Raw genomic sequence first — 141,077 nt, forward strand, 5'->3', positions numbered from 1 at the left:
AAGCTGGAGCAAAGTTTTCAGCTATGCATTTACCTTCCAATTGAGTATTTTGGAAGGCTTTTGCTTTTCCACGACTTTTTTTTTTTTTTTAGGTGTATCCTTGCTATGGTAAAAAATGTGGTCGTTTTTCTTTCCTTTTCTTCATGTGTGTATCACTGCACGAAATGTGAATATCTGGCCAATGTTAACAGTGAAATCTCACATATCTTTCAAAATTGCATCCTTGAATCAACTTAATTGCTTAGAGTCCACAAGTTCCCTTAACATTCCTTACAGCTGAATTTCTAGTAATCAACTATCATAAAATGTGGCATTAAGAAAACCCCAAACTCCAGAGAAATAATGAGCTGAGACAGATATAAAACATGTTAGAAGACTCACATCCTAGTATGATCAAATCCAGTGTTATTGAACAGTGTATAGCAGATAGATAGCCAACCAGGGTCCTGACCTTGGATATTCAAGCCATATAAGATCATAGATAGTCTTTACCAGTTACTGTCATTTGCTGACCTAGAAATGAATGGTGGCTAACCAAACAGTTGATATCTATCTGATTCACTGTCAGTTTCACATTATCTTTCCGGAGTAAAATTGCATTCTATTGTGACTATTCTTCATCTGTAATGGCAATAAAATCTTACAGACTTTTTATCCCAGTGATCACAATCAAACCCTTATTAACCTTGAGGTGTTATTTTTGTGGTTTGCTTGATCAAAGCACACATGCAAAACCACATTCTCTAGAATGGCATTGCAGTTTGTATTCCTTTCATAGAATCATAGAATAGTTAGGGTTGGAAAGGACCTTAAGATCATCTAGTTCCAACCCCTGTGCCATGGGCAGGGACACCATTAGCTGTTCAAGAACATCCTACATTGTATACTGAAGACATGTAGGTATCTGCAGTTGAAAGCAATACATAGATGGGAGACTACTGAACAAGGCATTTTCTAACTTGCATTAATTTTCTGAAATTTAACTCTTGTATACTTTGCTGTGTTATTTCTCTGTGGCTTGTTTTTCTTGGGCAAATTACTGGTTTACTTCTCTGTGTAGTGTTTTAGATTAAAGTGAATAATTTGATTTCAAAATTGAGGATTCCAATTAAAAATATGCTGCAATAGGAAAATCTGAAAAGCAATGGAAAACAAACCAGTGTATAGTTTGAGAATATGACAGGCAAATCACAGTATGTAGTTACACTTTCTAACAAAATGGTTTGTTTCTTATTTTGCTTTTTTATACACATAAGCTTTTCCTAAATCCTTAGTACATGTGTAAACAAAATTTATCTTATAACACTGAATCAAGAATTTGCTTGTTTTCTGTTTTGAAATTAAAATGTAGACAGGTTCTGACTTGAAAGGAATGTCAAGGCTTTGCAGAGAGCGTAAAGGACAGTGATTCATTCAGTAGAGCTATGAAAAATGAAGCACAATTTAGCAATTACATTAGTCATGACCATAAGAGAGCTGCACTTTCCAGGTTAGAATTCACGTCCCTAGAAAAGTACATTTAGGGATGTTTTCCTGTCATCACTTTGAAGAAGTCAGATTTTAATTTCCAAGTCCTAGAAAGGCACAGACATTAACAGAATTTTATGATATTAAAAGCTGATTTTGAAATTGTCTTATAAACCACTGCTTGCCTAGAAGCCCAGTAATTTTCCGGCTGAAAGCACTTTCTGGTACAGTATTTGTATAGATAATAAACAGAACATTTCTAAACAATTTCACAAGTAATTAAATATAGCTGGATGAACGTAGTTATGTTGTTCATTTTGAAATCAGTGTAGGACTTTTTTTTTTTGTGAATAATGGATCAGTGTATCCTTTAGCAACCAAGAAAGATGGTCATTATGTTGGACATAAAGCCTGAGAATTATTTTTAGTGTGGGGTTTGGTTTTCTTTTTTTGCCATAAGAGCACAAGAGGTGCTTTATGTACTTTGCCTGAAGAAAGGATGCTGGATCCAATGCTCTGGTTAGGAGGGTATTTAGAACTGAGTGTTAATTAATTAAAGAACATTATTTCTCAAATAAAGAAGCAAATGTATCTCTTCTGCAAGAAACATCACACATTCTGGCAAATTCTGCTGTAATCCATTTGGGCCAAAAGATATTTTTGTTTATGTTTTCTTTCACCTGGAGATATGGAAATGTTAAATAAGATGTATTCTCCAAAATTCTTGATGCACGAGTGTATTCCATGTTATTTTAATCATGAATATTCTCTGAATATCATCATGGTCAGTTTGAGCATTAAGTTCTGAACTTTCAATCTAGTCTGCATATGTATATAAAGTGTGAATAAACAGGCAAATTACAGTCATCTACATATATCATGAGTAATAAAAGTTTAACATAGTATCTTGGAGGTGAATTACAGTCTATGTTTGCTAAATTTTCTCAGTTTAAGCAAAACAAAAGTAACTCTTTTGATGACAGATTCTGGAGTACACCTTCTGAGGGATGCTTTATTTCAGACCTGAAACACCAACAGATTGGAAGCTGTGAAAATATTGTCACTTTGTAGTGAATAGGCTGATAATTATGTTTGTTTTATATCGTGTTTTCAAGTCAGGCAAGAAAATGTGAACAGCAGCTGGGGTAAGTATGTCTTATCAGGGCATATGAGTTAAAGACCTTTGTGAGATAGAAGTTAAAGCCCTCCAGATGTAAGAACGAAGACAAAAACTCATCAAAGTCCTGAGTGTAGAATGGAAAAACCCAGGCAATTCTGTGGTGAGGATAGTGATCTGTTCCATCATGGAGTCCTCTGGATTAGAGCAAGTCTGCAGTTTGCTACTTTCTGCATAATACTGTCACAGCCCATCAGTCTGTTTTTATTAAATGTGGAAGGAGTAAGGGAAACTTATGGGTAGCATGAGTTAAGACCAAAGAAACACCAGCAACTAAAGAATGGCCTCTAATCTATTTCTACAAATCCTGAACCCTGAATACGGAGGTGGCATGCACTTTGCAGGCTGATGAAAATGGCAGCTGGATACAAGGCATTGACTACAAATGATTTTTTATTTGTTCTGCTACAATTCCTGTCACAACTTTTTCCAGAATAAAAGGCAACATACACACAGCCCAGCTGTACCATGCGCTAGATCATGGGTTTAATGTGATATTGTTAACTTTTTTAGAAATATTTTTCCTGATGTAGGCCAGGGACTTGTTTCTGTTTAATTCTACTCACCCCGAAGTATTCAAAGACAGAGCTATTCCAGGACAGTGGATTTCAGTTCCTTACCTGACCTTGATTCAAGTCTAGTCTCTCATTTGGACAAGTCCTAGATCAAACTCACATGTGTAAATAAGAATGGTCATGTTACATTTAATCCTATTTATGATCATTCTTAAAGAATATAGGGGTAAATTTTAGAGAAGCACTCAATTCTTTCCTCTTTTAAACATTCATATGGCTTTCAAGTGTGTTTAAGTTTTTCTAATGTTCTACTTCTCATTACCAAGACCTACTTTGAAATACTTTGATTTGGCAAATCTTCAGCACAACATTTATTTTTAACAATTCCAAATGCTAGAAGTCAGTTTCACGCATAACAGAGGGATGGATTCTAACATCTCCTGATTTTTTCTTTTTTCTTAATTTTAATTGCAGTATTGCAAATTTCAATAAAAACCCTATTTATATTTTTACATTGTCCTACACATTATATGTACTATAGCCTTTCTTCAGAACCACTGAGATGGTAATGATTTTACAGCAAAATTGTACTGTAATCACTACAGCTGTTGTGCTAAAGCATTTATGTCTTGCGCTTGTCTTTTGAATGAAAAATTCCTTTAGTGAAAATAGATTTATTGAAGCTGTTATTCAATAAAAAAGACACCTGAATTAAGGTGGTGGTATTTTTTCTATGCTTTAGACAGATTAAGGTAACTTTTAAATAATTTTAACATTCAATAGTCTGAAATAGTTCATATTGCAAATATTTGTATTTTCTACATTTCAGAATTTTATCCCAACAAATAGAGATCTGTACTTTGTTCCTCAGAACCCATGATACGCTTAAAAAAACCAAAATTTGAGATAAATTGGCTCTGTCATCCCATCTGGAAGGTGTGATTATATGTTAAAAGTATAACTTATATTCTGGTGCTTCGTGTGTTTAATTATAAGCAGGAAAGGAGAACTTCTAAACCAAATGACAAGTTAGAACTTGGACTGAAGTTGGATTATTATATCTTGATTCTTATATTGACCTGTTAGGCCAGCTAAACCAACTACCCTGATTCTTCTGGCAGCATAACTGCACATACACATGACCCCAAATCTTATTCTATGGAAACAGTTCCCTTCTAGTGGAAGGTGCAGTGCCCATGGCAGGAGAGTTGGAGCTAGATCATCTTTAAGGTCCCTTCCAACCCAAACCGTTCTATGATTGTACAAAAAATCTGGGTAGTGAATCAGTTTTGGCAGTACCAGGTTGGAGACATGTTGTTACACAAGCACTTGTGCTGTCAGTCATGGAGGTGGGCATAATTTCTACAGAAAGGGGGTGAAATGGGGCACAGAGAGATAGCTGTGGCACCAAGTCTGAACATTAGTATCTGTTGACCTGTGGTGTGCAGCAAGGAAATTCTGTCCTGATTCTAATTTCTATCTTGAGGAAATCAAAATAGTAATTATATACAGAACATATAGTATTTAATGTAGTTTGATTCCACAGAGAAATTACAGAACAACATGTCATTATTTTACTATTAATTAAGGACATTTCCTGTGCTGTTTGCTCATATGTGACTTTATCAAGTAGAGAAAAAGATACTTGTAGTGTCATAGATGAAGGTCATTTAATCATTGGGCAATAACGTTATTTTTAGTGCAGAACACTTACCAGTCTTCTGTCCTTAACAGCTGCAGAAATTGCACCAAAAAGGCTTTCAAAAGCCTTCACAATGACAGCAACATAAATTCTTAGTAGTAGTCTATAAAAAATTTTCTGTACAAAGTTGCCAGTTCTGGTTAATGCAGTCTTAAATGAAAGAACATCAGTTTACTTTTTATATGATAGCTTCTTAGTGTTTTTATAAGGACTTTCTAATCATTTGCATGCAGTTTTCAAAGGATGAGTATCAACGTTCTTCAAACCGGAGTTTTTGGTCCCAAGGAATGAAGGACATATTCAGCACATTGATTCAGGATAGATATACCAATGACTTCAGGATGAATAAGAGGAGAAACAGAATAAAAGACAGAGTAACAAAAGATCCATTTCCAAACCTGTATCATTTTGTGATAATTGATAAGTTGATAAGATGCCACTGCATGATTGTGGCAACAGAAGGAACATGAGAGGTAGAAGAAAAACATTTTAAGATCATTTAATTTATCTAGTTGCTGACAAGAAAGTCCATTTGCTTGGTTTTGTCATGAGATCAAATACTTAGTACATCATAATCATATTAAAAACATCTGGGTTGTGTGAAGGGGAGAGGGATTGTGGCATAATACTTTTTTTTAATAATGGATGGACTACTTTGGAAAATTTAGACGCTTAACCTCTGTCTTTTGGCAGTTTCTTCAATCACTGTTCTCAAAGCTGCTGTCTTCAGGAAAAATAAAGCTTTTTAAATGGCCATGCGAGATAAGGGGTATGTGCTTTTCCTGTGTTTTACTTGCTTCAGCAAGTAAGATGTCCTGAGAGTCTTTCATCATCTTCAAGCACGATTTTTGGCAGGTGATGAGTTTACATTTGATTTCCCAGATTGTTGTTGATAGTGAATTTAGCTACATTATGATGAAGACTTTGAGGCATACAGACTTTTCAAGTGTTTAGCAACCCTTAAGATGAATAGCTTTAGCTAGCACTCTATGTAATGTATATACAATTCAGGAGAGCCTTAAAGATTTAATTTCAATCTTCAGACAAAAATAAATATTCAACAAAAGCCATTGGAAGGATAATTTGCAATTTACAGATGAGTCCTACAGATTGTACATTATTTTGTTTTTATAGACTGACTGTGCAATGGAAATATGAGGTAATGGAAATAGACATTGAGGCAATAGAAACTGTCATAGAGTTTAGGGTAAGGAAAGACTAGTTGGTTTCTTGCCGGATCTAGCAGAAGACAGATAAAATACCTGAATGTATATATACATAGTAAGTAATTTGAAGTTTGAAGATTTTTTTATTTAAGCTTCAACCTGGAAAACAATTGAACAGAAGAATCTAATTAGCATTAATGATGGTTCATTAGCAGGAATAAGAGAAAAGTTTGAAAGACACTTTAAGCTTGGCTGAAATGGATTTTATTCTTGGGTGTGCACAAAGGAAGGTGAGACTTTTGTGAGTTAATGGTTTCAAGTGGAAAGCACATAAGACTCCAAGGCTTACTGTGATTTCAACTAGATGCTACAGAAAACCTAGGAATTTTGACTACATTTTGCTTAAGTCTTTAAACACACTTGAACCTGTTACTAAATGAGACCTAAATATTTATACAGTATTAGGGTGCTAAATGATAAATTTATAGTGAGTTAAGGTAAAATGAAGTCTAACAGAGAATTCCTGCCTGAAGGAAACCCCCTTCATCTTGCATAAACATGATCAATATTTGAAAAGCCAAGCAATTCTATCACCATGAAAATGCAGAGTTTTATCAGTGAGAAAGTATAAATATCAGTGTGTATCATATAGCTGCAGAACTTCTTTCTTAATTCTTCAATATGGGATTGAAGTTTTGGTATATCAGAATTTGGCTGAATTACCAGCATATTCAATATTTATTTTCTAATGACTGAATCATAATTACAGATCAGTGTGTACCACTCATATGCTTAAAATAATCATGAAATGCATGTGGTTCATGAAACCCTTAGCAACCACAAGTCTTCCTGTGCATATGCTCAGACACAGCAGCGACTGAGAAGTGATTTCATAAAACACATCTGCAGCACTGAAAATTTAATGTATCTTTCTTGCATTTCTCAGTATCCAAAATGGGAGAGAGCACCTTCAATTAGAAGAAGTTTTATGTAACTGCATTTGAAACTGCATTCTTTATGGTTTCAGGGAAGTGAAATATACATCAAGGTCTAAGTCAAGAGTTGTCAGTTCTGTTCCTTGCTTTCCACTGATATGCTGGCCTTGCCTTGACTGGCAAAATGCCACTGTATTAGCATGTTTTTACCTACCATAATAAAAACCCCCTTGAAATAAAAGTTAACCATTTGGAAGCCATGGTAATCAGCCACTTTGTAAATGCAGGTTGGAGTAGGGGAACAAGAATGGCTACCCAAAGGAATTACAATAATTTGGATATTTCTCCAGTATCTTTCATCTATTTATATGATCAGATATAGTCTTTCATAGCCATGTATTACAAATATTATACCTGTATCTGGAATTTTCCTTTTTCATAGTATTTTAATTCCATCTTAGACTATTTTCACTATTACTTTTTTTTTTGATTTCTGATATACATTATTGTAAAGTATTTATTGGAGGGAATGGTGTGTTTAGGTAAAGACTTATTTTATATGTGCATCTTAATGGAAAAGTGTAAAATTCAACTTAGACCAATTGCCATAAAAATAATAAGAATTTTGGCAAGTTATGTAGGGAATTTTAGAATTCAAGTGAAATAGAGGTGTGTTTTATTTGTTGTGACTTTTCCAAGATAGAAGTTTTGTTATTCCCATTTTGGATTTCTCCTTAATTCAGATACCTTCCTGAATTTTGAATATGTAGATATGTAAAACTACTTGGATTCTGGGATTGGGTTGTTTTAAATAGATGAGCTGAACTTCCCATTGTTAATGGTTTGGACTTGGTGGGTATTTTCCCATTTTTAGTGTTCATGTGTGAGTGAGAATGTAACTTCTGCCTTTGATAGATGTGGAACTACTGGGTGAACATTACTCTCCCCAGTATTCAACTGATCATTATAAGACTCACTACAGGTAGCAAAACTGGCTTCCAGTATTAATTCTAAATAGTTTTAGAGGAAAATTTCCCACTTCACCAAAGTTTGTAAAAACTGTTGGTATTTAAACTGTAACTAACCATATTGCCTCCTTTTTACTTTTAATTTCACATTACACATCAGCCCATTCTTAGTTTGTAATGTTCATTTAGAAGGTCAATTCACTTGCATAATAAGGATTAAAATTATTAATTTAATTTTATTATGAAGTACTAAATAGCTCAAATAAAATATGAAACAGCTGTTTATAGTGAATAATATTTTTCTGTCCTTAAACTTTTTAACACATTGTCAGTGTTTGCTCATAATGTTTTCAAGGAATTAATACATTTGGCACAGTTAGGCTTTTTCTCAACTAGTTCATGGGAACATAATGATATACAACTTGTAATTGGAGTTGTCTTAACCAACACAGATAATTTTTAAGCTGGCATTATGATTGTTGAATATTAATAATGATTTTTCTGTACTTAGTATTAGCATGTGTTTATTACTTTCAAAGAATTACTGTGTTCATTGTCCATCTTCAACAGTGGCTTCCATTAATTGAAAAACAGGAAGCAGGGCTAGTTTACAGTTTATTTTTTATTGCTTATTTCATTTCTCCTTTAATACGATACGTGCCAAAAGCCCTTTTTTTTGGCACACATTTTCCAAACCAGCTTAAAGTGAAGTCCAGATGTCTAAATTAAAAAGCTGTTTGTTTGCAGTGCTCTATGGTGGGGAGACTCAGATGGCAGATAAAGGCAGCCTTTGGAAAAGCAGACACTGCGTCTTTTTCTCAGGTTCAAAGTTAACTTCAGGCTGAATTTTCCTCTTCTGGTTCTTGTGCCTTTAACTCATTTATTCTCAGCAAGCACTGGTAATTTGTTTCCCCGTGGACAAAGAAGAGGCTTTAAAAATCTTTACAATCTGAAATTTAAATTGTTTAAATTGTCTGGCTCTACCTTACAGTCTCCCTTTTTAAGTAATCCCACCCCTGGCACCTTTCTTTGTTATCTTGTTAGTCTCAGTTTAGGACAATTATTCAGTATTTGCAAAGATATTCTCTTGTTTTCTTCTTTCCATGAAGGAAAACACTTTCTCATGATGACATTGCAAAAAGTCTTTTTTAATCACTGATTCCTTATCTTCATTTTTTTCCGTGTAGTTACTGAAACTGTCATAGGAAGTATTCTCAAATAACCTAAAATCTACCCTGAGCTAATTTGGTACTCTCAAGGTTACAGCAGATTTATCAAAACTTTAATTCAAACATGAGAGAATTTTAATAAGGAAGGTGGAAACAACTGACTCGTGTTTTTAATATAGTTAAACAAGAACATGTTTTGATATTGTTAACCAAGAACACAGCTACCTTGGCTACTCCAGGAGAAAATCCTCATTTTAATCCTGGTTTTCCTGTGTTGCTGGGTGGGCATTAAAGCTTAGTGCCCACAGTTGTGCATAGGCATCAGCTGCATGGGAAGGTGAAGACTGGGGAAACACTAGTCCTGGTAACTTCACAGTTGGCACTGTTAAAGATAGGTAGGTGCAAAGTGCATTTGAATTGTCCATAAAAGCATTTAATTCCACAGCAATGTTAATGGTGTTTACCCAATATGAGAGAAGATGGTTCTCCACCCACTCCCTTTATTAATTGCAGATGTGTCTTTCTCCTTTACAAACCAGGGCTGCTACTTTTAAAATGCATTTAAAATGCAGTTTTCAGTTATCTTGAGAGAAATAATCTGTTTCTTTTTCTCTGTAAATCTCTTTCTTTCATGTTGTATCATACTAACTCTGCATACAATTTTCTTTGCACCTTGAAACAGTTCCAGCAATCCATTCTTCCATTTCAGAAAGTGGCCCCTCCAGGTATTTTTCTTGTTGCTGTCTATTATTTCTTAGTAGCGCAGTTTACAGGAAGGATAATACAATTAGTTCAAATTTCAAGTAGCTTTTCAGGCTTTCTAATGGTATTTTTCATGTTTGTTTTCAATATATCACACTTAATTAAAAGAAAACAAATAAATGAAAGTCCTGTCCAACACAGCTGGAGTACTAAATAATTCCTTTTTGTTACTTTTCCTTGTCCTTTTTTACAGTTTTCTTTGTCTTGTGGTATGCTGGCCTGTGAGTACTTTAGCATTTGTTGGTTTGTCATCTAAATTGACATATTTATCCTTTACTAAAATGTTAGTTTAATTACTGAAATGTCAGCTTTTGAACTTTGTGGCTATTTCACTTCAATGCATAATATGTTGAATATATTCAGATTATTCATATACTGTTATAAACCACTTAATTTTGCTGCATTGAAAGTCCATTTTTCTAATTTCTGTGGTAGATCTTATGATTATCACCTGACAAGTGTCTGATCAGCAGCACTATGGAAAGATTTTATCTGTGTCAATCTTCCCAATGGGAAGTTGTACTGTAGATAGAGACATTCTTTTCTTGGAAGTGCACAGCAAAGGTTGGGGGCCACTGGGCACAGGTTGCCATAAAAGGACATTCCAGTCCCAGAAAAAATAATCCACCATGAGGCTGGTTCAACATTGAAACTGGTTGCCCAGAGGGTTTGTGAAATCTCCATTCATTCAGAGCTCAAGTGGAAGGCCTCTGAGAAATTTGATCTATCTTTGAATTTATACCTAAGTTTGAGGTGGGCCCTGCTTTGAACAAGAGCTTGAATCAGGTGAAGGTCTCTTCCAACCAAAATTATCCTGTGGTTCTATGGTAGATCTGCACTGGGTGAGCTACAGACACCCTTGAGGGCATGTCTCCAAAGTGTGGATACTTGAGATGACAAGGTCACTGGGCATCATTGAATGATACAGGTTTTATTTCCTTTTGTGATTCTTTATATCTCTTCATAATCACTTTAACTTTGCCTGAGCAGCTTTTCCTAATTGCTCAGTCTGTTATTGTTTTCTACAGTCCTCCTAGAATATGAGCTACACAAGGCAAGTTACATAGGTTGTCTGCCACCTACGCAGTGAGATATTGCAAGGTTATAGTGGCTTAAAGTCTACCCCAGGGGCTCCTTTCCTACCACAGGCATAAAAATGATTCCACTTATCTGTCATCTGGTCTATGCCTTGAGAAAAAGTAGAACCACTGGAAATTGTATAACTTGAAACTATTTTGAGCTAATATTGCTCCCCACTGGGAAGTGTTGTATTTTCAATTCATTTATGCTTTCACTTTGGAAACTGCGATTCGGAGGCATGCTCAGTTAAACATGGAGGTAACAGTGCAAGTGGTAGAAGGCTATTTGCAAGTAGTGGTGATGATGCTGGCAGACTCACCTCATTTTAGTGTTGCTGCTCAAGAGGGGTTGTATGCATTAGTGAGGAGCAGACATCTCAGCAGAGTTACACTGTGTGTTTTGGGTACTGCAAGGTGAGTGCTTCTTCAGTCTATAGATACCTCTGAACTGGAAGGAGTTAGGTACTGGACCTGGCTCCTCATGCATAAGGTTATTTCTGTGTAGGAGATGTGTTTCCACAGTATTTCATCCACCCACTTCACTCCTCTGATAAAATTTTTTAACACTAAATTTTCTATTCATTTATATGTGATGCACTGTATAAAATACCAAGTAAATATGGTTGCTAAGAGCTTTATCTGTGTTATGTTCTATGCTAATTAGAGTTGAATCAAGACTTTAGAGAACTGAGAAGGCTGGTCTGAAAGCTCCATTTGCTAAAATTATCCTTGCAAGCTTGGACATAATTATCTGTCATGGTTTGAGCATGTTTTGAGGGTGCTCAAACCATGACATTATCCCTAGGCCAAATAAATATAAAGAGAAGTCATGAAAGTGATTTCATGATAGAACTATACTTCCCAAATTTATAAGAGATCTGTTTTGAATATCACTGCATTTTTTTAAATTCATTCATTTTAATTAGGTTAAGTCAAATATTGTATATGACCAATAAAAGTAATATATAGTGTATATAACATGTTATATAGCATATTGTATCTCATACATGCTCTTTCAGTTTCATGCTAAGTTTCAGTCTACTGTTTCCCATGATTTTTTTCACATTCCATATACGTAAAAAAGATTATTTCATGAAAATTATGTTGAAATAATGATATATCTTTTACTACAGAAATCTTTATCTTACATGATACAAACCCATAGATTATTTCAACTCAGAGATATAGCACAGAAAGAAGAAAATACCCATGCTTCAAGCATCTATTAAGTCACAGCTCTACACAGTTACTGTGATTAGATTTTCGTTTAACTGCAGTGACATGACTACTCTGTATGGTTAAGTTGAGCAATGTCAGAAGTGTTCATCAGAGACTTTAGGAAAAATCTGGTATTCAAGGTGTTTATCTGTATAAATGTATTGCTACAGAGGCATGAGTTGATGCATTATAAAATCCTCTTTGGTTATCCATGTTTGTAATTTAAAAGTAAGAGTACACTTGGGAAAATATGGATTATATGGATTTTTCCAATGCCATAGGCACCACTTTCATCTGGTATAATGATGAATTTTCTGTAAACAGCAAAACAATGGTGCACCACATTAGCTCACACTAATAAGAAATACAAATTCTGCAGCAAGAACATACTGGAAGCCTAAATGAATATGAGACACTTAAATGAAGCAAAACCAGTTTACAATGGATATTAAAAAATTATAATCAACCTAAGCACAGAAAAATTGTAGCGGGATTACTTGCAAAGTTTTATTTATTACTTAAACAAAATAGAAACTCAGGCATAATAGTAATGTCACAAATTAATACGAAGTCACTCTGACGGCAGTTACTGAGTCCTCTCTGTCTTACCGGAACGTATATGCCTTATCTTAACAGATCTTACAAATTTATCAAGCTGTAAAAATGTACAACTGGTTGTTATGTGTGTTCTAAACCCATTTCAAATGAAAGAGATGCGGTGATTGTCTTTTGCTTCTACATTGGCTATTGTGTTGGTTCCAATATTACAAATGGAAAGTGCAGTCACTAAAAATTGATATAAGCAACACACTAATATTTTTATTTTCTTTTTTTTTCACAGATTAAGATGCTTGGTAAAGCAGCTGGAGAAGGGTGACATTAATGTGGTGGATTTAAAAAAGAATATTGAATATGCAGCATCTGTGCTGGAGGCAGTTTATATTGATGAGACCAGGTAAGTCTGAGGGGGAAATAAAAAAAAGAAAAGTAGGTTGAGAATCACATTTTAGAAGTCTGGTCTTTGCATGCAGTTGTAGCTGCTGTGAGCTGAAAATCTGCACATCGGAAGAATTGTATGTAAACAAATTGTCTTTTAGTGACAAGGTTAAAGCAAAGAAGATTCTAAAGATCAGATGTAACCATCATCTGAAGAGTTTGCCTCACTTATTATTAATGTTCACAGTATAAAATAATGAAAATTTTCTGAAAGATGGTTTTTCTTTCCCCCACAGGCCACATACCAATAATCATGCTGAGTAATGTATCACTGAAAAAAAGTGGGCTGTTTTGGAATGAAATGCTCATAGAGATGAGTCAGAATATTCTAATCTGGCCTATAAATACATAAATTCATGAAAAGCTGTGATGTATTTTATAATGTTTGATGCTTTGTTTATGATTATTGTTACTAGCAGTATTGCTGGCAATCATCTTTAATGTGGGTTGACTCCAATTAAATTAGAAGTTCAGAGTATTTGGCTTCTTGAAAGAATTGTAAGGCATGTACTATATTAAAGTTAACTAGCTAGCTTACTGGCCTCCTTAAGATTTTCTAAGCAGAATGGTCTTGTAAAGATATCTGCCAAAGCTTCTTCAATACTGCTGGAGCATGCAGTGTATGTCTTGGTTCCATGCTATATTTGAGAAGTCTGCCATCATACTGATTATTTCATGTACCTAACTCTCAATCTGCATATTTAATACATTGTTTAACGTGCTGCTCTAGCTTTTTCCTATTAATTTTCTTTGATGGCTTCCTTTACATTGAATCAAGGGGTCAGTTTGGGGATTCACATTAGTTTACAGTTATATTTCTGGTTAAACTGAAACAGGTTCTTATGTTGACAGATAGAATAAATGATGAACAAAATTATCTTTGGGCTCATACTACTACAACAGAGGCCATAAAATTTCATTTTTCAGCGATTGTTTTAGATTTAAATCTTCTTAGCACATCTCAGGTGCCCGGGAAGCATTGGAAGATCACAGTTCTCTCTCTGCTGTAACAGGATACTGTGTGGTCAGAGTTTAAGCATTCATTTTGCATTAATAACCATAGAAGCTGTATCAAAGCTGCATAGGAGACAAGGATATAAACCATCGATTATTCCTTCCATACACTTCCCAAACACTGTGATTAAATGGGTATAGTATTCACAGCTCTTTCTGAGCGGTAGCATCAGGACAATGAGTGAGATTTCTAAACTGAGGCAGCCTCTGGAAATGAATAGTATTCTTACAATGAGGAATCCAGTTTTCTGCCTCTGTGTGGGAGCATCAAGACAAGTAACAGACGTTTCATACACAGAGAAAACTGGTACACCTGAAAAATACATAGGCTTTGGCAGTAACAGGTGCATTATTTTTGCTGTAAGCAAATCTTTAAGTAAGCTAACTACCCTAATAGGACTTGTTAAAGGATTGTTAAACTGCCCCAGTGAAAATAAACATACATTGTTTTATAGTGGTTTTGAAGATTTTCATAGTCTTTAGGCTACTTTTTTAGCCCTATGGGCAAAATGGAGATTATTGATTTTCCAAAATTCTACTTCAGTATATGGATGAAGCTTTTGCTTTATTCAACACTGCTTAATCTTATTTATTGCATCCAGTATTTTGCAGAATAAGCTGATTTTTCACTGTACTAAGTCAGAAAGGAAATACCTGAGACAGGTATCTTGTTTTCTCTGATTTACTGAATACTTCTGTTCTCCACGGCAGCCTCAGAGTTTGTAAACCTACCAGATTTTGCTAGCATTCCTTATATAATTGTGCATTAAGTATACATTTTATGTATATCTCTCCATACCTATAGCTGTATTTCTGAAGTATATGTATGTAGACATATAAAACAATTTTTTTTGCCCATATTACTTATGCTACAAGTAATAGTTAAACATTGAGTTACTTTAATGAAATACTTCTCAGCTTCTTCTGGTTTTAGTGGCTTCCATTTTATTCCCCATATTCTTCATTTTGGTTTATAGTGTTTGATTTTGTTTTTAATTTCTCTTCCTTGGACTAATGTAGTCTCCATGAAATTCAGACTTCAGGGGATGCAGGTTTTGAACCTGGTTGTCTTTGTGAAATTTAGGCTAAAATTATAGGCTGAGCTTCTACTTCTTAGTTGGACAATATTATGTGTAGTGTTGTTTCAAATTTTGACACTTCCCTGCTTAAAAAAAAGTAGTTAAAATATTTATTGTGTGGCAGACAGACATTGTAGTCACCACCATTACTTTCATAGTAAACTCTTTTGCATGGCAAACTGCAAAGATAATCATGTTTTAAATAGAATGACCAGTATTCTATTGTCTAAATCTTCACTAGAACACTTAAAAATAAACACACAAAGAAGGTCTCTTCAGCTCTTCATGTTCTGGGAAGCTAATCCGTAAGGAGCAAAAGCAGTGTATCATTGAATCTAATGGCAGTGGAGGCTGGAATTAGCTTGTGTGGTTATATTTATTCTCATTTCCACCAGATAATATGGGTTCTTTGTCCTGCACAGAGCTACCACTGTCAGGAGTCTGGAACTGAGTTAACTGAGCTCGTTAGTAGATTAGAATAATAGTTTAGATCAGAAGCAGAATGGCCCATTCCTGCTGAGCCTGAACATGCACTTATATATACACATATAATAAAGTTCAAATTACTTCAGTAACTTTCTTACATATGAAGTGCCATATAGTTTAAAGTAATTGCTATAGCACAGGACAATAACAATTAATACACTCAGCAGAGCCGTGAGAAATACATCTGAGTACAGATTACTTTTATTAACTAAGTCCCAGAAGTTGCATGCTTTACAGGATATAATAACTCCTGAGGTTTGGCTTATAACATTGAAAATTTAATGATGCCTGGTTCTACAAGGTACAAAGTATTGCAGGCTTAGGACCAAAGCTTCAGTATGGAGTTTCTGCAACTCAAATGAAAATACCAATATTTTCTATTTTAAGCCCATGAGGCTTCAGCCCTGAATTTTGTCCTGATGAATTTACTGACCCATTGATTACATATCCAAGCAGAGGAAGACGTCAGCTTCAATCAGCCACCTAATACTGAATCCTGTCTGTGGTGTTCTCTTTCCCACCTTTCTGGTAGACTGACTTCTGGTAGACTGATCATCTGAGAGAAAGCCCCCTTAAAAATCTCTACAGTCAGATTAGGAATAGTGACTAACGGAGTTGGTTGGGAGCATCCTCCTAACTCATTTTCCTGTTATGATGTACATACTATTAAACAGCTAAATAACATGATTCCACCAATTGTTCCACACGTACTGCAGAAGGACCTTCTGCAACTCTGAAGAGGCACAGAGATGAAAAAAGCAAAATGAAAAATCAATACTAAGGTCAATAAAGAGATCCGAGTATGAAGTATCTTACAGAACATATTCAATAATGTAGACAAGGATCAAGGAAGAGCCTGGCCTGTTCCACATCTCTGGGGATCCACTTATGCTACTTAAAGATTAAATCTCAGGCATTAGTCTAGCAAAACTGCTGTTCTCTTTATAAGCCTGAGCTTTCCTCAGTGACCAGTTCCAATTTGAGTTCCTCAAGCAGGTCCAGAGAATGGCCATGAAGCTGGTGAAGGGTCTGGAGCACAAGTCTGGTAAGGAGTGACTGAGGGGACTCTGGTTATTTTGCCTGGAGAAAAGGAGGATCAAGGTAGACCTTACTGCTCTCTACAACTGCCTGAAAGGAGGATGAGGGAGGAGGTGGCTGGTCTCTTCTCTCAAAGAACAAGTGACAGAACAAGAGGAAATGCCCTCAAGCTGCGCCAGGGGAGGTTTAAACTGGATATGACGCAAACCTTTTTCACAGAGAGGGTGGTCAGGCATTGGAACCAGCTGCCCAGGGAAGTGGTGGAGTCACCATCCCTGAAGTGTTCACAAACCATGAGACAAGGCCCTTAGTGACATGGTTTAGTGGTGGACTTGGCAGTTCTGGGGTAGTGGTTGGACTTGATGATCTTAAAGGTCTTTTTCAACCTAGCTGATTATATGATTGAATTTCTTACATTAGGGGATACCAATCGTTTTCCCCTGTATGTTATTATGGGTTGATTGGAAAGCCTGTGTCATTATATAAAGTTGTGTGTGCATACAGATGTACATGCAAATGGTAAGCTGATGGCACCTTGAATCTCTATTTGTAGTGCAACAATCAGCTGTAAATGGCTGGAGAATTCAAGCCCTTTAGCAGAGTATAAAGTATTTTTCTCAAGTCCTCTTTCCTTTTGCCTGCTGCTCTGTCCCTCTGCCTTTTATCTGAGCATAGGATAGCATTTTTAAAACTATGTAACCATGCTTATTTACATATATGCATTTTTCAAAACTATATGCAGCTGGGAAAAGCCAGAGAAACAACATTTCTTTTACTATTGATGCCCTGAGGGTAGACTAAGGAACAGCAATAGGCAGTAGGGATAACCTTCCAAAATTATGAAAAACTGGTTTGAGGCAATGACTCTCTATATCCCATATAAAAGGTTCTGAGGTAATTGGTAATTGGAAAGCACAGAGAAGTTAGACATATGTAAGTGATGCTTTCCTGTGAGCTTAATTATCTGTGGCCCCATGTCAATTAATATGCTGGTTTAACCATCCCTTTTTAAGTCTGCTGCATCTCTCAGTGCTGAATAAGGTGCAATAAGCACTTTCTTGAAAGAGACTTATCATTTTGGTACCTGAACCAGAGGTTCACTGTCCCCTGACGATAAGCAGTGAAGCTCCCAGAGTTCCAGCCCCTCAGTGGGTCTCCTCTGTGGAAGAAGTTAAAATGTACTCAATAGGTGTTATAAATAATTTTGGCAAATCTTGCAGGATTTTCTCCATTAGTACCTGCCACTTGGCTCAAGGTAGTGGAAGGAAGATATTTAGAGTCAAACAGGAAATAAATACAGCCTGATAATTCAGTCATGACAGCTGTTCCCTTCTTTGTAAACACAGCTCTTAATTCATTCTAACTGAGATGAAAATAAGTCAAATAAAACCTAGATGGAAATTACCAGATTAAAAAAAAAATAAATATATGTATTCCAAAGCCAGAAAAAAACCCAAACCAAGGCCCAGAAGTTGTTCTGGATAAAATCAGAATATTTTATCTAATTATGGTCTTATTTTTTAAATTCTTAAGTATTTTAGAAAAATGTACTTGATTTCAGGAAGATATTTATCTGGGCAGTTTCAATCCCATATATGTTTTTCATTTGGGTTAGTCTATATAATGCCCCTTTAAAAGGCCCTAACCCTAACCTCTTGAAGACTTTTGAGTTTGAAGAGACAGTGTTTCAGTAATGGACAAAGTGGATCCATTGTATATAGCTGGGAACTGTTTTGAGCATCTTTCTTTGATTCAACAAGACAAAAACCACAGGTTGTGGGTACACTCATGAAGAGAAAGGAGGTCTCATTAAAGGTAAGAGGCATTACAACATATGTTTGCACAAGAGCTCTGGAAATAGTGAATGTATTTCTATAATATAATGGTAAACACAGTCCTTCTTGAGAAAAAGCTTTTACTGAAAAAAACTACAGTCTGATATATATAATGTTAGCTAAAAAGGAGTCATTACATCCAAATTTTGTGATTGCTGTCCCTAACCAGCCCATGGTTAAATGTGCTTTGAAGTCTCTTTGTCAGCAACAAATCATAGAATTAGAATCATAGAATAGTTAGGGCTGGAAAAGACCTTAAGATCATCTAGTTCCAACCCCCCCACCATTTGAAGTAAATCAATCAGCTCATCCATTAGGGGAATCTACAAATGATACTTCTGTAAAAGCTGCTACTGAGAAAAAGCTTGTTGTGTTGAGATTAATTCAGTATATCCCACCCTTATAAAAGCTTAAAATAAGCCTTTAAAATCTTTTGTACTAAGCCAGAAGGTTGTTTTTTTTTCCTGAGAGGAAAGCTTCCAAAAAGCATCAAAGTTATATAAAATAACACACTTAACACACACTGAAAATCTGTTAAATTCTCACTAAAACTCTTCAGTTCACTTAGGATATTTAGTAAATGGCCTGCATCCCTTTTCCAAAGTTACTGGATTTTTCTTTCTCAAAGTTACTGCTATTAATTTATATATGATTCATGCCCTGAGAGTCCCTGCCCTAGAGAGCTTCCAGAATGCCAAGGAAAATTCATTAGCTCAAGCTGTACTCCTGAAAAATGGTATTTCTTCATCATGAAAATCCTGACATGAGTCTTAATTGTTGATGGCCTTTACTATGTATGTCTGTACTGAATAGGCAATACATATTAACAAGTAAATGTTCTCAGTAACAATGGTCTTTACTCCATTACTTATCTGCTGTTGTAATAACTGTATTTCATCCAGAGTTTTTGCCATTTAGTGTAATTAATTAGTAGTTCTTAATATGAGGACAATTCTTCTGAGAACGCACTAAATTTTAAGAGTACAACATGTTGGTAAATTTGTAATTTCCTTTAGAAAGACCTTTATGTAATGAAAATGTACCTAGTCATTTTTGCAATTTGTCCTCAGTGGGAATCGAGAGGATCTTCTAGTGGATGTTAGTGGAAATTGTAGTGGACTGTAGAGGATGTAAATATTGATTGAATATATTGATTCATGCTCATTCAGGAAGATACTGAGACACCAGAATGCAAATAATTTATAAAAATGGGAATTGGTGGTTTGGACTAAAAACTCTTTGCATTCCTGGCCTAGAGGAGGAGTTTGATCAATTCAGTCTTAAGGGGTTTATCATTAGCTTGATTAATTCACTAAACAGTAAAGATCTAATACCTCCTTCTCAATTCACCATCTCTGTCAGGCAGCACTGATCAGCACTGTTGGATTTTCTTTTTTCCCCATAGCCATTACCTTTTTTATTTTTCATTTTCTTTCTTCTCCGTAGTATATCTGAGATATTCCTAAGGGAAAATAAGCACGCATCTCTCTAGTCCATTGATATATTTAAAATTCTGATTAAATGAAAACAGAGCTAGAAATTATTTAGTGGTTGAATTCTGAAAAATTATTCTTGCTAGTAAACCAGAGTACTGTGACAAGGAGATCAGGTTGTTAGTTACTATGACTGCAATAGTAATCGATTGCCAAGCTAGAATGCCATGGGCCATATCTTACTTATTCCCACAACTGTCAATGGGAGCTCCACTCATGGAATGAATAGAATTAAATAACCCAAGCCTCCCCCTCTCCTTCACATGAATATCTCTTCCTTATAGTGCATCTACTTTATAAGCTAATTATTTACGAGTGAAATAAGTGTATATAACCCGGAAATTCTGACTTTGTGTTGAAAACAAATACTTTCTGTGGCACATTGTGTTAGAGCTTTTTTATTTTGTTTATTAGCATTTTTAGGTGTTGCTTAGCTTTAGGGAAGAAAAAATTTAAGTATGTGCATTGGTGTATTAAAATCTATTTAGTTCAGCTTGGAGTTCAGGACTCGCAGGTCAGTGGGGTTGATCTCAGTAGGTTTTTACTTTGGAGTAAAAATACTTTTGAAGGCTGAGTTTGTGGAATGCCTTATGGAAAAATATGTTGTTTGTGGAACAGCAAATTAAATGCCCACCATCTCTTACCTTCAGTGTGGTTGATTGGAGAATTAGGCTATGGATTTGCAGTCACTCCAAGTATTTTCTAAGCCGGAGGTTCTAGCCCCGTATTTGACAGCTATGGCCACTTGTTATTTTGCTCATTAATTCATCCAATGGCATTTTTCAACCTATGTCAAAGCTTACATATTGCAAAAATATTACAATTTACACATTACATTTCACAATTTACAATTAGAAATTATATTGCAAAATCTTGCAAAAATCCCTGTAATTGGTAGGAAGTTCAGTGTTGGTGGTTTAACTGTGTTTGTTTTGACCCTGTCTTCTGATACGATTTCACATTTCCTCCTCTTATTTATTTATTTATTTTTTTTAAAAGCACAGGATTATAGTATCATAGAATGGTTTGGGTTGATCATTCAATTTCAGCACCCTTGCACTAGACTAGGGTGCTCAAAGCCCCATCCAACCTGGCCTTGAACACTCCCAGGGATGGGGCATCCACAGCTTCTCTGGGCAACCTGTTCTAGTGCCTCACCACCCTCGTACTGAAGTATTTCTTTATAATATCTAATAAAAATCTATCCTCTTTCAGTTTAAAGCCATTTCCCCTTGTCCTGTCACTACATGCCCTAATAAAAGGCCCTTCTCCAGATTTCTTGTAGGTCTCCTTTAGGTACTACAAGGCTGTTATGAGGCCTCACCTGAGCTTTTTCTTCTTCTGAATTAGCCCAACTCTCTCAGCCTGTCTTCATACCAGAGGTGCACCAGCCCTCTGAGCAACTTCATGGCCCTCCTCTGGACTCACTCCAACAGGTCCCTGTCCTGAATAGTCACATATAATAATAATAATTTATCTACTCACTTATGATTCATAAAATGGCAAGTTAGAGCAAGAAGACTGTGTAATAGTAGAGTTACAGAATGTAGAATTTATATATTTTCCATTTATCTGGGCAATAAAACTTTCCTTAGGCAAAACACAAACATCAATAACTTCCTGTTGGTTCACTGATTTTACTGAGGCTTTTGAAAGTTGTCAGTTCTGTGTAAATATAAAATATCAGTAATATAAACACTCAGAAATAGAAATGTTTTTGAATGTATGCTTCAGACTGTTTTATTTTTCTCAGAACTTATAAACAGTGGTGTATTATTATTCAAATAAATGATGATGTTATGCACAGTGATTGCATCAGAGTGACGCTATAATACGTGTGCTCAAAGAGTCAACCTGTGTTGTGGTTACGCTCTTAGCAGCAGAAGTAGTAACAGCAAGGAGGGCAGGCATGTAAGGACTCTGTGGTTTACTTGATGCATTAGCTGCAGTGGACAGCAGTAGGTGAGGGGCCAGCAAACAAGCTGTAAAATGACTCAATATAAAAGGAACAAGGGCTGTGTGGAAATGCACTTTAGTGGCCAATTGAAAATTGGTTCTTGGGTGAAAAAGAAAATTTCAGCTAATACTTCAATGTAAGTGCTGAAGTACTGTTAGTACTTCTGGTTAATGTGTACAAGTTCTAATACTGCTATTGAAGGTTCTTTTTGTTACATTTAGTAGAATTTGTATGTATATGTGCACCTTCTAAATAGTAAGTAAAAGTATTGATAAAAACAATTTGATGATTTTATGACTCAACATATAAATATGCTTTATTTGGGTTGTTTAAAGAAGTGTTTTCACAATCAGCAAGTAAAAGGTGAGAAAACAGATGATATTGCACAGAATCCACAGTACTGTATAAGTATACATATGTATGCACACCCATGGAAATGTAGTGGAAATACTATACTTTGTAATCAAGGAATAAATAGATGAAGAAAAGTGGACAAAAGTTAAAACCTATGAAATTAGTTGAGTATTGGATTCTAAGAATTTGTGATATTTAGATGTATTTTATTTCCCTTCCTAAATAAAACTACCATCAAATTATGTATCCATCTAACCATCCATTCATTCAGATGTTTAGACCCATAACCAAGCCCTGTTCTTGTAATCACAGAAGAATGTCAGTCAACAGTGAATTTATTTGAAGGCCTTTTCTAATAATGCATACACCACAAGTAATTTTACCTAATATAAATCTTATTCTTCAAAAGGTCAGGAAAGTGTAGAAAATAGACAGTTATGAGATGAATGACTAGCCCTTGCTTCCTCTCCTGTTTCAATTAGGCTTCTGAAAGAAACTAATTCTTTTTGAGAAATTATTAAGGTTATGTGTTGAGGGATCTGTAAGAGCTTGTATCTACAAAGGATTGAGTTTACAACATAATTCTATGCTGCAGTTGCTTCCCTAGTTACTTAAGTAGGAACCAGAGACACTGAAACACTCCCATAGCACATTGTTCGGTCACTTCTCGTCAGAGAGCAATAGTCTCTGATAAAAAATGACTGGTTAAATAAACGAGTTTTTCTAAAACTGTTTTCTCTGTTCTGTCTTCACAAAGTAACTCCTGTTACTAAAATTTACAGACTGAATATTTTAGAGGAATGGTTAAAAGGATTAGAGAAACTACAGTGTGTTTTGCTAGTCTTAATTCTAACTCTAGTGGCTCGTATCTGCAGAGCTGAGGACTTGGTCCCAAATTCAGATCTGCTTCAAACTACAGCAAGCTGATGTAGAACTGTGCTTCATGCTGCACAGGTGATGTGGAATATCCCTGCTGTATGCTGGCAGCCTAATTGATTTAATTTAAGGAATAAAATTAATTTATAACCTTTGACCTATGGCCAATCTCAGCTTTGATTCAGTTTTGCAAGATAATTTGCCCAAATCCTTTCCTCTACACAAGCCCTGCTTCTCCATATTAAATTGCTGAGTTTTGGCCTGGGTCCCACTATCAGAAAACCTCTTAATTCTTGTTCATTCTGCTCCTGTTGCACCCTGTGTTAAAAAGCCTTCCTAGTGTGATAATTTTATGTTCCTAAAATAATTGGAAAATCTCTGCAGTTCTTTCAATAAGCAGGGGTGATGTTGGAGGCCTTTTATGTTGCGTTTTTTAAACCCTCGTTTGAAAGTGTCATAATATGTGCTGCTGGCCAGATGACCTGCTGAAACAAGTACTTCTGGCACCATGCTTCCTACTAGGTGTTTTCCTATAATCCCTCAGGTTAGTAGGCAAGGTTCTGAAAATGCTGAAGAAATGAAGAAAGTGAAAGGTGTGAGTCACTGAATGGATATGAGGGGAGAGTGCACTAACAAGGGTGTCAACAGAGTTATCCTAAGAGTAAAAAGGAAAGATAGTGCCAGAGGTGACAACATGAAAATGGAAGGCAGTGTTAGTTTTCCTCGTCCAAATGCCCATCTGCAAATGCTGGTAGCCAAATTCCCACCATATCTATTTCCCAGGAATTCTGGTCAATCAGGAGAAGAAACCCAAGTTTTAACTTGGCAACTGGATTGCCTGATAAGAAAATTACACTAAAAATAATTTTTCCATTATTGCTTTGTGTCCAATTCATGCAGACTCGAGGAATTTCAGAAAGACAGCACAAGAGAAACAGATCCATATAATCAAATAATGTCTGCAATTCAGTTGGTACTCTATTAATAAATATTTGTAAAGGGTGGCATGCTTTACATATATTTGGGTCTTCCTAACTCTGGGATTTCTTGCACAACTGCGTGAAGGAAAACTTGTTTTGTTCTAAATAAGGGATTTGATCTTGGAAAACCCCAGCAGACTGAGTGATATGGGCAAATACCAACAAGAAAAAAGTTGTGTTCTGACATCTGGTAGATTTATAGAAGTGTAGAACTGAAGTCTTGAGTCTGTTTTAGGAGCATATCTAGTTATAGGCTTCTTCTAGATAAATTGATGTCCTCCAATTCAGTTCTTTTTTAATACTTCTTCTATTTCACAAAAGAAATACATTTTTCTAACTTTTTGAAAAACTAAAACCAGTAAAAGGTGAATTGCAATCCAGTCTTGTATAATTTTTTTGCTACTATGATTTTGTTAGCCTAACTTCGATATACAGACCTCCACAAAGAGAAATTAATTCTTTTTAATACTTTTATTTCACTGGAATAACATGAGGAGTATGTATACAGAGTATTCATTGAAATGCATTTACTATAGCATTGATATGTAATATCATTTACTTTGTATGTAAGTATCAAAACATTTTTTGTACCAGTTTGGAGGACAGATCAGAGGTACCACTGGTGTTCTCAGTTATAGCAGCAACCCATTTTTCTACAGATGTTCACATCATCTAGTTTTAAGACATCTCCTCAGGATTTTATAACTCATTGATTATGCTTCCATCCACCATAGCTGTGGCATCTTTGTAGAAAAATTTCTTGCCTTCACTTGAACATCTTGCATTTGCATATCTTTTGTGTTCTGGAACATGAACAGCATGAGAGAGAGAAGATAGATACCTTCTGTGCTCAGCTTCTCAGTGGCCTCGGTATGTCTACAAGAGAAGTCATTTAGTGATGGCTGAGTCAGTTCTACAGACTAGCAGACAACTCCTGCTCCTGTTAAGTTTTGTTAGCTGTTCACCTGTCCATTCTTGTTCTGCTTCAGTCTGCCATCTTCTTGGTTACCTTGTATTAATTTTGTTGTAGGAAGCTTTTGGACACTGAGGATGAGCTCTCTGACATCCATTCGGATTCGGTCCCGCTGGAAGTACGAGACTGGTTAGCTTCTACATTCACAAGGGAAATGGGAATAGTAAGAAGGAGACATGAAGAAAAGCCCAAATTCCGAAGCATTGTGCATGCTGTACAGGCTGGGATATTTGTAGAAAGGTGAGAGCTTTGTTTTCCTGTTACAGCACGTACTGCATTTAATGACAGTGTCTGTCACTGAAGATCCCTTAAGTGGTGGGATGAACCTGAAGCAAATCTTTGAGCCAAAATTTACATTTTAATTTCTGCAGCTGCTCGATTTTTCTATACAGAAATCCAAATGAAACTTCTAAATTTGTAATGAAATCTTCTGAACTTTGGAAAATTCTGGGAATGAACTTGATGGCTTTGAAACTTCTACACAAAAATGCACCAAAGACTGCACTAACATGTAGGAGTAATACACCATCAGAGGGGCTTTTCTCCTAAGTCGATTAAAAAATTTATGTCACCTCTGGGATCAGACCCTCAAATACCTTAGTGTTATTTCACAAACTCTGAAAGATGAATTAAAAAAAGAATAAATTGTTCCAGTACTTTTGAAAGGAATGCCCTTCCTTAATATTTTATTTGTTATTTTAGGATGTACCGAAGAACTTCTAGCATGGTGGGTTTGGCTTACCCAGCAGATGTGATAGTAACATTTAAGGTAAAATAATTTTAATCATTGTGGAATTTTATTGTGTCTATACATATATTTAGTGATTTTTAGAGTTAATGAGTGTATTTTTCTACGGAACATACCCTAGACATAGATAGTACGACAGAGCTGAGCACACAGAGCAGAAAAATTAATAGTTAAAAATTAAAAAACTAGCATATGAATGTGTTTATTGTTTCACTGATTAGTTGTGATTTCATTACAGATGCTGTTAGAGCAATAGGATGAAATTTGTATAAAAATTTGTATAGAAAAGTGGGACAGTTTTACCTGCTCTCAGTGATATGGTAATCAGCATCTCAGCAGCATTTGTTTCCTTTTTAGGAAAGAAAAAGGAGTAGTAGTATTGGGATAGAGCTAACAAAAGAAGCTGCAGCTTATGGAACAAGTATAGTATTTGCTGTGAATTAAAAGCATTACTGTAGTTCACCCAAAAGGCAATATTTTACAGCAATTAAGTTTCTATGGCTATGTATGCAGTTAGAAAATGCTATTTGTTGAGAATGTAGTATTTCACCTTTTCTCCTAAAAGTCACTGTTATATTGTTCTCAAATTGCTATATGGCTATAGTGTTAATGGCATTGCATAATAGCCTGTTAAAAGATTGGGTGTTCACATTAGCTCTATGAGGTTCTATAGACAATTTGTATGGAGAAAGTTAATTTTGAAAGATTAAGGCCTACAGACTTGTATAGGTCATGTTACAAGTATTTTATTCATAACTGGCATAATGATTTTCATTGTTAATACTGAAATAGTCATTATCTACAGTAAGTCTCAAAGAGTTGGACAATAGAAAAACACCCAAACTCTCCATCTTCCCTCCAAAAAACCCCAAAATGTCTTTCCCAGTGATTAACTGGAAACCTGCTTAAACAGATGGAAATTATATGTTTGGCTTTGTTTTTTTTTTCTTTTCCCTTCACCTACAGGATGTTGATAAATGGTCTTTTGACGTATTTGCCCTAAATGAAGCAAGTGGAGAGCACAGTCTGAAGTTTATGATGTATGAGCTGTTTACCCGATATGATCTTTTAAACCGTTTCAAGGTCAGAAACTAGCCACAAATAAAACTATGTATGCAAGTATAAGTATGTCAAATTTAAAATACAAGAAACATAGGATATGTTTCAAATGTTTTTTTTTAAATTGTACTATGCAGTGGAGAATTTCAAAGAATAAGGCACATCAAACATTGTAATATGCCAACAGTTCTACCAAATGGAACTTCACACAGAGCATGCAAATTTTTGTGCAACCCAAAAAATGGAAATCTGTGTAGTCCCATGTCAAGTCAGTTTGGTACGAGATGTTGCTAGTGAGCAGTTAGGCACTGCTAAGCATCAAATAAGCACAGTGTGTATACAGCCTATTTACTCAGTCATACTGGAGCCCTATCCCACCTTCATGGAACAAAGATTCCTAATAGAGCAGAAGACTTTAGTTAATCCCAAGTACTTTTTCGTGGCCTATATCATAGTATGTTACCCGCCACTGTGCAGGAGTTTCAGCTGAACCTTCCTTTTCAAAGCAACAACTTTTCTTACAAACAACTTCAAAAAGCTGAGATAAAAAATGGATCAAAGTGCCAAATTTATCATAATAGTACCGAATGAATGTTTCATGATAGTTTCAAAATCTCTCCACTGCAAAACATGCTTCTTTCAAAAAGGCTGACTCACCCTGAAGTTGATTTTGATATTTTAATTTTAAGAAAGAATCCATCAAATATTTTAACAAATATCCCATTAAGATTTTCCCTTCAAGCTCTGGGTGCTTGAAGTCAGAACCATACCAGGGCTATCATTAACAGCACAGTCAGAAAGTACATGATATTACTGTTTAGGTGTGCTTAAGCCCATTCTCAGTCCTACTTTTTAGTTTACCTTTTAGTTACCTTTACTAGTTTTAGTTTACCTTGTGGGAGTTTTAAATGAAGAAAAAAATCTTAAGGAAAGTGTAATTCCATTATATGTGTGTTGTGGCTTAACCCCAGCTAGCAACTAAGCCCCACGGAGCTGCTTGCTCACTCCCCAGCAGGATGGAGTAGAGAACTGGAAGGGTACAAGTGAGAAAATTCATGGGTTGAGATAAGAACAGTTTAAGAACTTAATAATAATAATAATAATAATAACAGAAATAAAACTTAGGAAAGACAAGTGATGCAAATGAAAACAATTGCTCACCACCAAGTGACTGATGTCTTTGAGCAGCAGCCCCCTGGCCAACCTTCTGCCTAGTTTTATTGCTGAGCATAGTCATACACTATAGAATATCCCTTTAGTCAGCTGGGGTCAACTGTCCCACCCGTGTCCCCTCCCAGCTTCTCATACACCCTCGGCCAACTTGCTAGTGGGATTGTATGAGAGGCAGAAAAGGCCTTGACTCCGTTTGAGCACTGCTCAGCAATAGCTAAAATATTGCTGTGTTGCCAACAGTGATAGCACAAATCCAAACTGCAGCCTCATATTAGCTGCTATGAAGAAAAATTATAGCTCAGCCAAAACCAGCACAATGGGAAAATAAATAGGACTAGGTAATACATATTGAATAATACTTTGCCAGGAGGAAAAGAAGGAAGAGAATTTGTACTATCAGATTTTTAAGGAAATCTTGTCTCAGGCAAGGTAAAACTGGTGAAGAAAAGAGGATAATCCTATTATTAGATTCTTATCTGTCATGCCTTTATTATATGAGCCATCTATGCATTCCTGGTCCAGACAAACATGTCTTGAAAACCATTTGTTTGAAAGCTCTGCTGTCTCTTTACACTAACCGCATGCTATGCATGGTGTATGTAGAGGTATATTAGATCTATAATGTTTGGGTGAAGACTCCCTGATGCATATTAAATATTAGGTCTTTACATTTTAAATTTTTCTTTTGTTGTTTCTTAACTGACTTCTATGGTACATTTATTTGTAATTTATTTCTTGCATGATTAACTTTGCAGCTGTTGCAGGAAAAAACAATAATTTGAATTTTTACTTCTCCCCAGATCCCTGTTCCCAATCTTATTTCATTTGCTGAAGCTCTTGAAGTTGGTTATAGCAAATACAAAAACCCGTATCACAATCTGATCCATGCAGCTGACGTTACTCAAACTGTGCATTACATAATGATTCACACTGGTATCATGGTAAGAAATACTGCAAAAGTTCAATTTACTTCTTTTCTCAAACCTTGCTGTTTAGAATAAATGCATATGTGTGCCTTTTCTGAAGGAAAAGCTCTCTTGAAAACTGTGCAGGGATAGATTCTGAGCTACCATCCAGGCTGTAAAATTTATGCCATTTTAACAGTTCTTCCAGGCTGGAACTCTCCTGCTGCAGAGGAAAATAGGAGGAAAAAAAAATCCTCCTTAAATTCTTTTTGCTTTGAGTTGCCTGAGCTTGTGTATTACATATCATACTAAAAGAGATACATTTGCAGGAGTGGCAGATGAGAAGTTTTTGCTTCCACATCAGAGCCTGGGAGGTGTGAAGAGGCAAGCAAGCTTTAGTATCTGCTGAGGTCTTGGCCATTGAAAGATATACTGAATCAGTGCAGGCTTAGTCAAGTACTCTGCATCTGCTTTTTCTTTTAGTTTATAACCATATTTAGGATTGTTCTTGCATACTTTATGTCCCTATAGTAGGTAGAAAACTGCATTTGCCTTGCACTGTTGAAATATCCCAATATTTCTTAGTATTTGCTTTGGGAGCTGAAGTGAGTCTGTGCAAGCATTTTTACTCTAAACACTTTGATTTAATACCAGCAGTGGGAGTATCCTCACTGTCAGCTTGCTAGACATCTCAGTCAGTGGCCTTTTGACGTTTTGTCTTCACTCTGAATGCACTTGTTTCAAAAAGAAAAAGAAAAAAAAGGTGGGAAGTGATAGTGCCTCATCTGTTGGCAGAGCCATTAAAAAATTCCACAAGACTTGGGTAGAAAAATTATAAGGACTGATTCTAGATGTTTGTGCTCTAATATAGCCACAACAAATGATAGTAATTCACTTACGTTAAGCCTTTTCTTAGTGAAAGCTTTGCCTTTCGCTTCAGTGGAGGCAAGAATGAGTCCCTAGTCACTGCAGGCTTTGATTCTACTGTTTGAAGGAAGTGTTTTGCTTCTAAGCATCAAGTTTTTAAAGCTACATTTTAACAAGAGTACAGAGTGCAGAATGAACCCTGGAGTCTTTGGCCAGCCAAGATTCCTTTCCACTTTGAGATGATTTCTTGAGAAAGGACTTCCTAAGCACAGCTCTTGCCAACATGAGTCCAAATCAAAGCTGTTGTGTATTGTATTCACTCATCAAAATAATATTTTAATAAAAGAAGAAGCTGGAACAGATTAAATCACATTTCCTATCCTATCCTTGTCTTCTATTGTAAGATCAACTGCAAGTGATAAGTGATGTGAGACACCTTTCTTGCATGTATACACATGGATCAGCAACTTAACAGGGAAGAAAATCCCTGTTGTATTATATGTTATAAACATCCTTTCAGCCTATTGTAACTGTGTTCATGTGCTCTTCAAAAAAGACAGTAGCATCCAGATTTTCTTTATGATTCCAGAACAAGGTTCCAGCTTCCAGAGCTATACTAGCCAATTGGGATGTTTAGCCATTGATTAAACAGCTTTACAAAACACTGTGTATCACCGAACGCTGAATGAAGGAACCTGCTTCATATTTGAATATCTGCTATTCCATCAGGTGCACACAAGAATAAGAAAGGTCTCTCCAACTCAAGTATAACACTATTAGCATCTTAACCCTGTAACAGCACTTTCAAGTGATTTGGATAACTATTTTTGGAAAAGGTTAGACTTTATTGCTGTTACTTTGCTGTAAAACCTTATTAATGTTCCCATGCTGCTACAAAATATTCCTCTAAAATTAGGCCAGGTTTTAAACATTCACATTTGAATTGTTGAATTATGGCATAGGAAAGTTCTTGGAAATATCTAGGACAACACTTAGTGAAGAGTGCCTTCAAACAGATGCAGCTTGCCAGGGAGAAGGAACATTTATAGAAATCAGCGTTTGAAAGAGGGCCTAGTGATTCTGCAGCTTACAAAGTATTTCTGTCCCAAATGCCATTTCCCATTTGAGAATGCATTAATATCATGAATATGGTCTACTTAACTTGGCTGGGTTTTTTTCCTGTTGCCTGGTTAACCCTACAGAACCCTACTCAATAACAATTTGAAGTTTGCTCCTCAGGCTAATAGTTTTCAGAGTACATCCATTGTAAAGCCTCTTTTAACTCTGCTGTAACTTCTAACAAACACCTGGATTGAAGTCAGTTTGATGCAATTCTATATCAAATTCCTGTGGTGTTTTTGCAGATTGACATGTAACTCTTGTGCTTTCATTGTGTCTTAAGGAACTGATATTAACTCCCAAATCTTCCCAAGAATTGCTGTTTTATTTGTTCACTTCTAAAAAATATACTGAAGTAAATGTTTCAAAAAGGTGGACTTTAGAAAATCCTTCTCATGATTCCTGTTGTTCAAATCTTACATCTTGTATCTTTTATAGGCAGTCATGTTTCAGCATTTAGTCAGAGTTTATGCTCCTCCACAAGCCTTTATAGAGATTCCAGTGAAGAATAACATATATTCAGAGTCAAGGCTAAGGAAATAAAATAATCATTGTATTTTCAGAATGTTACTGTCTGTCTTAAGAATTAAGATCCAACCACCAAAGATAAATGTGTGAGAAAGTTACACAGATGGCACACAATCCATTAACCTTCCCAAGAGATTAAATCCCAGATGATAAGACAGAAATATATAACTCAGGCTTGCATTTATGAAGTCTCCATCTTTATACAGATTTAAAAACCTAAGTTCCAGGGAATACATCTTGTAAAGAACTTTTGAGTCATCGATCATCTTCCCACCATCCCTTTTCTCCTCCCACATACCTGTATTGCTCAAACTAAAGGAAAAATGTCTTTACTGTCAATAAGTGCATTGTGAGACTCCCTTTCTTAATCATTTTTTAATCCATCATTGTCTAAAAACATAGTTTGAACCAGAGCTCACGAAAAGTTTAATTTTATCTATTTTCTTATAAGCAATGTATAATACTGGAAAATATCAATGGAAGAGATCTTTTCTTATAGGTGTTACACCTGCATGGCATAGGATCTTCCAGGAGGGAAGCAGATTCCAGCTTTTTGCAGTCTTGCAGACCTTCAGATACCTGCTTTTCCTTCTGCCTTTGGGAAAAACACTTCTTAACTGTCTCTGACTTCCTTAGAAATGCTTTACATACAGTAGTTGTCTAGTTCTCTGATTTGAATACTGATCTGAATTACAACTGTACAGCTACAGTCTCTAGAATACTTGCTCTTATATACTACCAGATGAAGTTTCTGTGTAGCCTATAGATGTTGTTTGTGAGGAATGCTTTTCTTCTCACAAATGCATTGTTTAGCAACTAGTTTGGTTACTTTAAAAGCCGATCATTGAAAGGCATCTTAAAGAAAAAGTTCATGTTTAGCTTTAGTTGCTAATAATTTCTGTGTTTCTATTCTATTTGGTATGTTGAAAACATTGTGAAAGCGAGGACCGGTCATGGCCTGGTTTCTTGTGACACACAATGTGATGAAGGTCATCGTTTCCATTTTTAGATCTGCTTACAGTACATTCTCATTCCTCTGTTGTGACCTTTTTAAATCTATACTTCACCAACAGCCAGTACTTGTTGTTCCTTAGCAGTCTTTTTTTTCATTGACTGAATGACCTATTTCATTATTCTCACATTGCTTATGAATCTTGACTGTTTCCTTTCTTCTTTGAAAGAAATACTAGTATTGGCAGCTTTTACTACTTCTGGCAGCTTATACATATTATGTCCATTCATACACACGTATGTGCATATATGGGTGAATAAGGATGAGATCATTCTTCAATCCTTTAGTACAGAAGCTTGCTTTACCGAAAAAAAATGTGAAATATGTGTGGAAGTGCTTGACTGGCATTTGACTTAATCAGTCCTATGACTGCGGGGGTTAATTATCATATGATTTTTCTGCCCCCATTTTTAGATGGAGTAAATTTTCTCTTCAAGGATGATTTATCATTCAAGAAATAGAACTTGAAAGATAAAATAACAGAGGTTATTTTAGAAACTGAACAATACAGAAGAGCCTTAGTTAGCAAGAGGTATAAAAGTGCACAAAACTTCAGGGTCTGCATTATTTTGTATACATGACCTGTATTACCTTTTGTTCTGTGTAGCTGTATACTAGCCTTGTACACCCTTTTTTTGCATTAGTACAAACTATGATAAAATTTAGATCAGGAAAATCTTCCATAGGCCTAATTTTAGTGCTATGTACTCTGGTAAAATATAACGAATGCTGATGTTGTACCTAGAATTTATTATGAGCCATATATATTGCTTACTAAAAGACAAATTATAACCTTAACTTCATATCAAGTTTTTAGCTGAAAATACCAGAATTTGGTGAGTGCATGTAGGGGCTATTATATTAGATATTTCCTACTCAAAACAGCTACAAAATATACCATACAATTATCTTAGTAACTCATATTTTCATTGCTAATATTTGCTTTCCTAGTGACCACAAGGATGTTAATTTGGTCTTAGAAAAATCATAACAAATACAAGGTATTTTACTGTACAAGGAGGTATTTTACTGTAGGTGTTATGGATATATAGTTACATGGAATAAGACGAGAATAAAGTTTACTTGAAGGTGATACAAAACATTTTCAATACTGTAGTGTTTAATCTGAGTTAGGCTAGTATAGAAAATATGATTAGAATTTGGTTTTTGTTTACCAGCACTGGCTCACAGAACTGGAAATTTTAGCAATGATCTTTGCAGCTGCCGTCCACGATTATGAGCATACTGGGACCACAAACAATTTTCATATTCAGACAAGGTAAGTGAAGTGAAGATACTCTTAAGTGTGGTATCTGGAGTTTGCTGTTCATTGGTCTGAACTGTTTCGTGCCTCTTAACTGAAACAGACAGGAAGTAACCAGGTCATTCCTGATTTTACAAGTTGTTTCCTTGGCCAGTTTAAGGGACTGCTCACATGAACAAACATAGTATGGAAAAGTAAGGACTTAGTGTTTGAAATCATTATAGTTTGGAGCTGATGGGTCGGGGTTAAATCCATAACATACTTGTCCTCTGAGATGTGCCCTTCAATAATTAACAAACCTAGATCTGCAGCTGAAATAAAGACATAATTCTTTTCTCCCTCAGCATAATCTGGCTAAAAATAAACATAATTTTGTACTTCCAAATTTATATTACTTTTCTAGTTTTGTCATTAATACTTTGCTCTGGAGTATTGCAAAAGTGGAAAATTACTGTTAGCCTTTGAATTTTTCTTGGGCATACTTGCAAACAGGTATTTGTTTTGTGATGAGGCTCATTCTTCCCTCCTAATGGAACTTGGTCCTGATGTGGCATGCCAGGGCCATGATTCCAGGCTTCTTTTATGTGAGAAAAGCTGATTAAATGGCTGTCATAGTAGATCTTAGGACTGTTTAAAACTAGCCATAAAAACCTGTGAAGATCAATGTGTGCTTCATAAACATATGTGATTGGCAAACCACAGATTTTCTCATTATTTTAATGGGATTATGGATGTAAATGTATTTAGGTAGGTTATGGTTTGTTCCCTCTAAATAAAGGTTCAATCCTGTTTTCCTTTTTTACATTCCTTGGTACCGTATCATACATGTGGGTGGTTACTCTGAGTATATACAATTGCTCAACAGAACAAGATGTTGAATTTGCCTTATTAATATCATAGTAAGCTGTGCTGCTAAATCATCACACCTTTCTTCTAGTACAGACTTTTCAGCTGACCAAACTGAAATGCTCATGAATAGTTTTATCAGAACGTAAGGGTCGCAGAGAGGGGAGACCCAAGATTGCTTAGCAAGTAAGATCAGGTCTTGAGGAAACAAATTTGCCAAGAATTAATGATGTTTGAAGTTAACTATGATAAATCCATGCTGCTTCAGAATTTGTGAAAATCGATATGTATTTTTGATATTGTAGATTAGACTTTAAGAGGGAAAGGATACTGGTTTTGTCAAATATAAATGAAACACTGTTATATAAATGTTATATAAATAAACCACTGTGAGTTTAAAACCATGACGTACCCACAAACAGTACATACAATGGTATAATAATAACTTTTTATGCACTTAGAATAGAAAATTTATCAGTATTTGATACCATAAGAACAAATAAATATAGTTTGATACATATATTCAATAGTTCTCATAGAGAATACACAGTCCTGCCTTCCCCAAGGCTGTCATCAGGATGCTACTGCAAATTCTGTCTTTATTTTAACACCAGGTCAGATGTTGCAATATTGTACAATGATCGTTCTGTTCTTGAAAATCATCATGTAAGTGCTGCTTATAGACTCATGCAAGAAGAAGAGATGAACATCCTGACAAATTTAACCAAAGATGACTGGAGGTAAGACCTACTGTGACATTCAAACTTAATTCTAGTATTTAAACATAATAAAAAGAAACAGGCCTTCCCTGTGGAGTCTGTTTTAGAAGCTCAGATTACAAGAAGGAACTTTGGCACTGGAAAGTGTAATGGATGTTTAGAGCATAGGAAAGACACTGTGGTGTAAAAAAGTACTGTTTTGGAGGTACCATATTAAGTCCATGTGAGGCTCTGCATTTATGAGGCACAATTTGGACTGTGTGGACAGTGTCAGGTGAGATACCCCTTCAGGAAAATCACTGTGCTCCCCTTCTTGAGCTAGATTAGTGCTAACAGTGGTTTAAAACCTTGGTGCAGAGTCACTCTGCTGTCAGCTTGAGCACTAGTGCCTCTGGGATTTCTGCTACGTAGCAGCACAGCAGAATCACATCTTACTTACGCATTAAAAACTGTGTTAACTGGAGAGTCAAAATATAATGAAGTAAAGGCCCAGGAGCACTATAGAAATGTGTTTTTTTCTTCTCCTTCTTAGTTGTAATGTAACTCCTGAATAAAATTTGACCACCTGAAAGTGTCGGGATCATAATTGATATGTTAGAAATACCAAGACCTATAAGATCAAAATGAACAAGTGTTAGAGATAAGACTTTCTCCATTATTAAAAAGTACATCTTATCTTTGTATATCTTTAATGACTCCATGTAACACTTTAAATATATCTTCTCTGTGTTATTGTAAACACAGTTATAATTCAGAGATCCTAAAAATAACTTAAATAAGTGGCCTGTAAATTCAGAGAGGGATGTTTGACTTCCAGTAAAGTCTCCTACTGTGAATTATGGCACCATGAATAATAAAGCTATATATATATAAGTATAGATTTAAATATATATTTTATATATGAATCATAGAATCATAGAATAGTCTGGGTTAGGACCTTAAGATTATCTAGTTCCAACCCCCCTGCCATGGGCAGGGACACCTCCCACTAAACCATGTCATCCAAGGCTCTGTCCAACCTGGCCTTGAACACTCTGATTTATTTATAGTTTCACAAAACTATACTATTATGAAGGAATATGTCAATGTGAGATCAAATTTGGGTGTTGTGCATATTTGCAGTTGGACTGTTATATATGCTAGATTTACATGATTTTACTTATGTACATGATCAGAACACCCCTAAATAAAGTCTTTATTGGTGTAAGTGTGACAACACTTTTTTTCTGTAGCTACTCCAAAACACTTAAAGTATTTTATTTTATTTTATTTTTTTTTATTGAATACAAAGTGAGAGGGTCCAGTTATGGACCCTTTGCTCTAATTTTTCTCCATGGTTTTTGAACCAGTGATAAACTACCACATGCTTTCAGAAGCTGCTGCGCAATCACATACACTGTGTTTGTGCTTGCTTTTCAGTCTCCTCTCACTGTAACCCAGTTAGGATTTCCTGCAGCATCTTATTTTAGCTTGCAATTTTTTTTTTGTAGAGTGGAAGCATAGATGCAATTCACTATTATATGCAGCCAGTTTGAGGTTGGTGGGATTTGGCAATCAGTGAAAGTAATTTATTGTCTCTTCTTGGGGCTATTCAGTAAAATTTAGAAGAGATGTATGAACTGACAAATAAGCTCAAGCAACTAAATTAGGACACTCAGTTCCATATTTTGTCTCTTAGCTAGGCAATTGCAGTCTGTACTTTCAAACAAACCAGTAAATTCCAAAGTGCCTGTCTGAGAATCTTCATAACCTGTTGAAGTTTGAGACTTTAATTTAGAGAGTTGGTTGTGGAAATTATGGTTTTCTGGTATTCATTTTTAATATCCAAAAATTCCTGTTACCCTGTAATCAGACACAGTCGTTAATTGGTGCAATGACAGATCTGTTAGCCACTTAAAAGAAGCTCTTCAATTTTCTAATTATTACTAGAGCTAACTTTTGGGTCTATACTGAAAAATCATGCTGTTAAACTAACAGTTTTGAAGTTTGCACTGAATCAAATTGGCAGTAAATGGAAATGATAATGCATTCAACTTTTTAATGTACTTCCTGGCACTGATTAATTTCTTGACTACTGTCAGATCTGTTTTCTTGAGTTGCAGCAATTTCATTTGCTACAAATTTAACACCACTGCCTATTTAAACTGTGGTTTTGCTAATTATTTCAGCAAGATGAAGCAAAATGACTGAAAACAACTTTATAGTATTACATTTTCTTTTTTACATGTTAACGTTAAGAAGATAAATGCACTAATAAACTGTCAGCTTCAATTAAGCTTAAAACATAGGATTTGGGTCTGAGGAGGAAAATACTGCCAACATTCTGATGACGAGGTCCTTTGTGGATAATGCATGTGACATTCATAGTCATTTCTCACTCTTTTTCTCAACTCTGAAAATATATTCCAGTCTTTCATACTGTTTTGTCTTTCTCACATAATGCCCCTAAATAACTAAAGAGGAATCCCTTTTTGTTCCCCTTTCTCCTTTGATTTACCAGGCTTCTAGTGTTCTAGCAGCCTATGTGTTACATCAACAGTTGTAGGTGGTCAGATGGTATTAATGCCGCAAATCATTCCAGTCGTATGGCAGACTGATTATTGATATATGATATATTGCCTGATTATATTAAAACAGACTCATAAAAAACACGTTTTATATACAGTGCATAATGAACAGATTTTCTTTCACAAATTCCCTTGGGATTCTTCTGTTTGAGGAAAGCAGGATCTCAACAACTTGCAAGATGAATCGTACGTCTTCAGTTCTCAACTTGCTTTTGCTCATCTGATCTTGTTCCTGCATTTTTTTTTCCCATTAATTTCCATCAGGCTAAATGTCTTTGTCGTTGACAAATAAAGGTAAAGCTAGTTTCTGTTTATTCCTTACCTCCTTTTTCAGGAAATTAAAGAGCCACTCCTTCTCTCTTGTTTATTACAGCATTATTCATGTAATTTTTTCACATCATCTTGTATCTATTTTTTTTGTATTATCTATTTTTTTATATCCATATCCTATCCATAGGACAGATGGAAATAGGAGGGTTAAGAAAGGGTAACAGTACAGGATATGGCAGTTTACTTATGAAAAAAGGAGACTGAATACTCAAAACCAGTCATCTTCCTACTGTGGGCCCCAAAAAAACACTATACGCTGTATATGAATATGGTTGCCACTTCCCATCATAGAACTAAAGATGACAAGACCTATATATCTCTTTACTACAGTAGCATAAGCAATGCTAACTGTATTATCTCAATGCATACAACTGTGGACTGCTTAATGAAGTGGGCAGAGATTTCTGTCCAGGAGTTAACTATGAGATCAGCTGAGATCTCCTTCAATACCAAATCTGAGATGGTTTAGCAGTGCAGAAATCTCAGTGTTCATGCAGTCTTAGCTGTTTGTTCTCTTTTTTTTTTTTTTTTGCTTTTTTTTCTTTATTATATGGGTTTGGCTGTGTTTGAAGGATATGGTTTCAAAGCAGTGTGGAGGAGGAACAGTTGGGATGCAAATTAATTGGTATCTTATTATGAGGTCAGCTAAGGTAAGGCATTTTCTAAACACAGGTTGCTATGGCTGCATATTATTGAGTAGAAGTGAGAGGACTGAGTCTTTACCCAGTTATATCAAAGCAAATCAGGGCTAAATACACAGAAATCAATGAGGAGTACCAGCTTGACAGCAGTCTCTATAGTTTTTATAATAAACTATTCTAACAGCCCCAAAGAAAACTGCAATTTAACTCTCTAAAACAAAGTCCTTTAAAAAAACATATTTGTTAAGTAAATTCAAGACATGAACACAATCTGAAAGATCAGTGAGAATGACCAAAGCAGGATTCTAATGTTAGAAGTGATACTTGGACATTTTTAAGGTTGTGATTGTGCTCATGAAGGTATATGCTGCATAATAAAAGACTTAATGTGATGAATTGTCCCCAGGATACATATAAGCAACATTTGCACATAAATCCTCCTAGGCCATGTATAAAAACATGTCAGTAAAGACCCAACAGACTCCTACTTGGTCTATATACAGCCCTCTTACATTAAAGGAAGAATTTCCAAATCAGTAATTACTGTTGACAAAAGTCAATATACATTCATATGCAATCAGAATTAATGCACTTTCTTATATGATTCATGTTTTACTGTTTCATATTCATTTAATAGAAAGCTGATTGGCAAGCCAGCATCTCTGATAACAGTTCCAGGATATAGATAAATTATAAATCCCAAACTTGTTTTGATTTATGAAATAAGCATTAAGGTATTTTTGACATGAAGGGTAGTTTGTCATAATGTTCACGTATTGGTGTAATGTTGGTGAGGGTTTCAGGTGTCATACCTCTTGTTCTTCTGAGTTTTCCATAGCCTTCTTCATAGGTTTAGCATTATGCCTGCTCTGCACTAATGAGGGCAGTAATAAAAGACACAAATATACCCTCTTGTATGGTGGTAAGACCAACTGGGTTTTTTTAATACTGCTGGAAAAACAAGGAAAGACTTATAATGGATGACAGACCTGCATGTGATTTTAGTTTGCACACTAGAAAAGAGGAATTACAAAACAGCGTGACTCTGAAATAATTATTACAGAGTGCATTTTCTGAAGTACATTGGTTTTGCAGAATTGCTTTAGGATACAATGTTTAAGTTGTTAATGATTTATTTAAATGCTTCTTAAAATGTAATAAACCCTGTGATGTTGTTTTAAAAGTTATAAATTAACAAGTAGTGCTTAAACAAACAACCATACACAGAATAAATTAACTGTAATCAGTCATTTTGCTTTTAATTATTCATAGGGAATTGCGTAGCTTGGTCATTGAGATGGTCTTGTCTACAGATATGTCAGGTCATTTTCAACAAATTAAGACGATGCGACATACTCTCCAGCAGACAGAGGGGTAGGTTATTTTCCATTCTGTTCCTTATCTATACTTTTTCAATGAGTTAATGTACAAGAAAAGAACTTAAATAGTTGCTTTTGTTTTGAGATAATTGGAGCATGTCCTTGAATTGACAGGGTAGACAAAGCCAAAGCCATGTCTTTGATTCTACATGCAGCAGACATAAGCCATCCAGCAAAATCGTGGGAGTTGCACTACCGGTGGACCATGGCCCTGATGGAAGAATTTTTTCGACAGGTGCCTTTTTTAAAATCCTTTAATAAGTCTAGTTCAAGAATCAATGGTTACACAAGTAAATCTTTTAGGAAGTCTACCAGCAAGAATGCTGTTGGTTGTGATTGACAAGCATAGTTGGTAGTATATATTCTATACTCTTCACACATGCCACTGACATTAATTCAATTTATATGTGCATGAATAAGATTAGATTGTTATGGTTCTATATCTATTTCAGCTGATACCAGGATTCTGAGTTGTAGCAGGTTTTTTTTCCTTCAGTTACAATGTAACTTGTCAAGCTGTTTTCATTCTGTAGACAGAGATTTATATAGGCTTTGAGTTAAAAAAGAAGCACTAGCAGGGTATGATGAGGGGCTTGAAATAGGAAGAAATCATTTTCAGCAAAGAAAACAAAAAGTTGTCTCCATTTCATATTTCAGAAAGCCCTCCTATTTCTTTTTCTTGCCAGTTCTTGCCCATGAATATGCCACATAGATCTGAAGATTTTGCTTTCATAACAGCCTAATCGAAAGCCAGAGAGTGGATGGTATCATCCTGTTAATATTGTGTCCATATATCCTAAAACAAAAAAGAAGACACACCATTGTGAAAGTCTTAATTTCTGTGAGATACTGAATTCAAAGAGAAAGCCCAGTAGGTGTTGGTGTCACTGTTGCCATTTTTTTACTCACCTCAGCAGGTGAAAGAACCCACATCTCTCCAAAGCAATACTTTCCCAGTAATGAATATTTGTGCCCATGCACATTTTGAACATAACAGTTGCTGAATATAATTGATAATACAAATCCAGTTGAAGTGTTACCTAGTTTCTACAGTTAAAATGGTTAATACAGATAATGGAACAGTGTATGTCTTGCTCAGGTTGATTGTAGTTTGCTTTATGCCACCATTTTCAAATCAGATGGGAAAAAGGTGTCAGAAAATAAAAAAGTCAGTATGTCAGTATGAGGTTATTAGGCCCATCTGCCTGAGAAGGTTCTTGCTTGGATCTTGGAGGTCCTTTATAAGAATTCTCAGCAGGGAGCATCAGGACAGCTTTGACTTGCGCTTTGCACAGAATGCCTTAGTGTAAATAATGAATGGACTGCATTTTCTGGAAATACTGTGTTTGCTTCTGTAGATGGAAATTATGAGGATTTTGTACTTGAGAAGAAAAAGGAGGAGCAGATTACCACAGATATATATTACTTGAAAAGGTCAGGAATGACCAACTGTAAAAACATTTTAGACACAGGGAGACAGACTAGACAGAGCCCATGGGACAGTGAGGCAATGCATCCAGTCTAGTGGATATAGCACTAGCAGTAAACAGTATCACATTGGTCATTGAGTGCATAAGATCAGCTAATGTTTTAGTTATTTCTTTATCCTTTCATTAGAAGTAACTGTATCCCAAATAAGCTGCTCAAACACTCGAGAAGGCATTTAACAGTAGAATCAAATCACCATGTATGTATGTCTGCAGCTTAGCAATATGAAAGTCTTTCAGGCTGTAGAGGAGTGTGCAAGGAACTGAATCCCTCTTTATACATACTCCTAAGAACAGTGTGTGTGGAGTAGTTCCAACAAATGTAAAGTGTGACCAAGTAACAGTAAATATATATAAAGGCACTGAGCAGTGCAGACACGGTAGTTCTCCTGCTTCCTATATGTACTGGCTTGATTGTGCACCCTCTGGTCTGCCGATATAAGCATGTAGTGAAAATCTCTGGGATTTCCAAATCTGTTTCAACCAAGATGAAGTACTCCAAATGTATACAAAATCATAGAATCATAGAATAGTTAGGGATGGAAAGGGCCTTAAGATTGTAGTTCCAACCCCCCTCCAGGGGCAGGGACACCTCACACTAATTCCTCTTCTTTTCTTAAAAGATAGTAATTCAACTACTTCTACTGCTTTACAGGGAAAAGCATTGGAGCCTGAAACTGATGGTGCAAAACCATTGTTTTAACAGGCAGCTTTCAAAGTAGTGTGCACCAGCAAAAATGGACATTCACCTAGACAAAAAAACTTAGTTAACTGCAGCTAACAGTTAAAATGTGACAGTTGAAAAAAGCCAAACAATGCATTAAGCTTAAAAGTCACAACTACAGAAAGTATGTTATAATGCCAAATACACCCACCCATCTTGAAACCTTAACATAAAGAAATACATAGTTCAAGACACTCAAAGAAGTATCTCAGCTCCTTTAACATTCTGTTCTCAGTGTGAATAGACCCAAAAGCACAAAAAGAGAATTTTTCAAGAGTTCACTGGGAGAAAGAGAGCACCTGGGATAGTGTTCTGTTTTGCATAACGATTTTTATTTTAAACTCATTAAATTCTGATGATCAATTTAAATATCGGTGCTCTGTCCATTATTACAATTACCGTAGACTTAGAATTATATGATCTTTTAGTATTAATCATGTATTATATTAATTGCAGAGTAAATAAAGATTGTGGTAAAGAGCTGCTTGAAAACAAACAAAAAAAAACCCACATTGATTCTTATGCCCGATTTTCTCTTGTTAAATACCTAGCTAAGGGAAGATTAGACAATTAATATTGCTTTAGAAATCCTGTATTTAACAATGGCTGAAATCATTAGAACTACCCCAGTTTATATTATATCACATTCTGGCTCCTACCTTTACATGGAGATGCCACTAGCACTGCACCTAGTAGTAAGTATTCATGTGTTCATCTATACTCTGAAATCAAATTATCAACACTTACGTGTAAAATTTAAAGGCCATAATGATGAAACTCTCCATTTCCACATGAAACACGATCTGTGAGCTACATCTGTTCTTGTGGCTGAAGTACATTTATTGGTATTACAGTTTTAAACTTTCCCCAAGTCTAGTTCAATGACACATGATAAAAAGGCTAAGGAATGTTGATACTGCCCCCTTCATGAAACAGGTTCTCATGAGATCTTTGGGAAAATGGTATATTCTTGTACTGCTCCCCACTGAATAGTCATGAAATAGCAGTCTCCATGTCTGATGTAATACATTGATTCATTTTACTTGAAAGGCTAAGTTTTCCTGTCTCTGTAATGTCAGTGCTTCTGGGGACTAGGCTTCTCTAGCAACATAAATTATAGCTTCCTTTGAACGATGTCTCTTAAGGTTTTTTATAGAATCATAGAATAGTTGGGGTTGGAAAGCAACTTCAAAGGTCAATTAGTCCAGCCCACCTCCAATCAGCAGCAATTGAGCCGCTAGACTTTCTTTTTGAGCTTTAGCCAGTCAGTGGCTGACTTGCATGTCTAACATACTGAAAATGGAGATAACACCCCCTGGTCTGTTAAGATTGTTATGACAAAACCTTCTTTTAATGTGGTAGGTGTGAAATATTCTCAGAAGTGGGCTTTACAAATCATTGGTGTAATGAAATTGAACTTGTGGTTTTCTATGGCTTCAGCAGAAGAGACATATGCCTGCTAGTGAGAATGAGTTCTAGTCAGGTCATGCCCTTGTCCCATGTAAATCCATTGAAGTATGTGGTAAACCAGTGTTAACAGAAGGAAACATTTAGCATTTGGCCTACAGTTGCAAACATGTTTAAATCTCTCCAATCCTATTACATCTGGGGTCAGCAGGACTAACCTGTGAATACTGAAGGACCTCATATATGTTAAATGTCATCATGGTGCCTTGTTCTGGAGGAGAACTTGCTTGCAATAAGTTCCTTTAGATAAAAATTGCTGAATATAAGTTAGAGTTTAACTTTTCCTGAAAATTTAAAGATAAAACATGAGGATGAGTTTGTTCGTTTTTTTTTTTTTTTTTTGCCTGTGGCATGTTTTTATGTAGGAGTATAGGTGAACAAAGTAATCTGTTGAATAAATACTGGAATGTTCAGATTCCTTTGTCTCTTTGTCCCTCTGTCAAATATGTGGTTGTAATATTAAATACTGTCGTTTGCAGGGAGATAAGGAGGCTGCTTTAGGTCTTCAGTTTTCCCCACTCTGTGACCGCAAGTCTACTTTGGTTGCTCAGTCCCAAATAGGTAATGACAAGTTGTGTTTTTTTCTTGTATGTGTAGGAGCATGTGGGCACTGCCTGTGCATCTGTGAATTGCAGATGTTCCAAATACTGTTACATAGAAGGTATTTCTTTGCAACTGTTTACCAAACTCATATGCTTTTACAGCAGAAATGTGCTGGTTTCAAAAGAACATGAAGTAATTTCAGCATGTGTGATGCCAAAGAAGGGTAGAGGTGGATTAACCAAAGTATCGGACGTGAGCCCAACTTTTGCTGTACACAATTTAGGGTTTGGTAGATTGTGTCCTCAGACAGTTTGACTCTTGCTCAAGAGCTCACAGGTCTGTCTCTTCTGTAATCTGAAAGCTGGGTACTATTTTGTAGATGAATCTCAACTTGAAGCTAATAAATACGTTAGATATCTGGACTGCAGTTAAGATTGTCAGTGTGGCAGGGTCAAGCCTTCTCGGATTGACAAGAACCACTGCATGCTGTTTCTGTCAGTCCTAATTGCATTTTGGTCAAGAGTGGACAAACTTCAGCTTCCCATTTTCAGAAACGTGGTTCTTGGTTCTCTCTATCTCCATTTCCATCAGCAATAATAAGGAAATGAAACTGGTAAAGATCACAAGGGCTAGTTACAAGGACATATCCTAGAAGCACACTGAGTAAAGCAGTAGGTCCTACCAACAGCTGTACTTTTTACATGAGTGAACAGAGTATTTAGGAAGATATTCTATAGGTGACAATCTTACCCTTGAATTGAAACATGTTATCGTGTCTGATCTTGTCACTCAAAATATCCTTTATTCCATTTCACTGGGAATCGTAGAATCATAGAATAATTAGGGTCGGAAAGGACCTTAAGATCATCTAGTTCCAACCCCCCTGCCATGGGCAAGGACACCTCACACTAAACCATATCCCCCAAGGCTTCATCCAACCTGGCCTTGAACGCTGCCAGGGATGGAGCATTCACAACCTCCCTGGGCAACCCATTCCAGTACCTCACCACCCTAACAGTAAAGAATTTCTTCCTTAGATCCAACCTAAACCTCTGCTGTTTAAGTTTCAACCCATTTCCCCTTGTCCTATTACTACAGTCCCTAATGAATAGTCCCTCCCCAGCATCCCTGTAGGCCCCCTTCAGATACTGGAAGGCTGCTATGAGGTCTCCATAGAGCCTTCTCCAGGCTGAACAGCCCCAACTTTCTCAGCCTGTCTTCATATGGGAGGTGCTCCAGTCCTCTAATCATCTTTGTGGCCCTCCTTGAGCATCATATCATACCTATATAGCAGGAGGAAAGCTGGATCCTAGGCTGAAGCACTATTGCTCACCTTTGTGTTATGTTGTATGAAGACATCTGGAAATCCATTGCTAGCTCGTGTTTTAGCTTTTTTTTTTTTTCCTGTTAAGTGCTCAGCAGAGAATAATGCTTCATTCTCTCACTGTGTCATTCCGTACCTTGATGAGCACTTTAAAATGTAAAAGACATTGTTCGGAGCTGACATCTCAGAACTGTGGGATGAACGCTGTCTTCTAAGGATATTACTTGTTCTCTTCACTGATTTGACAGAACACTCCTACACACTGTGAAATAACACTTTACCTCCACAGAATAACAAACAGCAATTTGAAATATTAACTCCTTGGCAAGAAGCTCCATATAGCAAAAGAGACAGTATGACTTCTATCCCCCTGACTCAATGGTAGATTCCCTTCTATTCATTCCAAATGGTACATGTGTTCTGCAGTGCATAAAATTTACAAGAAAAAGGAATCAAAAGCTGTAATTATTAATATCTAGTTACATTTATACAGCTTCAAGTGCTTTGTTTTTACTTGTGCTTTTTTCTTCAAGATTATACTGCTGGTATCTAGTATATTGAATCAGGACTATAGTCAGAAAATCAGCTTGATATCAAGGGTTTTTTTAGAACTATGAGCTGTGGAAATGTAAAATCTCTTTTTCTCTCTTTCTTCTTTAGGTTTCATTGATTTCATAGTAGAACCAACATTTTCTCTTCTTACGGACTCAATGGAGAAAATTGTTATGCCTCTTATAGAGGAAGCATCAAAATCTGAAAGTCCTGCATTTGGGGCACCCAGGTATGAATGCACTGCTTAGTTATTGAATTAACATAAATTAACATAATAATGTCATTCTCAGAAGTGCTACGATTATTTTGGCAGTTGGAAAAGTAACTTAAATAGTTATACGGTATTGCCACCATGTGGTTTCATGTTGTATTTGCAGTATGCTATTACTCCACTGACTGTGGACAGTTGTGCATATAAAAAAGCAAAACCACAATAATGAGCAAAATACACGTGTAAAATATAAAGTTTATTTTCTACAGCATATCTAATAATTTTTTTCCTTTGACTATAAGCTTTGCAGTAAATTATTGGCGTTCCTGGTTCTCTTATTTTGATCCATTTTTAGTATAATTTTAATTGACAGTACCAAAAGTCATTCTTTCTCAGAGACAATTAGAAGTGGAGGTGATGAAGGTAGTTTCAGGGTTTTTTTTTCCTGTTTCTTACTATGCTCTAGGTCACTTTTCTTCTTCACCTTTCCATATTATATATATATATATTCCATACTATATATATATATATTCCATATATTATCAGATAATTCTGATATATACCCTTGAGACAAAATGGATTCCACTTACAGTCCACTTGAGAGACCTAAATACAGTATAAGTGAGATGTGGCGGGGGGTGGGGTTGCCCATCAAGCTCTTGATTTTTGCATCATTATAGAATTTATCTGTAAAACAAACTTGCTGTGACAGACACTGTTATCTGAGTGACTCCATGTTGAAAGCATTGTTCAGTAATCAGATGCTGCTCTTACAAATAATGCCTCTTACCGCATTTTTTTAATTTTAAAACTGTATTTCGAGCTTTCACTGGGGCTGCTAATATGATAACTCCTCAGGGCAATTTTTCACTTGCTGTGCATTAGTTAGAATTTAACTGTAAAATGGTGAACCTAACTTTTCTGATTGTGAGTTTAAGTGTATTTTGGTTACTAGAAGTAAGTAGAAGTAGGTATTTATGACAGGGTTCTTAGTGGTTTGGAGGACAATGCTAAACTAAGGCATTGCTAACAAATTTGTTTACCTACTCTCTTCTTCACAAATGAGTGATTAGCAGCTGCAAATGATTAATAGCTCCAGGCTTCATTTTCAGTTGATGTTTCTGACTGAGAGGTAGATGAACAAAGTCTTATGATCCAGCAAAGCCTCCTCAAGTGAGGTGCAGGATAAAGGGATTGCTTTCAGATGTCTTTAATGTGAGCCCCAAAGATACCATTCACTGTTCAAAAACACAGCTAAGAAGCTAAATAGTTATATAAGCATTCTTTCAAGAAACAACATACAAGCAATGTATTTTCAGCTATTGCATTTGTTTCAGGAATTCCCTGGAAAAAAGTTGGTAAGAATCGGTACCAGGTTACAGCTTCATGAGTTGAAGAAATGTCTTGTATCTCAGCCACTCTTTGGTGAAAATTATTATTTCAAGTTAGTGATTGCATGTAGGTCCTAAGGAGTTTTTTTTCAAATTAGCTGTTTGTATTCTGTTAAAGTTACCTGACAGTGTTAATAATTTAGGGGTTTTTCCCTTCTGCAGCCAAAATAGTTTGGGAGCAGTAAGCAATGCTGAAGCACACAGACGACCCGGTTTTAAAAGTACAAGCGATGGAGGGACTCACACAGAAAATTCTCTAGCAACTGTAGACCTAACAAGCTTTAAGGCCAACTTGATGAAGATCATACAAGCAAACAAAGAAAGATGGAAAGAATTAGCAGTAGAAGGTATGATATACTAAGGTGGAAAGGTTTTATAGGTTACTCCCTAACCTTCCATTAATCTTATTTTTTCATTTCCTTCAACCTACAAAAATACATAGTTGTCATGTATTCATATCTTTTATGTCTTTATTGTTTAGATGGTCCTGTTTTATCCTCCCAGGAGGTATAAAGAGATGTAGATGGTCAGGTGATGAGAGGAAATCTTATACCCTGTACAATAAGCCCCTGTGTTGCTCTGCTTATCTTTAGTGGTCTGGTTTAGAAATGTGCATTCTTGCACATGTAATCATAACTGATACTGACATCTGCTTTAAATGCCAAATCAACAATTCAAAGTAGTATGTGCCACCGCATTTCTTAAGAAATGTGAAAGTTGTACTTTGCTATTAGAAATGCTATCTCTTCCCCACTGTATGGAACAAAATCCAGTAGTGCAGGCTTCTTGAGACTATGCTGCAGGCAGTTATTTAAATGACCCAGTGGATCTAAAAATTTGGGCATTCACAGCATGTATTAGACCCAAACAAGGCAAAAAGTGATTCTTCATTTGCTGGTTGATAGTTTAAGCAAACTTGCATCAAGCATTTTACTTCATAAGCCATACCTGAAAATTTTCTGGAGTTAGTTTTCTGAGTGTAATGGTTCATGATACTTGTTGAAAGCAGTTCATAACCTTGATCCATGTTAAGTGAATGCCATTTGAGAATATTTTGTCCACAGTCTGTGTTGCTTCCAGGTAAGCACCTAGAATATTTCAGTAATGTTTCACTGTTGGGGCTGGTCTTGCTGTACATGATCTGATAATGACTGCAGGAAATGGTATCCTGGAACCCATTGCCAGCCCTGTCTTTCCTGTCATCCAGAGCAGCATTGTTTTCCTCAAAGAGGTGTCAGACAAGACAGAAAAACACTTCTGAGCTGTGCTAAATTCTAATTTAGTGCTAAATTGCAAATGCATATGCTGGTTAGGAGAACAGTAAGTAAAAACAAGCTTCAATACATCTATTGTGAGAATGATTTGACTGTTGAGTAGAAGGGAAAGCTGAGGAGATTTAACTAATATTGTCTCTTTACATGATTGTTTGCCTCTTTTGGTATTGTTCAACTAATACTGACTGGTCAAAAAGACAAAGCTGCTAATTTGAGATGATTGGTATTAATAGCAGACATTGGGTGTCAAAGACCACTTAGCTACAGACTGCAGAAATCAAGCAGCCTTAGGCTATTTACATGTAAGATAATTCAATATGGAAAAATTGAGAACTTGTTATCTGGAAGTCTGCCATTTCCAGTTACATACAACTAACTTGTTTGATTTTGGTACATCAACTTTTTGGTATATTGTTTTGGAGTACAGTGCTATCAAAGAGATAATTTCTTAGTTGCAGCGCTCTGTAAATTACTGATACATATAGACCAGTTTTACTGGGCCATTGACAGCCTTTGAAAACACAAAGCTTCACACAGCAAGAGACAGAAGAATTCTTCTGGGTAAATGATTGTCTCTCTATACAGTCAATATTAATGTGAGGACCAGCAAGATCCAGGAAATTCTGGTCAAACTTTCTGCTTTGAAAAACAGAGCTGATAATGTTCAAGACTCAATGGACTTTGTTGAGATTGCTTTTGTCCATAATCTAGGATGCCCTTCTTTTCTTCCATCAATTTGGCTAATAAAATGTGTCTATTTCCTGAACACAGTTATGGAATTATGGTAGAATGCACATTAGGAAAATAGCTGGGTAAGTGAAAATAGCTGTTTGAGGCCAAAGCTTGATGAACAGTATCAGCTTTGTGTGATTATGTTTAAATCTGTTTTGCAAAACCTCTGTGAGAGCACGGAAGAGGTTTATAGAAAGCTGTGCCCATAAAAAGACTACCTGCAGGAACATGTGCAGTTGACGAGCATGGCATGGAGACCTTCAAGGTACCTGATCAGAATCTAGAGGAACCCTGTGAATATTGAAGATTCTTTTGAGTACAGATTTATATTTTGGTAGTACAGAGGTAGTAAGGTGTTGGGTTTTGGGTTGGTTGTTTTGGGGGGCGGAGGAGGCGGATATTATATAGATTTTGTGAAAGATGGAGGTATTTTCCATTCATCTGGAATGGAATGTGTGGGTACTTAGTCCATATGTGGGCACTAAGGGCTATTGGAAAAGAGGTTTTCACTAAGTGAACATAGTCCTAGATAGAGCACTGAGGTAGAACAAGTTGCTTTTCACATAATGAAAGAAGGAGTCTTCCCCCACTGGTCCATATCAACTGTATATCTGCTCTCAAGTTGCACCCTGCAAATGTTGAAAATCCTTAAACAGACTGTGCAAAATTAACATCTAGTAAAAAATGAAAAGTATTGAAATATATTCCCTTTCCACTTGGAATTCGTTTCAGTTTGCGCTTAAGTTTTACTAAGCTTGCAAGTGAATAACCTGAGACCTTGAACTTCAGATTATTTTTCCATCCTATCTGGATCTCACGTTACCTTGTCTAACTGTTGCTTGATGAGAAGTCTTTAGGTTGCTCTAGGTATATGTATGTAGTTTTGCTTTATTTATATATTAGTAGGAGCACATGGGGGGCAAGAAATATCAGGGGTAAATCACTGCCAGGTGAAAGGACTGTTTTTATTACTGCCATTGTTCCTATCTAGATAAGTTGCAACAAGCTGCAAAGAGCTGAGTACACTGACAAAGTCATGTGTGTGAGGACAGGGTGCCATGGTAGTAAGTAAACTGACTGTTAGTGTAGATCTCCAAACATACTTCCTGATCTATGATAAACAGTACTTGTTCTGTTAACAATCTGCATTCTTGGCAGTGGGCTCTGCAAACATTGTTCCCAGATTAGTTAACAGGCTCAGGAACAGTTGTCTCTATAAAATGTAGATACACAAATAATATAAAAAGGAAACTAGCAGCAATCCATATAATTTGCTAGTCATGATTCAAACCTGTTCCAGCTTCTCACCTCTTCAGGATAAGGCTACTCATGTAGCACTGGTTGGGAAGCAGGGCTGGAAAAGATGATCTGATTTCTATGCCCAGACAGTCCAGAGCAAGAAAACCAAGACACACTGACAGTATTGTTAACAGGGCAGCTTTCTTGGAGATGCTGGTGGTACCCCTCCCTGGAAAGATTGTTGTTGTTGAGATATGGTTCAGAGCAAGCAGCTTGTGCAAGGAACAGTGTGCTTTGTTTTGGAAAGGCCTCTGTTAGTAAGGAAAGCATTTATCTACCTAGGCAGCTTCCTTAACAGAAGGCTCACTAAATAAAATGGCTTCATTTTGCTAAAAAGGCCATGTCTTGTATAATTGATGCAGAGGAGCTCAGTGCTCTATAGCCTAAGGGTTCTCAACCTTTCACCACTGGAGAATTAGAGGAATGTTTCTCAGGCCTTTCAGGGAATGCTGTTAACAGGGAATTACCATAATGATCAAACATCTGGGATACTAATTTGAAAGCCTTGATGTTTAATTAATATTCCAAACCTCTAATCACCAGATAATCTGTCTTTGTTCAGCTCAACACAGTGATAAAGACACACTTCCATCCTGTGTTGCTGCTATTTGCAATTGTGCTAGTTGTAGCAAATAGATAGTAAAGATGCTCAGATGAGTCTGAGAGATTCTTCCATTAGAGAAAACATTTGCTAAATGGATTTTAAGGTCTGGAAATTATTGACCTATGGAGAAGGGTGTAAGAAACACACGATTTGTTGGAAAAGATTTAAATATCAAATGAGATCCTTCATGGTGCAATTCTTAGAACACAGAGAAATTTAAACGCAATTATTAATATTTTAAAACCATAATGTTTATTTTTATGCCTACCATGTGTATTCATTTATGCTTATTTTGTTGTATAAAAATGTTCCGAAGTTTTGCTAATCAAGTTGCTAGTGGTTGGCAAGCTCAGAGCAAAAGGGTATGGACTAGTAATCATGCTTACCCTCTATTCAGTAAATGTCATTGTAAATAAAAGTACAGGGATAAATAAGTATAATTATCCTTGATTTACATTTGAGCAAAAAAAAAAAGGCACAGACAGCTTAGATCACTCACCTTGTGTCATATAATAATATGACAGAATGCAACATGCAGTCAAATGAGCCTATGACCGAAGCATGCTAACATTGTTCATCTTCCGGATAATACAAGAGCAGTGTTACTTGTTGTACTCATTTTATTCTTGTGTAACTTATGAAGAATTAACTGTTACATGACCTGGCCAAAGGTTGCATTATTTGTGTGGAAAGTGATTGCTGACAAATCTTGTCCTCAACACCTTTGGCAGTGCACTGGGCTGCAGGGCTCAAAGGTGGTATGTCTGACTACACCAGGACAGGGTGGAAAAAAGGTGAAGGTGAAGGAGGGTCTTGCACTGTTCTGTATTTAGTTTTGATAATAATAATAATATGAAAAACTGACAACTATTCCATCTTTGGAGTAGAGATCAGCTTTATTTTTATTTTCCCTGTGGGCAGCAACTTTGAATAAAAAATGTCTCTTCTGAAAGACCTCTGCATGGTACCTGCAGGCCCCCTTCAGGCACTTTCAGTCCTGCATATTTCTAGTCACAATAACCACAGGGTTTGGTTCCATTTTGTCTGGAAGATTTTCTCTGCAGACTCACTAATAAGAAGAGAGTAACATCTGCTGAAATGCAAAAATGTGAGAGTGATGAGCTGATAGCATGTTAATGTGATTTAGCAGCCGTTAGTCACAGAAACCGATTGACAGTTTGGCACATGAAATCTACCCTACTGGACTATTTTAATCTGTTAGATAAAAATAAATTCAGGGGCTAAAGGAGTCCCATCTAGGACCAGTGACAGTGATTTTAATTGCAATGCTAAAACCTTTAGTCACAAGCAGTTTTTGAGCTAGTCCAGAAAAGTGTTAAGACCAGTGGGAAAAGGAGAGTTTTTCACCATGATCTGAGCAATTACAATGAATGGATTGAGCTAAGAGTAGCAAGAAACATTTTGTATTAGCAGTACCTGGTAAATCACTGACTAAGGAATAATAACAACCTGTTCTATGTACCCCTCGAGTGTACACTGGCCGTCCTCTGTGTGTGACAAACTGCACTACTTGAAACATCATTTGCCTCTACTATGCTCAGAGCAGCATGTCCCTTCCTTCCCCTATCCTGGAAGTCACAGCATTCAAGCTCCTGTGCTTACAGCTAAACAGCAGAAGAGAAGGTAAAGGCAGAGGTAACCACCCTAGGAAACCATAAACTCACGAATTATTTTTAACCAAATCTTTAACCAAATTTTTAACCAGAGCTAATCAGATATTTGCTACATTTTGTATATGATGTAATGCTGTGACATCAAGTGCCACTAGCTTATGTGGTTTGCAGTGGCTTTATATACTCCTGTATGTGTGATGAAATATGTGTAAGGAGCTGAAAGAGGAAAGAGTAAGTGCCTAAATAACTTTGTTACTGTAATATATTCTTGGGTTTGAAAATGGTTGGTTGCAAAACATCACTGTTGTTTTGGAGCTCTTGGACATGTCTTTAAACTTACTTCCAAGTTCCAGGGTGTTGTGGTTTAAACCCAGTCAGCCACACAGTTTCTACCTGCCCCCACACCCTCCCCGCTCCTGGAGGAATGGGGAGGAAAATTGAAAGAATGTAACTCCCATGAGTTGAGATAAGAACAGTCCAGTAAGTAAAGTATAACAAAAATCACTACTGCTACCACCAATAATAATAATGATAAGAGAAATAACAAGGGAAAAGAATACGATACCACCCACTGAAACGAGCCCGACAGAGAAGAGAGTGCCCTTCTGGGTAACTACCAGTTACCTCCCTGGGCATGATGTGCTGTGGTATGGAATACCTCTTTGGCTAGTTTGGATCAGGTGTCCTGTCCCTGCTTCCTCCTGGCCTCCCCTCCTCCCTGGCGGAGCATGAGACTCACAAAGTCCTTGATCAGAGTAAACATCAGTGTTATCAGCTCTGTTCCCAGGCTGCAAGTCAAAACACAGCGCTGCACCAGCTACTAAGAAGGAGAAAAATTGACTGCTACTGCTGAACCCAGGACACAGGGGTACCAGGATCAGTTTTCTCATTTTCTGCAAAGTTATGACGCTTATTGCTTCCTCATCTCTATAAAATGGCTGCTGTGAGAACAGTTCTTTTAGAAAGGTGGAGTTCCTTACCGTTTTGTTTCAGTTTTGGTTGTTTGGCACTGCTTTCTGGAAGCAGTGGCAAGCCTAGAAAACAAAGTCTGTGCTAATATACACAGAGAGTCTGTAATGTCCAGCAGCATTCTTCATTGCAGAATCCTCAATTTAATTCTTAGTGAAGGTGAACAGCTTTGCTAATTCTTAATACTTCAGTGTCATTATGTTTTTCTGTAAGGGTAAGTTGTTGTAGCTTATCTTGTAGCATATTTTCAACATAGCCAATGAAAATAGCAATGTGATTCACCAGACATTTTCTTTACTGGGGTCTAGCACTGTGATGGTCACTGTCATTAGCTGATCCAAGATGTTCTGCTAACACCTGGCTTTTGTGTTTTTCCTCTCCACTCTTGTTAAGTCGGTACATATTCAAGTGGTGCAGTTGCTGGAGACAAAAAGGTATCTTATAAGTCCTGTAACTGTGCAGATGATAGTAGCTGAATGCTCTGTTTCTTATTACAGAAAGGCTAGGAGAAGAAAATCGATGGACATATGCAGAAGGGAAAGTACCAAAATGTAGAAAAGCTTCCTCATCACTTTGTAGACCATGTCTTGAAAGTGTTGCTGTGTACACAGGAAGTACTGTAGCTGAGCTGGTGCAAATCAGTGTTGTAGTTGATGATGAAGACTCACCAGAGCTTTTGTGGTGGCAGAGCAGTGATACTTTGGAGACCACAAGGTCCTACATGATTTGAGAGCTTAAGCTGGGTGACAACTCCAGTATTTAGTGGACAACTTAGTCCTTCATTAGACTGACAGGAATTCAGTGTTCCCAGCCAATCTTGCAAGCAATTAAACAAAACAAAAACAAAAAAAACCCACTTCAGTTTTCAGAGATTTTTTTGCCAAATAAAAAGTGCTGAAAGAAGAGTATTAGCTGATAATAAAGAGAGAGAAATCACTTTCAGTAGTTAAATGTAGTTCACTAGATCACTGCGTTTTCTGTACGTGTCAAATTACTAAGTACCAGAATTTTTCAACTATTCTGAAATTTGGCTATTGCCTCACAACTGCTGCCAGTTTTTCCAAGCAAAACAATGCATTGCAATCACCTTGCCAACAGCCAGCCTAAACTCTAGGAAAGAAACTCACCAGTTCTACTGTGCTTATGTATCAAATGCCATTGTTGCTTCTCATGAAAGACGGTGATCTAAGGCAGGAGTTCAGAAATAGCAGAGAAGTAGAGAAGAGAGGGATAGAATTGAGTCACCTCTAACAGACTGGTTGTGAGAAGCCGTTTGGTTTACAGATGAACTCACACAAATTTTGCTGAATAACACTCGGTTCTTGTAAAGAAAACAATACCAAACAGTTGAAAATATGCAGACAGGGCTGGCTCCAGGCACTTTTAGTAAGTCTAAACAGAGAGAGCAAAACCAGTAGCAACAATAAGACATATTCTTATCTGTATTATAATCAATATCTGAAGGGGGCCTGCAAGGATGCTGAAAAGGGACTCTTCGTCAGGGACTGTAGTGATAGGACAAGTGGTAATGGGTTAAAATTGAAGCAGGGGAAGTTCAGGTTAGATATAAGGAAGAAGCTCTTTACTGTGAAGGTGGTGAGGCACTGGAACAGGTTGCCCAAAGAAGTGATAAATGATCCATCCCTGGCAGTGTTCAAGGCCAGGCTGGACATGGTTTAGTGTGAGGTGTCCCTGCCCATGGCAGGGGGTCAGAACTAGATGATCTTAAGGTGCTTTCCAACCCAAACCATTCTGTGATTCTGTGATACTGAGTTCACTGCACTGCACAACACACTTCTATCTATCTGAATGAATATGCTAATCTGTACACTGTTTAGTGCCTAATTGACATCCTCCCAAAAAACAGAGGGAGTTTTCTAGAGGATTATTTAATCTTATTAGTCTTATTCATCTATTTACTCTTATTAAATATTGTCAATGTTGAAATGCCAAGTTACATTGTTCATTTAACATACCCCATTTCCTTCTCTGTGTGGTTATGGCAATGTGTGCCTATAGAATCATAGAATAGTTAGGGTTGGAAAGAACCTTAAGATCATCTAGTTCCAACCCCCCTGCCATGGGAAGGGACACCTCACACTAAACCATGCCATCCAAGGTTCTGTCCAACCTGGCCTTGAACAACCCTGGGGATGGAACATTCACAACTTCCCTGGGCAACCCATTCCAGTGCCTCACCACTCTAACAGTGTGGCTTTTTCCTGCCAGCACCAGTAGTGATCTTCTTTAGCAGTGTACCAGCTGATTGTTCATGGTGTGTGTTTCCTTGTTAGCCCCCTGCAGAACTGCAAAGGGGTGGGGTCAGCAGATTTAGGAGGAAGTCCCTTGCTTTTAATTGTCCTCTTCCTCCTTTTTTGGTTGGCTTTTCGTGTTACTGTCTGCCAGCTTCCTGGGTTAATGGCCTCCTTCCTTCCTCCATGAGCTACAATGGATGCTTGAGGGCCCTGCACAGTCTGGGCCTGCAGCAAGCATTCCTGCTTCCTCTCAGCTTCCCTGACATCTTTCAGCCTATTGACAGTGTCCCGCAGTTCAGCTCCTGCTGCAGCAGGACCTCTACCAGGGAACACCGAGCACAGCCATGCTTGTTGTACACCCTCCCCTCAGGAGACCAGCGCAGGCACTCTCTGCACTCAGAGCTCTGCGTTGCCGCCTCCCCCCTCCTCGGCTCTGTCTGGGTACCTACGCTGGCCACCGCCAGGGCAGCCAGAGCAGAGCTCCCAGACCGGGCCCTGGGCATAAGGTGAGTGCTCACCATCCCGCGCAAACTGCCTCGACCACCCCTAATGTCATGTGCTCCATGCGGCAAGCTTTTACCCAGTCAGGGCTGGTGCTGCTCCTCCTGGCTCCACCCCCTGTGAGTCTCTGCTCGTGTCAGCGGAGCTGCCGGCTCCTGGGTAAGTCCTGCCAAGGACTCGAGGCTCCCTCGGTGCCTCTTGCTGCTCTGAGTTGAGGCTCCTGAATGCTGAGCTTCCCCCGCTCTGGTGTTGAAGGCACCCTCTCTTGAGCTACTCACCTCAGCAATTGAGGTCAGTAGCTCACCTCAGCAGCTCACCTCAGCAGCTCACCTCAGTAGCTCACCTCAGCAGCTCACCTCAGTAGCTCACCTCAGCAATTGAGGTCAGTAGCTCACCTCAGCAGCTCACCTCAGCAGCTCACCTCAGTAGCTCACCTCAGCAGCTCACCTCAGTAGCTCAGCTCAGCAGCTCAGCTCAGCAGCTCAGCTCAGCAGCTCACCTCAGCAGCTCACCTCAGAGCTCACCTAGAGGAGTAGGAACTTGCTCTTCCCAGCAGCCCAGTGCAGGGTGAGGGCAGAAACTGTGCCTGCTGTTCTCAGGAGGTCCTGGCAGTTCATGGATGGATGGAGGCAGAGGCTCTGCCACAGTATTTATTACAATCCTTGCTGTCCAGCACTGCTGGACATTATGCCAGCTCTGCTTCTCTTACACTAAGGGTATTAACTTAGCAGTACCTTGCTTGAATTTTAGTTGTTCAGTCACTGTCCCATCTGTTGTGATTTTAAGTCCAGCCAGCAACTAAGCCCCACACAGCTTCTTGCTCACTTTCCCCAGTTGGAAATCAAAAAACTAGAAGTGAGAAAACTCGAGAGTTCATTCACTTCTTCCCATCAGCAGGCAGGTATTCAGCCATCTCCAGGTAAGCAGGGCTCCATCATAAACATGTTACTTGAGAAGACAAACAAGACTCCGAATGTCCCCCCTTCCTTTTTTCTTACATTTTATATGTTGAGCATGACATCATGTGGCATGGAATACCCCCTGGAATCAGCTGGTGTCAGTTGTCCAGCTGTGTCTCCTCCCAATGCTTTGTGCATACCCAGCCTTGCTCACTGGTGGGGTGGTGTGAGAAGCAAAAAAGGTGTTGACTCTGTGTAAGCACTGCTCAGCAATAACTAAAACATCCCTGTGTTACCAACGCTGTTTCAGGCACAATTACAAAAAACAGCCCTGTACTAGCTGCTATGAAGAAAATTGAATCTGTCCAGCCAAAACCAGCACAAGGTCTCAGACTTTTTTAAAGGCTGGTAAATATTTCTGTTCAATAATGATATGGCAGTAGCAATTATAGAAAATGACAATTCTTTTATGCAACATAAAGGTCCTATATAATATAGACTACAACTATTAGCTGTTATGAAAAGCATATAGCATGTTCCACAAGTGGCTGATATACCATAAGAATCCAGTATTTTTCATCATTTTGGCAGTAGATTTTATAGGGATTGAAGCTGAGTGGAGCAGAGCAAGATAAAACATAGACTTAGATGTCCAGCAGATGAGAGACTTAATACCAAGAAAAAGGATTGGAGGTCTTAATGAATGTTGTGATATTGTCATAGAGTATTTTGTATTTGAGGCTTCCCAGTCTCAGTCACAATTACCAGCCACTCCTCCTAGTTCCGCGGGAGAAACTCCTCCAAAGCAGACAGGTACTTCCCTTCAAGCTTATTTAACTGACAGTGACTTTGCAATTTTATTGCTATGGAGTGGTAATCACAGATGTGATTATCAGCATAAACCAACTGATGTTTAACAACAGTTTTAGTTCCACTGATTTTAAAATTCCACAGTATTTTTTCATGCTTAGAGTAGATAATATTTTCCTCACATATTCTTTTCTACTCACTCGTTTTCGGAGCAAATAGTAATGCAGCATTTTAAATGCAATAGATACGACTTTAACTAAGACATTATCAGGTGTAAGTTCGTGCAGTGACCCTCTGTTTCAAAGCTACATCCATCCAGTGTGCTTGAACCTGAGTGAGAGTTTGGTTGTATTTTAGATCTCCTTAAATAGCCATGCTTGAGGTGATATCAAGGGCAGTCATAGAAATAAGAGCAGCATGATAGAAATTAAGAACAGGCCATCAGCATTGTTCTGATTAAACTGTTAATCTTCATTTGCCAGTTTAAGTTTAGCAGCAAGTGAGGGGAAGCAATTTTAAGTTTAGATATTCAGCTTTCTATAAGAATATTCTGAGACTTCTAAATGAGAATAACGTGGTCAGCCACCCAGTTACACCAAGAAAAATCTGAATTATGGTTAGAATTTCCTAAAACACCATTCTGTGAGAAAAATACTGTCTGTTCTTACCAGCTTTCAGGTTAAAAAAGCCACCTTTTGTAATGTGAGCTGAGTTAATATTACAGTTTTATGTGGGATTATAGTTCAGCTTTGCTTTCCTCAGTTTACTAGTGCATGTGACCAGCATCTGAAATATTTTGTCTTGGAATTTTCTTGGGTCTTTTTATAAAGTTAAGGAAAATGCCATATGGAGGCAAATATGGTACGTAAATCAGTTTCTTGGGACAAAAGCCTTAGGTAGGTAGATTATACCATGAGTGACAGATAGAATCATAGAAGCATAAAATAGTTAGGGTTGGAAAGGACCTTAAGATCATCTAGTTCTAACCCCCCTGCCATGGGCAGGGACACCTCACACTAAGCCATGTCACCCAAGGCTCTGTCCAACCTGGCCTTGAACAACCCCGGGGATGGAGCATTCACAACTTCCCTGGGCAACCCATTCCAGTACCTCACCACCCTAACAGTAAAGAATTTCTTCCTTGTATCCAATCTGAACTTCCCCTGTTTAAGTTTGAACCCCTTACTTCTTGTCCTATCACTACAGTCCCTAATGAGTAGTCCATCCCCAGCATCCCTATAACCCCCCTTCAGATACTGGAAGGCTGCTATGAGGTCTGAGGTGTTTTAATCTAGATTGAACATCAGATTTGCTGCAAGTTGCATATATATTTCTTAACGTCTTTAGCCTAACTGTTTCTTTGTAAGAAAGAGCTGCATTAGCTATTAACAAAAAAGTCTGTGGTAAGAGAGTACCTGTCCAAGATTCAGAAAATTCAGAGTCCAAAAAGAGCAGATCTCTATTTCTATTTAGAAATTGGCTCAAATTGAGAATTCTTGATTTTTTAAAAAGTATTCCAGGAAGTGGAAAAACTGACAATAGAGGGAAATTATTTAGTTTCTCTGCATCAGTTTCGGTTTGGAGATGTTCCTTTCTGTGCTATTGCACAAGCCAGATTGTACTTCAGAGGGAACATTTTTTTGGATTCAGAAAAGTGAGGTGGCTAAGATGCCAAATGCTGACTGTGGTAGACAGGTGATTATGGACTGAGCTGTCTTTCAATTGTCATATGCAATCAGTTTTGGTCAGGATTTGGACTGGTCACTCACATCCAGAGTTTCTGGGAGCTGCCAGTTGAACTCAATAAATAACTCTGTTTGGTTTCCTTCCTTAGTACAGTGTGCATAGCCAAGTTTGAAATGTTATCAGGAAGCTATCAGGAAGCTGTTTTGTTCAGGTGTTCAAGCTGCAATGCTTTAGTTTTTTAAATTGGTAGTGTTTTGTATCTTTTATAGTAGTATACAGAATCTAAAATCTGAATTTATGAAATACAGATTCTAATAGCAAGACAAATAGGCCCTCTGTGAAGGTATAGTTTTTTTTTATCAGACTTTTCAACTGCCAGCACAAGTTTTCCATTCTCTGTTTTCTTCATCTCATAGTCCTTTTACCACCTCTCTGTGCTGGTCTGTTCTGTCTCCTTTTACTCTGGGCCATTTCATTTGTACTGTTCTCCAAGTCTCTGCAATAGAGAAGGAATAGAGCCTTCCACAAACATTATTTTCTCCTTATAGCTGTTGTTCCCTGAAACACAATATGCCTCATATATATTTCTTTCCATTCCGCATGTGCTATTAGCCATGATGGCAGCAGTACTGGATTGTATGCATGTAATGTTCTATAACTTGTGCCAGCTGAAGCTCTGTATCAGCTGATATTTTGGACTTTTCCAGACTAATAGGCCAACTTCCTTCAGGGCTTCCCTTTAATTCTGATGCCTCCTCCATCCCCAGCGAGGTGCTCCCCTCCATGTCCTTTCTCTGTTGCAGAATTGATGAGCTCTGCTCCTTCTAGTCCTAGAGGTAAACACCATTGCAGGGATGCGTCTGTAGGATGGGGTCCTCCTGCTCCTGTCCTTCAGCTTACAGTGTGTCTGATGATGCTCCTTGCTCTGTACTATGGCCAAAAGAGAGGTACATATTGCAGACTAAACCGGAAAGTGGACCACTATGGTTCAGTTGCAATAGTGTAATCACCAGTAGCAGAATCTGACTCATATTAAGCACACTCGTTGCACATGTCCTCATGCAGAAAGTTAATGTTCACAGTGTTCTCATGTGCAGCTCTATCAATCACTACTCTGAAATCAAATTGTGGCATATCCTTCTTATCTAATTCACATATTTTGTTCCCTCTTTGTAGAAGAACTTGTGAAAGATGTTCGTGAACAGGAAAAAGAACAAAGCAGAAATTCCACAGATGCACAGTTACAGGAAGAGACAACAAGGATACAAAATGAGAGTAGTCAGGGAAGCGATGGTACAACCTGTCCTCCCAGATCCATCGTCCTACAAGTAGTCTCTTTGGACACTCCTCTGAGTGATGAATCCAACTCAGAAAAGTGCACTAACTCTGATCCGAACCAGAAAGATCTCACCGATGCCCAGCAAGAAACACAGAATACAGACCCACTGAATGGTAATACTTCATCACAGAGCATCAGTCAATATAATGAAGCTGTCCAGGGTGAAGCAGCAGCACTGTCTGGTATCTCCATGTCAAAACATTGGCAGTAATGTGAAATACTGAAATAAGGTGTTGTGCAAACCCCTGGCATACAACAGTTTCTTCAGGCATGTGTAAAAACAGTGTGGTTTTAGTGTCCTAAAGCCATTGAATAAAAGCTGTTTGATGTCAAAAAATACCATCTTCTTGATATGAACTAGTTGGTGTCTAGTAGAAAACCTTTTACATAAGATACTTTTAGTTGAATTGGGACAATGATTTTAAAGTAATTCAAAGATACACATTTGTGACTAAAAAGCAGTTTGTTATTGGAGAATGAAGTAAACAGAATTATTTAACATTTTATCTTAGAATAGGTAATTATTCTTATGCTATTAAAATACCCTCACCCCCTTAGTTTAGGCACCTAAGACAATTATTATTTTTTAAAACACATCCATTTAATAAATGTAATGTGAATTTTAAGTAGATAGAATTTGCTAGCTGTAGTAGAATGGGACGATGTTATTCTCTTAATCCAAAAGATCAGTCTCCTGACTGTAGTTTGCAGGACAAGGGGAGCACCCAGAAAACTCTTATTTTAGAATGTAAGCATTTTATCATAAGCTGGCTATGGTTTATTATCTGATGATTGTAAGTAAGTGTCAAGGGCAAGATGCCCAAGCAAGAGAAAGACTTTTTACTTTTATTTTCTCAATTTGCTTATTGTTAGAATAAGCTTTGGAGGTATTAGGGTAATAAGAATAATCCAGGCACATAATGATGCTTCTTTTCTTTCCTTCTAATTAAAATGCTAAACTCATTAATGCTTTTATGACAGCGAGCCTTGCAATACTGTGCCAGAAGTATGGCATTGTCTGAGCAGCAACACTGAAGTACTTATAAGGCTTAGCTTAGACATAAGTATATGAATTGGCATATTTCTCAAGAATGCTTTTTGTGGAGAACTCCCGCTTATTTTACAGTTCCACATTCCAACACCCCATGCTTTTATTGTTGACGGGTTTTTTTTTTTTCCATCAAAAATAACAGACGGCTAATTTAGGGTCCTAAATCAAAATATTTACAGTAAAATTAATTTCACAGCATTCAAAGTTGTCTAATAACTGACATATTTGTCTTTTGATAAGTATATTTGCACCAATTTTTGTATTAAAGCCCAAGTTGCAATTTCAGTGCCTTAGAAAAGTTTCCTGTCTCCTGCATGAGGAACAAAGTAGGAAAAGCTGCATCTTGCATTTTCAAACTATGCACAAGGCAGTTGTGGTGTCCTGGGGAACTTCAGATTTTAACCAACAAAAAAAGTGCTGTTTGATAGGTCATATACAACTCAGCATGCAGTTGGTGCACTCAGTTGCCTTGTTGATCTTTACATTCCACATTTCATATGAGAACAGAGATTTTGTATTTTAGAAAAAGCTAATTTGTTTTCTAAGGCAGAAAATTTTCTACCGATGAAGCTGATTTTCTCTTTTACACTATCACAGATTTTTAGTAGAGTGCATAGAATGCACAGAATAAGGATATTTATTAAGTGTTATTTCTAAAAGTATCTGATAGTTCAAGACATTTTTAGCTCTCTTTTTTGTGTGAATCATCTGTTCACTGTGATATGTTGAATTTATGCATATCCGCCTCCTTCAGACATTGTTTGTGTTCATCTCCCTGCATAGATAAATGCCCGATTAAATGGAGAGCTTGAATTTGCCTGGTTTCTGTGGTATACTAAAGTCAAAGTCCGCTACTCTCTGACCAGGTCCTTTTTTGTTTAGATATTCCACACATGAAAGCTGTAATGTTTAATATCAAATTTATCTATTTGAGGACAGTTGATATTACATGGGATTTCTGATTTAGCATAGTTATACAAAATGTACTGATAGCACCCTACAAATGTAATGTAAGTTATACTTAGGAAAATAGAGCAATCACAATATGCAGCTCAATCACAGTGTCAGTGCGAGTCTCATTACCAGTCTCTAGAACATGCTCACTCACAGGATTCAGTGTCCCCCAGTCACCAGTAAGGCATACTGGGTTGAAGACAGCTCAAGCCCATTGCTCTTTTCAAAATTCTTTTGCTAGTTGTTTAGTTTTTGTACTCGATGTTGGGGTGGCCTGGCTAACTCAGGGAGACAGTCACATTCTTCTATTGAGCACTAGGTCAAACATCTACACCACTGGTTGATCTTCTCAACTGTGACATAGTCCGTGGATCCATTCAGCTGATACAAGTGCTTATGTAAACCAGAGTCCACCCTCCACTCTCCTTTGTGTTGATGTTGTCAGCTTTCTTTGCAAGAGCTCCAGTCAGTCACCCTTGCATTATCTCCTGAGCTTGACAGGCATATCACCCTTGCCCATCTTCTTCCATTATAAGGATCTATGAGTCAGTCATAATGTCATTTACATTTTGATTTTGTTATTAGTTACGTTTCTGCTTTTAATGTAATAATATTTCATTGCAGTTTTCCTATTTTCACAATATTTAAAAGATACAGGAAAAATATTTTTAGTATCTTATGGTCTTCTGAAATTATTTAGAGAGGGACTCTCATTCTTAAAACTTTCTTTCCTGAGGAGAGTCAGCCATGTTACTATATAGCGAGAAACCTATCTATATGTTATTTAAATACTATTTCAATTCAGCACTAAGCATTTCAGGGAACTTTATGCGTCTAATAAACCACAAAGGACACCTAATATTAACTTCTCAACTATGTCATAGCATATATTGATAAATGAAATATACAGTGTTTTTTTTGTGTGCCTGCCAATTAAAGAAGCATACTGCAGATATTTACATTACTGTAATGCACAGGATGAGACCTACTGTTTGGGATGAAATTAATTAATACAGGGTTTCAGCAGCAGATTTAAGTACCTCTGCAGAAATTGTGCCACTGTTAAAAAAACTGTAAAAAAACAAAAGGCAATGCACTACATTTAGTATTGGAATAGTTTTCAAAATTCAATACCAAAGGGAAAGCTCAGGCTAAAATGTATCCCATTTGTCTTTCAGAGTGGTAGAATGATTAATGTTATTCTAAATGGAGGGAATCCATTAAACTGTCATTGTTGTCTAAATGTAGGTATTTAATATTAGTGTTTTTGCAAGAGTTGTCATTGCTGCAGTATGTGTAGAAACCTCATAATTACAAATAGCACAGCAGTCTCTTGTTTTCTCACTCCCCCCTCCTTTTTGTCTGTATAAGCGATGCTTGGAATGTTCAAGCGAGGATATATTGTGTGTGATGCAGTAGCACTCAGCAGAGAAGGGAGATACAGTATAGGTAGCATCCCCCCGTTTCGCTTTCGCACTTCTGTTGATGGCCAGAAAATCCAGACAGGACTCTTCTAATCAAGGTCAGATATTTTCAGTGGAACTTCACTTCAAGCAAGCAGAAAGTATCATACACAAGTCCATGGCATTACAATTTTCCCTGGTTCCCAAATTGGAGTTATTTGACTATTCTAAGAAGCACTATACATCTATCAGGTCATTATTAGCACTCTCAGTGTGAGATTTTTCTAACTCTGTCTTTCTGTACTGAAGAAGAGGGGTAGAAAGCTAAAACGATGTCCAGAGTGTTTGCTGAATTGCAGGGAGGAGAAGCAAGCACATGCAGGCACCAGGCCTGGGAGAATGAGACAGAAGGTAAGAAGAAAAGTGACTTAGTTACTCAGATTGAAATTTCCTATGTTAGCCGTCATTGTTCTGCCCTTTATAAAAAGCAGAAACTCAGTTTGGTTTTCTGTGAGTAAATGATTGACTTACAAGAGAGATGAAAGATGGAGGATGATCCATCTGCATTCTTGGGGACTGTCATTGAATATTTGGACTTACTATGATGAGGGCTTTCCCTTAAAAAAAAAAAAAGAAAAAAAATGATTGCTTTCCTCTTGTTGTGTCACATATCTTTCTAGGTGTAGTTCTTGTAGATCATTGCATTTTATTAACAGGATTAGCTCTGCCCTGGGTCCTGGTCAGCATGAAGGAAGAACTCCAGTTGTGACTGAATGGCATTTTTCTCCACAATACCTTTTTCCTTTCCATCATCCACTTGAATTTAAGTGAATGTTACAAGAGTAAGTGGAACTATTATAAGGTGATTTTTTTTTAAGTGATGATTTTCTTCTCCGGAGTGTTTTATTAATTAGAATATTAATTTTAAAAAATGCCTATGTTTAATTAAACAACTCCATGTTTCAAAGATTTATAAATGTTAATTGGCACACTCATGATGATAGCTGCATTAATCCTTAATATCAAAATGTAAAGGAGATAATAAATCTGTGATAAAACATTATCAGTAACTTCACTCTATATGACAGCAAAGGACTATCCTGTCACATCATGTTGTACAAAGCATTCAGCATCATCAACAATCAGCAACTGAAAGACTCTGGGGGATAACCAGGTTAAATAGCAGTGGACAGATCCACATCAGCAACATGCTAGTTTCATTTATAATAATGCAAGTGGCATCAAGTAATCTTCCATGCCGTGCAAATGCTAGTGACCGTTCAGTACCGCAGTGCTCAGCTGAGTGTTGAAGCCTTTCATCCATGCAAAGTGGGCACAGGTCGCTGTGGTGCTTGGTTTTTTAGCGTTCCTTGTGCTCACTGTGTGGCTAAAAAGAGCAACAGTAAATAGGATCCTGGTACTAAAGGAGGTCATCTGTGCTCATGCATGGGGCAATGGTGGAGGGCAGACTATATTTAAAGAGCAAACAATGTATTTATGAAAAAAATAGGGATTATAAGATAACAGCTGTTATCAACCATCCATAGCACAACTTATCATGTAAAAAACCTGATGCTTTGCCAGAAAGTTATGTATGGTTTGGAAGTTAATGTTTAGTTTTCATGAAAATTAAACATTCAAATTTTTTGTTTCAAGTCCTCCACAAACTACTCCCACTCCTAAAGCTGTATGTCAAGTATAAAATTTAAATATTTAAATAAGTAGGTTTTACTTTTATACCTCTCCCCATCCCCTTTTTTGTTTTTATGGATAATAATGAAATTTTGCTTAATCCCTGCAAAAAAACCTGCAGGCTGAAAGATCTGGAGTCGTTCTAACACATTAGTCAAATTTTGAGACTTTAAAAGCCTCTGGAGAGCTGGTTGTCTATATCCCACCTACATTGGTGTAAAATGTACATTCCACCTAAATTGATGTACAATAAGGGGGACAGTGAAGAAGGCTGCTTGTGGGAATATGGCCTATCTGCTTGTCCTGGTTTGAGCAGTAGGAGTAATTTTTCTCCTTCTTGGTAGCTGGTGCAGTGCTGTGTTTTGACTTTCGGGCTGAGAACGGTTGCTGATAGCAAGTATGTTTTGAGTTACTGCTCAAATGTTTGGTTTGTCCAAGGCCTTTTCTGAGCTCATGCTCTGCCAGGGAGGAGGGGAGGCCGGGCGGAAGCAGAGACAGGACAACTGACCCAGGCTAGCCAAAGAGGTATTCCATACCATAGCATGTCATACCCAGGATGTAACCGGGAGAGACCTGGAAGGGCTGGAGTTATGGGGGGATGGAGGAGGTATCGGTTGGTGCTCGGTCGGGCAGGGTGGGGTGAGTTATGGGTCGGTGGCTGGTGAGGTGTTGTATTATCTTCACTTGTTATTGGCTTTATCATTATTATTTGTAGTAGTAGTAGCAGTTGTGATTTGTGTTATACCTTAATTGCTGGATTGGTTTTTATCTCAATCCATGGGAGTTATATTCCTCCAGGAGTGGGGGGGTGGGGGGGAAAAAGGGATGTGTGGTACTGCAGGAGACTGAGGTGGGGTTTTAAACCATGACACTGCTAGTGGCTGCATTACAGAGTGGGCAACATCCACTCTGCCACCATTCATGACAATGAAACCAGGAGAAAATTAGTAGCAATTCTTACTTCTTTACAGTGAAGCCCTGGTGAATTCATGGCTATTCATTTTTTTCTTTCCTTATTTTCATTAGCTCCTTTTCCTCTCTTCCCTTTCTCTTTTCTAAGCTGTGAACCTCTTCTTGAACAACTCACCATCTTTCAATGTTCCTTTCAGATCACACATCATCCTCTTTCCCTTTAAGCTGCCTGTGCTGTTATTTTCTGGCTCTTCAGAAATCTTTCTCTGCCTGTATTTTTACTTCTATATTTTACTCTTATGCCTCTCCCAGCTCATCTTCTTCACTTTTGAGATTTGTTTTTCACATTTGTCAGTTCAGTGTTATTAATCACTGATGGGATCACTCAATCAACTGGTTGAAACTGAGATGTTATGATGTAGTTAGCAAATAGCACTGTAAATTTGCTATATTCTCCACATGCCTGCTGGCTCAGTTTGCAGTTTCCTCAAATGTACTCATTCAAAGTTACTGAAGGAATAGTTTGAGCACAGCTAGTATCATCATTTTTTGTTTGTTTGAAATTCATGTTATATCACTTAGTTTGAAAGCTGCTTGTATCACCTGGTGTCATTGCTCCTCTGTGATTAAATTAAGTGAATTCTTAGAACACTGGCATCTTTCATTATCTGAGAGAAGCTTACTCTCCATTTGAAAGCCTACATTAAAGAAGATTTAAACAGCACTTCTCTGCAGAGGGTGAATTTTGACTTTCAGTATGTTGGAGGATAAAATAAACCAAACCCAAACCTGCTTTATAAATACTTACTCATGTAAACATAATTTTTTTATTTCATGATGTGATCTATTGCTTTTATGCTGTCTTTTGCTTTATGGATAAACCATAATGATTAGTTAATTCAATCCCATGCTTACTTCAGTGAGAAAGCAATCAAAGAAAGCAGTGACTGAAATCTTATTTTAACCTTATAAAAGTCAGGAGGAAAAAGTTCCTGTCTGTGTATTCGCTTAACTTGATTAAATTTCTCACTCGCTTTCCCAATCATATTTCTTTATCTTCCAGGTGAGCCTAAACATTGTAAGATGTCAGAAGATATACTGAGAACCACTGAGCAGAAAGAAGCACTGGTAGAGAACTAGATTTGCCATTTCATAAAAGCTTCTGACATTTCAGACAGGACAGGTAATTTTGTCATTTCTTTCTTATAATGGGGAGAATTCTACACAGTAAAGACTCACCTAGTGCTGTTATTATCCTCTTTGTTCTAGTTGTGGCTTTATTACAAAATTTTGAAGTGGGGACATGGTACACCCCACTTACTACTACATCCCCTTCAAAGCCATTTATCAAAGCCATTTAATATAAAGAAGGGAAGAACAATACTTTTACATCATGGAATCCTTAATTGTCAAACTAAATGATCATGAACTAAAACATCCTCAATTCATGCATATTAAATACTGGAAGTAGTAGTATTAAAAATCTGTTGTTGATGAATTTTCATTTGACCTCTGTTGCAGGAGAAAAGAATTCTAGCTGTTCCTACCATGTGCTCTCAGAGGCTGTTATCCATGAACTTGTCCTTGGTTCATTCTGTTTCTGTGGAGAGTGATTGGACAAAATGATCAAGAGTGTAAAATGTAAACCCTGAGCTGGCAACTCGAAGCACTTAACAACTTGCCAGATTTCAGTTGTATTCGTTGTTGCTATTTCCTCTTCTATACTGCTTTCTTAAACTAGCCAAAATAATTCTTCTGCCAAAGTTGGACATCACTTTCTTGCATCACTGACACCAGACATTTTCAGTTAACCACACAACATTTATCATCTGCCTGGGATAGCTGTTACATGTCACTGCTACTGGCATCCAATGGAAATGGAAAGTCAAAATGAAACATTATTATAGATCATGCAACCATGCTGCATGCAACATAGAAGTCCTACTTGATAGCTTCCTCAACATATCTGGAAATAAAAGTGTTATAGGAAGTTGTAAAGTTATCCTGACCAGCCTGCATGGCTGTCGTATGGAGAGAACTGGTGTGTAACAAATCAGTATTGGAAATATCTCTTTAAAATTAATTAAATAGCATCCAATGTTAAAAATTCAAACATTCTCAGCCCTACATTATTTTGGAAGACATCAGCAGTGGTGTCAGCCCTACCATGAAGTTGGTGCTTATTGTTTCGTGGGGTGAAAGAGACAGTGACAAATACGAAAATATATGTCATGTGAATTTTTGCTTCAGTTCAGCAAAATATTGTGTTGCCTCTTAGGCAGTACTGTAAGGTGACCCTGAGGCCTTACAGCACAGTTTGTCTCAAATGCAGCGTGGATCCTGCAAAATCCTTGCTAATATTTGTCTCATTAAAAGAAAACACCAGGCCAACTTTCTCTGAGAGGCAGTGAAAGCAGAGCACACAGGCAGTTACCTCTGCAAGAAGCCTCAGAATGAGCCCTCCAACCCAAACTGTGCCCAGAAAGAGATAACTTTCATCTCTGCTTCCCTCAAGCTGCACGTGACCCCTCCTGGCTTGCCTGGGCATCCCATGCAGCTGCAGACAACCTCATTTCTCTGTGCTTGAGCCTGCCAGGAAACTTGCACGCTCCCCTTCATGTTGTAGGCACTCAGGAGGCTAGAGTCACTGCACTCCCAGTTCTCCTTTTTGGACCCTGTGGTTATTACCTCACTGACTGAAAAAGTCTTTACTATCAGCCATGGTCCACTCTGAAGAGGACATGTGCAGGTAGTGGCGCTCCCCTTTGTGCAGAGGCTGATGAAGGATTGAGACCTATGTGCTATTCATCTGCTGCTTCAGGGATTTTACCAGAGCTCAACAGGCATCAGGCTCAAACTCAGCAAGGGCACACTTTGTCCCGATCGGGGAAGGACTCATAAAACAATCACCCTGGACTGAGGGATCCTTACACATCCATACCTGATGACTGTCTCTTTTCTGACAGTGGAGCAATCGAAATTAAGCTGTGGACAGTGAAAGCTCTGAGCCCTGCGGTAAGGGCATGCCAAAAGGTGGAATTCCTGTTGTTGAATATGTTAAGCCATATACACACTATGTAAAAGAAGTAGTGTGCATATTTTTAACTTAAGAAATGGTTGTGCATATAGGATGTAAAAAATGCATTTAAATTGTTCTGTGTATCTGGTCCAGGGCTTGTATTTAGCATGGACAAATTTCTGTACAGTGCAGTTAATGAATGAAATGTTAACAAATGAAATTGTATCATATATGTTATAACACAATATTTTTTGCTAAGAGTTAAGAATTTATATATTCTCTGCTAGTGTTTGAGCAAATCATTAGTAGCGTGGACCACTCCATGCACCTTTGCATCCTTTTGGGGAACGTTGGACTCTTTTTTTTTTCCCTTTCCAATAAAATGTAAACTATCTTACGGCTTCTTCTTGTCATTATGACAAGAGAAGAAACATAATAGTCATAACAAACTTCTTTCTAATTGTAAATTGCCATGTACTGTGGCAGTAAAAAATCGTCTTGTTTAACATCTGAGAACTTGGGACCTTATTTCAGGTATGTTGAGCATCCACAGTTGCCACCAAATTTGCAAGGAACAAAAGGTATCTTTACTAGGCCAGTTATGTATCTGTTACCGCGTGTTCTTCAACATTGTAATTTAATGTTCACTGAGACTGAAAGTCTGGAGCAATCAGAATTGGATGTTTTTATAGTATTTTAAATTTCAGACTTTTATGATAGCTGAACTTGACTTTTTTTCTGTGTCTCTGTCCCATCATGATTTATATACACTTCAAGAATTTTCTCCTGGAAATTCAAGCAGAATTTATACAAGATTCTGCAGAGTACTTGGAGCATCTTGTGGGGCCTTCAGTGTCCTGTTGTCATAGATGTCACCAAGATCTCCCACTGCAGAAACTGGGAGCTCCTGATCTCACAGGAGGTACTCATTGCCTGCAGAACTCATTCATATGAGTTCAAATATAGAATTGTGATTTGTGTATAAATAATTCTATTTGCTCATTTGTACTCAGTTTTAATCACTGTGGTAGATGTTGCTGAAATACAAGAAGTCCTTAGTTTTTCTTTAATGCCAGCTGATTTTCTTTCTTTCTCCCTTTATTCTTAGCAAGACTTTACCTGGACATGACCCAAAGCTTAGTGTGTTGTTTGGATGAGGAATTTTCTCTGGTGGAGAAGGCTGATATAGCCAACATGTGTTAATTAAGGCTTTGACCTTGCGTGAAATTCATGTTCAGATGGCAGAAAGGCTTCTTGAGAGGGCCTCTCCCTGAACAATAGTTTATCTTTGAAATCTGTAAGTCTGTACTACCAAAACACTGCATGGGGCCATAAGAAATGGTGTTTGTATATGCATCTCTCCCACAGCATTATGGGCATGTACCCCTGCATTGAGCACACTGAGGAGCTGTAGCTGTAGATTAGCCCTCCAGAGTCTTATTTTGTATTTTTATCTTGAGATATCTGACAGATATATTATGTAATATTGTTATGGGTTATGATCTGACAGTATTTTTTTATTTAATTTTCAACAAGGCAATCTAAAACTGTGTGTTTTTATTCTGCTGTATTTGTCCGTATTTCTTATGATAATATTCCCAAATAAATATGATTTGAGGGCAAGGATCATGAAGCTCCTGAGTGTTAGTTACAGATCTGCTTTCCTGAAGCATATTTGCTCATTTGCATATGGTAGTATTTGAAAAGTAACAGAGCATAAATGGTTGCTTCCAACCCTTTTACCTGCTTATGACTCTGTGCTTCCTCCATAACTGTGTCTGTTTGCAGTACAAGTTCACTCGCATCCTTGTAATTTCTTTAAGCAAGTCTTAAAGAAACTATTAAATTTCTTTAAGCGAGTCTTGCCTTCTCAGCCTTTACTGCTAAAATAGCCTCACATGAAGAAAACTGTAACCAATAGAATACTTTTTACCTCAAGAAGTGCTTACTGTCAGTTGATACTGATGGAGTTACTGGGACTGTTTGTGTTAGCAACAATTCTTCAGGAAGGGCACAACTTGCATGCAGTGGAGCAGGGAGTAAATGAGGCCATTCCTACTCAAATTGGAAATGAGTGTGAAGAATTGTATTGACGTAAATGTGTATCAAATCCTAACAATTTATGGTACATGATGGGAATAAATCAAGACAACTACTTTATATCACATTTTCTGCAGCTCCTTTTTCCCAGATGATATCCCAGCTACGTACGCAAAGGACCTTCTTCTGTTGTAAAGATGCCAGAAGTCAAACAAGCCACAACTGTGACAAGAGTAGCTTCAAATTAATAAATAAACCAAGATCCCCAGTGGTAAGTCTAAAATGTACATTTTTTTAACATAGACTATTGCATTATGTAACAGCTATTACATGAGAAAGAGAACAATGTAAGTATGACTAACATTCTTCAGCATCAACCTAAAGACATTTAAATTTACAGTCACTTAAGAGACAAAGTTTGAGAGGAGAGTGCATCCACTTTTAAATAATTCTTTGAAAAATCACATCCTTGAAAATCAGTATGGAAAAAATGAGGGAAATGGCATTTAATACTATGAGGAAAAGAAAGTGTCTTCTGTAAAACACAGTATGCAAACATTTAGGCCACTTTCCTGGGATAATTTAACTTTTCTGGTCACATAATTACTTACTGCTTCTCCAGAGACCCCTTTTCCATGTCCCAGGGCAAAAACTTGGAAGTTTTGTCAGACTCTGAATGTCTAAATAGTCCCCTGGGAAAAAAGAAGCGAGTTATATCCACAAAGCTATAAATGTGAAAAATCTCGTATAAAACCAGAGTTTAACTGGTTTGGGCTGAATCATGCTGCAAAATATAGCACTTTGGTGAAGACCTGTTGTAGAACTTTCCATTAGCTGGGCTTGGATAGATAATATCTTAATCAAATATGCTTTATACATAATGTATGAGCCTTAAAGCTGAAGAGTTTTACGCATTTGCAACATCCTGTATTGATCATTCTTACAAACCTGAAAGGAGATAAAATTATAAATAAATAATGTGGTCAGAAATCAAAATGGTAAGTACAATCTGGGCTGTGAGCTGGAATACAGGCAGAATAGATGTTTTTTCACTTTTGCTTGGACAGTAGTTATAAAGTAGCTATCTCGTCATCACACTCCAACCTGTCATTAGAGTAAGATTTTGGTATTTGTACCATAATACTATGAACAAACATCAAATAACATGAAAGTATTTGCTATTCATTTGTGTAAAGCCTGATACAATTATTCAAATTCCATAAGCCAAAGGGCAAAATTCACCTATGATGCAATTGCACCAGCCAAGAGAGCTGGTGTCACTATACCAGGAATTAATTTGATAATTGGATAGTAATTGTTTGTCTCTTGCTTTCTCTGTATTCAGCTTGTTTACTGCTTTTTGTCTGCAGTGGAGGGTACTCTGGGAATCTAATGTCTGTATACAAAGCACTACTTAACTTTAAGCCATCTTAAATCCTTTTATGGAAACCAGATATTCCCCTTTATTGTTTGGGATACTCCAGTAGTTCACAGCTGGAATGAATGGCTGCATATTTGTGTCAAGATTGTAATATGATGCATGATGCATAAAACTTTATTTTAGTGTATCTGTCTGAGAAGGACTGCTATTCTTTCATGAGGTAGTTTGGAGTAGGGCAGAACTGTGACTGCAGCCAGATTTGTTCTGGGGTACATGTGTGTGTTCTCAAGTAAATAGGAGCTACAGGAGCAGGGCTACAGAGTTTATATTTCTAGTAAATTAGAGAATAAAAATGGCACAAGCAATTTAAATATTATTTATAATTGACCTTCATGTCTGTTTTTAATATTCAATCTGCTGAGTGTTTAAAAAAGCAATTAAAAGTCCCATATAATGTTAAAACCCTTGATAAATGTAATAAACAAATGACATATTCAAAAGTGAGAATCCATGTCCCATTAGGAAAGAAAAAGAAAGATGAGAGCAACATATGGCAGTATAATTAGCATGATTAGGGAAGCACATCAACAGAATATATGCTGCAGGGAAAATGTAATAAGAAACCAACACACTTTCCTCATTGCCTTGAAAACTGCAGATATTGCTCTCTGAAAAGGATGAGATGCAGAAAGGCTCTGTGGCATTTAAAGCTGTAACTTGTGTTCTTCCGTCTTTATTAAAGACGCACACAGCCATCTGCAAACCATTTAATTTTTGCAGAGTTCACATTGTCCCATTGCTTTGATTAATAAGGGGCAATATTACACCTCAGCTGCTTTTCAGAAAGATGCTGTTTTGGAAACCTAATTAATACTCCTTCCACAGTTAGCTTGAGGTGTTCGTTAGTGCCAAAACTGAGTTCTTATTTGTTTCTCATTATGGGGAGAGTATTGCTTCTCAATGCCAACGGTTTTGTTTCACATTTTGGAATAACCTTTCGACACTCCTGCTTTCCACAGCCCTCCCTTCAGAAGAGCTAGTAACACCTGTCATCATTATTTTAACATGCCTATTACGTCTGTTGAAGACAATGTGGGCTATTTACATAGATAGACTATCCTGATGCACAGCAAATATTCCTGCCATTTCCTGAACAGTTGGGCCAAAGAGAAAAGCAAAATTTAGAAACTTGGCAAAGCAATTCAGATCTCAGCTTACCACTAAGGGTCAGTATATACTAAGCAAATGAATCATAACAAAATTGAAATGGATTATGTTTGGCCTAGGAGTAGTACAGAATATTTTTTCTCCTCCAAAAAAGGACAGATTATTTAATAAACAAAACACCGCCAAAACAAAAAAAACAAATAAACAAACCACAAACCTGTAGCAGAAATGTAAATATTGAATTTGTCTGACCTTCATCAGCCAACTTTGTTGTAACTGGAGATGAGTACCATCTTACCAAGTGGCCTGAGGTTTAGTAGAGGGTGCAAAAATGTCTGGCATGAGATTTCCCCAGAGTGCTGCTATCCTCAGCAGATACAAATGAGAGAATACAGCAAAGCATATGAGGCATTTAGCATCCACTTTGTTGCCAAGTATAATGCTCTGCGTGAAAAGGTCAGATATAATTGCACATGTCAGGAACCAACAGAACAATTCTTATGGCAGTTCACCACTGCACTGAGCTACCAAAGGGGGGAAAAAAGTGGGGAAGACAGAAAAAAAAAATTATTAAAAAAAAAAAGAAAGTGGGGTGGGGGTGGGGGGAAGTCGAACAGAAAAAAGAAAACAATAAAAAGAGAATGTTTGTGGACCTGAGCACCAACATGGATGCTATAGTTGAAAAAGAACCAGGAGCTTTAAGGACAGTGTGTTTTAAATATGCCCTTACATTGTACCCCCCAGGTTAGCGGATAGGTAACGCCTTATGTGCTGCAGGAATAAGGTCCCTCATAAAACCCACTGTGTCTCAATCTGTAAGAGAAAGCAAGTGAGGGGGGGAGCCCTGTACTGAGCGAGGGACATCTCATTGTACGGTACCAGCTGCTAGCCTTGTACTAAAGCAGCCTTGTAGCCTCAGAAGCCCCACTGAAGTTGCTCCCCAACCACCCGCAGCACTGCAGCCTGCCAAGCCTGGCCCTGGTGAGTAGACTCAGCAGTTTGTCTTACAGAATAAAACAAAACAAGTACCTTTTTAAAGAGCAAGAGCCACCACTGACCTGTCCCTCGGTACTGACATCTGTTAGAGGAAATGCGGATGGACTGGAAGTCTCTTCCTTACTTTTTGGCATGACATCAGGGGAGGGCCTGTCCCAAACATGGACAGCAGAACCTCTGCCGGCAGCTCCATCTCCGTAAGCACAATAGTGCTGGATGTGATAGGTTTTGTTCAATAACACCAGTGGTGCAAGAACGAATGGCGACGTTTCAGTTTACATTAGTGGGAAGAAATAATGACATGATGAGAAAATAGTGGGGTATTTTTTTGAAGCCTTGAACAGCATTTATGGCAAGCTGAATAAAAAAAAAGCAAGAAATTCAATAATTAAATTGGTAACAGAATAAGAGAGGCTTTCCTGTACACTGCACATAGTATTTCCCCAAAGGAAAGTGTACTGTTGGCCAAAACCTCTGTCCATTTTCAAGCAGAATTCCTCTGACTTCAGTGGAAATTATGCTTTTGAAAGGGCTTTTAAATCTTGGCTCTTACTCTGTATCTATTTAAATATTATCTGGCTTTGCACCTGGAGAATAAACAACATATACCATCCTGTAAGTCAAACCATGGAATTTTTCCAAATAACTTACTAGCAGAATGTCTCCATAAATCTTTCTGAAGGGAAGAACCTGTCAAGGAATAACAACTATAGCATAAGAAAAAGAAACAAGGCTGTAAGATGCAGTAACAAAAGGCCTTAAACCACTGTACATTAATGAGTTAAGGGATACCGGGAAAAGACTGAGATCAGTCCAAGGAGACAGCTTCCTTTCAATCCTGCAAATAACATTTCCTGTAATACCTTGAAAGCAAGAACAACAGCAAAAATACCACTGAGTGGAAGGGCAGTAGATTTAAGAACGCAGAGGGAGGAAGGGGAAAAAGAGACAAATCATAGTTGCTCATTAAGAACAAACTATGTTCATTACTTGCCTGGGTAGGTTTCTTTCTGCTTTCTTTTTCTATCAGCCTGTTTGTGGAAACTGAACTAATACAACCCATCTCTAAAAATCCTGCTCCTGCCAAACCTGCAAGACTTCTTCCCCAGCAGGAGGAGGTACTGTGAGAGGAGTCAACTGAAACAGGGAACATTGTCATCACAATTTTCCTTTCAGGTGTTTTCATACTGGTGTTTTCTTTGAGACACTTGGTGTTCACTTTTTGTTTGCTTTCTCAACCCCCTATGGATTCATTTACATTAAAACAAAAGATGACATTAATGGATTTTTTGTTTGTTTTAATCCATGCATTTGGTGATGTAAACACATTGGGCAATGATGACTGACCACTGATTCTCACAAAGAAATCTGCATCGTTCAAGTGTACCGAGGTGGAGCGCTGTGAAACAACCAGAGCTTTCAGTTACACTCCAAAGTGTGAGATGCTCTCTGTCTAAGGCTGCTGTTTTTAAAAGTCAGAGGCTTCACCAAAACCAAGACCTAGCTTAGTACATACACTGCTTTTTCTGAATTTCCCTTCTTATTTCCCCACACCCAGATATTCTCCCATAGGGTTCACTGACAATTCACTGGCAATTCTTCTCTGCTTCATGCCAAGTACTTTTTTTTCAGGGCTCTGTTGTTTTACTGTTTTTTTCCTCTGTATCTCCACTTACTGTATGCCTCACAAGTAGAAGATCAGACAAGCAGGGTTTGCTCAGCTTTTCAAACTAAAAATGGCTGATATATAAGAAAATGTGCATCCTGACTTTGTCCTTCAGGTGAAGTCCCACCAGCAAATGGTGTTAGGGTAGATCCATAGTAAAATCTCTGCCACTGGTCCTGTCCCTTTGCTAGAAAGGAAGAGTCTGTCCCTGTGCTCAGACATGCTGCTTGCATAACCTTGGATCAAGAAAGAGAGAAAGAAACAGGCTTTTAACATGATAAAGCTGAAATATTTAGAGATGAGGGGATGATAAGATCTGGATTTAGAGATGCATCTAAATACTGGTGTGGCTATCTGAGGTTCTTATCAGATCTTGATGCTTCATCCAGATCATGGCTGTAAACCAGAATTGTTTTCCTCTCATTGCTGTAGTAACAATCCTGTAAACACTCAGATCCAGGTCAAACTAAATCTTTTTTAGTTTTTCCTGTTATCCTCAAGTCCATCTGTCATCCTGAAACATGGTGTTCAGTAATGAATTCTCCAGGCTCTTATCAGGTGTTTTGTGTTGCCTTTGAAATGTTGAGATTCCAAAGTGTTCAATACCTTGTCCTGGTATCAAGTATTATACATCATGTACACTTTTTCATTTGCCTGTAAGTTCTAGGCAGTCCTCCTCTGAAGCCTGTGAGTAAAAATAACCATCAAAAAGCCATTAATATAAAAACCATTTTATTAGCTAGCAACACAGATAGATGGTGTGAGTTTAAACACCAATGACTATTTTACAACTTGGAGCACTGTGTCAATGAACATAGTGAAGAGCCTGGTGCTGTGCAAAAGCAAAGCTGTGGCAAAGCTGTGACCAGAGGCCCGCTCTTCTTGCTACAATTCCAGTCTTAGCTTTGGGCTATTCAAATGGTTTCTGAAGGGTTATTTCCTTCTTTTTGTTGTTTGTGGCATAAAAAGCCTCCAATCCCATAAATCCCATATTTGCTTCTGTACATCTGAAGAGTCCTTCTTTCAGTCTTTCTTCCATACCCATGCTGAGCCCAAGTCATAGATCATTTTTGCAGCATTTCTACAGAAAATGGCAATAAAGAGGGCAGATACAGAGACAGAGGGAGGGCAAAAAGATGGCTCCCAGATATAAAGAAACACTTGTTGACAAATCCTGTTCACAGCAGGTCTTCATGGAAGACTTTGGATTGCGAGTGAAATCACCATGCAAGGCATAGACAAAAGGCTCTGTGTTTTCATATGCTTCATCTCCTTTTTTTTTTTTTTTTTTGCTAGCTCAGCCCTTTAAAAGAGACTTAAAGCAGTGGAAAGTTAAACTGAAGGTAAAACTTTGTATCAAAGGCAAGCAGGCAATACAAAACAACAGTGAATTGGTTTAAAAATTGCCATTGATAAAAAAAGGAAATGATCTGTCAAGTGCAACTTTGAAGAAACACGTTTTTCCTTCTCTGCTTTATTTCATTTTATGCCATAGAGTCTGCATGGTCTAACAAGTGAAAATGCTGATCTGAGCCATGCCAAACTTCACCCAAAAAACCTGACTCAGATACATGCTAAATCCCTGCACCTTGATATGCTACCATTTACTGGCTGAAACTGTGCCAAACACAGATTAGTCTGGCCCTCTTTCTCAGAGAAGGCTGTAACCCTATACGTGCTGTAGGTGATGAAAGTGAGTATCAGCATTTCATGCAGTTCAGCTGATGCATGGGGCCCTGCTCATGAGTCTCACAACACTGGTGTGTTTTCTCTGATTCCTAAATTGAAACGTTTTCTAATGCCTCCAGATAAAAATTATCTTGTGTAAAGAGAAACTGTTTTGGCTGACATGACTAGGCAACCTCAGACCAAAAAAGCAAAACTAGTACTTTAGATGTTGCATGTCCAGGGAACGTGGGGAAGAGTGTCTTTGTGTCCTCCTCTAGACTAAGAGTCACCTCTGCTTAGCTTCTACCTACCGTGAGTAACTCTAACAATGCTGGTAAAAGCTGGCTTTCACTGAAAGTATGATTTTATATGAACGTTTCTCTGCACGCTAGACAAACCCACTGTACAATATACAACCTTGTCTAAGTGAACATATTATTTATTTTTAGCTTTTAAATCAGTTTTATTTACAACAGAGTACAGCTCACACACAGTAGTTAAGCTCTGGCAGTACTGATGTCAGGTCACTAACACATTTGCAAATTACATTTCTAAGTCATAGAAAACGAAAGAAAAATTACTTTAAAATAACTGGTTTATCTTTGGGTATAAGGATCACAGAACACAACTGCAGGTGGCTGTAAAACCCAGCCGAGGGCGCTCCCCAGGGAGCCCTGGTGCCGCCGGCACGGTGCGGGGACACAAGCAGTGGCGAACGGTCTGAGGCACGCACCGCCGCGCAGTTCATTTACTCTCCGTGACGCGGCTCCTTAATGGCCCCACTCCTCTTCCCTTTCACTGACTCCCTCTTCTTCCTCTGGAAACGCTGAATCACTCTGACTCTTCAGATGCTTAATCCCTGAAAACACAGAAGTTACGGTTAAAGCTGTGTTGTTTTGCATCAGGCATTTTCTTCTTGAGGGAAATGAAAAACAAAAATCCAGAGTAGTGGCTCCTCGTTCAAACAATACTATGGTGTATTTCCAACAGAAACATTCTCTTGAATATAGGCTCCAAGGAAATTTACCATGTTTTGTTGGACAAATCTGCTGAAAGATGCCTTGTAGAAAAGAACAGTATTTGCTTGGTAATCCTTGATTGGATTAGTATTGCTGATGTCAAGCAAGTTAAAAGTTTTCAAGGCCAGACAGCAGACATGGGAATGATTCTACTAGAATTTCAACTTAAGCCTCTTTCTGAGACTGATCTGCTGAAGGTCAGCGCTCACATGGACCCAGTGCCTCACAGTTACAGTGCCTGCGTGCACCAGAGGTGTTCTCCAGCATGTGTCACCATAGCCCTCACCTGACCTGCAGAGCTGTCCTGATGCAAAGAGAACATTGCACTCAAGGGAAAGAGAACTGCTGGCATCAAAGCCATGACAAGTTTGGATCATTTCCCACATGGAGAAGGTATTCTGTTGACTTCCAAAAACCTCATGGGCTGGATGAAAAGAATAAATACCTATAATGGGGTATGTGGAAATTTAGGTTTAAGGAAAGGTGTGAAGTTCCTTTTGCTGGCTGGTTTCAGCCAGCAAGTGAAGTAGATTATATGAATATAAATCAAATTCAAAGTTATTTTCCTTGTCCCATGTTCAGCACAAGCAAGCAGGACTCAGTGAATGGGCTTAATCCCACCTTCTCAGCTTTGCCCTGTGCTATACAAGAATACAAACTAAAAAAGGATTTAAAATCAAGCTAAAAAGGTGACAGGGAACAGAGACCCGATATGGTTGTTATTTATAAAAAAATCTAAACAGGAAATGCACAAGAATGGTTTCTAGGTGCCCTGGGTTTTGTGAAAAACAGTTATATAATAGGAACATAACTGTTAGTCAGAAATGCATGATTTCAACAAAACATAAAATTGAATTAGGCTTTCTGGTGTCATTACTGCCATAACATGGAAACATTATTGGTTTCATTACATACCATACATAGTTCTATTCACTACTCTATTTGTCAGAAAAGAAAATAGCTTTCCTTCTACATCAGTTCCTCTGTTTGTTGAGGAGAAATTGCAGCACAGCTGCTTTAGATAACCACAGCTGGATAGTCAAACCCCCCACTGTCATAGCACTTGTAGAGGCATAGTTTTCTAAGAGAAGTGCACCCTTAAGTCTTACAGGACAAGATCCAGATTACTTCAAATTCAGAGTAAGCAACATTAATGGTGTACATCCAAAAGTTGTGCCCCCAGTGGCACTTAACCTGGAGATTCCTACACTTCACTGTTTATGTCCACACCACTGCAAAATATGGAATAGTTTTTTTGAAATACCTCACTTGAAAAAACAAGAAAATTAACAGAAGTTATTGCAATTATTCCAGTTCAACAAAGTTACAAACAACTGAAACCAGAATTTTACAATGGATCATACAACAGGAGTGCAGCGAGCTCTGCTTCCAACAGGAGCCCATCACTGGTCTGTGCTGGCCTCTTGGCTCCTCTCTCTTTGTTATTCCACACAAATGGTAGTACTTGGTTCCCTGGGAAACTGTTGTTCAGATGTAAAACAAGCAAATAAATTAATGCTCCCAAGCCACAGTACTTGTAATTGTGCCCTGCAATAATCAAACCATTTCAAGTTAAGTAACTGTGATACTTGAAGAAACAGCTAAGGTGCTCAGCTATGACCAAGCTGGCCTCTTTGGCAGGCCCTTCAATAAGACAAACACTTCAAATAGCATTTCACCTAACTGTAAGTTAATGGACATTAATTTAAAAAATATATTGTGTTTATAGGGCAAATTTATGTCCTTCAGTTTACTTCTTGAGTTACAGAACCATTTCTTGCACATTCACAGTACCCATCTAACAGCTACTATTCAGTAGTCCAGACAGGACTTGCTAGGAGCCAGAATGTATCATTTTCAGGGAGTTTTTGAAAGATTAAAACTAGAAAGCTGTAGACAGAAAATGTGTCACAATATACAGTTAGTATGATGAAGCTTCATGAAATAGTAATTTTGGTAGGAATGAAGACTTTTGACAATATATTCAACTTGAAAATTGCAAGAAAGGGAGCAAAGTGACATTGGTGAGCATTATCCATTGATTTTCACTTAGGAGGCAACTATCAGTCTTATTTAATGATTTTTCATAACCTCCGTTCTACAGCCTGCCTTCACAATGCCAGTCATTTAATACCACAGTGTCATTTGAATGTAAAGACAGGGTTTTCTGCACTGCCCAATAGGTGCACAAGACTCAATGTCAGTATTCCTAAGGCTCAAGATTGTTGGAATTAACTGACACTATGTGTGGCATTATGAAATAAGATGCTCAGCTACACAATGAAAGAAGTTAGCATGAACAGTCAAATATTAACATACAAATATGCATAATAAAAAAGGCTGTTGGCTTTCCTGGAAGGATACACTCCATGCACAAAGGATCAGACTTTTACAGGGCAAAAAATGTCTAAGGTAATACTTCTTTAAATGATAGCAGTCATACTCTTAGATTCAAAGCGTGTCTAGCCACATAACATTGCCGTAACCCACAGTGGCTGCCAAGGGTAGTCCGGAGGTGTTTGAGATGGGCAAGCCAGGGAGAGCACTGACACATACACCTACATCTCAAGAGAAGGGGCAATTACAGTGGCTCTTGTGTGTCACTCCAGGAGGGTTACTCGAGTCCTGTGCCCCGCTCTTTGCCAATACAAACCAAATGATAAGGAGGTAGTGAGGTGAAGCTCTGTCCACAGAGATGTTTTTCTAATTTGGACCTATTCATACCCAGTACCTTTGTTTAGCAATCTCTGAACTGTTTGCTGAATGATTACATTCTCCTAGAGACCAAGTGAAAACTCAATACTCCAGTCACCTCAACCGTCTTTACAATTACTACTATGGTAATGTTAATTTATCTGAAAGGATATTTCCTTCTTACATTTTCAATCTTCATACACTGGTAACACAGTTCATGCCCTCAGCGTTCCCAAATATTAATTAAGAGGCACCAGAATGCTGTTGTTTGGGGTTTGTTTCTATTCATTAATTAAGTACAGTAGTAAGGATGAGCAAGAAAATAAAGACTCTATTATTTTACTCATAGAAAAAAACCCAAACCAAACACAGCCAGGATACTGGGGGATGGGTAGGAGGAGAAGAGGAAAGGTGGGGCTGGGGGGAAATGGGGGATATTTTAGAAGATATTGTTTGTAGACACAGCTGAGCTAAGTTAGCAACATCAAGTTACTGATTCCGCATAAACTACACAAGCTTCATGAGTTGCAAATAGGGAGGACTGCAAATGCTGATCCACAGAGTCACCCTGTCTCAACAATGTCCTTATTCCAGAGAGTGGCTAACTCTGGATTTGCAGTCATCCTCAGCCTCCTGAAGCACTGTACCTGCACCATCGTGATGCAGTTTCATCCCTCTCACTGCTTTGCCCCCAGCCCGGGTTGGCCTGCCATGCTCTCCCCTTGTGTGTGAGGTGGTTCGTGGGGTGAGAGCCATCCCACTGACCCCACTGGTCCACAGTACCCACTGTGCCTGACCCTGCTCCACATCATCACACTCTGGCTGGGGCTTTGCTCTTTGCCTGGAAGGTCCGACAGCAAAAGGCCCTTCCAGCCCATGGCTGTCCCTTCTCACAACTCCCTGACAATGATTCATACCCACAGTGTGTTCAACCTCACTCTGCCTTAAAACAAACCCTGTCTGAACACTGCCTCCTGTTTTCCTTTTACCCGCCCCCTCCCCCCCTTTATGCGTGTAAAGCCAGCAGGACAAGAACTGTTTTTCCTCAAAGGGCTCATATTTCACTGCAGGTAATTTAATCCAATTAATGCTGATGAAGAAACCCTTAATGCCAAAGCATATTCAGTAGCCATGCACTAAGACACTTTGACCTGGTAATTTTTTTTAGATGAAGTCACTGCCTCAAAGTGTATTTCTAGATTACTTATAAATTATGAGTGCAAATGGAACAACTTTCTGGCATTTTTGCAGTCATGTAACAACATCTATGCTGTTTAATCAACAGCTGTCTTTTTGCTTCTCTCCATCTGACCCAAGCACTGGATTAGAAGGCTAAAGAGTGTCACAAGGTATGAAATATCCAAGTGTTCCTGAATTAAATAACTCCTGGGAAAAAAAAAAAGCAGATTACTTCAGTAATTAAGGCAGCTCCCCACCTTATTTAACACTTCTTCCTTCACCCTGCTTCACTGCCTAAGGAACTGTGCTGACATTTACCAAACTCTGGATTGAAGTCTGGTTGGCAATTTGAATTCCCTAAGGGTTATTTAGTTTTATGATTTGGAGCTGATCCTCTATCAAAAGAAAAGCAGTGAAAGGTGAAGCTGAGCCACAGACAAAGCAGCCTCATTTTCAGAGTTTTAGAACTCAAATCACTTTGAAATGATCGAGCAAACAAAGCTGGCCAAAGAGGATAATGGGCAAATAAAAATGTCTACTTTTTGCCATGTTTTGGTTCCCTCATCAAAAAATGGGAATATCAGAACAAAAATTCACGCATTCATGCCACTAAACAGGAAAAAGAACTTTTTTAATGGAACATTTTGTTTCAAATTTATCATTTAAATATGCTTTGACTTCTCTGAAACACCTTCCTCATTTTTTTCGTCCACAACTGAAATGATTTTTTTAATTTAAAAACCAACCCCAAAACCCCATAAAATGAACTCCCAAATGTAATAAAAACCAGCATCCACCACAGGTCTTTGGCTAAGCTGGATACAGTGGGAAGCAGTTACGAAGCTGACAGAGCCCAGAAAAGCTGACAGGTCTTCAGGGGCAGCCCCTTCCAAGCACAGGAGTGGCCCATACTGATACAGGAGAGCAAGTAGTTTATACTGCAATAAGACCTTCTTGACTAAGCATGGACCCCATGACTGAGGCCCAATGCCAAAAAGGTGACGTATACAGTGTGTGAAAGTCAAGAAAAGGTAAAAATGAGTAATATAGGGAAAAATACAGGCCCATGACACAGCAATGGTGTTAGGAAAGCTCTAACTCAGCTTGAGTTGAAACTAGTAAAGGGTGTAAGGGGCTACAGGAAGAGTTTCTTCCCCTATCTTCACAGTAAAAGAAAACAAGGAAAATGCAAGCCTACAGCTGAGTGAGGTGGGTGATACAGACATAAACAAGATTGAGGTGCTCAATCCCTTCTTTTTCTACCATGCCCTTTTGGACACAGATAGGATTGAAGGAGGAAAGGTTAAGTCAGCAATCCTTTGAGAAATCTTGACTCACAGATGTCCATGGGGCTGGTGGGCTGCATGCAAGGATGCAGAAGGACCCCCTGGTGTCAGTGTGAGGCCATGCTCCATCATCTTTGAAGAGCTGTGGAAACCAGGAGCGGTCCTCAGTTCCTCACCAAGCATGGGGCTGTGCCTGCAATACTGTGTTTGCCCCCTCCTGTTCAAGAACATGTTAATGAACTTGTTTAAATCCAATGGAGACCACCAAGGTGGTCAAGGGACCTGTGAGGAGAGGCTGAGGGACCTGACTTCGCTTAGGCAGGAGGGTCAACTCTGGGGCACCAAACAGCAGCTTGCCTGTACCTATGGGGAGGTTATCTAGAAGATGGAGATGTCTGGTCATGGATTTGAAAAAAGTATATTACAACTGGATATAAAGAAGAAATTATTTCATGGGATATTTGAAGCACTGTGACATGGTTTCCCAGAGAGTCTGTGAAGTCCCTCTCATAGGAGGTTTTCAGTACTAGACTAAACAAAGCCTCGAGCAATCTGGTTAAATTTTGCACCAGTTCTGCTTTGTGGATCAGGTTGGACTATGTGCTTTCCCAAGGATCCTTGCAACATAAATAGCTATATGATTTTATGAAATCAAACCTCAGTAAATCAATCTTATAGTTTAGGAAAGTATATTAACTGTGGGACTGAAGGTTACATTTAGACCCGGGTGGGAGATTCAAATGCTTCCTTTCCATGGAACAGGGATGAAGCATCTAATTGCACCAGTCAGACCGATTTCAGAAACAAGGCTCCTTTTCACTCCTTAAAACCATGGGCCAGACTAAGTCAGCATTTCAGCACTGATTTGGGGAAACATCAAACTCATAATTTGATTATGTGGCCCACTGTGATCTATATATAAATAGGTGTGAGCTATGTATATTTGTATTTGTTCCCAAATACAAGGGATGAAAACAATGGGATTAAACCACATGCAACTCTGTTTCTAAAATCAAGGAACATGGAGCATCTCTTGCATGTGACAAATATACCTACAGGTGAAATCTCACATAGATATGACATCCCAGTCATTGCCCAGTACATAGAGATGTCAAAGAAAATACTTCAATCCAATTTTTATTGCCTTGCACATTTTTCTTGCTCAATGTGTCCATTATGGTCCTCACCATTTCTCCAGTGAAAAGAGTAAAGAAAATGCTCCTTATTCTAGGATTCTTCACTACTACCACATCTCCTTCTCGAAGCTTTGTAAGTGTACCTTTTCTCCTGCATTCAGTATTTTGCAGTTACCATTACCTGAATCATTTCCAAGATTACTTCCTATGTCACCACCAAGAAAATCACTTTCCTTCTGGAGTTCCTTCCACTGATTCTCTAAGATATTTCAGACTGATGGCAGCTACTTATGCTTTCAAGGAAGATGAAGCTTCTTCATATATGGTGAGCACCACCTCTTCTCATCTCAAATCAGGAACCAATGCAGCTTTGGCACTTCATTTGTATAGGTTTTTAAATGAGCATTTTCATCCTTTAACACATGGTACTGAGTGCTGCAGAGATATACCTATAAGCCTAAACAGCCAGTCCTAAATCACAGAATGATTTGTGTTGAAAGGGACCAAATTATCCTCAAAATTCTGTTATTGAATTTGAGGAAAAACCCAAGACCATTTCAGTTGCCCTCATGTTGACACAAAGACTGCCACATTCCTCCCTAGGACTCTATCTGTTCATGGGTTTGATTCCTACACCCCAGCAGGGAGTTTCCTGGTGAAACAACCAAATTCTGTTAAATGAACAAGGTTTAATGCAGCATAGTGCTAATCCTTGGTATGGGTGCCTGGGTGCTATGTTAACATCAATACAACATGACAAGAATTGTGGCATACAGTGATCAGTGGGGATTACTGGGTATGAACTAAGAGTTAGACCACAAAAGATACTTGTTTCCTAAAAAAAAATGTGTTTTACTTACCTTTCCTTGTGTTTCATCATTCCCACCTACAAGAATGGCCTCAGTCTGCCAACCTGGCAGCAATTATTTCATCTGCTGATGTTCATGTTCATAAATCACATCACCTGTGGTGGGAGGCTAGCCCTGCTTCCAAGCAGACCCAGCACAAGGGCAGCCCAGCCTCTTGGAGGGTGGCAACCCTGGTGTCCCCCAAGGCAGACACTCTCATAGGTGGTCCAAAGAATGTCAAAAAGTAATGTGATGTGACAGCAATAAACCACACAGAGCCAGACCTTAACACTTCCCATGTGTCTGAATGAGCAAACAGAGAAAACATGAAAGAGAGAAGGCAAAATAAAAATAAATGGATGTGGAAAATATTGCTTTATAGATGTGGGCAGCTGTGAACAGTCTGCTTGATACAGACTTTGGAAGTTTTCTAAAAGTTAAGCTGTTCTTGGTTGAAAAAGACTGAAAAATGCTGCTCTGTGGAACTCTCAGTCCTCATGCCTTTAAGCTTTGTCAGCCAAGGTTTCATGGCAAAGTAAGACTAATCACTTGAAGCTTGATAATGGGCAAGCAAATGTCTGCCCTTACTCCTGCAGTCAATGAATATGAACACAGACAGGTCATTTGTTATTACACAGGGCTTGGACCCACTACTCCAGTAGTTAATGGGACTTTCTCTTACTATTTTCAAAGAAAGAAGGGTCAGCTTTTGTAACTGACTTAATTTCCAGTTATAAAGAAGAAATAACTTCAAACAGCTACAATTATTTACAATCAATGTATGTGACATACTATACATTAATGTACGTGGCTTAAAAGTTTGAGGTATGAGATAAACAAAGTGACACAGATAATTGGCACACCAAGTATTCTCAAACTTCTGTTTAGATTATCCAAGGAAAAGCAAAGTCAGGCTGTCACCCTGTCCTTTACAGCTGATGGAGCTGTAAAGGCCAGCAGACACGGTGGAACTTCAACATTTAAAATAAAAAGAATCCGAAGCACCAGTGTGGAGGTTTAAACTATGTTGACATTTTAGCAACCTATAAATCAGAAAAAACCCTTGTGTGTTACATTATTTTATACCTAAGCTCAGGCTGAGGAAGAGAAAAACATTCTCATGTGTCTGTTACGATGATGAGACCAAGATGTTATTCAGCCATGCAATTTCATCTAGGGATTTTTTATCTCTAATGTGCATTTGTTTCACAAGATGACTAAATCAAAACAAATGATCTGAAGCATTGGCAAATATGATGGGTTTATGTAGGTCAGATACCTGACCCGGAGCAAATCAGATCATCAGCATATCCATCAGGTCACCATGGCCTCATAGATGTTTGTGAATGATCATTCGGAAACCAAGCAACAGGGACTGGCTAATTTTATAAATATCTGCTGGTTGTTACTAACTCTTCTCCTAGCTCCACTCATACAATACTCATTCCTCATGGTGAGCCTTTGGATAACAAATTTTGGGGTTCATGCTACTTTCCTTCCAGTCAAAAGACTCAGTGTTAAACTATCACAATGAAGACTATGAGAGCAGCAAAATTCATGGTGCAAAATGTCTGGCTGCTTTCCATTTTATTCTCTCACACAGCACTTTCCACTCTTTTTTTAATCTCAGAAGTAATTTGAAGCAGCACTGGATCTATAAGATGAGCATGAAGGAGCTGCTTTAGCACAGAAAGGCTTTTGTTGGTCCTCCACAGGCTGGCCAGAACATGCACTGGAGACAGAGGTCAGCTTCACTGTGACTGAAGGAACTGCATCTCCCTCTTACAGTAGCCAAAAGTGTAAACAGAGAGGCTTTTGTTGCCCCAGGCAACTTCTGCTAGTATGCAAACATCTCATTTTGCTGGTTCCTTCCTTCCCTCGGAAGTCCTCAGACTGCAGAAGTCAGCCAGCCTTCAGAGTTCTAAAGAGCAGCAGAAGCCCCTCCAGTCAGCTAAATAGATGTGTCAGCCTGTAACAATCTCAACCCAATGCTAATTACCCTTTGGAAAGCCAGAAAGCATTTCTTAGCTCATTCTGTGGAGGATGGCTCCTGGTCAGATACCTCAACAACTGCTTGAGCACAAAAACATGCAGGGATGACTTCCACACTGGCAATGAAGCCAGACAGTACTGCAGGGCTCTCCTGCATGGCCCTGTGTGCTGGTCTGGCTGGGCAGCTGGAGGCTGCAACCAAGACAGGATTAAAGCTTTTCAGCAGACATTTTTTCGTCATAATTTTTCATAGTTCAGAGATAGGCTTAGAGCTGTTGATAAGTGCTGATAAGTGTGCTTGAATTCAATCAGCACAGACAGATCTTCATAGGTGTTGTGCTTTAACGAGTCCTGGGAAGCTCATTAGATGGCCAGAATCCCCCCCCTCAGAAAGCAGCCGTCTGAAAGCCAGCTTTTACTGGGCAATGTGTTTATTTGCTGGAATTGCTGAACCCTCACTTTTAACACCACCACCACTCACAGGCAGGCAGCTGTCTGTCTAACAGTAGATCAAAATCCCAGGACTAGCAGAACTGTTCTCTTATGTCAAAGGATTACAGTAATTCCATCAAATAAAGGGCTATGCTTCCAAACCTGAATCAGCTGCTCCATAATAACATAAGCCAATAGCTCTACTACTGTCACAAAATTTGTATTAGAGCACACTGGCCTTAAAAGTTTATGGGTAGCATTTCCTAAGCATGGCTTTTTTAAATTAAAACATCTTACATTTTCCCAGGCAGCTTCTGTCATTCTTATAATTCACCACATGCTGCTCCAGGCCACTTTATATTTCCAGTGTGAGACACTGTAGGCTGACTACCTTAAAATAAGCCATAAGGGAAAAACCAGGAAATAGGTTTTACAGCTACAGAAATCACATCAGCCAAGACTTGGGAAAACTGATGGTCAAGACAACATGAAACAATGCTCAATACTTCAACTGCAGCATGTAAGTCTATTTTGAGGTTGGGACAAGACAAATGTTAGTTATATAGACTGCTATGTACGAAATAAAGCAATGTTACCATCCTTCATGCTATAAGTAAACAAAGGGAAAGTTTAAGGATAATTAGATAAATCTTAAATTTCTTCTCTTCTGCATTCCAAAATATATTCAATCATTCAACATAAATTATGGATCAAGTATAGAACTAGGTTGAAGGTTGTGCTTCATGACAGAGATTCCATTATATAACAATAAGGGTCCTTTTTATCTGTAAGATCAATGAGCATTTACAAAAGTGATCCCCATCTTGTCTCCAGCAACAAATCTTTGCTCGCAGCTACTGTTGCTTTTGCTGAGGATAAAAATGAGAGTTCTTCTCCCAGGATGTCAGTGTACTAAATAATGGTTTACATGTGAGAAAGGGCATTAGACAAATTTAAATTTGTCTAATCCATTCCTGCCAGTAATGGCAACCAAGAATAATTTGATTTTCCTTCCCTAGTTCTTAATGGGAAATCTCCAACTGGCTCTCCTGAATGCTTCTCTCACTACAGTACAGTTGTTCAAGGCTTATATTTTCTAATACAAAGCAGAAATTAATTCTTGCCTACAACTGCTGTTGAGTCTCACAAACAAGTCTTCAAAACAAATGCATTAAGCTTTGCTAAGGGATTTTACTTCAGCAATTAATTTTTGGGAAAATGCTGTATTAGAGAACCTGAAATGAAGGAGTCTGTTTAGATCTTAGGTGGGCTCAGACTTGCACCTAGTTGTGAGGTAGTTATGGTTGCCATGATATGGAAAAGTAAACTGTGATGGAATAGTAGCATGGCTTTTTTTCCATGCTGTACATTTTAACTTCAAGTTAAATGGCTTCCATTCAAATGACAATGTCCATTAGGGTTTTAAAGAATTCATTGGCCGTCAGAGATCTGTTTATGGTGGGAACAGATGAAACAGTATGTCTCTGCCGGAAAACCTGTGATGAAGGTTGTGTGTAGCACTGGTGGTGCCTCAGGTGCTGGGGAGAACAAACCCACCACGTGCTGCTATTCTGGCAGAGTATGCAGCAAAAGTAAAGCAAAAAAGGAATCTTCTGCTTAACTGCAGACTTCTGAGCAGTAAGAACAAAGTGCAGCATTTCCACCTGCACTTTGCTTGCAGTGGTTTGCTCCTGAATCAAAAGAAATGTGTGATATAAAGTCCAAATAGTAGAGCAGGGGAATGAAACCTTATACAGCAAAATGACCTCTCAATGTGTGGCGGAAGCACTGATAACAGTAACAAACACCTTTTCGCTCCCCAGCCTGGCCCCTGCACAAACATTTTGTTTTAGAAGATAATTTTGTAGGTTCCCTTAAAAAAACCAACAAACCAAACAAGAAAAACCCCAAACCAAAACACTTCTCCCCCCCAAAATCCCCACAATTAAAACCCAAAACCAAACACAAAGAAATCCATCAATGTCAAAAATAAATATATAAAAATAAAAGCAAATCAGTCCATTGCTTTTCTGAAAACAATATTTGTTTTACCATAATTTTGTGCTTGGTTGCATCTCTGGATGGCAAGGAAGGGGTTTTTTTTAAATCTCAGTACGCTTTAATCATGTGAATAGGATTCTCATCCTGATCAGCTCTGTTTGCACTGCTCAGGCAAGTGTTTTCACTGCAATACAGCTGCAGCTCACCCCCTCTGGTCAGGTAAACTTCCCTCAAAAAATTTCTCTGCAAAACTTAACTAACCTGTGTAGGAAGCAATGTCTTAATGTCCTAAACAGGTATAGAATTCTGCTAATTATAAAAGGTAAGCTTAAAAAGTAGTATACAAAGGAATAGTGGGACATAGGTAGGCAATATCGAATACCTCGGCAGACTTGAGGAGCTGTAAGACATTAGACCCCATGCAGACTGGATGTACTAGGCATTTGACAGCTGTGATTGGATTATCCTACAAGGACCAGCAGTTAAATTTAGATCCAGTCACTGGTCAGATGTAGACAGGATCTGGGATCAGATTTCACTAAGATTTTAGCTATGGCCCTGTTTACTAAAATATATAATTGGAAATGCTCATCCTTAGTTACATGGAGCCAGTGTGCACAGTCTCAGGAGTTTCAGACATGCTGCCTGGCAAACACTTTTGCTCAATGCAGAGTTATTTGTTAAACATTGGTGAGATTTCATTTTGGTTTTAAGTACAAAAATATTTGATTCTCCTCCTTGTTGTAATAATGATAAACCATGGAAAAAGGTAACATGGTCAAAGCCATCCCTGCTTGACCCCTGCTTCCTGGGTCTTTATTTCCCTTATTGATTCTCACTGCTATGGCAACATAAAAATTGTCCTTGAGGGATGCTCAAGGACAGCCTGTGTTTGTAGCTAAGCACAGATGCCCACCTACATTTAGGTACTTTAATATTAAATGCACTTGCCTGCGATTCCTTATACACTCAGCACAGAGAGAGCCTTCCAGAGCTCGGTTCTTCACTTGGCAGCCTATAACAAGCCCAGGGTAACTCCTTGCCTGACTTGGTTTAAGCAGCATGGATTCAGGCCAGAGCATTTATAAGAATTACAGTAGCAGATTTCAGTACCTGAATATTTGCACTTACTTGGATCTTTATAATTTTTGTTTGCTTGTGATTAGAAAAAAACTCTGAAGTTTCACAATTTCCTTTATGAGGAAAAAAAACCCAAAAAACATATCACCAAAGCATTTAATATTAGCAGTACTGAACCATTTAGTTTGGCCTAGTTTGTTAAACATAAAAATCTATGCACAAATTATTTTAATTTTTAATAAAAGCTCAAAACAGAAAGGATTATTTCTTCTTGCATTCAAAACCTTACTGAAAATGCTTTATGAAACATTTTTATCTCCACAACTTCATGAGCCACTTCTGAGCAGCCATGGTTCTTTTTCTTTGGGCATGCTTATATGACTTCAGTGTTAATGGGCAGCACTATCCAGCTGCTTGCTTTTGCCTGGACAATGGTTCTACATTTGTATATTTTGGCTAACATGGGCACTTTTATGAGTTCATGAAACCTAAACAAACAGATGGGAGAAAAACTTACTGCTACAACCCGAGGGAGAGAATCCTTGACAGAGAAAGAGGGGCTATAATACTGAGAAGCAGAAGCCAGAGAACATGACGGGGTGAACGAAGTCCCTCATGTGATGACTGAGCAGCTTTTGCTGCCTCACAGCTTCTTCTGTTTCACCCGCAGGCCTGGCGTGGTACCCTCAGCATTCTGTTTGGTTTATACTCCAGACCCATATTTTCTATTTTTGCTGTTCTTTTGTGGCTGTTATTCCTTTCTGTGGTCTGGGACAGTTACAGGGTAAAATTTGTTAATGGCAGATTTAAATCTCCTGCTGAATAGTCTGTGCAGACTGAGATTTTTAGGGTGTGGATGAAAAGCTTTCCAGTGAGTTATATTTCTTAAAACAAAGACAGCAGCAAAATCTTTGCTGGTCAGCCAAAAACTCAAGGCAGTGTTTCTCTGCCATACTTCCATGTGCTGTGCAGCTTTCACTTTTAATTAATCCAGTCTATTTGGTTTCTGTCAGAAGTCTATAAGCTTCTCTGTTAATTTGCTGATGAATCCCCTACAGAGTTATAATCTTTATTGTGACCCTTCTTATAATGACAAACAAGATAGGGTTTTGGCATCAGCATAACCTATACATCAGTAATACTGTAAATGTTGAAATGATGTGCTCTTTCCTTTCTTTATGAACACCTTCAATATTACAAAAACATTGTGATGATTAAACAGGTGATCGATCGGTCATTGTTTACATTAAATTATCCCCTTCACAGTTGCTTCATGGGTGCCATATGAATAGCAATATTGCATGTACTGTAGCTTTAGTCCTTACATCCGAGCAGGGATCTGTCAAGAAGAATGAGCCTCTTCAGTTTTCACTACAGTGCCTGTGAGCTGCTGAGATCATTGCAAGCAGCTGGAATCCATTTCAAAGGGCTGAAGTTGAAGATGGCTTGAATCCTTCCCCTCTCCCTCTTGCAGCTGGCATTTCATGCTAACCAAGCAAAGCCTGTGATACGAGTTATGAATCAAGTCAGCTTAACTGCCTAGGAGCACAGAAGTATTTATGGAAGATCAGGACGAGTCCTTCTGGTTTCATTAACACCGGCTACTGCTGAAGAGGTTTTTATCATGTTGAGTTAACTTATTTGGGGCTTGCAGCCTACCCTAATCCTAATTTTTGATCCTGAGACATTTTCCTAAAACACAGTATCACCCAGACAAACTGACACTGAGAAAGCATTCTTACAGGCGTAGGGAACATACTGCCACAAATTTAGATGTCATCCACTGGACTGAAAAGTGAAAATCTGATACAGGCAGCTGTGGGGCGAGGTTTTCACTGTGCTTGTCATTACCATTGTATGAAAGGTTTATGTTTCATAAATGGTAAGTAAAACAGCTATTAAATCACAGAATTGCTGAGGCTGGAAGATACCTCCATGGACTGTCTAGTCCAAACGGCTGCTCAACATATGGCCAGCTGGAACAGGTTGTCCAATACTATATGCAGTCAGATTTTGAGTATCTCCAAGGATGGAGACTCCAAAAGCTTTCTAGGCAACTTGCTCCACTCTTTGACCACTGTCACAGCAAAAGAAAGAAAAGCTTTTTCTTATGTTTGAGTTTCTTGTGTTTCCGTTTATGCCAATTGACTCTTGTCCTCTTACTATATACAAACTCTTTATTTTCTAGCATAGAAAAGTGTAGCCAAGGGAATTGTGTCTATTATTACTGTTTCAAAAGACACAGTATTTACACATAAAATTTGTAATCATAGTATTTATATTGAATTTAAATATGGATTTAAATATAGTATTCATATTTTATTTACACATAAAATTGCTTCTCTAGTTTGGAAAATAACTACATAGAAGAGGCAGTATGAGTGGCAGATAGATTTCCATAATTTTCAATACTGTTCCCAGTGTTCAACATGGGTTTTTCCAAAGAATCCATGCTTCTAACTCCTAAATGCATTCCAGCCTCTGAGAACCAAAGCCCTGTAGGCTCGTACCTTCTTCTTCTAAAAAACACATTGTTGGGAGAAGAAAAGCATGTCTAGTTTCTTTCTCTCATGACAGGTTTACATGTTTTAAGTATGCTCGGAAGCATTAGTTTTGACCTTGTGCTCAACTGTAGCTCTTCAGACTAACTGATGGACCCCATGTGATCTCTCATCATTTCTACTTAATTAACTTCCTGATCAAGTCGGAGACTATGCAAATATTTTCGTGTGCTGAAACCTCAGACACACCAGGCTCCTCTGAACTAGCAGGTACAGCACAGCTCCATTTGGTTGGTGCAGCTGCTTGTGGGTGCTGAGATTTAATACCAAAGGAGGAAAACAAACACCATGAGGTCCTGCAGCACACAAGCAACTTCTACAGAGAGACCCCATGCTTACACAGGGTCCTCGCCAACCTGAAACTGAGGTGGAAGACAAGCCTGGGAAGCAAGTGACCCTTTTCCACACAGTCAAATTAGAAATATCTGGTAGAGAATGGTTCTCCAAAACTGATGAGGCCAATGAATTAAATGTGAGAACAGCAACACTATCCTGCAAGAAACAACTTCCACAGAGTAAGGGTGCAAATCCCTTGAGTCAAGGGAGACAAAGCAAAACAAAGCAATTTATGGCATTTTGCACAGTTGTATAGGTTGGGTTTCCCACCCCTAAAAGAAACACAAAACAATTTAGTACATAATGCTTATGCATAACCAAGGTGCTTCTCTGTTACACAAATTCAGCCAAACCCAAGTTCTAGCTTAGACATCAGAAGGGGTCTGGGACAGTGACTCTGCACTGATCTTTTGGGAGAGCAGGAAAGAGAAGACAGAAAGAGTGAAAGGCTTATTTTAATATCTTTAGTAATATTTAAAATTTGAAATATTTTCATTTTAACCCATTAAGATTACTGACAATTGAAACCCACCAAATTCTTGTATTTCTTTTTTTTTGGTTACTGGCAAACAATAAGACTGGCAAATTAAAAACCAGTGTTTAGAAATCAGTTATTCAACATAAAATGCAGTCACCACAAACTGTGTGCATTACAGTAGGTATAACCAGTCTCACTCTGTAGTTGCCACAGGCAGCAAAACATCAGGGGCAAAATCTTTAGTGGCTCTTTATTGTGTCAGTGACTTCAGCCTGTGAGAAACCTACCTCTTCTGGCTTGCCTAAGGCATCAAAATACCCCAGAGCCGGCATCCCATACAACCGGAATGTAATTACTGTGTGGAAGCACACTCATATTTACAGTCAGAACCTGAAAACACGTATTGCTTTCAATTTTTCTGGAAAGCACAAGCAAGAATATCAGTTTACTCAATTTCATTGTGGAAAATATAGATAAGGTACAGAAAAGGCAGACTCTTCCCTAAAGGCTTAGACACGTTTGTACCAAAGTCATGGATTCTGTAAAAATCTAGCTATTCTTAGATACAGTCTTACTTTTGATCCTGCTAAGAATGAATTTGAAGAAAAGTCAGGCTCTAACCACTGCAGGGATTTGGGGAAAACTGCTTGCATGCAGGTGGAATGTAGTAATAACCTTACAGGTTTTAGCTTGTAATTGTAAATTGCAGGCAGACTTGAAAATAATTCCACTCTTAGCAATCGTTCTTGCCATTTAGTAGTTCTCCAGAGCTGGTGGTATTGAACTGCAGCTGGATGTCACCAGGGGGAGCTTTCATGTCAAAAATCCCATTGACTTCATAGTAATTCAGATTCCTTGGGGATTGCAAGGAGATTGAAAGCTGAATATACATAATTTCTCATCATTCCTGAAAGAAAAGGAAAATCCTGCTGCCTCCCTTTAACTCTGGAGATGGTTACCCTGTGGGTGTTCTCTGGTGTTCTGGGATACAGGCAACCACTTGCTCTGACGCTCACCGTCATTCAGCCCCTCTCTCCAGTGGTGTTTCCCTGCCTCCAGTTTTCACTGCTCTCCATTTAACTGGCCTCATATTTCTTGAGTCTAACGCCTCAGTCCCTGCTAACCAGGGAGGTGTGCATGGGTTTTCTATACTTTACCAGTTGCTCTCCAGGGACAAGTGCAACCATGGTGTGTCCTGTGTCCCTGTCACTTAGAAAGATACCGTTGGAGGGAGTAGCCCACAAACCTGCACCATTTCCAGGGTTTACCAGGTGTATGTTTACATATACTTCTTGCTGTGTGCACAATGTATGCAGTAAAGGTGCACTGGAATAATCACAGCAAATATTTTAGGTTTGTGGGTTTTTGCTTGAGCAGTCATTAGATCCCACAGTTCCCTTAAATGCATTCTTAAACATATTTACTTGGTAGGTTGCTCAGAGCCTGCTGATGATCTCCTCTGGCTGTAAAAGGAATGGAATAACATGGAATAACACTGGTCGCAGGTTGGGTGAGCACTGAAAAGCCTGAAAAATCCTCACAATGTTTCAAGAGAAATTAGTGGCTACACCAGATGAGAGCTTTTTAAACAACATCCTTCTGGCCAGTGCAGCTCACAGGAAAATTAATTCCTTTTCAGATCCATATGCTTGCTGCAGTATTTCCTGTGTTTTTCTGGTCACATTCACACACATAATTCATGTGAGTGTTCAGTCCTAGCTGTGGGCCTGAAAGGATGTGGTTGAAACCTTCAGGCTGCTTATGTTCTTGTCTCCATGCCAAAGTTTTGGTGGATGGTTCTGGGAACTCTGTGTTCCTGCTAAACTGGGCAATGTCGCATCCCAAGGGCTGAAGGAAGGGAGAAATTGTGGAGTGGAGGAGAACCACATGGCCTTCTTTAGAAAAAAATTTGATTTTCAATAAATTCAGACTTCAAAAGGGGGTGGAGGAGGAATCAAATAATAAGAAACCCAGACAACATCCCCACCACAAGAAACCCAACACAGATGGTCCCTAAGAATCAGAAGCAAGGTTTCTCTTAATCTAACCGCAGAAATAGGGACCACATTGTTCAGGGGCTGAGATGTCACAAAGCTGACATTGGACATTTACCCAGATCAGAATGAAATCTAGTGGTAGAAAGCAAAATAACTAATTGTAGGCTACTGCCCCTGGAGGAGCCGCCTGTGGGCAGGATCCATGCTCAAGGAAATCACTGCCTATTTCAAACCTCCCAGGGCTGATCTCAGGAGAACTGAGTGCTGGTGGTGGAAGATCTGCAGATGAGCTGCGAACTTGCACCTGCTTACATGTGCTCATAAGGACCAGCACAGTTGATGGAGTCTTATCTGGAAGGCTGTGAAATGATTTTGCTGTATCAGGCTGACGATACTGCTCAATGCACAGTGGTGTCATTCATGTTATACAGCTTCACTGTTAACCTTGGGCTTGCCTGTAGCTTGTCATGCTGTCTTTTCACAGCTTTGTGTTTTGGGGGTGGAGATTTTTGTAAATGAAATCTGACTTTGTGAAGAGGAAACATTAGCACGTGCAAAGGAACTGTAGAAAAACACAGATACAGATGCAGGGAAGACTTTTTTTTTTTAAGGGTAAATTAATTGAGACATGAGCCTGCATAGTACAGAGGCTTTTCAGGCAAATGTTACTTAGAGAGCTGTCTGTACACACTGTACCAGAAGAGCCCAGGATAAATAAGCAAGCTCCCCCATTGTCTCCCCACATGCCAGACCCCCATCAGCGCTGTAAGAGGAGTATGCTCTCCCCAGCAGGGCTAATTAGTGTCACACAGCCGAGGAGCGGTGAAGACCTGACAAATACACTTGCCCCTGCTGTATGCACAATCCTGCAGCTCCTCTCCAGGAGCCCAGGAGATGCCAAACACTGAAGAGGAGCAGCAACCTATTATCTAGGTATTCATTACATTGTCTTGCTTAGGATCAAAAATCAGGATTTTAAATGTCTGATATGAAACAAATGGGCAATTATTATTTACTGCAATAGGACTGGCTGGAATCAGTGTCTGCCATGTGGCTTGGTTGTTAACCTCCAGTGTAGAACATACAGCTAAAGCCAGGAAATAAAATACAATGCCCTGCCAAATCACTGGTTTCATAAGAACCTTACATCTTCTCCTACAAAAATATTATCTTTTCTTCAAAAGCTGTTTCAATTCAGAGCACAACGCTTCCAAAATCTTTGGAATTTCACTATAAACATGTCTTAAGATATAAAATAACCAGAACAACATGCGACCTTCCTGGGCTTTCTACTTTATATTTTAAAATAAGTACTATGTCTCCCATGTTCTCTTTCTATAATATTTTATGTTATTATCTCTTAAAAGGTTGACATTTTAATGTCATCTGTTACTGCTTAGAAGCAATTAATAATACTATGATGTTTACATGGCTCTATATTTAGTACAACTATGCTTAATAACACTGTTTTCAAGTCATAAATGCTGTTTCACTGACATTTGTAAGGTTACCCTTCTATCATAAAAATAAAGCAATCCTTTTTAATGATGCCCATTAAGCATTCATTGCATGAAGATTAGGAAGAGCTATCAGATATGTGGACTTCACGCTGAACTAAATGAAGTCAATAGAAATACTCCCCTAGACTTTGGTCTGTGTTGGATCAGGCCCTGAAGCCACACATGACAATTTAGGGACTTATATCAGTGCTCAGCTCAACCTTTTCTTTTTCAGATGCCAGGTAATAGTGGTAGATGACAAGTTATAACACAAACATCCCAGTTTTGCTGTAGAACAGATGTCAAGCTTAGTCTCCATTAAACACCTTGGTCTCTCTGAAGGTACTGTGGTATTTATTACAGCCAAGGCCAGAGCTATTTCGAAGCAGAAGCCGCCAGCTGTGTGAAATGAAACATATTCAAAGCTGCCAGCAACAAGAAATTAAATACAGACTACAGCAGCATCTGCCAACTTTTTGGGCAGTAGCAGAGCGGTGGCAGCCAACTGAACTTGAGATGGCAGCAATCTAATGTATCCCATTCAGCAACCCAGTGATTCACTAATTAATTTAGCTCCATTTTTTCTAAATTGGATCTACTGTCATCATGCAACTGTATGAGCCTGAGGAAGGAGAAAGGAGGGTAGAGAGTGAGGAAAAGAGACTCAAGGTAACATCTTGGAAGAGAGCACCAGGAAATTTGTTCAAGGCCATACTATTTAATCCGTACTATTTAATTGGTGTGGTTGCATCAAGGTGCAGTCTGACTAAGACACTGGTAAGAATGGTATATAAATGAAGAGAAGAACTAGTTTTGAAACCAAAACTGCGCCTTTCTTTTGTGACCTATTTAGGCAAAGTGAAAAAACATAATGATACAAAATTGCAGCATGAATTTTCCTTTTACAGTGCTTCAGGGGGTACAGGCAGTCATGGGACTTCCACCCATGAAACTAAGTGCACTGATGGCACTTAGTCAATCACAAAACATGAATAAGAGCAGTGAACATGAACAATGAGCTTTGTCTTCTGTTACCCCAGAAACAACATACTGAGACAGGTGTTCTACCTAAAAAGAATGTGTTGAAGAATGGATGTCACCAGGCTAAAGAAAGGATATGCTGCTCCAGGCACACCACAGCTCTACTCAGGGATTAGAGAAGGGCTTGGTCCCCACCTCAGGGACTGCTTCAGCTACTGCATGGTGCCTGCCTTTGTGGAGCAGTCTGCCCGGTATTTATCACAGCCATTTAGTCCACTGGGAAAACAAGGAGATCTTGCACATACACATTCATGAATGAGAGGATAACTGAAAACCATCTCCTTCTGTTGTTCTGACCTCGTGGTTCATATTCTTTTTAGTGTAATATGATGTAAACACTGATGTGTTTAGCTAATGCTATAAGCTCTTCACAGAGTTTGTCATATAAAAGGGCAGTCTGTAAAATGATACAAGTTTTTCTAGTCCCTGCTTAAGACTTACAAACCTCATTCCTCTGCCACTTGAAGTAAATTTAGCCTGAAATTTTTGTTCCATGATGATTCTTGTGGGCTCCAAACTCAGCGCTTACCATACTAACAATAATCCTTTATGTCTCCAGACTCTATCCATGTTCCTTGTTAACCTTCAGTCACAAAGTAATGAGATGCATCAGACATCACCAAGTTGGCCTAAGGGGTTACAAATTTGGATGAGGGCCACATACTGTACTAATTGCTTCTAATAAATTACATATTTCAGGAGGGACATCATGATTTTAATCATTTATTCTGCATGTTGTTTCCTTTAGAGAGAAAAACAAGCAGGCACTAAACAAACTGAGCATCTGAAATTCATGGCAGAAGCTAGAAAGAGCTCATTTAATATCAACCATCATTGTAAATACTAGAATTATGCATGTATCAAATCCCTAGGCTTGAACACTTTGGGAACAGCCAGTGAGTCCTGGTTGTTTTAGTGAGTCAAAACCAAATGATGTCTTTGAATGTTCCTTAGATTTACAACAACTCAGATTTAATCCTATTTCAAATACTGTAGCTGGGGCCTAGCTCAAGAAAAAGTCTTTGTCTCTATGCAAAGAAAAATACATTAAGAGGGGAATTTAAGAAATGTATTTCCCAAAAGGTTGAGAGGGAAAAAGAGTCAAATGTACCTTTCACCTCTGTGGGGATAAGAGTTTAATTATGGATGGATGGCAGCTAATTGCAAAGGCTGTCCATTGAACCAGAAAGCTGCAAGAACTTTCTTTAAAGCCTGCTGAAATTAGTAGGATCTTGATGTTGGTCTAAATATCCTCCTACAGATTGAACTAGGGTGAGTGAAGGTTTCCTATATCCCTGACCTCTAGCACACCCATTCCAGTAGACTCACTGTTAATGAAACTCTCTAACCACCTGGGAATGTGCACTTCCTTCACAAGGGGAGACCTTGATGGTATTTAAATAGCTGCTAGTATTAATAGCAATAGCTGGTAGTTAATGTGGAGATTTGGGAGCTCCAGGGAGCAATGCAGGTTTGGAAATAGCTCAGGCTGTCTTCTCTTTGTAAACCTTGCTTCCGGTCACTTCAGTCTGCATTTCCTTTCAAGGATGAGCTGGGATACCAAACAAAACATAACTATCTAGGTAAACGGAAAACTGCCTCAGTACAAAGTATGCTTATGCCTTAGGATGGAAAGTTGTAGCTGTGGCTCTGAGACTCAAATGTACTCTTTTGATTTTCAAGTCGTAATGCCAAGAAAACACAATTACCTGGGATAAGTGCCATGTGATTCTGCCTTAGCAGTCTAAACTGCCTTCCACTTGGTCCCTTTCTACCTAGGAGGTTTATCATCCCATTTATGGTGAGTGTGAGAGGAAAAGAGTGAGAATCCAGGAAGCCTTTCAGGGACTGCTCTAACCCACAAACCAGAATAATAAAGATACTTATAAAGATGCTGTTTGTTGATGGACGCATGGATGGATATATGTGTGTATGTATATTTGTGCTGAAACAGTTGAATGTCTACTTTGATACAGAGGAAAAGGACCGCAGAATTCTTCTTGGTTTTGTAATGCAGAATGAGAAGCAGAATAGTAAATAGGAGAAGCAGGCCTTAGCAATGAGAATTGACTGGTAAAGATTGCCAAGATTGTCCTTGGTAAAACTGGTGACTTTTCCAATTGAGCAACCTTTCTGTGTTTGTTTTGGGTTTTTTCTTTTCATAGGAGGTTCAAGCCAACTTCTGCACATGCAGAAGAGAAGCTTAAGATGAAAAGAAGTGATGGAGATTCAAGATTAGCATATTAGAGCATTGGAAGTTATAGAAGAATGAGAGAATTTGAAGTTCACACACAAAAGCCCAAGATTAACAGAAGAAAAAAGTGACACAAACAGGAAACATAAAGGTGGTGAATCCTCAGTTAAAGAGTGGTGCTATACCTAGAAACAAATGTGATGAGTGGTGAATCACAACATACTGAAAATATGATGAATTAATTTGGTATAATCTTCAGATACTGACATTTGCCAACATTGCATGCTACATGAAAGCATGGAACAGAGTTAGAAAAATAAGTACTTTTGAAAGCAAAATGGAAAACCCTTTTGACATCCATTAGGTTTGGTAATATAATACTAACAAGAACACTGCACTGAGCTGTTATCTGGTTCACTGTCTGATTCACTCTCCAGACTACCACTCAAATCAATAGCCCTCACATTGATTTTTCCAGCATGCTGCATTCCAGTAAAAAGAACAATGCTCTGAGATGAGTCAGCTATTTGCTCCATCTGTAGAGACTCTTTTTGTTTAGGAAAATAAAAGCAGGAGCCTTTTATTTACTGTTATACATGTGTATGCACAAATGTATAGCAGTAAGAATCTGCCTGTTGCACCATAACATGACACTGGCTCTGCAGGCACACAGTTTGCTACAGCAGCTACAGACCTGCCTTGAGTTAAAGCAAACCATTGTAAGGATGGAATGAAAATATTTTGGGGCAATCTTAGACAATAACATTATCTTTCAGTTTAGGTGACTGCTATGGCAAAGGGGAAAAATATGCTCACATTTAACTAAGAAGTTGATCTGCATATATTTACCATGACATGTAAACCTTGGCAGTACTGCATTGTCATTTATTTCATATATTTTCATGTATTTGCATATTCCATATAACATTACTGTAGCCCTAGTACTGTAATCATCATTATTATCTGATGTTGTTTCTGCTCCTTTTAACTGTGTTAATTTCCTATTTTGTTTGTAATCACAGCATGCAGGTCCATTTACTCTTGCAGTCCCTCCCTTGCCTAGCCATGAATTCATGAAACCAGCAACCTTTTTCGCATGCAGCTTTGTAGCTGTTTCAAGGAACTTGCAAGAGGTACAGCAAAAATGTCTTCGGTTCAAGGAAGAAATAATCACCTCAAGAGCTGTTTGGAGACAGGCGGAAGCATCATTTCCCCACTGTTTCTCTTAACCACCTCTCTGTTTCAGGCACAGAGCAAAGCAAGCGACGTGGTCCCTCATCTCTCTCACAGCTCCCCCCCACAGCTGCTGTCTCGGCTTCTAGGCTCTGCACCTGCCTGTGCGCTTGGCTTATTTCTGGGAAGTTAGAGTTAACAGCAGCTAAAAACTGCTAAAATGGCAGAGTAATTAACAGATTAAAATGTTTAACCCTCTTTTCTACTATTAGCTCTGTTTTACGGAGATTTATTATCTCCATCTTTGAATGTAAGTTACTGGATTACAGTCTAACCCGCCTTCCATTAACAACAGCCCTGGAGAATATGGGGCAGCCAAAGGGGGCATAAAAAAGACAGATTCAGCATCCAGAATCTCATTCTTTAACTGCATGTTGAATACCATTTTGCGATTATGCTGAGGGATAGACAGGCCACGGGAAATAAGCATATGAAAAGCTGTGGGAATAGTGTGTGGTTATGAAGCCTGTTATTCTGGAGATACTGCTGGATGTCAGTATCTTCAACTGCTATAAAACTGGAATAATTTAAATCTTTACAGAAATCCTATTTCTCAGCAATGCTTTCATAGCATTGTGTATTTCACATTGTTACATACTTGCCTCCTAATGTCTTAATGTAAACAAAATAAAATTCATGTTTTCGTAACAGTAAAGAGGAAGGAATAATGTATTTTCTACTTTGTGTAATTTTTAAATAAAAATGGTAGTTTTTATGACAGTTACAGCATGGGAAATCTGGAGCGATCCAGCCTGTTTACAGGAAGGGTTGTCAACTTGCAGGTGTTCACCTCTGTGTCTAGGAATACTGTGTAGGCTAGGGTGTTAAAGTATTGAGGAGAGACATTTTGTGCTCTGCTTTGCTCTGCTTGCAAGACGTTTCATCCTAGTTGTGATCTATCTTGAATTACACACTTTCCTACCCTTCCCTGGGAATTAAGTTGATGTAGAAGCAAGCTATGCCAGGTGCTTCCCCAGGTCTCAGCAGGGTATTAAAGGTAACACTAAGTAGGCTGCAGTTTATAGAGGAGATATAAGAACCTATTTCATACTTCATTTGCACAATGTTTACTTTAGGCTTGTACAGCAGAATAACACAGCAGTGAAATCAACAGGTATTGTTGCTACTCGTGCAAAGCTTCTTCCTTCCACAGATTATTACAATTGTCTGTAATAAGATTATTTCTAATATCCAGTACTCAAACTCTAGCCAATTTTGACAAACAGATAGTAAATCTTGTGCAACACCTGAATGACGTTTTAACTGTTGCTAAGATAAGTACTGGAGAGATGAAGCTACAGAATGAGATACAATAGAACTGGCTGACGCAGTAAATTACTTAATGATACTGGCGGTATTTGACAATACAAATCAGATATCCTGCCTTTTTTTGCCAGGTAATAAATTCTGTTAAGCAGAAGGAATGGAAATTGAGGATAGTCATTATCTACCAAGAGACACCTGGCAGGATAGCCTTTGGTCTGCAGTCTGAAAAAAATCCTGCTCTGAGAAGTGTCAGCCAGAAGTACTGGTGAATCACTAGAGATCTTGCTTCACTGCAAGCACCGTCAACTCAAATTCTGCTCAGTCATTTGAGCCTTGCTAAAATTAGCTGATCTGATCCCAGCTAATATTCCTGCTGCTTTTACATTCATTCCTAAAAAGCATATAAGCCCTTTAAAATGTTTATCGGGATTTCGCATTTCTCCTTATCTTCATGAGAAAGGCTGGCTTCACACTTCCTATGATCAGATAACCAGGCCACAGTATTGGTTATTCTCCTTTCCACAGCTGCTTGGAAAGGGAAGCAGAATATATGGGGGTGGTTTAAATAAGAAACAGAGAGTTGTATGGGGCCTGCATCGGTAAAACTTATGTATTCAAGGAGTTCACTTCAAAGTTTGGCATTGAATTATTGGTTACATCAAATTAATAAAAGTATCAAGATTGCAAAAAGAAGCTTAATAAATCAATCAATCAATCAATCAAACTGCCACTGCTGCACAATTCTGTGGTGAGGGTAAATGGATGGTCAGTATCAGGCAGATGGTCAACAGCAGATAGTCAATTCAAAGCATCAAAACAGCGATGGCTAAGCATGAACCTCTCACAGCTGTGCTGCTTCCTTTGTGAGAGAACTCACAGAGCTACGGCTCAAGAGGCAGAGACAGTACCTGCACAGTACCTTTGAGGGCAGGCGGGGTGAAGACACTCTGCTTCCTCTGCTTGGGAGAGGCACTCTGGGACTGGGGAAGGACAAAACACAGAGAGAGGCAGTAAGAGATGGGCACAGGGAGAGTTTTATGTTCATGGCAGCTCTGGGTCTTTCAGAGGATGCACGAACCAATCTGGGAACTTACTAAGAAAATTATAGTGCATAAATTGATGCCAGCTCCCAGGATTTCATGGCTTCCATTAGATAGGCAAAATATGTGTTTAATGGGCAACCTTTATGGCTCCAGGCAAAACAGATCCAATAGTACTGAAAATTACCTTCACTCTTAAAAAAAATGTCATTAAGCATAAAATTAAGATAGCCTGTGCTTTTAACAGGCAAATAAACATTTACATATATTAACATATTTTCAAGAGTTACATTAACCAGTATTCCAATTAAATATGTTGTAATGAATGGTTATAAGTATTTATGTAAGGTACTACTGAAATTATTAACATGTAAACTTTTACATAAATAAATGGACAATCTCTCCCCTGTACTTTTTCTATGTTTTCAGCAACCTATCACTCAGTATCTGACTGGACCTGATTTAAGTGGCATATTTAGACATAGTTTAACTTTTTCTGGCCTCAAAATCACACCTATGCACGAAAGATAAATTATTCCAAAATAATGGTAGTAAAATTAAACATATGGTATTAGTAGTCAATTATATCAATATATAGTTAGCAAAAATTAACTGGAATACATTCCAGTGCTAAGGCAGAGCAACTTTTGCAAAATGAAAGCAGATAAACTGGTGTCCAATATTATACCAGTTTAACTGCTTTTTCTAAGACAAAGGTTAAAAAAAGGCTGTGTGTGAGCAAATTTTGGTTTTTGTCATATAATCAATTCCTGCTTGTATTTGGTCATAATGATGTTGCCTTTTTGCAAATATTTGCTAAAAATTCCCTTTTCCCTGGGTACTTAAGCTGTTATATAGTCTGTGAATTTAAATTAGATCTATTTCTTCAAGGAACATTTGAGACAGCTCTTAAGAAAACCACTTTCACAGAAGTGGCCAATACTATTGCCTTATCACAATGGATGGAACCATGAGATTTATAAATAAAATATTGTCTTCTTTTGAAAGAGAAAACTATTTATAAACACTGTGGGATAGTTTGTTGATCCTAGACCCAGTAAATCTTTATAAGTCTGTATTGCAGTCCAAATTTGAACCAATCAATAACTCCTACTGCTATTTAAAGGTCTGCCTGCTTGTCTGAGCAACGGGTGAAGGAGAAAGAGATCAGGTAATTGAAGGAACTATGTAAAAGGAGGTTAGAAAATGAGATCAGAGGAGCTAACTTTTAACTCATCTGCAAGCAACATCAATGCACTTCCTGCTGCAGGCTTGGCAAATGATGGGAAGAGAGGAATCTGCAATGCTTTTGTTGACCAGCAGTGATCTGCAGATCCAAAGCAATGCTGGATGAGGTGAACTGACAGGGTCACCTTGAGCCAAGTTTGCTGTGATTTGCCAGGGCATGGAAGCAAGGCAGAAGGGAAATTTGACTTTCCTAGTTCCCTGCTAGAGGGAGAAGAGAAAGCCGGTCAAGCTGAAACACAGCACATCTTTACACAGCCCTTGTTTGAAAGTGATGGTTCCTAAAAGGCTGTGTTACTAAAGATGGTGTGATAATGCAAATGAAAACATTAACAAGGATAAATCAGTGAGTTTCAAAGGGGTTTTAGCCATGGACCTATTATAACAATAAATATGTTTAAATAAAAAACCCCACATCACTTACCTCTGCCTGTGAGATACTTGTTCTTTTCTCATCTTTTTCTAGTGGAAGAAAAGACATGAAAAGAGAAAAGTTAGTACAAAAGAGTTTCTCAACACTTACCCTTGGGACTCTGCCCTGAACCCTACAGAACTATTGTAAATAATAAAATACTCTTTTGATTTACAGCTTTTCTTTTGGCTTTGTCTGTCTCAGAAAATCAGAGGCCCTGATTAGCATTTAGACACAAGCACTGAGTCTAAAGCACTTAACTCCCATTTTTTGTCTTCGAATTACAGCAAGTGATGGAGTGCCTCTACCAGCGGGTCCTTTGGCCAGGCTCTCAGCAGGGCTCTGTGCTCACTGGTGGCTATGGGCATATATTTTGCCCCTGTTTTGTCCAGGGACTGTGCTTTCTTCTATGGTCAGAAAAGACCTGGTTGCCAAATAGTGTACAAGAAGCTTACAATCATCTCTACTGGACTCAAATAATAAGAATTTCATCTCAGTTAAGTTATCAGCATACCAATACTGTTGGGAAAGAGTGCTTTACAGCAATATTTAAAATTAGCAAACTGAAGCTTAACAAAGACTAATCAATCATATTAAAAATTTCATGACATTACTGGATTGAATTTTTTCCTGAAACTACTTACTTTTCTTCTCTTAATTTGCTTTGGACTGTAGGCATGGCAGAAATTTCTAACTAAAATAAGTGTCTCTGAGTACCTGTCTGAACAATAAAGTAAAATCATATGTAACAGAGGAGGGTCAAGGATCTTTCTAACCATTGCACTTAACCAGTTTTTGCATGAGATCCACTTATTTTTCTGTTGTCTTGGGGTAGTTAATGGCCAGAAGGTGTCTGTTTTCTGATGTTGATGTCCCAAATACTTGATAAAGATCATGTAAGATCTTTGATGGACAGTAGTTTAGAGCTCTAAAAGAAAATGCCTTTAAACACAGAGAGGTCAATCTCTCACTGTACCAGCACCCCTTCTGAAATTTCCACTTGGAGGGCTCTCTGTGCAATTTCCACTGAGGTGTGGCAGATCTCTAAATGTAGATCTGAGGGAAGAATTAGGTCTAGACAATATAATTTTATCTAACTTGTTCTGTACCGTGCTGTGCGTGAAGGGATGAGTCAGTCCAGAGAGATGGATTGCATTTTCTATTGTATTCTTTACCATTCTATCTGCGCATCTTGCAAACATTAACTGACTTACTGATTTTTTTCAGTGTATATATTTCCCGTTACCTTTATATGAAAGACATTCAAAAGACTTATACTCAAAGTTAAAAGTGTAGCTGAAAACAGTGCTGATTACTAAAGCATGGTCCCACAGGTACAGAATTAGACAGGACAATCAGGAGGCAAGTTCCTGCCATTGACATTTGTATGAACTTTGGTAAGGTGACTAATCTCTTCCTTGACTTCCCTACCTGTAAATAAGTACAGCAGTGCCTATTTAAATATAGCAGTGCCTATGCACCTTGTAAAGCACTTTGGAGTACGAAGTTAGGCTTGCTAAATGGGTTATTACTTCTGCTCTTGGAATCTTTCTTATTAGTTGTGTACCAAACAGACACGGACTTCAGGGATTCAATACTGGATTGTTTTTAGCTCAGGATTTAGTTTGGAGGCTGAAATTTGAAAAAGTCAGGAACCTGCAGCAGAGAACAATGAAAAATGAGTTATGTCCCATTCCTTCCTGAAACCCCAAAATTGCCCAAATGAAAAATATGCTTTGTAAATCCAAGCTGACGCTTGTATAATGAACAAAAACTGCAATCAGAAGCCTTGTCAGATTTCAGGTCTTGTTCCTAAGCATGTGCACAACTCCAACCCATTTGACTTGCACATTTAGTGTCCTTCGTGGGGTGGCATTACACTAACAGAACTAGAAAGCTTCCAGCCTTTCCTTTCATGTAGCATCCCTCATATGACAGACAACTTCTTGAACAAGAACTGGTATTGTATGAAGTTAGAGAAATCATTCATATCCAAAGGGCAAATAGTGCCAGTGAATAGCATCAGACAACATGGAAAATTAAGAATGACTTACAAAATCACACTAAAAAACAGTTTTTCAAATCTACTAAAGAAAGACTTGAAATAAACCTAGAGGAGCAAAAAAGACAGACTTGAAGCAGCAGACAGGAAGTGTTTCAAGTGAGTTATGAGATGAAGTGAAGGGTAGAGCTGGTTGGAGATGCCATTTGATGAACAGTGCATTTTGACGTGCATTAATTTTTGAGGACAGAAAGACCATTGCATGCTTATTTTTGACAGGCATTTTGATGGATAAGACTCAATGGAGCATATAGATTTTAAGGAGCAGTGACAAGGAATGGGAACGAGGGAAGCTGAAATTCCAGAGTGCCACAGACTGAGACAGAGAGTAGAAAATAAAATCTTTGTGCAGAGGAGGAAGAAAAGATGAAAGACAAGAGAGACATGGAAAGAAGATAGAAGTGCTTGTGTGTAGCTGAGGTAGTACTGAGAGATGGGGGTAATGATGTTGCAGCAGAAATAAAAGGGGGAATTTAGTGGTGACAGAGAGCAGAACTGGAGTGCAGTGTGGGCTGGAGTTCAGTCAAGAGATCTCTGCCTAAGGACATACTTAAAGCCATCCTGGTCTAACTGAAGCATTACATTAATAGTTGTGTGAACATTTTTCCTTAGACAAATAGTGTTTTTCCAGTGTAAATTATAACAATTTGAAAGCAGTCTAAATACAATAATGAAAGCATATGCAACAAAGTCTCCTTTTGTGAATCGATACATGTGGGAATTGATGCTCTCACTGCAACAGTTCTGGCATCAAGAGATTCCATGTAGAATATCTCAGTGACAACGGGATGTACAATGAGAATGGAAGATACAATGTAAGAAAGAAGATCATCAATCAGGTACTGCAAATCAGGCATGTCCACCTAAAGAAGTTAAAAAAGCAATGTATTACCCTCTCAGATCCACTGACAGTTACAAGTTGCACTCTTTGGGCATAAATTCCTCTTCAGAGGGGTCACAAAATAATCAGAAACTAAATAACAATTATCAGACTGTGATATCACTTGATTCACAGGAGAGAATGAAATCCCTGCTATCTCAGCATCCTTTGGTTCCATTGACTAATGTGCAGTCAGGATTCTGCTCACAAAAAATGTCATAATTATACAGAATGAGAAAGTTGCTTATCATGTTTATAACTAGGTAATTAAATTAGATGAATGCAAGTGATCAGCTATTTCTCTCTTACACGAAACAAAACCACAGCTCTTAGTAGATAACTTCTCCCTACAGGTTTGCTGTCTTTTGGGGGCCAGGAGGGAAGAAGACTTTAGTGGTGCTCTATTTTCCTCCCCAAAAGACCATAACATTGCTCACAGAACACAATACAGCTGTGTTATATTCCAAATCTCAACACATACTTTTTTCCAGTGTAATTTGTTCTTGGCTTCTCTACTTAGCTAACGGGAATCTAATTACTGAAGTAATTTATTGACAGTTCCTGTGTTTTTCTTTTGAAGTGGTATATTAGAAATCATATGAAGAGCTGAGAACAGATTTGTACATAACCAAGTGACTGGAAAGTTGAGGAATGTAAAAATAAGACTGGAGCTTGTTTAGAGGTTTTTTTACACCTGTGCTGAGGAAAAAGCAGTTGAGGACTTTCACCTGTGTTGTGTGAATAGTGTCTGAGGCTAAGTGTGAGCATTACCTCATGTAGACTGGAGTAGGACCTGGCAAAACAAATAGGGTTTCAGGCTTTAGTCAGTGTCCTCAGGAAATCACCCATGTTCATCAATGAATGCTTCAATATAAAGGTTATTTCCATCAGTCCAGAAATGTACAGAGATTTTCTGAAATGAAGTCTTATTTCTTTCAGGAGAGGCATTTCTGAAGGTCCAGAGGTTGCACAGAGCCCCTTGCAGCATAGAGATTTAAGCTTTATTCTTTACTCGGGACAAAATCTCACTCTGTTGCAGGGAGACCTGCAAGATTTGCCCTGGATTTATTGCTGAAATATGGAGGAAACACCAAGGGATTTATCTCCCAAGTGTTCTCGGTAGCAGAGCTCTTCTGAATAGTTGTTAGCACATCTGCTCAGCCAAGCTGATATAAAGCCCTGCAACCCCAAAGGTGTCATTATATGAGGTCAGAAAGGAACCAAGTAGATGAGACTAGTCATGGCCAGAATGACAACCACTAGATGTTGCTGATAGCCTTTTCTGTGAATCTCTGCTGTTGTACAAATGGCATGGCCGTGCTGGGGGAAGCCTTGTGGTTGTTTTAGAGTAAAATCAAAATTCATCTGCCTCTTCTCCCACTGGATAATGTTAATGCACTTGTTGCAGCTACACAGGGCAAGAGGTGACCTATTTTAAAAGACTTGGCCTCTGATATCACCCATGGGCAGTGGACTCATCCGGCAAAGGCTTATCTCATCCAGCTAAGTACCCTGCTTTCTTTCCTCTTGGCAAGAGCAAATAAAAGCCTTTTCTGTAGGGTTTCAGTCAGGCACTGGACGAACAGAACAGGTCAGAGAGGCCAGCTTTTACACAAAGGGAACTCAGTAAGAGGGTGGTATAATTGTTGGAGAAAGCTTGTAGAGAGTCTGGAATTTTCCTTGGGAAAACAAAGCTGAGAAGTTTCAGATAAAAATAATGGGGGGCTGATAGGGCTTTGGATTTGGCTACTTTTTGTCATAGTGTCTAAATTTTCACTTAAAAATGACAAATACAGTACTCTTAAATTGCTCAGATAATGGAAATAACCCATGAGCTGCATACCTAGAACAGCTTTTAGTTAAAGAATGATTTTGATTTAAACAAGAATGGTTTGAATCTGAAAGAAATGAGCCTGAAGAGAGGCTTTAAGAACATAATGTCACTGTTAGTGTGGAGGTTTTTCAAAATCCTGCCCACCCCTGTATAAAGAGTGTCACAGGAGACAGCAAAGTAGATGCATTTAGCGCAGTACACACCAAGCTAGAGAGAGAAATCAGAGAATGCTGTTGGAATGGAATAGCTCAGCCAGTTTTATTTCATTAATTTTGATGATATCTCTCCAGTACTATGTCCATGACCAAAGCTTTCTCTCTCAAAAAATGTGAAAGAAATTAACCAGTTACTGACTTCTGATCAGCATGCTCAATGGTGGCACATTTGGAAAAGGAAAACCATTTTCCTGACTTCACTTAACCATTTCCTGTGATGAAGAGGAGGGTGGCTCTCTCCTTCTGCCGCAGCTTTGGGGAATGCTTGTGTGCTTGTGCAGCAGGCAGCAGAGCTCTGCTCACAGCCTTGCTGTGTGCTAATTGTGCATCACAGCAGATCACCTGTTTCAAAACTTTACATTTAAATAGCACAGACCCACACAATTTAAGAAACTAAGAAAAGAAATTGATTATTTTTCAAATTTTCTGAAAATTTGGTTTCAGTTATTTCACATTTTGATTTCTTCATCAGTAAAATAAGGATATTTTTTAAACTACCAGCTTGCCTTACTGATGTTTGACCATCACCATTTGTATTTGCCATTGGTATTTGTAAAACAAGCTCATTGAAATCTGATTTAGGAATTGACTGGCATAATGTTATTTGGTTTTCTCTGCTATCAAAACTACTTTTCCTCCAGAAAAGTAAGATCGAACAATATTTAATGCTTTGCTTTTGCCAGAGTTCTAAGCACACATTGGCAGATCGGTTAGCTTCTCTTTGCTTTCTGCTAAACCACTGACGTAAGGAATGAAGTCCAAAAAGCCAAACATAAAAAATGTTTATGTAGTTAATTGCTTGAGTTTTGCTTACTGGTTTTCATTTTCCTGTATCTATCAATGCAAACTTGACTATGGGTATAGATGTAATTACATTTCATTACAGAAGAAATATCCTGGTAAGCCCTCCTGGTGTGAATATATGTTTCTGAAAATCTCCACATTGCAAAAACACTTCATTAAACTCCAGTATCCTGGCTGCTGTGGTAAACGCAGTTGGAAGGTCTGCTCCCCTCCTCAGTCAAGTGCTGAGAAGAGAGTTCATACACTGTGGTTCTGCTGTGTCTCACACACTATTCAGCATCTAAATTACTGTCTAGCCCTTTAGGGAACACTGGTAACAAGATTTGTATAGGAAATATTAATAATAACATAGGGAAAGAGGAATTTGCTATGCACACAAGCATTTGCATGCTTGTTCTGTTAGGTGTTTTCTGATAAGGTATGTAGTATGGGGAAGGCCCCACATTACCCTGACAGCACCATCACCAAGAAGCTGCTGTCACTCTGTCTCTGAGATCATAAGGTAGCTTTTCCTAGCTAGCTCCTGACTGTAACCAGCCCTTTGTAGCTGATAAAATGCCACAGGCTGGATGAATCAGCTGCTTGGACATCTACAACTTTCTTTCCAGGTAAATTAACCCGTTTATATTTACATAGCTCTCTGTATTTCCCACCTTCAATATTCAAGTAGCCATTGCTAGCACTGAGATTAGGGGCAGCAATCTCCTTTGTTAGATCAAATCTTTTTTGATGGTGCTCAGAGTCAACCTCTAAATGAAAAGAATGATCATCATCTTCCTCCCAGCACACACAACAGCATTTGATCCAAACACCATCTATTTCTCTGAACATCGTACAGACAGTACCCAAGGACTCACTTTCAACTGCACAGCTATAAGAATATGAAATAAAACCACCTTTCATAGAATACACAGATAAAAATATCTTTAAAACATACATTCTGAGACTATAATCTGGTTTGGAAGAAACTGGAGACATTACAGACCTCCAATGTGAATCTAAATGTATTTGTTTATATCATACGAATCTCAGAAGGGAGTTATAGTGCCTGATTCACCACCTTGTTATTTCAGTTTCATGCCAGACTCATGGAAATCAGTCTACTTTCACTGGCATTAAACTAGAATATAACAGTGATGAATCAGGTCTGCAGCCTTACCACAGAGCAGTCATGAATTATTACAAGCACAAAAAATCATCCCTCTCTTAAGCATTTTGTTTCCAACTTGTCATTCTTCATCCCTATGATACCTGTTAAATATACAACAAATTCTAAATAAGTTCCACAAATCAAATATTACTTCTCAAAATATACACTGGAAGAGAATTCAAATTTAATTCTTTTTCTCCCTTCTTATTAATAAGCACTGGGTTGTCCTGTCTGACTTCTTGGAGTTACACTTCTGCCAAGTAAGACTTCTGTGGTCTTCCAGCTACTGCAAGCCCTGTAAGGCATTTTCTGATACTATCCTGGCTTGGAATGGCAGAACACAAAACAGACTTAATGGAAAAACCTGTCATGAAAAATTATTCCATGCAGAAGTTACTTCTCCCCTTAGCACAGGAGGCCCTGTTCTGTAGACCTGCTCTACAAGAGGGCCAGGTGAGCAAAGAACATGGAGCAGACCTTCCTGACGGTAACCCCTTCATCCATCATATGGGGACATTTACAGACTTGGCAGGTCTCCCCAGAGAAAGTAATCAACCAAGACAGAAATACACTAGAAATTAACATTGTTTGGGTAGTAATGTAAAGATTGACTTTAGGTCACAATATAAACAGTGGTAGGCTTGAAGTTGCTTTCTTCTAGTTGCTTTGTAAGCAGCACAAACTCCTCTTTGCTGAACGAAATGGAGACAACTTTCAAAGAACAACTTACTAAACAAGAGGAGCCAGAAGGAGGTAAGTAAAAGGCTTTTTCCCCTTTGATTTCTCAGATGAGACATTTTCTGGACCCAATTTAAATCTCTTACTGGATTACCAGGAATGACTGACTGAGCTAAAATTTAATGTGATCTGCAGCTGACCAGTATGGACTCAGCATCAGAGCCGGGAGGAACCTCCGGCAAGACCACAGGGTGTCACTGTGTGCAGGAACTCCAGGTCAGGAACTGCCTCTATATAGCTTAGACCACCCTTAAATTAGCTCCTTTCCAAAGAATACCATTTAGTTAGCAGTAAAGTTCTTCTTTCCTTTTCCAGCACAAATTACCTATTGCACTCCCACCCTCCACAAAAAGGAGCTCTATCAGTGCCCACCTCGGCTGGGTGTTAAGGGAGTCTGAGCAGTGCTACAGACAAAATGAGTCCATCACCCAAGTTCAACACAGTGCAAATCCTGTGACAAACCTGTGGTCTGCATCGGCAAAACAGAACTTCGTAGGGATATAATGAACTAGTGCTGGGGTTAGTACAGCTGAGAAAGAACTCCAGACAGTGCTTAATAAGAACTCTTGCGCATGAACTAAACTGAGTAATGACAGTTACATTCATATTCATGGCATCTTTGAAATTACAGGTTAATTTGCTTACTTAAGTAAAAATAAGTGAGAAAACTAAAGAAAACTGGTGAGATAAGTGATGTGAAATCTAAAATCCTTGGGCTATAGAGAAGGTTGGTGGTAATGAACTCAAGTCTCAAAACATACAAAGTAAGAGTTTAAAGGTACGTGATAACCTATATATGATTCTCTTTTATGCACACCTATTTAGGAAAACTTCAAAACTCTCTTTCCGATTGAAATATACATAAGAAAAAATTCCTTATTCTTGAAGCAAATAAAAGTAAACCAGATAAAAAAAAAGTAAAGATTGACTTTTCTGGCATGAGGCAGAAGAGGAACCTGATAGCAAACATTTCTGGGTGACCCAGAAGGTGCTGGAGGGCCAATCAAGCTAGAAGAAGACCTTGGGAAAATAGATTTTTTACAGAGGTACAGAAAAAGGCAAAGGACAAGGACTGAAAATTGACCTAAAATGCAGTGTGGTGTCTTAAAGTTTGTCCAGCTGTGCAGGAGAACTCACCTCATTGCAAGGTTACACTGACACAGAATCTACTCTGACACAAAAGCAGACGTCAATATAGATTATATCTCTTCTGCACGGAGTAAGGGCAGTTTCCACATTCACAAGGTAACCTCACCTGTCCTGAAACCTGACAGGGAAAGAAAAGACTCACAAAAAGGAACTAGGAGGTCATAGAATCATAGATAGTTAGGGTTGGAAAGGACCTTAACATCATCAAGTTCCAAACCCGCTTCCATGGGCAGGGACACCTCACACTAAACCATGTCACCCAAGGCTTTATCCAACCTGGACTTGAAAAAGGTCAGTGGAGATGAAGACAGCTTTTGAGAGGTTAGAGGAGAGGCAGAGCAAATACTCAGAGTGTCAGCAAATACTCAGAAAAAGAGGTTCAAAAAGCAGAAATGTACCTCTAAAATTAATGTGCCCAAGCAAAACATGCTGCCAGACTACTAAATGCAAATAGCAGCTACTGCTTTACCAAATATTTCCAAAGCTTGTAGAAAAAATCTTCTCAAGTAGTTTGTAATTACTCTGTCAATAGACTCAGTCAAAGCAATGTATCATTTTGTGTAAAACTTACTGTGTTCATTGAACATTTTCAAATACAAAAGGAAGCTATGTACCTTGAGAAGGCAGTTACCCAGAGTTGTGAATTTATCAGTAATACTGAGTAGTATTAGTAATGCATTACTTTCCAGCTGCTTGCTTTCTTTGTGTTCAGTCTGTGTTCAAGGGACGTACTGAAGAGGTTGAAGATCAAAACACAGCTACGGCAATGATCATGAAGAAAAAATCTATGGTTACCAGAAACGTAATGGTAGCCAATCCTCTGATAAACATTTAAACCTTTTCCTAATAGCTTCATATGCAGGAATCAGTTGTGAAGGAAAATGGCTCAGAATTGACCCATTGACTGCAATCGTATTGGAGTTACAGCTGCAATAGCTATCACTGCAAGCAGTTCCTCTCTCAGTTGTGAGCTGAACCAGTGCCCTAACATAAATTTATTCTAAAATAAAACCCAGAAACAGCAGCCAAAACTAAAAAAGTCAAACATTTCTTAGCATGCTATAGCTCATAAAGCCACTATAAAATATACCACAGCTGAGCAGTTGTGTATTGCACATTCTGGAAAGTGACATTTATCAGGGGAGAAGAAAACCAATACAAAACAATAAAACTCTTCCTTAGCCAGTAATTATTATTGCTGCCTTTGCAGTTTCCTTCCTTTTGGAATAATACCTCAAGGATTTCAGTCAGAATGTGTTGTAAAGCTAGTCCTGGGCAGCTGCTTGTGGCTTGTTTGCGATTAGAATGTACATGTATTAAAGGTCCTAGCATATGTGTACAATCTTATGTGTGAATCAAGTGAGCTATTAATAATAGTACTTCTTAGGGTTTATAACTCTTTTTACAGGAAGAAGATGCAGCTACCAGTTTTGTTTGTTTCATTCATGGTTTGGCTTTCTAAGCTTTCAAAGAGTCAGCAAAATGAGGTTCACAATCTCATTCTCACCAACAGCATGACTAGGTAGGATAGAAAAGATAAGGCAATCACTGTTAACTCAAAGTCAGCTGTAATTTCCAAGGGCTTTTTCCAGAATTTCTGCTAACCCCACTAAATACCAGAGACAGAGGGGACCCTGAGTGTTGTTTTATACAACTCCATCAGTATAGTCACAATGAGAAACACCTCTCTGTGATTCCTGTGGAATGAGCTGTTCCATACCCTCCTACGAGATGTGCTGTACACACTAATGCCTAAGTAAGTCATGCGCTAGCATCAGTATTTTAGGAGGTTTGAAAGTACATTTCTAAACAATTACAGCCTTGCTGTCTACTTACTGTATTTCAAAAACAGACAGTAAAAACCTAATGTAGATCTGGATAAAAAATCTTCTGAAATACGATTCTTTAAAAGGAAATTTCTTTTTTCCCTCCCACCCCCAATCACTTCTTCGTTCAACAGCATAATTTCACTTCAAAGAGAAAAGATTATAAGATAGCATTTAGTAATACAAACATGTTGCATTCGGAGCAGCCAGGCTTGTAGGTTAAATTCCTCCCCGATTCTGCAGCTGTCCTGTAGATCTTAATATGGATAAGGTGGAACAAGTCCTGCAGCTACAGGGTGGCTGATCCCGGAGGTGCTGCTGCTGGTGATCAAAGAAAGAGCAGGAAAGTTCATCCAGATCTTCTATGCTTTCTGCCGCTGCCTGAGAACAGTCATGGCAGAGAATTTCCAAAAGACTTGAAGGGAATACTGTCACCACAAGCCACTGAGCGGTGGAGGCTCAGTACTGAAATGTTTAGATTATGGGATGTCTTGGTACCAGGAGAAGCAGTACTGTAGGATGCAGGAGAGTTCACTGCTTTATTGGACTTTCTATCTGCCTTGCTCAAGCTCATTTTCTGTCCAGTAAGACTCTTCTCTGCTTGTTTCATCAGAACAAAGAACATGGCCTCAGGTGAAAAACATGACCTTAAAAATGTGCATTTGTCTACTTAGCACTGCTAACTCTGCAAGTGTGGTTTGGTTCCACAAGGTGATAATGCCAAGACATTAATTCTCTGTGGTACGTCTGCATTCCAGATATCTTGGGGAAAACATAAGCAAAGAGTGAGCATGTAACCTTATGCTTCATTCTACTATGACATACTCTTGGTGCTCCAGTATAGCTGTTTGAGAAATGTAGTAGAAGTGATGATTTTATATACAGACACATGAATAGCATTGTGAGGGGGAGAAGTAGAAAACAGAGAAACAGAGCTCCTTCCAATATAGCTGAATTCTACCCTAAAACTACTTTGGTTTCAGTAAAAAGAGACTTTGCTGGTCCAGCTGATCTCATTTCCACCAGTTGGTGACACAGCTCAGACTCGGAGAGCAGAACTAAGCTCTACACCTCCCTGCACTCTGAACTTCTGCAGCCTTGTGAAGGAAAAAACCTTCCACGATTGATGGCTTTGTTTTGTTTAGAATGTGTGCTAGTGTTTAGTCCTAACTCATCAAATTCCTGCTTTATGTGTATCTTGAGGAGAAGCTTTAACTTCAGTTACTCCATATAAAGAGTTAAATTTTATCTCTGAAAGCTCAATACACGGGGCTATCTTGATTGATGCTTTAAGTGCAACCCCTTCCCAATATTCTGAACATAATGAGGTTAGTGCTAAAAGCTGGATTCTCTCTCATCTGTCTGCATTATCTATTTATTCTGCACACGTCACCATGGTAAATGAGTGCTGCATTAAGTACTAAATAGTTGAGGTCAGACAAAGCCTGGGTTGTTTTCCCCCCCCTCACAAATCCTGAAACATTTATTAATGTATTTTAGTTTATTACCTGAGGTTAAAAAAAAATAAAAATTAAATATCAGTATTATCACATTATTGAAGTATCTCAAAACAACTTTGACATACTTATTCACAACATTTTGTCTTACAATGTTTAAATGGACTTAAATTCAAGTAACCTTTAAAATTATTTACCAGTTTTAAAAAACACTCAAAATACAAACAGAATGTTTGCCACAGGCTAAACTGGACCTATTTTGATCCAAACATTTATTTTCTTTTAAAATGCTACCAACTCCCTAAATTTTATACTCATGTAGCTGTATTAAATACTGCTTAAGTACTTTGACTATAAGAAGTAGTTAACTACACCTATGTGCTTAATTTTTTTAATCTGCCATCTATTTAGAATTCTCACCAGAGCAAACTATTTGAGATATATAATGGTCTTGTGTGAGGCATCCCTGCCCATGGCAGGGATGACCTTAAGGTCCTATCCAGCCCTAATCATTTTATGATTCTGCAAGTATTTGGCACAGTGTTTGTCTGTTAGAGTTTGTCTAGTAAAATGTTAAGCCTTATGAATGCTATGAAGTTAGAACCTGTCCAATTAACTTACCAGGTTAAGTACTTATGCACACTGCTATTCTCTTACCCATGGCATAACCCTTTGTCATGTTAATATGCATGGAGATGATAACAGAGGTAAACATTCTGAAATCTTATCAGTCGTGACACTGAATAATCAGGCAGCTGGAGATCTGTAACATGAAGCTATATATATTAAAAATGATTTGCAAATAATCTCCTGGGGTGGAAGAAGGCTGTTTCTATGGTGCTTTTATATAAAGAATGAGGAAAACAGATGAAGAGTACAAGGTTCAGCTCTAAAAATACCTCCTTCACTTTCAGATAGTTCTATGGACATTGACCCTTCCAACACAAACCCAACAGGAGGCAGGGAGCAAGAGGAACAAGTAATGTCATGGTACACATTAGGAGCTTAGCTGCACTGATAAATGAAAAAGTACATCAATTCACCTGTTGGGGATTTAAGGGCAAAATGAGATAAACATATTAATACAATTCCACCCATAGTGGGAGCAAGAAAAACTTATGGGTTTGGCTTCATGTCCATGCCACAAATCTGAGTCCTGGTTGTGGCTATCCAACCTCTGTTTCCAGTCTGCTGGGCTAACTCAGGCTTTTCCACATACCAGAGCTTTCTCAGGCAATGTTTGCATCATGTGCTCCCCTGTCTCACAGAAGGAAGGCAGGCTCCAGTGAACAAGAGAGACTCATCCTTGTTTTGACTGAATTCAGTCACTTCAGCCAACTAGACCATAGTCAGTAGAAACAACCAAGCTCATAAAGACTATGTGTTATGTCAAATGTACCTAGCAGTTGCCTTTAAACACTGAAAATGAAGGAAGCATGGATAAAAATAAACACAAAAAAAGAAGAAAAGTTAATTTTGACCAGACCATGCAGAACATCTTTTTGTTTTGACTTTCTCTGAGTAGTTTTGGGACCCCTTTCCTCATTATAGCATTACTGACTGGTTAAAGAGACAGTCCAGACTCTACTTGGATCGCATAACAAATAGTATGCATTTCCTACTGTTTCACATTATGTGTTTTACACAATGACTAAAATGTTCCCAGGGAATGTTTCTATTTCTAAGGTAATGTGTTCATGACCTCAGAAAATAGCAAAAATGCATCTGTCTGCTTTGGTGATAGCCTTTCAGGTAGGCACAGCACTGCCTGGTTCATCCCAACCAATTCAAAACTTATGCTATGAGTTGTCGCAGGGACTTCTGTCAACCTGAAATGCAGAATAAATTCAAAGTAGACCAAATGAAAGAGCATCCAAGCATAGCATATGTAGGTAATAAAAAGGGATGCAGCTTGCCACCGAACATTTGCAGTCAGACATCAGCATGCAAACAGCAGGATATTTTCAAGGACAGATATTTTCATCTCTGTTCTGAAATCCCTAGTACCAAAGAGATCTTATGCAATGTTTGTTTTATATATTCCATTGTTTCACAGTGTCAGATAGTCCTTTTCAGCACAGGCTGAAAGAACATGAAGGTCCTTGCTGTCCTGACAAACAGTGCCTGATTTCTGAGCATTCTGGTACCATTGATAATATACACTGAGCTGCACCAGCCCTGTGGTGTGAGGGGATGCAAAACTTTTTCACTGCTTATTGCCATAACCCCTCAAACTCCCAGACTAAAATAAAAATAGACAGCACACTTAAATGGTATCCACAGCATATAGAAAAGCCAACTAGTTTGACACAAAAAAATACAGCTAATGACAGATTTTATTAATGTGCTGCTTTTCTGAATGCTTTATTACCACATTAGAAGCCTAAGTTTGCAATTGGAAACAGCTGCTGTTTGGCTTACTCACTTTCTATTTCCTGAACCGAAGTAAGCACTGTGTTCTAACAGAATCTCAAGCTTTTGAAAAACATATCAGTTTTCATGAACTGTGAGACCAAGAGCTCTCTGCTGATTCAAGTTTCAATGAGACTTTTGCCTGAGACAGTGTAGCAGAACTGCTTTACAATGCCCAGAAACAGCTGCCTCCTACTTAGTAGGTCTTTTTTGATCCCAGTTTATTTTGTCTTGGGAGAAAAAAAAAAAGTGACTATGAGATATAAACCAAACACATTCAGCCACCTAGAAGCATAATCTAACAAATATTAGTCACATGCTGGGTAAAGCATGTCACATTTATCCCCTAAAGGATGGGGTGATGGTAGAGTTTGCATCATTAGAAAAGCACATCTACAAGTGGTCACTATTGTGCAGGGAAAGTCTAGATCCAATTTAGCATTTAAAAACCCCTAAACTCTAATCTACTTTGTGTTGTCATGGGATCACCACAGGTATAAGGACAGTTTTTCCTCCCACTACCAATCTGGCTGTGCTGTTTGCCGCTGCACTAAATACTGAGGCTGCTCAGAACAAACCTCTAGGCAATGGCAGTAAACTGAAAGGCATGAATTCCTCTCTGAACAACAGAAAATCAGCTGGGAACGAGACAGAAAAACTGCAAGTGAGCAAAGACAAGCTGCAAGCAAGTTCCTTATCTGGAAACAGGTACAACTTGTTTATCTTCAAGTTACTATTTCCAGTCTTCAGAAAACTGAGACATGCTGAGTTGTACTTGGAATACATGTTTTATATTGCTTTTGCAGTGACAATATACCCTTGTTGCCTTGAAATGAGATTTACAAAATACAAAAAGGCAGCAGTTATCAAAACACATTCCTATGTTTTTCTTATTTCCAACCACCAAGTAACATTTACATTACAAACAAGGAAGCCAAAACAGGCAACGGAGCACAAAGGAGAGCTGGAAACAGCAAATACATAGGAAGTTCAGAAATGCAAAAATTCATCCTAGTGTTTATGCATATTCTAATATTTCAAGAAGACTGAACACTTCGACACAAGTTGAACAGCCTTTGCTAGCCAGACTGTTTGATATTGCGTGGCCCTGTGACAAAGCCAAACTGGCATTGTTTTCTGATCAAAGCAAACCCTAATAGCATTAAACCTGAGCAGCCTGACATGCTTTCCTCTCTCAACCATCACTTCTCTACATTGCCACCAGCTTTATCTTGAGCTGTTGCAGTACAATATTCTGCTAGTTTAAAGCATGGTCAGACTTTTATTTCAGATTATACAAATTTTAATATCTATTCTGCTATGCTTGATAAGGTGACAGGAGGTTGTCAGAATATTATGGCAGTGCAGAAAAGGTTGCTTTCAGTGTACAGTTACACACAGTTTCTGTTGGTTTCGATAATATAGCAAGAAAAAGAGGAAGCAGGAGAGCTTTAGCAATTTTTGAGTTAAGTCCTTGTGCAGCATAATAGTTAAATGTGCCTTTAAAACTAAGCATACGCTTTGTTCTTTTTAATAAAGGACAGACATGGATCAACCGTGGTTATAGCAGGACACAAATGGATTACCCCAGTAGCCCATGGAGGCATCCTGCACAGGATGAGATGCTGCACATTTTTGTAGTTCTGTCCATAAATATTTGTATTTCATTTCACAAATAGTAAAAGGGTCTTATAACTTCAAATAAAAGTAAAACTGATTAGATATGATGAAGTCAAATATCAGATGCTCAGGAAAATATAGCTCCATTGATGGCAAGTGAAGCAGAATAGAGTTAATTAACTTCATAACTAGACTAAGTTTGCTAGTGCTAGCTTCTCTGCTCAGATGTGACATACAGCCCATCAAAGAGCACTTTACAGAGCACTTCTTACAGAAAGAGTTAAGGGTTTATTCACTTATGCTACTTCACAAGCTCATTTTGTCCACTGCAATCATTGTTACTGCTGCAATTGAGATTTCTCTTTTGTGACTTGGATTGCAGTTAGATACAGTACCAACCAGAGTAAACATGAGAAAATGCACCAGCCAATGATGCTAGGCTGGATATTAGCTCCTTCAGTCATATTTACCTCCTGTCTTTCAATCACTTAGTGTGGTCTAGCACTGTCTCCTCGGAAGTAAGGAAGCCAAGCAGACTTTTCATGCAGATTTGGAGTAGTAGTCGTGGGTTTAAAATGACTCAGCCTTAGTAGATATTCTATCCTCACTTTATAGCACAATGGGCCTGACCTAAAACAGTGAAGACATCTTCCTGTCAAAGTGCAGTAGACATCAGGGGTGGATGAGAAGATTTAGAAGAAAACAACTATTTTAGACATTTGTACAGCTCAACTCCAACTGAATTTATTGTGAGGTTCTGAAACGTACAAAGGCATTTTACTGTCTTCTGGTTTCCAGATGGGTCTGCATCCAGAACACCAGAATACCACAAAAATGCTGCTTTTTTTTCCTGCTGCAATCAGAAGCAGCTGCAACAGAAGACTATAGAAAAGTCTGATTCTTAGAAAATGCTTGTCTTTGTTTTACAAAGTAAAAGTAGTTTATATACTTGAATAAACTTTGCAGGGCATCCAGACATTTAGAATTGCATTAGGACACACATTTCAAACCCTTGCAAGTGTATATTTCACTAGCTGCTTGCTCCTAATGAGGGAACTGGGAGTATTCCAGCATATAAAATACAAGATACAGGATTCTGGTATAGCCCAGCTATAATTTCATAGGTGGCTTTGACAGTATCACTGAAATTTTCTGCTGCTCAGTTTCCCCACTGACCTAGGGAATCACACTTCTAAAGTGATCGGTTGAAACGTGAAGTCAACACCCCTACTATTATTATTTTATTGACTACAACCATATGCAGTGGTGAACTACACTTTTTTGGAGGCAACTTGTTACTCAGCATCCCACTGAATTATATTCAAAATCCAATAACTGACTAGCATTTTGGGCTTTAACCAGCAAGGTGTCAAGAGTCCTTAGGATTAGGTATACAATGAAAGTTGAAGGTATACAACAATTTTAGAGGCTGTACAGCCCCTGCAAGACCAACACCATAAAGAATTTTATTCCTGTTTGTTCTTCCATTGTAGAGCTATTGTCCAATTTGGCTTTGCAGCCCTTGTATTCAGCAGATTTATACAGCCACATGTGCATACTACATGTTCAAAACACTTGTCCATATCAACCATACCATATAGAAAGATACAGGCACACACTTATGCATAAACTACATGGTGAGGTGCAGGAAAATGAGGGTGCTTTTAAAGATTATATTTTTATCTGACTTTTTATAAGATTCATGAACAAGACAAGGTTATAATTTAACCAAAGAAAACCTTCATTGCTATTAGTTCCCTGTATCTAGTAAGAGGGGGCACAATCTAAATAAATAACAATATGTAAGTGAAGGTGAATACTAACTCTTGGGCTTATATGGAAGTTGCCTGATATCTGTAGCAATTCTGACTCATAATAAAAATGATTTATTTAAAGATTTATTATGAACATTGCAGGAAAGGAGATAACAGACATGCACCACTGTTTACAGTAAAATTTCCTGTAAATTAAAAAGAGTTCTTTTTCTCTGTTTGGTTTTGATTTGGTACTGTACCAAGTATCTGTTTATAAAAGGAAATATGACAGTACAAAGTGTACAAAGTGAATTGCAAAATAGATCAACAGTCAAGGTGAATTTGCTTTAAATTAAGTCCTAGCAACAAAGAGGCTCTAGATCTCATGAAGGTAAGGAAAGTCAGTCTAAGGCAGATCTTTCACGCACCGTTACTGAAAGCTGAACTGCCTGAAATTCAGGCCAGAAAGCTACTCTCCAAACTAGGATTGGTATTAGCCCTTCAGCAAATGTGTCAGTCACTCTCAGTGTCAGAAGAATATAACCTTAGCCATATGCCATGCTTGAACCTCCTTAATCTGTGTGCTGTGCTACAGGGATCCCAACCCCAAGAGCAGGGCTCTCTAAAGGGTTTTTTTCTGCACACTTCTGAGAAAGTTCAGCTACTGGAGACCATCAGCACAGCGCAGTAAGTGGAGATCCAAATAGAGCTAAGATGGTTTTATTTTACTGAGGTACCAGTGCACCCAGTAATGACCTTAGAGACACCTTAGAGACCTTAGTGAGAAAAAGCCTGAACTGCTTGTAAAAAAAAAGCTTCAGGTGGTAAAGAGATAAGGATGGGAAAAATCATTGCAGAGCACTACAAATAAAAGTTTGGTATAAAGCAGGTAGCATGGTTTAAAGGGACTATGTCTTGAGGACTTTTTCCTGTAATTAATTATTCTGAGTTTTCTTGCTTATAATACTCTCTAAACAGCTTATTAGAGTATTTCTGGAGTCACATTTATGTGACAAAGTATGTTGCAGCCTCAAATGGTCCCATCCTACAGCAAATCTTCAGGGGGAGTGTTGGGTGAAGGTAGTGCATTCACAGTTAAAAAGGAATAATGAAACCAGGCATCACATGTTTCATCAGAAAACTAGAAAGCAACCTGTTCTGCAGAAGCAATTCCCATAGTTGAATTAGCCCTGGAGCCACCCTGGTATATCTAGAGACTGGAGAAGCAGGACTAAGGCTTCATAGACCTCCAAAGTGTCCAGCCAAGGAAAGAAAATGTTTGTGAATGGAAGTGCCAGATCTGGGTCATATTAATTCCCCATGCACATGCAACAAAAGATTTACATGGAGAATAAAATCCTGAAATTATTGACATTATCTGGAGGCCAGAAGTTACATGTCTCTCTGGGGTTTACTCCAAACTGTTCCAAGATCCATTATCTGATATTTAGTGCTATGAAATTAATGCTGGATTTTTAAAATCATGTAGTTATTAAAACCAATTTGCAGACAAGCCTGTGTATACAAGTTCAATGGTTTAGAAGGTATGTTGGCACTTACCTGGGGGCACATGTTCATTCATGATGACAAGTGATGCTGGTGTAGGCCGCCTTTTCCTGATCTGTAGCAGGCATGAAACAAGGAGATTCATTAGGGTGCAGTTATGCACACAAAGCAAAATAAAAAAATCCATTGGGTGTCCTCCTGAGTATAGATCAGGCAAAGTTAAAAAACTAAATGCTTCAAGAACAGCAGCACATCACTGTCTTACTGACTGCTTGTCTGGTCTGACAGTGATCTGGGTCATGCTGCCGCCTGTACATGGAAAACAAAGGCATGGGAAAGAGCTTTCCAAAATACCTTTAGGATTTACAGACATCTTGAATAAGGTTTTGGGCATATATCAGTCATATCTTAAAATATTGCCATTTAGCGTTGGGTCAGGAAAATCATTGCAGTAATTTGTGTGCTTATGTGCACAAATACCTTGTCCTGTTACAGCTCTCACAAGTAATCATTAATAATACTGTTTTGTGAGTGCACTTGAGAGCTGATACTATGGGCCTTCCAATGAATTTATGATATTTCTAAGCTGTGGCCAGAGGTGTTACTATTGTTCTTTAACTAAAGAAATGCAATACTTGATACTTTGAAAAGAATTTTTTCAGAGCACAATACAACTGATCTTTCATATCAATATCTAATCCTGATTTGTATTCAGAGTTTATTTGGTTAAGTACTTTTGCTACATTAACAGTCATTGAACTACATGATATTGGACTACCCCCTTATAAGGCATACATTTGCTTTGAAAGCTTTGTGTTGCTTTGCTAAAGCATCCAAGCTATTGATATTCTATAGAATTTAAGAGAGGAACCAGGACTATTCAAGCTAGAAACCATTCTGACACAAAACCTCAATGTCAGGGCGTTTGTTCCTTTTTAGTTGCTGAGCCAACATCTGTATTTAGCTGGGTTCAAATTTTGCTTTCAGAGGTGTAAGTAGAAAATTACATCATCAAGGTTAATGGATTTATTCCAGATTAGCATAACTGTAGCTGGCAGCAGAATTTACTGCTTTAATTTTATCACATAGCCACACTGAAACTATATAGCACTTGGGACTAAACTCACAAGAGCAAAAAAGGACTGCCCATAAATTCAGGGCAGAATTTGGGCCACAGCATTTCAACAGCCATGGGAATTCTGGGAAGTCCTAATCCTATGGTTCTCACGGATTTCAGAAAAATATCAGAACACATCCTGCTTGAATTCATTGCAGGACTGTCACAAAAGGCACGGACATTTTGCAGAAGTACCTATGGACAAAAGAAGATCTGCAGCAATTCTCTCCTGCACCCTTTTAGTATTTCTTCATTGAGTGGTCACCCAAAATTCATTTTATAGTAAAGGTGGCTGCCTTTTAAGAGCCATGACATCAGAATGTTCAGGAAACCAGATACTTGTCCTAAAGCTCAAATAATTTCATAGCTAATGACACAGAACTGTGAAGGTTATAACAGTCCCCTGCTATTATCTAAAAGTAGACTTACCAAAATAGAAACAAATGTTGAGAAGGACTTGGACTGAACGCATATATGGGGTCACCTAATTACAGTTTATCCAGCTTTTCTCATAAAATTCCCTGTGTCCTTCTGTATGCGCATCTACGCATATCTGTACTCAATAATAGATATCTTTTCCTCCTTAGACATCTGTATTGCTATATATATGTGTGTGTGTATGTTTTGGAAGCGAGTCAAAAGCTAAAATAGCACACACATAACTTCAACACTGACATAAGTCACATATATATGTTCACCTATATATTTTTCAGTATGCAAACCCCTGTAACAATGACATAAAGAAGATCATATAAAAAGAAATTGAGAAATATAGGAGGTAACTGAAGTGATAACTATTGTGCAAAACATAAACTGTATTTTCTCATGTTAAAATGAATGGCAAATAAGCCGTCTCCTGCGCAATCTTTCCATTAAGAACCTATTATCAGCTTCATGTTTTGTCTGATGAAAAAATAATATACTTCAGTTGATTTGTTGAGGACGTATATTACGTATTAGGGTACAAGTGCAGTTACAGAAAAGGTACAACATATATACTGAAAAACCTGCCCAACGTAAAGAAGCCTTATTCTGGCTAGAGGACATATCCCCCTCCCTCTTTGGTATATCCAGACATTGCTATAACCTCCAGAGCATTTGAACTATAGTTATGCTAATGTAAGTTAGAAAAGCATTTAGGCCACAAGTATTATCTGTTCACACCACACACCTCGCCCCCATTCCTACCCCATTCCCTCAAAACAGTGAAAGAAACTCATCTTCCTTACCTGCTCAGCTGCCTCAGGATCTATTTGACTCTGAAACAGTGGCACAGCAAACTGTATCTTTTTAGGGCTGTTGGGCTCCATTGTGATGCTGAGGTGAGTCAGAGAAGAGCCTGGAGCTTGAGACTTGGTCTGCACCTCTCCCGGACACCCTCCTCACAGCCAGGCTGCGTGCTCCTCAGTAACAGCTGCAACTCCCAACTTAGCAAGGGAATCTGTGTGAGCCGAGCAGCTCCCTTATTCCACATCCACGGAGATGCCGCTGGCTTGGCTATTTTCTTTTTCCTCCCTCTCCCCTCTCTTTTGCAGTCCTTCAGATCCTCTCAGCACAAAGCTGAAAGGAACAATAAGCTAATTGTGTACCAGTTCACTTCTGCATATGCCAAGCATTCACTCAGAAGCTAATTGAAAATGCAATACTAGCATTGCATGGCCTGGAGCCCTGGGATTTGAAAAAGAGGATCTCTCCATCGTACATTACTAACTGGCTGCTCAGAAGTGCAATGCAAGCTCCCTCTGAGTATTGCTGATGGGCTCTTAATTATTGATGAACACAAATCAGGAAGTTTTCAGATTTTGGGGGTGGAGGTAGCAGGAGGGGTGGATGCAATAATTCCATCTCTGTTACACTGTGCCAGAACAGCTTTCCTCTTCTCATGTATCACACATTTGCCTTTGCTCTCTCAAATCCCTTTCTAAACCTCTTAAAGGAAGATTTTGGGGAGTGATGCTACACAGATGCCTACACTTCCATGAAGCACATCTGGTGTGCTAAGTAGGTTTGCACCTTGGGCTGGGTTTTCAGATTTAGACTGTGATTTCTTCTGGTGGGCTCCATCTCACATGACTTCAGATACTGAGAACATCCATATTTGCACCAGCTATCTGGGCTCCCTCATGCTAGGCACATCAAATGGCATTTCATCTTGTCCTCATTAAATGGAATATAGTGTTTACTGGAGATGGCATTTTTTTCCTATTAACCCTAGAAAAAGTGTAGATACCTCAGGCTAGTTACCTCACTTCTAGACAGCTAAAATTCAGAGGGTCAAATCCTACCTCAGGGTACAAAATCTGTGCCTTCTTCCAAGACCACAAAAAGAATTTGGTCAATCATACCAGTAGCACCCTTTGGTGAATGTAATTATTTTCACTTTTCATGTCACCTTAATTCAAAAAAAGTGTATGAAATGATACACAGCAACCACTGACTTCACCTATTTCGTTCCTTAGAGCACCTGACCACTGCCAAGCAGAGCTCCTGTGACAAAGATGTGCTTGACACCAAAATTGCAACCACGGATGGAAAATGCCCTAGAGCCAGTCCAAATGACTATGCTGAAAGCTTAGGTGTAGGCTGAAGAGCATCGGACCAATCTCCTGTTACATACTACCAGGAGCAGGGAAGAAAGAGAAAACGAAGTAGAGGAGGAAAACCCAGACTGGCCCAGCTCATTACAGAACCAACTTTACCTGGGATGAGGGTACCTGCAGAGAAAAAGTGCATTTTGGTCAGGTTTTTTGGAGGGCCTGTGAACAGGGAAAGGGAACAAAACCAACCAGAACAAAGAGCAAACATGAAATTCATGGAAAGGAGTAACAACTTGACTCTGCCTCTGACAGACTGCAGTGGGAAACAGAGAAACAGCTGAATTCAAAGCTAAGGCTGGACATCACCAAAACTTAGAAGATTGAAAATGCACTCCTTGTTCATCGAAAGGACTAAAGATTTTTGCAGCTTATCACAGGTTTATTCAGTCACTGAGTATTTTTCCACCTGTGCCAGTTGAGGAGGCAGGGAAGGAGTGGGGATCGTGGTTAAGAACAATACACAGGTTGCACACAGCAGAACAAACCAGCAAGTCATGAACTATTTGGCTTTGATTTATACAAATGAAAACACATTATTGGAATACCAGTGTATTTCTGAAAAGAGGCAAGCGCACCAGCTAGTTTGTTTCTGAAGAACCTGGTAAAGCTCATGAGGTGAAAATATACTAAAATTTAAACAGCCATCTGACTCAGTGGTCAAAAATAACTCCCAGTGAGGGCGGAAATTTCCCTCCTCCAAACCAAAGCTACTGTGTACCATAGCGATTTCCAGCTGTTGGCTAGCAGCTGGCATTTTTTCTGTTAGATATATTGTGATTGTTTAGGTGGCATTAACTTAGAATTATAGAACCACAGAAGAGTTCTGCTTGGGGGGGGACTTTTGGAGATATTTGATCCCACCTGCTTTTCAAAGCAGGGCCCAGGATCAGGTTATCTTGGGCCCTCAGGCTGAGTCCTGAATATTTCCAGTACTAAGGTGAAATGCTCAGTTTTATTTATCACAACAAATGAAAGAGAAGCACAAAATAGTGATGTTCAGAGTTTCATACAATCATTTTTAAGCCTTCACTTTTTGTACAAAGACAAGTCATAATTTGCTTTATAGTCTTCCACAGACATAGCCAGAGTGCAACTGCAGCATTTCTGCTGGTACAGCTCAGAGTCTAAGACACTCAAGTAGGAGAGGCACATGCCACTTTCGCTAAGGACCATTAGAGAGTTGTTTTCAGGACAGTCCAATTATCCAATTTCACAAGTCCCTCACGAACAGACATGCCATTAACTTCAGTGACAGCTTCAGACATAGCAGGTATACACAGGGATACAGCCTGGAGGGAGGACATACACAGGGATCTGAAGCTGTGGCTTTTCATACTTGGAAGAAAATAGTTCTTTATTTTCTCAGTTCTAAATAAGGTGAGGAAAAGGTCTCCCAGCTGCTTTGTTATAATATACATTAATAAACAGCACATTTTAAACATCAGGTTTCTCTATGAAAAACTGTTTGCCATAAAAAACCTATTACAGCTGTCTATGCAACTTTGTGCATTAAAAATTATGCTACAATTCAGGTGTATGTTACTGTGTTGCAGGAGCTATAATTGGTATTATGAAGGATTACAATTTTTTATGTTAATGATAAAATCGGTTGAAAATACACATCCAGCTTGTGAAAAGTACTAGAACTTTAAATGCTCAAAGGATTATAATGGTGTGTTTCAGCTCTGGACTGCTGGATATTGCTGCCTAAAAGAATCACGTCTCAAAATCATTGCTAGCAATGGTATCCGAAAAAATAATCAACAATCATATGCAGGAGCAAACGAACAAAAACATTTCTTGGCAGGTTCAGAAGGGAACCAGACAACAGGACAGGACGAGACACAAGGGCAAATCCTTAATGGGGCTGCTATGTCTCAGAGAGAGGCCCACCAATGATGTGATATGCAGATACTTGCCTCTGCAGCTCCCCTCTCTGTGCCTATTTGGAGCCAGCTGCCCAGCAATCTTCACATGCACTATAACAATAACTGTTTTTAAAATAGTATAAGAGGCATATTTCAGAAAGCACTCAGATATAGCATTTCAGGACTACTGCATCAGCTCACTCTTACACCTAATTTGCAGCACTAGATGTCTCCAGGCAAAGTGTGCTTGCATTTTCTATAGACTGCATCATAGTCTGGGGAAGAGCTGAAATGCATTTAAGTACTGCCAAATTCTTTCAGCTCATCTTCTGTTTTTAGTGCACTCCCCACAATGTTTCAAATTCCTGCATGATTCAGCTAAAACTATCATGGAAGAAAAGAATAATAGTAACCGTCTAAGATCTTTCCTTCATATGTCATTCATTAGGTTCTGGTATGAAGCACTGCCTTTTAATATATCCTACTGGAATGACGAGCTATGAGTGTATTCACAGCATAGATCCTGTTTGAGATATTTTCCTGTTGTGTTAGGAGAGGTTTATATATTTTTCTTTAGCCAAAGAGAAGGCTGCTGGGAAGGGAATTCAAGGATCTCTGTCTTGCACTCTCCTTACACAATTTCTGTTGTGGCTGTGATCTGCTTCAGCTTCCCTGCTGTGGTCAGGGACTACTGCAGGAGGAGAAGAGGAAGAGAAAGAGAAAGAGAGATGGAGGAGAGGAGAGCTGGGGCTCATGGTAAAGCCAACCTGATTAAGGCTTTGGCTCCTAATTTTACCGGTTCACATGCAGAGAAATACTCAATAATAGTTCTCTGATCCACCATGTTGCCTTTGCAGAGTGAGGACTTGGCTCGGAAGTGGCCCTTCTTCCAGCATATCTCTTTGGATATAACTTTAATCCCTGTTTTAGTTACTGATATGCAAGAACCTTTGCAAAGATGTGTTGATCATGCTCTCCTTGGGCTCTCTGGCTGAGACCTCTTGCATCTCCCCAGTGCATTGCTGGGCAGCCCCAGCAGCACAGGGGGAAGAAATGCTGCAGAATACATTGCTTCCCAGCTGCTGCTCACTGGCTTTCTGCTACAGCCAAAAGGGACTTTAGCACTGCACTTCCTTCAGCCCTTTTCTAACAAACTGAAGACCAAGATTTTTCACTGCCTTTGTCCAGACAGAAGCATCAGTATCACAGCTCTTGATGTTGGTCATGGGCAGAAGGGAGGCAGAAAGCATGAACACTGAACAAGGTCTTTGCTGTGTACACCACACCTGTTCCTAGGTTTTCCTCTTGGGGGGTCCACACTGGAGATTGCCCATAGATGCTAAATTCAGATGCAAGCCTTCCAAATAAACAATGACATATTCAAAACAACCCTGAAAGTTTCCTTTCAAAATAGCTAAATGCAGGCACTGCAATCTGGGTGGCTCCTACTGAACCTCTGGAAACACAATCTGCTGTTTATATGTAGGAAATGCAAAGAATTTTAAATCTGCAAGGGTGGGAGAACACAGAGGAGACCACATCTGCCTCATGAGCAGCAAGTGCTGCCACAGGCATGTCAAGAACAGCAGCGGTCTTGCTGAACAACAGACTCGGCTGGACATCCGGTGAGAGTTCTTGGCCTAGCAACAGCCTAACCCAAATTTCCATTGCCAGTACCTGTCCACTGAGCGCTAGGTCTGAACACGCTTACACACTAACTATGCACATGGATTCATAAAGCCTAGATAAGTGAAAAATAAGCTATTTCTATGATGTCTTTAGTTGAGATCATTCCTTCACAGAATAATTTTAATCATAATCAGTTTAAAGTTACCTTTAAAGTTACCTTTATCTGAGGACATAAGAACTATCTATTCAAGTCTTCCCCTGAGACTCGCAGGTCTCCAGACTATCAAGTAATGTACAGCCATTTACTAGGTGCTATCCACTACCATCCACAGAACACACATTCAGAAGATAGGAAATGAGTTAGGTTAATGGAACATAACCTGATTAGACAGTCAGAAGATCCATGTCTAATTGGACTAGTGTCCAACAGCTCAGAAACCAGAATTATGGTACTTCTTTTAGGGAGGTATTTGACCAGGAAGTCATGTTAGAATTTGCTTCTTTACCAAGAATAGTGTAAATCTAATATATTTTTCAATGAACAGAACTACTGCTGGCAGTTTACATGGACTTTAGAATGAAATTATAGTATCTCCATATTAAATCTTAAAAGCAAAAATTGACTGACCATTGAATTAAACAACTGAAATATAAAATTGAGTTTCTACTGTTTGGGTTGTTTTGTTTGTTTGTTTGTTTTTTAACAAAAGTTAAAATACAGAACACAGAGAAGCTGAATAATTAAGGGAATTCTACAGTTTCAAAGTCTAGGTTAGAAAACTTGGTGTACAAACACATGTTACCAGGCTAAAAAAGGAAACTCATCGTCTGGGCTATAAAAGCTCAGTATGCCAAATTCAGGGCATAGTTTTACCAGTCTGATTTTTGAGTCTGAGACTCTTTAGATGTCCCTTCTTTCTTGCTTCCTGATCCACCTCATAGGACAGGCTAGACCTAGAGAAGTCACAGCAATCCTCAAGGTCCTGGCTGCAGCATTCACAAGGAAGCAACCAAGCTGGCCAGCCATGTCCAGCTGCACCCAGTGTTTGTGACCTGGAGGAGGTGGCTGGAGCACAATTGTTTGCCATTTCTTATCTAAGTGTGGGAGCAGCAGAAAAGGGTCTGCTCCACAGTTAGGGACAAACCAGGAGCCAAGTGCTACACCAGTTTGGGCCATGCCCTCTCTGCAGCCCCATGGGGCCTGAAGACAGCAGCAGAGCTAGAAGGCATCATGTTAAATTATTCAGGGATTGATTCAAATAAAAACCCTTCTCCATGCAGGATGTGCTCAAATAGCGGAACTCATTGCCACAGGATGCTGTGGACACCAAAATTTTACATGAACTAGAAAAGCAATTAGATACATTCATGGAAAAGAAATCCATCAAGGATACTATCACTGGCCAGTGAATCCCAGAGCCACTGCCTGCTGAGAGTGGGAGAGTAGAGGTGCTCCTGCTCCCCCCACTCCGCTTGGGCTACACTGTTCCCAAGGAATAGCATTTGCTGTTGGCCACTGTGCAGGTGAAGGAGCTGAATCTTTGGTTTCATCTGCAGTGACTGCTCTTATGTTACTAACTGCAACAAAACTCCAAGCATTTCCTGAGCCTATGCTGCTACACTCCTTGTACTTAAGAATAATCAATCCCTTTGCTAAGCTTTTTTTTTCCATTCCTTATGCTGATTCCCCCTCCCCCAGTAATAACAATACCTAATTTATTAAGTTCATATTTGCAACCTACATTTTTCAGTCTTTGGTACAGGACATTGCCCTGTCTTTATGATACTTTTAAACAAAATCTATAACTACAGCTATACACACAAAAGTAACACAAATATTTTCGTAGATGTCTTCTTAAAAGCTTCTCTCTGAAACCCCCTGGTATATGGTAGCAAGTAACCAATGGAAAACAGGACTACTTTAAAATAAAAGAGAAACTACATTACAACATGTAGATAAATGTGAAAGCGAGTATCTGCACCAAAGAATTCACAGTAAGCATAAAAGGTACCCACCTACTGAGGCAATTCTTGCTTTTCATTGTGCTTCCTTCTCATTGCTACCATTTAATTACTTAACCATTGCCCAGGCTTTCTTCTTCCACCCTGTCAAAAAAAGAGAAAGATGTTTCTGTATATAAAATTCACCATCACTCAGCAAGCATCTGTGCAGAGTTGCCTCATATAAAACCTATGTGGAATTGGCAAGATTTTGTTTCTTATTTTTAAAAATATTATCTTTGTCTTTTATTGTTACAACTTTATTATTACACTATTGTGCCTTTTTAGTCTGTGGCATGAACACGAAGCATTACCATTGCATCTGAAATCACATACAAAATAGCAAAGTAAATTTGCATTATGCCCAGTTATTCCTACAAGTTTCTTGTTTGGCCTGAAAATCAGATCATGTATTAGTTTGACATTTTGATGTTAATTCAGAAGAAAGTGTTGTAGTAGACTGAAGCCATTTAACTAGCAGTTATTCTATTTTATGACATCATCCAAGTTTCAGAGATTTGGGTTTGTTCCCTATTGAAAAATAAATTCCAAAAGAGAAATTTTCCAGTAGTTTGGGCATGGTTTTATTTTACATGGCTAGTTATGGCTTGAATTACTCCAGTTTCCAAACTGGGCTCTTGCTCCATCTCCCTGAACAGTATCTTCCTCTGGGCAGTTTCATTGAAACAGATTCATCTGTGGTGTAACTGAATTAAAATGCTCTGACCTATGCTGTATTTCAGGTGTAAGCCATTGGCTCAGCAGTACACAAAGTCCAAAGGCAGCACAAATGCTGCCCCTAAGAATCAGTAGATTAGTGCTGGTGAGCATCAGTGGGTGGATGTATCAGCAAGGCTTTAAATATTCCCCTTGAAAGTGACAGCAATGTCAGCAAACCGGTCCTTAGGAACTTGGAGCACCTTGGGCATCACTTGCCTTCAAACAGAGGCTACACCAAGGGCTTACACATCATGCAGTTTTAGAACAGAAGATTCAAGGCAGCCCTCCCTCTATGAAGGTCATGGTCAGTAAAAGGGCCTGAAAGAGCTTCCAAAGCCCATCAGTTCTCTCAGAAGGGGCAGAGCCCCTTTGAGTCCTCTCTTCAGTCAGAAGAGTGTTTGTTGCATGAACCACTAGCAAGCAGAAAGCCTCTCCTGAGTACTCACCCCCTGCTACATAGCTGGGTCTGTAGCAATCCTTCATCCTTTCCTTTTCAGGTCTTACACATGTGGAGCTGTGGGTAAGCAGCAACAGCACCTCGTGGGCATCACAGCATTAACGCAAGTGGTGCAGGCTCAAGACTTTCCAGCTATTGCCTCCAGCTGCTGAATGCTGAGATGTGGCCACATTTCAGAAGAGGCTGTTTATGTAGCCTTCACTACAAGAATGGGGTTAGAAACATACTTTTACTCACCTAAACAAAAACATAAAAAAAATTCTCCATTCACCAGAACCCAAACCTCTGCCTGATCTGAGCTGTGCCATAGGCACCCATTGCCCTCCAGCAGGCTAAAGACAAGTCTATTTTGCTGCCAAAAGGGATGTAACTGTCCTTTACATATAGAAAAAACCCTACCTCTTAGGGTTTCCAAAATACAGCTTTTGGCTTTATACTCCTGAAGCCAATTGGCAGCCACTAAGACAGCTATCACAGTGAAGTTTAGAAAAGCATCCAAAATACCTCTGGCACTACTGCCTTTATTCACCACAACTTTGATTGACCAATATTTATTAGCCGCTAATAAAGCTGTTTTAATCTTATTGGAATTCATAATAAACTGGAGGTTGGCAAAAAAAACCAAAACAAAATAAAGAGACAACACTGATTTGTAAGAAAAGTAGCAGTTTCAGTCATTAAAAAAGAAAAACCATCCATGCCCAGAAAAATCATTACAGCTGAACTTACATTACTAAAGGTTAGGTATGTGTCCTATAGTAGTGACAGCTCTTCCTAAGGCACAAGCAGAAATGTCAACAGTGGTTGATACCCATTCAGCTTTATTTATGTGACAGCAGAGCACAACAATTTTTGTAAACAGGAGTTTATAGACATTCTTTTATCTACATAAAATGTCACTCAGAAAATATTAGCTGGAAGTGTCTCTAAGAATGCAAAGACCTGTTACCATGATTACGAAAAAGTAGTTGCTTGTATTTTCATTAGTCTCAGTAAAAAGAAATGTCATTTGAAATGTCCTTAAATTATGCCAGAACCTCACAAATCTGCCTTCCATCAGCTGGATGAAAAATTGGCACTATTTTTCATTTCTCAGGATACAATAAATACCAGACCCTGCATTGCTAAGATCAAATGTTCTTACAAGCTATGAACTGAAGCAACCCAGACACTGAGATGTTACCTACAAATGACTTTTCTTGCCAGAACAGCAAAGAGCCAGGCTGCTGTACCCATGGAGGATGCTGCTGGTGGTTGCTGCTTGGTAGCCACTGACTCCTGAAGTTCTTTATTGCTTCAGGACAATCACAGTTGCCACCTGTCTTGGGACACCACTATAAGTAGCACATGGGCACAGGATGTATGTTAATGATTGAGTGTGCTAATTAATCTGCCTGGGGGACAAGGGGAGTATCTGCTGCTGCGACTATTTGAGTAGATTTTGGGTTTACACATTTGCAAAGGGAAGTTGCAGGCACTTTGGTCTGGCTGGTTGTTCTCTGGGGGCATTCTGGAACAGAACTGTGAACTCCTGAAAGCTGCAAAGGAAAGCAGAAAACTACTGCAGCTTACCACCTCATATGCATTGGCATGCATGAGTGCTGCCAGGAGTTCATATTTCAACTTTCAAACACGTAGGATGAGACTTTCAAGAAAGCTCTGGCTCTACTCACAGGGACAAACTCTGAGGAGAGGTCAAGACCAAACAAATTCTTGCAGCTACAACAGGAGCCAGCGACTTTACAGGTTTGATTTTAAGTGCCAACATTTCTCTCAAATTTGTATCTTACATTGCCTAAGCACACAGGGTCCCCTGAACATCTGAAAGCTTTTGGAAACCCAAGTCCTGCGATTTCCTGCTGTTCTCCATTCTGTGTACCATTTAATCAAGTCTGTGCTATTTATTTTAAGAGTAAACCACACACAATGAAAACCACTGACACAGACTATAGGCAAAATAAATATTTTATTGGTTTAATATACACTTTTTAAAGAAATCAGCCCTTGTGTGTCTTCCTAACACAATTTTAAAATCTTATAAACTTTCTCATATAATATTGTTATATTTGAAACTATTTTTGATTAAAGACCTTGACATAGTATAAAGAGTTTTAGTAGACGGAAATGGCAAAGGAGTAAAGACATTCCAAGCACAACAAAATGGGATATTACATATCCACTAAATATCTATTTGACCACATAAAACCTCCAATGACTTCCAATTTGCTCCACTGGAACAAATGCATGTTCACCAGGCTAACTGAAA

At 38.4% G+C, this 141,077-nt stretch overlaps 2 protein-coding genes across 2 annotated transcripts; one reads left to right on the forward strand and one right to left on the reverse strand.

Moving 5' to 3' along the window:
- The first annotated feature begins 13,003 nt into the window (after positions 1–13,003).
- PDE1A (phosphodiesterase 1A) lies at positions 13,004–62,375 on the forward strand. Its single transcript, XM_031052303.1, has 13 exons — positions 13,004–13,113; positions 25,297–25,479; positions 25,942–26,008; positions 26,954–27,070; positions 29,020–29,160; positions 33,829–33,929; positions 35,375–35,500; positions 40,290–40,391; positions 40,511–40,631; positions 44,554–44,635; positions 46,602–46,722; positions 48,258–48,442; positions 61,935–62,375. The coding sequence occupies exons 2-13, from the start codon at positions 25,394–25,396 to the stop codon at positions 62,306–62,308; spliced, it is 1,623 nt and encodes a 540-aa protein (XP_030908163.1). The 5' UTR covers positions 13,004–13,113; positions 25,297–25,393; the 3' UTR covers positions 62,309–62,375.
- An 18,195-nt stretch (positions 62,376–80,570) lies between these two features.
- On the reverse strand, positions 80,571–131,013 carry PPP1R1C (protein phosphatase 1 regulatory inhibitor subunit 1C). Its single transcript, XM_005152750.4, is given in 6 exon segments — positions 80,571–80,905; positions 107,238–107,298; positions 109,028–109,065; positions 128,477–128,537; positions 130,769–130,878; positions 130,881–131,013. Coding segments are annotated over 6 exon segments (492 nt in total). The 3' UTR covers positions 80,571–80,816.
- Positions 131,014–141,077: the final 10,064 nt, after the last annotated feature.

Source organism: Melopsittacus undulatus, chromosome 8, assembly GCF_012275295.1.
Source record: "Melopsittacus undulatus isolate bMelUnd1 chromosome 8, bMelUnd1.mat.Z, whole genome shotgun sequence".
Lineage (NCBI taxonomy): Eukaryota > Metazoa > Chordata > Aves > Psittaciformes > Psittaculidae > Melopsittacus > Melopsittacus undulatus.

Excerpts from the sequence above, each read along its gene's own strand:
- PDE1A (XM_031052303.1), top strand. The coding sequence starts at position 25,394 with ATGGGAATAGTAAGAAGGAGACATGAAGAAAAGCCCAAATTCCGAAGC. Across the intron at positions 25,480-25,941 it reads GCTGGGATATTTGTAGAAAG|GATGTACCGAAGAACTTCTA; the intron begins GTGAGAGCTTTG and ends TTGTTATTTTAG. Across the intron at positions 40,632-44,553 it reads TGGAAGAATTTTTTCGACAG|GGAGATAAGGAGGCTGCTTT; the intron begins GTGCCTTTTTTA and ends TGTCGTTTGCAG.